General features: G+C 33.5%; 9 protein-coding genes and 1 long non-coding RNA gene across 11 annotated transcripts; 3 read left to right on the top strand and 7 right to left on the bottom strand.

Annotated features, from left to right (window-relative positions):
- Positions 1-12967: 12967 nt before the first annotated feature.
- LOC137819953 (G-type lectin S-receptor-like serine/threonine-protein kinase At2g19130) lies at positions 12968-15945 on the bottom strand. The gene has a single exon (XM_068623772.1). It carries the CDS (start codon positions 15745-15747, stop codon positions 13258-13260), a length of 2490 nt encoding a protein of 829 aa, XP_068479873.1. The 5' UTR covers positions 15748-15945; the 3' UTR covers positions 12968-13257.
- A 10690-nt stretch (positions 15946-26635) lies between these two features.
- On the bottom strand, positions 26636-29267 carry LOC137831928 (uncharacterized). Its single transcript, XM_068639841.1, has 4 exons — positions 28784-29267; positions 28509-28720; positions 28318-28425; positions 26636-27644 (listed from the first exon to the last, which is right to left on the bottom strand). Exons 1-4 carry the CDS (start codon positions 29055-29057, stop codon positions 26928-26930), a joined length of 1311 nt encoding a protein of 436 aa, XP_068495942.1. The 5' UTR covers positions 29058-29267; the 3' UTR covers positions 26636-26927.
- Positions 29268-33912: 4645 nt separating this feature from the next.
- On the bottom strand, positions 33913-38087 carry LOC137810819 (uncharacterized). 2 transcript variants are annotated; one of them, XM_068612281.1, is made up of 5 exons: positions 37760-38087; positions 36539-36989; positions 35210-36446; positions 34971-35117; positions 33913-34844 (listed from the first exon to the last, which is right to left on the bottom strand). In XM_068612281.1, the coding sequence occupies exons 2-5, from the start codon at positions 36587-36589 to the stop codon at positions 34216-34218; spliced, it is 2064 nt and encodes a 687-aa protein (XP_068468382.1). In that variant the 5' UTR covers positions 36590-36989; positions 37760-38087; the 3' UTR covers positions 33913-34215. The 2 variants fall into 2 exon arrangements, with proteins under 2 accessions (XP_068468382.1, XP_068468389.1); XM_068612288.1 differs by having other exon boundaries at positions 37172-37826.
- Positions 38088-48986: 10899 nt separating this feature from the next.
- On the top strand, positions 48987-51888 carry LOC137834716 (uncharacterized). The gene is made up of 5 exons (XM_068642876.1): positions 48987-49064; positions 49151-50274; positions 50406-51381; positions 51462-51653; positions 51724-51888. The coding sequence occupies exons 1-5, from the start codon at positions 48987-48989 to the stop codon at positions 51886-51888; spliced, it is 2535 nt and encodes an 844-aa protein (XP_068498977.1).
- A 135-nt stretch (positions 51889-52023) lies between these two features.
- LOC137823174 (protein MAINTENANCE OF MERISTEMS-like) lies at positions 52024-54767 on the bottom strand. The gene is made up of 5 exons (XM_068628332.1): positions 54607-54767; positions 53764-54017; positions 53012-53671; positions 52343-52918; positions 52024-52269 (listed from the first exon to the last, which is right to left on the bottom strand). Exons 3-5 carry the CDS (start codon positions 53123-53125, stop codon positions 52096-52098), a joined length of 864 nt encoding a protein of 287 aa, XP_068484433.1. The 5' UTR covers positions 53126-53671; positions 53764-54017; positions 54607-54767; the 3' UTR covers positions 52024-52095.
- LOC137834724 (protein MAIN-LIKE 2-like) lies at positions 53273-54015 on the bottom strand. The gene is made up of 2 exons (XM_068642886.1): positions 53764-54015; positions 53273-53671 (listed from the first exon to the last, which is right to left on the bottom strand). Exons 1-2 carry the CDS (start codon positions 54013-54015, stop codon positions 53273-53275), a joined length of 651 nt encoding a protein of 216 aa, XP_068498987.1.
- Positions 54768-58855: 4088 nt separating the features above from the next.
- On the bottom strand, positions 58856-59383 carry LOC137834734 (B-box zinc finger protein 32-like). The gene has a single exon (XM_068642897.1). It carries the CDS (start codon positions 59381-59383, stop codon positions 58856-58858), a length of 528 nt encoding a protein of 175 aa, XP_068498998.1.
- Positions 59384-78061: 18678 nt separating this feature from the next.
- Positions 78062-79867, bottom strand: LOC137810627 (uncharacterized). Its single transcript, XR_011080937.1, has 4 exons — positions 79316-79867; positions 79017-79216; positions 78516-78905; positions 78062-78320 (listed from the first exon to the last, which is right to left on the bottom strand). It is a non-coding gene; the product is annotated as an uncharacterized lncRNA (long non-coding RNA).
- A 12217-nt stretch (positions 79868-92084) lies between these two features.
- Positions 92085-96993, top strand: LOC137829494 (G-type lectin S-receptor-like serine/threonine-protein kinase At4g03230). The gene is made up of 8 exons (XM_068636304.1): positions 92085-93469; positions 93949-94452; positions 94790-94936; positions 95047-95258; positions 95346-95556; positions 95674-95911; positions 96221-96371; positions 96457-96993. The coding sequence occupies exons 1-8, from the start codon at positions 92146-92148 to the stop codon at positions 96763-96765; spliced, it is 3096 nt and encodes a 1031-aa protein (XP_068492405.1). The 5' UTR covers positions 92085-92145; the 3' UTR covers positions 96766-96993.
- A 6060-nt stretch (positions 96994-103053) lies between these two features.
- On the top strand, positions 103054-103925 carry LOC137830289 (calcium-binding protein PBP1-like). Its single transcript, XM_068637551.1, has one exon. It carries the CDS (start codon positions 103392-103394, stop codon positions 103764-103766), a length of 375 nt encoding a protein of 124 aa, XP_068493652.1. The 5' UTR covers positions 103054-103391; the 3' UTR covers positions 103767-103925.
- The last annotated feature ends 40254 nt before the right edge of the window (positions 103926-144179 follow it).

Genomic DNA, 144179 nt, shown 5'->3' on the forward strand with positions numbered 1-144179 from the left:
CTCTTCACTCATGGGATCCAGGCTATCCAGGGGGACCACTACGGCTCCTCTCTTCTCGAGAATTCATACATCCCTTATCAGTATATGGAGAGTCATCTCTGGAGCACAGGTTTAGGTTTGGCCTCAATGGAAAAAAACGAAGCACCTAACAATGTATCTTTACAGACCAAGAACTACGAGATCGCCCCTTTCATTTTGGGGTGACGACGGGATCGTACCACTCGAGCCTTTTTTCATGCTTTTCTCAGGGGACTGGAGAAAATTTCAATCAATAGGATTTTCCTAATCCTTCTTGAAAGGAAGAATGTGAAATTCTTTTTCCTTTAAATAGGGACCAGGATATTTGAATCTAGCCATAAGAATAATAAAACTCTTGGTTGTTAAATAACTCACTTCTTGGTCTTTGACCCCCGCAGTCACTACAAACACCCTTGGTCAATGCAATGAGAAGTGTCAATTTATCTATCTCTAAAAAGGGGGGAGCAGGTTTGAAAGAGGATCTTAGAGTGTCTAAGGTTGTGCTAGGAGGGTCTCTTAATGCCTTCCTTTCTCATCTTATCATAGTCTTTTCACAAAGACTTGCCATGGTAAAGAAGAAGGGGGAACAAACACAGTTAGAGAGTGCAGTACAAAGGATAGTTGTATGATGTGTTCGGGAAGGATGAATCGCTCCCGAAAAGGAATCTATTAATTCTTTCCCAGTTGCTTGGACTGTGGGTGCGATGATTTACTTCACGGGCAAGTTCTCTGGTTCAAGGCCAAAATGGCCCAGCTGCGTAATAAGTGCCAAATTTTAGTAATATTTCATATTAAAATACATGCACTTATGGATATTAAATGGTAAAAGAAACATAAAATAATCCCTAATCTATGAAATTATACCTTTTTACATATTTTGTGATTTTGATTTGAATAAGAACAATTTATTTCCAAATTTGTGTTAATTTCAGAATTCTAGGGAAGAATGGAGATGATTGAGCAAAAGGAGAATATACAAAGCTAAAATGGAAAAGCTGGAACGCACCAGCACCAAAGCTCGCCCAACCTCACTAAAGTCAAACGCCCCAGAGGATCTCGCGAGAATGCTCTAGTGTCGTTGGGCCCTTTTTCGTGCAACTCGCCCAGGCGAGCCCGATAACGCTCAAGCGAGAAGTCACCTAGCCCAAGCCAATTAAGTTAAATAGGAGGCTTCAGGAACAACCCTGGACGTAAAAGATTGAGAGAGAAACACCATTGAGTAAATTGTAATCCAATTGGGAGAATAGGAGGTGTTAGAATCCCTAGAGGAGGCAGCCGTCAATGAGAAACATTCGTAATCTTCTTTTCTTGCTCTCCCTATTTGTAATAGTCATCATGTGTGTGGCTAATTCTACCCTTTGGGATTGGGAGGAATATGTTCAAACTATTACATATTGAGGTGATATCTAAACATCATATTTTGTTCTTAATTGATGATTCATATTTTTTTTTTTTTTTTTGTAATGGTTAGTTTTCCATGATCACGAAATTTAGATTTGGCTAATGCTTAACATATTTGAATGCTAGGAATAAATTTGAAATGTTAATTTCTATCAACATCCAATCTTAATGATTTATGCGAGGAATCAATATTTAGGAAGCATCTTAATAATTTTATATGCAAGGAATCACTATGAATTATTCTTATACGAGCATCAACATCAATCAAAGGACACAATATTGTCATGCTAAACAAAATACAAAAGAGTGAGAAAGATGAACCCCAATCCCTATTTTTCCAATTGTAAGAACAAACTCTTTCACTTGTTTTCTTATTAATCATTGTCATCATAACAAATCCCAACAAACTTTATTATTTTGTTTTCTATTTAGTGAATTTTTTACTTGATTATTCAAGTGTTCCTTGTGGGTTCGATATTCATCCTTAGGGATAAATTATTACTTCAGACAACACATTGCACTTGTCCTAAAGTAGTCATCAAATTTGTTTTTGACGTTGTTGCCGTGAATAATTAGTATAAATTCCTAAATATTGTGAAAATGCCAACTGTTTTTTATTTTCTTGTTTATATTCTTTTTTATTTTGTGTATTATTTTACTTTTGTGCAAATTTGTTTAATTTTATTTTAAATTTATTTTTTTTTCTTTTATTTCAATTTTAAATTTTAAAAAAAAAATCTCTTTACTACGAGTGAATATTTTCTTTCAAGTTATTTTTCATGTGAATATTTTTAAAGTTTTTATTTTTTTAGATGTGAATAATTTATTTATTTTTTTGTTTTTTAGATCTGTATATTTTTTTAAAAGATTTTGTTTTTTTTTAATATGTTTAAATTTTAAATTCTTTTAAGATGTGAATATGCTTTTTTTTAATTGTTTTTTATGTTAATATTTTTTTAAAAGTTTTTGTTCACTGTATTTTTTTTTTTTTATTTTGATTTTGATTTTGTTTTTTATATTTTATATTTTTATTTTTATTTTTTTTATTTTTACATAAGGTTACGTAGTTATTTTTAAAGTATTTTAGGTACTTCTTTACAGTTATAATTTTCTGTTTTATTTTTTTTAATTTTACTCTTAGTATTTTTTTAATTTTAAGTACGCTTTTATATTGTATTTTTAATTTTTTTTTTCTATTTTATTTTTAGTTTTCATTTAAGTAAGTTTTTGTTTCTTTTATATATTTTTTCATACGGTATTTGTTTTGTTTTTATTTTATTTTATTTATATTTTAAATTTTAAATTTTCTGTTTTCTTTATTTTTTTTTAAAATATTTGTTTTTTTATATTAATCATTGCTTTAGTTGTCCTATGATATTAAGAAGACATGTTTTTATAGATTAATTGTAATTAGATTGAGAAATTAAGAAGACAACTTGAAAGAATTTATTTAAAAATAAAGAAAAGAGAAGCAAGGAGAAGAGTGAGAGGTGATGATGATTGTGCCTATCACTAGCTATGGTTTTAATGATGATGAAGTGGCTAGGGAATTCTGTCTAGCAAATCACTCCTATAAAATTAGCCTAACTGGAAAACCATGGAGAATTTTAAGGAAACACATGAATACTTTATCTCAAGTATGGATGGTATTCATGCTAGCCAACATGATACCCATTGATCATGTGTCTGACTTAAATATCCTCAGGTGTCATCTTCTTTATTGCCTCTTGAAAGATTATTATTTTGTTGATGTTGCTAATATTATTTGTCATAAGATTTACAAATTTGTTAGATTAGAAATTATCCAAAATAATCAGAAGGCAAAGGGTTCTTTGGGTTTAACTGATTTTAATAACTGCTCTTTGTGTAGCTCATGGGGTTAGGGTAAACCTATGAGTAAAAATTAGACCTCCAATTAATCTGAAAGTTATTGTGAATAATTGTAATGCTACTGAAGAACAAGCACCACAAGCTAGTGATAATCCTATCATCATTCACCAATACATCACCCTGGTGTATCCTCATGCTCCAGGGAAGATAGGATATTGGAACAAAGGCAGTTGGAGCGAAGAGCCACATGGGAGCACATACAAATGTAGGAAAGTACAAATCACAGAGGGATAATGAGATTACAACAAGGTATATATCAAAACTTCCCTCAAGGGCAACCCAACCCATACATATCCCTTGAAAGAAATAGGCGTCATGCTATATGACGTTAAATGAGCACTTACTGGGAGGCAACCCAGTATAAATTTTAGTTTAATGATTTGTTATTTTTTTGTTTTGATTTTTACTTTTAAAAACCATGTTTTTTATGTAGAGAAACTCGCTCAAGCATCATATGTCTCACCTGGGCGGATTTGACATCATAAAGTTCGAATTTTGTCCAGGGAACTTCGCACAGACATAGTATATCTCGCCTAGGCAAAGTATGAGGACAAACAAGAGGTTCTTTTTGGAGTCATCTTGCCCAAGCGAAATAAATCTTTAACAACGTAAAAATTAGTTTTCTTGTATGGAATCTTGCTCAAGCGAGATAAATCTCGCCAGGGCAAAATTTTTTTAAAAAAATCCTCAAAGGCAACCCACTACATGCCTCCTGGTCAGTTTAAAGCTTATGTATTTTGACCTGGGGATAGGTTCTATTATTAGGGGGGAAATCCAACAAATGAAGCACGACCATAGATGAAGACTTTAACAGAGAGTTGGATAACTTCTTAGAAAGAGAGGATTGGGCAAAAATATAGTTTTATCTTTCTAATTTTTCTTGTATTCTTATTTTTTTTTTAGTTTTTTTATTTATTTTTTGATTTCTATTTATTTGCTTAGTTTGTTTTATTTGCCTTTTGTATTGTTATTCTTGAATTATTTACAGTTTTAATTAGTTTTCTAGTTTTATTTCTCTTAAATAAACAAAGGACTGCAATATTAATTTTGAATTATAGAAAAAAGGAATTTGTGTTTAAATATGAAATATTGAGATGAATTAGACACGGGTTAGAAAAGAAAATATGATTGAATCCCTATTCAAATGTAGTTGAAACTGAGACACATGAAAATTTAATCGGATGATTGATTAGAATAGAGAATGACAAAACAATAAGGAATGAGACCATTTAAACCAAGTGAGTGTGTGAACCTTAAACAATTTTGAGAGTTTTACTGATGAATTGATAGTTGTGGTTGTTTAATTTTTATTTTTTGTTACATTATAAAAGAACATAAAGATGATTGAGGCATTTGTGTTAATTAGGAACTCAGGGCCAAATAGCCGACTTTTTTTTCAATTACCATTAAAAAAACTTGAAAAATTATTTATAAAAAATAACATTGGTGTAAATGATTAAAAAAATTAATTATTATAAATATCAATAAAAAAAACATTACAAAAGTCAATCGAAAAAAAAAATTATATCCAAAACAAAAAATAGTCTTCTTAACATTGTCGACAAAATCCTAACTTATATTAAGAAAGAAATAACATTGATCTATAATAATAATAACAAAAAATAATTCCAACAATTTAAATAAAAAAATAACTTCCTTTGATTAAAATTTTAAATTATTTTACTCAAATAATATTTTATCATACAATGTTTTTTATTTTTTTATAAAAATAAATTACCTCCTTACAATTTTCTATCCAAACACATTATAAAACTTGTATAAGGTTTTATGAAATGTTCATTGACACCGACTTGGTGTTTACCCTATACTACACTAAACTCCTTAATTCTTTAAAAATGTTATACGGATACTCTTTTTTATGTACCCTATATAGAGCTTTGTTTGTAAATGTTATAAACGAAATATGAAAATATAATCCATGACTGTTACATATAACTGAAAGTTTTAGTCTATAAATATATTAACATTATACTTGTGTACGCTAAAAATATACACCAATTGTTAAAGTTCTATATGAATTTAAAAAATCCAAGTAAATTCCTATCACGTGACATGTATTATCTTATTATGTAATATTTCTAACCCTAAATTTTGAATCTAATAATTAAATAAATATTTATGTCTGATTATTCTTCCAAATTCTTCAGTGCAGATGTTCTCTCTCTTGCACATGAAGATATCTAGTGATCAATAATATGATTGATATAAAGTTGGCTTTCTATTTGCAATCATGGAACCTTTCTTAATTCTTTCCACAATTCCACTCATCCACGTGTCATTCAAATAATACAAGTTTTTCCCACAATAACTTAACAAATTGGGTTATTTAATTTGCTACCTGAATTACTTAATTTTAATTAATTAATTAATATCTCTGAGTAAATTAAGATGGTTACTACATTTACATACTAAATTACTATAATATAATTAGTAATTGAATCTTGATTAATTGGTAAATATTAAAAATTTAAGTTATAAATTATTTGTTCATAATTTTTAAATACTATAATAAAAAATTTAACCTCTTAAATTATTTTTGAAATTTTTAATTTAAAAAAATGGATTGATAAATTAGACCCGTCCAACTTTGTAGGGTCGAAGAGAAATTATTGAACATATCTTTAGTTTAGTAAAAATGCATAAAGTAAGTAGATAGATTCATGAATGTAACTAGACACACTATAATAAAATTATGAAATAAAAATTAATTTTAAAAACAAAAAATAATTAATTGTTATAGTGACTAAATTAAAAAAATATTTTAAAGACTAAAAAAATGTTGATTTTTAAATTAGTTTTTATTTTTGTTAAATGGTTTCTAAATTGATATCTAATTAGCAACTAAAGTTTTTGCTACCAAATTTAGAATCTAAATAATTGGTAGTTAAAACTTTGGTAGCTAATTAGATATCAATTTATAAATTATTTAACAATAATAGAAACTAATTTATAAATTATTTTTTTTAGTTTTTAAAATGATCTTTGATTTAATTATTAAAATAATTAATTATTTTTTATTTTTAAAATTAATTTTTATTTCATAATTTTCTTGTAGTGACATAATTCGTACGAGTTTAATTAAAAAAAAACATGAAATGCATGTTGCTAAGATTTCTTCAACCATGGGTTTGGCAATTTTATTTTACCAACATTCTAGGCAATCATACTAGGCTTTAGATGGCTGTCCAAGGTTTAGTGTCTTAAATTATCCTCAATAAACTATTGCATGTGTCAAAATACATGTTAGAAAGATTAAGAAAAGTTTGATTTTGGTAAAACATAATTAGTTGGTTGATCTTTTTAGGGAAAGGAGGAAAAATGAAAAGGAGAAATGAAAGTGGTGGCCATTGCAATCAGTAGAGTTTGTATCTTATTAAAAGAAGAAGAAAGGCGCAAGTAAAGCAATGTGGAGGCATGGATGCTTTATACAAGATCCATAATATAATAATGATAATAATAATAATAATAATAATAATAATAATAATAATAATAATAAGATGGATAAAAGTGTGGTCTTACTAGTACTAGTGGAATGTACTTTCCCTTTGGCATAACAACTTGATGACAAATGTTTGTGTCTGGTTAACTTGGCTTATATTATTTGGGACACATCAAGTGTATTGGTAGAGTAAGTAATCGCAGAGTTAAAAGTCTACTTTCAACATAATTTTTTTTTATTAAACTTTCCTTCCTTTATTAGTGTTTATGAATAAAATTATAATTATTTTTTAAACTTATCTTTATTTTTTTTTTCTTACTAGATTTTAATTAAGACCATTGTTAAAAATTTAAGTTTAAGTTGACAATTTTGTATTAGAAAAAAAAAATTTCGATTTTTTTCTATTTTTTGTTTTTTTAATAAATATTTTATTTTATATAGTTAATATTGATAAGTTATTTAGTTCTAAATCATAAGCCAAATTTGATTATGTAAGAAAAGTTACTAATAAAAGTTAAGTTTAGAAAATCCAAACAAGAATCTATACAAGAACCAACGGTGAATAAATTGGAACAGTTTAACCCCCAATTTTTCGATTGAGTTTAGATTACTAAACAATTTTTTTTTAAATGATGGTCAATTAGGAAACTGGTAAGAATTAATTCAAGAGCTTAATTCACAAAATATTATTTAAAAGATAAATAAACTAGAGAATGTTTACTTGCATGCATTGGTTTGGATTGGATGGTAACCAGTTGAAAGACGTATTCCTCCCAGACCATGTTGCTGGTAAATGAGAAAAAAAAACTAGAGAATGTTTAAATTAAGTTTCAACTTAAATAACCTTGATAAATTTATAAGGTATAATTATCTTATAAGTTCATATTTTTAGGGTTAATATTTAATTTAGTACAATGGTTTTTTAAAAAAATTAATTTAGTCTTTATGTTTTTTAAAATGTATCTAAATTGGTCATTTCTACTAAATCTCGTCTTACGGCATCGAATATGGTTTATGTGATGGAGAGGAGTGGAATTAGATTTTTTTGAATTGCAATAAGTGGGTGGACAATTGGGGATAAGACTTTTTAATTGCAATAGTGTGGCTGCACCACACTCAACACAAATTGTCTCTGCAATTTCATAGCCCTCAAATGTCAGAAGTGCATCTCCATCATCATCAGAAACATAGCAAGAAATTTTCTCAACTGGATAGTCTACGGCTAGGATATTGTTGCTTAAGAGAGTGTTGTTGATTTCCAATCTATAGTTGGTACTATTGCAATTCAGTCTTTCCAACAAATAAAGGGTCTCACGCCAAAAGTGTTTTTGCATGTACATTTGTGTTTCACTTCCCCATCCATAACAAATCAAAAAAGCACTCATATTTTTCCCTCAATCCACACTCCATCGAGAAAAATAACAAAAAAAATAAAAAGTTTGTTGGTGAAGAAGCAGAACAATGGAGGAAGAAGAAGAACGGCAGGAACTTTCAGATCTGGTGAAAGAGTTAGTCCACTACTTGCGCTCTCAAAACCTCCCCTCCAATTCCCTACCTCTAAACCCTAACTCCCCTTAATTCCACAACTCCCTCCGCTATGCCCTCTACCTCACCACCCACGCATGCTCCACGGGCGCACTCTAACCTCTTCTCCAAATTTGCCTCCAAAGCCCAAAACGTCAATAATAAATGGGCATTCAACATCAACATCGTATTGTTTGACAAACCAGAAGACAGGAACCGCGAGAAATTGAAGTTGCACCCGTGATTTTGCTAATAAGTTTGGGATTAGGATTTGTGCATAGGAGAAATAATATTCAAAATTTTAAAATAAATATAATTAATAATTAATTATAAATGTGCATTATACGTGGAATCCATCTATGCACAACTGTGCCATATAGTGTGCCACATAATCATCACTTAACGTTGTCCATACCAATTTAACATAAGGGACCAAATTGCATATTTTTAACAAAACTTGGGACCAAATAGATTTTTTTTAAACCACTATAGTAAATTGAATATTGACCCTAAATGTAGGGACCAAAAAGGTAATTAAACCAATTTATAACTTGTAAAAAGAAAAATGTTCTAGCCAACAATATCTCGATTTGATTTCTAAGGTTTATAAGTAGAGTATTCATAATTGTTTCTTTATTAAAATTAGAGAGAAATATTTTATAAGTCCTAGTTAGTTCTTCTATTATCATATAAATCTTAACTAATATTATTTAATCGTTAAAGTTTGAATTTTCCTCAACCAATTTCAAGTACCACAAACAGATATTCGTATGTTTTTGTTTAAGATTATGGATAGTTTTATTGAATTTAATGATTAATAAGTTTTATAACCAATTATTTAGATAAGTTACATTCCTTTTTAATAGAAGATCAGATTTACTACTGGTATACTCGGGTTTTGGACGAGTTGTGTTAGTTAAGTTAAAAAAAAAACATCAACTCTTAGCTAACTAGTTTATTTTAAACGAGAAATAAAGAGATAAAAATCATTTAAAACAATGTAACATTAAAACATATTAATATAGTTAACCGAAGCATTTGAGCTTAAAGCGTATCAAGCTCGAGACCTATAATATTTTGGAGGTCGACTTGGTGGAATTGAGTAAAAATCTTACCATCGAGTAAGGTTTACAAAATTGTCTTAGTAATGCTACCACTTTGACCTACATGACTGAAATAAAGGCTAGAGAGTCTCACTCCAACAAGAAGAAACTTATACACATAATGAAAGAAAACAAACAAGAAGTGGAGTGCCTTAGAACTGAGATGACCAAGACAAAAGAGGCTTGAAAGAAGACTACTAATGATCTGACCAAAACCAAAGCGCAAGCAGGTGCTGATAAGCAATCCCTGATCACCAATCACTCTGTCAAGAAGAAAGATTAGGAAGAAAAGAAGAAGAAGTTTCTTGAAACTAAAAATGCCTTAAAGTTAGAAGTGGTTAAGGCCACTGATGGGGGATTTCAAGAGGTGATGGAGCAAGCTCAAGTAATTGTTTCCTCAATTCCTCAACCGCGAATCCATGGAAGGTTGCATCTTACTGGCGTGATTGTGGAGGAAAACTAAAGAGTTTAAATATTGTGTTTTTTTACTCATTTTAATTAAATACCACTTTCTATTTCATTCGTTATTCTCGTTTGTAGTTCATTTTGTTCTGCTTTACACAATTTTTAGAAAAATAAATAATCAGCAAATTACTGAAACTGATGTGAATCACTAAAACCAAGAGATGGATAAATAATTGATAAAAATTAGTTACAATAATATATTTAACTGAATCATAACTTATGTTCGTATTTTATCAAGACATAACTTATCACAATTGGCATGTTAAAGCTTAAGTTGAAAGTTATCTAACCAAGATATAACTTGTCACAAATGACTTAAATGTTAAGTATGAAAATAATCACAAGTTATTTGACCGACACTTGACTTATCATAAATGATTTAAACGATTAAGTTTAGAAATAATGTAACTAAGTAGTGCCTTTTTATTAGTGTGTGATGTGTGTTAGTTAAGACTTCATGATGGAATTCTCAAAATGAGGTGTACAAACTCCGCGTGCATGTAAACTTAAAGTTGCAATGAGGTGTACAAACCTCATGCTTGTCCTAGTCCTAATGATGATTAAAATCTTGATCAGTGCGTAATGTGGTGTACAAACTCCACGTGCATGTCTCAACTTGAAGTGGTAATAAGGTGTACAAACCGTGCATGCATGTCTCAGTTGCATTTGGAGACATCAATGATAGCTTCCTTGGATTTTCAATAATTTTTTAGCTTTGAATGAACAAGATTGGAGACATAACAAACGCAAATGAAGTAAGCGGAGACAGAAGGGGTAAAAAAGCCACATCAGCATTGTTAGCGCTAACATTTTGGGCCTGAGACTTGGCACTCTCCAACACTAAGACATTACAAAATTCTTTATGCATGATGAAACTATCCCTCTTAGTGAATAAGGTGTCACAATCGTATTGATACTTTTTATTGCCACAAGTTTTCGTATGAGCTTTCTAGTCAAACTATATAGGGTATTTCTTATAGCAGCATTCGCATTTCCACACATACGTTTTCTTCCGCATTTCCATGCTCCCTCGCTATCGCAACTTCCACGACAAGTTGTGGTGAAGTTGTAGGTTCTAATCGTGCTAGAATCCTATGTTATAGATCTTGAAAACAAAATGGTTTGTCGCCAATAGCATCTTTGGTGACAAAGCAATCATTTCGGCGTTTAAATCTCTACCTGCTTTCTTAATTCATCAACTACCTACTTCCAGGATACAAACTCTCCTTCTTTTGGGACTTGGGGTGGAGGATCTCTCATGGTGAATTTGGCGTAATTTGGCTTTTTACTCAAAACGGTGATGTCCCCATAGACAACGCTAAAATGTTCTAGCCAAAAATACCTCGATTTGATTCCAAGGGCTTCTAGTTGGAGCATCCAAATTTGTTCCTTTATACATAATGAGAAGGGTATTTTATAAGCCCTAGTTAGTTGTTTTGTTATCCTTTTGAATCTTAATTAATAATATTTAATTCTTAAAGTTTGAATTTTCTCAACTGGTTTCAAGTACCACAAGTTAGTATCCTCTTTGTTTTTTATTAAGATTATGGATAGTTTTATTGAATTATCCTTCTTAATGATTAATAGACTCCATAATCAATTCTTTAAATAAGTTACATTCCGTTTTAGTAGGAGATTAAGTTAACTACCGGTAAAAAAAAGTAAAGCAGATCTACAATAAACACGATGTTAGAGTTATAAGCTTACCAAAACTATTCACAATTGAGAAAATCACTTAATTTTTCTCTCAAAATATAATATAAGATGTTAAGAAGTTGGTGAGTGAAAGATAAAAAATATTATAAAGAGATCACTCAAATTATATTAAATAACACAAATTCATATTTTAACTAGTGATTTCATCAATGAATTAACAATATCTAACAAGTTGGTTAGTGAAAGATAAAAAATAGTAGAAAGAGATTCCTCAAATTATATTACTTAACACAAATTCATATATTTATTAGTGATTTCACCAATGAATTAACAATATTCACAATAAGAACAACTCTATCCAAAGAAATTCGAGAATTCTAATAAATTTCTTTAATAAAAATTATATATAGACTTATAAGAATGGTTAGGGGTGTTTTAGTAATTTTAAAAAATTAATATTTTATTTAGTATTCTAAGTGAAAATAAAAGTTTCTACAATTTTTGAAATTATATTTTGACTAAAAACAAGATAATTTGTTAAATCACACTGATATTTTGGCGATGTCTACATAGTAATTGAAAAACTTAAGATAATAATGTGTTTGAATTTTGTAATTCTTTTAGAGTTTTTAAATTTAAATTTCGGAATGATTTTGAGAAAAAATTGCTAAATATATAAATATTTCAAAATTTAAAAGAATAAAAAATATTTTAACTTTTGAATTTGGATGCATAACTTCCACCAAAGATGTTTTCTTACAATTTTTACCATGTTTATGCATTAAAAGTATAAAAAATTACAATACTTATGCTTATAAAAACAATTCCTCATCACATAATCCTATTAATTATCCAGAAGTGGTAGGATTAAAGCAACTTTCATTGTGAGAATGAAATTGAAACATGCAAATTCAATATTTATTTTGTTCCAGTTGTTAAGAATCTAAGAACATGATTGGTAGAGGGAACATACCGGCATCCTAAGTAACGAGCAAGTCATGTTTAACAGAGTACCCATATTATTGTTTTCATGCCTTTCTTTTATCATATACTTTTTTAAAGTTTCAATCATTTTTTAGGAAAAGCTTGAATAAAGAAGATGACACTTGTCCAGTTTTACAATCTGTGAACATAAAGTCTAAAGCATTCTGCAAAAGCATTTGGAAGAGTTTCTTGTCTGTAAACGTAAAAAATATCTGAGAATATCCTTACGGTGGAAAAATAAAATAAAATCTGCAACTATTACAAAAGTGTTCCAAAGAATCTCTCACTTCAATGGTTAAATTGATAGTATTGAGCAAAAATGGAAGCAGTGTATAGCAGCTCCAAATACCCCATTACAAGAAGTTCTTGAACAAATTTAATATGTATAAATTGGGTGAACTAGGTCAATAAAATGTTGGCACGTCATTAATTAGAATAGATATTAATCTATTAATACAACAATAAATTATCAATAGAGACAATAATTTTCCATTAATTAATGCACCTAACTTAGATGCACCATGTTTCTGCTACATTTCTCCTCTTCTGATCCCCCAAGCCCCAACTGGTTCATACAACAAATAAATGCTAGAATAGCTATATCAGACTTAGATGACATTATATTTGGTTGAACATACAAGCATCTTAGCAGAACCAGAAGTTTAGAATTAAATGCCTCAAAATCAAAGTATGGCTCCATGTATTGTATCTTGAGTGAATGAGAGAAACCATGTCCTCTTAATTTTGTCATGGGGACTAGGAAGTATTGGATGTGGTGTTGGTCTTGGTCTTGGTTTGAGAGGAGGCACTTGAGGTATTACTCTTTACCTGTGAACTCTGTGTGGAGCTGGAGTCAGTGAAGAAAACTATGCTCTCATGGTTGTCAACAAAGGCTTGGAGGGTCCTTGGAATTGGAGGCAAAGTCACTTCCAAGAAACCTTCAAGGATTTGAACCACCTGACCCATGGAAGGCCTGTGAGATTCATCATCCTGGACACACCATGAAGCAATTTTGATGACTCTATTGACCTCTTCAATGTCAGCATTTCCCTCCAACCTAGGGTCCAACAAGCTAAGCACATTCCCTTCTTGGTGGACCATGTTTGCAGCAAAAGTAGGGAAGAACCTCACTTGGCCATCTTCCGATGCCTCAGAGTTCCTCCTACCTGACACCAACTCAAAAAGCATCATTCCATAGCTGTAGACATCTGCTTTGGCAGTGATAGCCACACCTGATATCCACTCTGGGGCAAGATAACCTCTTGTCCCTCTCATGGTAGTGAGGACCCTGCTGAAGTCCCTTCCAACCAGCTTTGCAAGGCCAAAGTCTGCCACCTTTGGAACAAAATCAGCATCAAGGAGAATGTTTTCTGGCTTCACATCACAGTGTATGATGCAGTCTCTACACTTCTCGTGAAGATAAGTCAACCCCCTCGCTGTTCCAAGAGCAATTTGGTACCTCACTTTCCAATCCAACACCTTGGATCTATCTTCTTGAAATATTTTGGAATCCAATGAACCATTTGGCATGTAATCATAAACCAGAAGTTTCTTAGTACCTTCAGAGCAGAACCCGCGAAGCCTTACAAGATTGACATGCTGGACTGTCCCAATTGTGCTCACTTCTGTTCTGAACTGCTTCTCACCTTGGCTAATGCTTTCAAGCTTCTTAACTGCAATGACACTAGAATCAGGCAATGTTCCTTTGAAGACAGAGCCAAAACCCCCTCCTCCCAGTTTCTCTGAGAAATTCTTCGTTGCATTTTGCAAATCCCTATACCCAAATGCCACCAATGAGCCCTCCACGGATGTTCCTGTCCCAACATGTCTCTTTCTACGCCTGAGAATCACAAAAACAAAGACAATTAGAAGAACCACCACGGCACCAACAGCTCCAGCAACAGCACCAATGACTGTCCCTTTATTGCTTTTAGAATCATGAAACTCGGACGCTGCAAGTTTGAGAAACAAAGTCTGCCCACTGCTGTCATCTTGAGTAAGCTGTTGCAGGTTCAAGAGATCACCATACCAAATTGAGCAACCATTATTGTCATAAGCATATGCAGTACAAGAACAGTTACTCAAGCATCTTGATTCACATTCCCCAACATCCCCAGCTCCTATGGATTGTGAATGATTAGGCAAATTCATGTTGGGAATTGGAAGGAACCTGTCATTGTCCTTGCTAGAGGAATTTGGAGGGTCACATCGAAGCTCCGTCTTTCTCACACACCCTCCTGAGTAATCCGTAAGATTCCAATCAGATTGTGACTTTGGCTCATACCCAGTCAAACAATTACAATATGGCATGGCATTCTCAGTGCAGCTCCCAAATCCACCACAGAAGGCATAGACCTCACACTGTTGCCTAGGCTGAGACCAGAACAGATTCCACTGTTGAGCATTATCCAGCCACGTCAGTTGCTTAATCTGCCCCGAGACATCCATAAAAAAGCGAGATATAATAGAGTTGTTATACAAGGAGTAAGTGAAGTAGCTCTCGTTCTCATTAGACACAAAGGTGAAATTGTAGATGTAGTTTAGTCTCATCTCAGGAACCAAGCTGAAAATGTGTCCATTCCAAGCACCACTGGACCAATACTGCTCAGTTCTATTCCAACGAATCAAATATGCAGTGCTTCCTTCAGGGTCTAGTTCAAGAGAGAACATACCCGTTGCAGGATCTTCAGTATTCTTCCATGAAGTGAGATACTGTGGTTTCTTTGTTTTGTTGTTCAAACTTATCTTGCCACCGGGAAGCCACGTGTCTGTGGGGTGATCAAAACTCTGCCACATAGCATCAGTTGCTGATGCATTAGGCCTATTGCTTAATATAAGATTCCCAGAATCTAGAAGCACGGCTACCACAGAACCTGAGCTAGAAGAACTCAAATTCGTTGACCAAACTATATTTTGGAACTGGTTTAAGACCACTAAATTACCATCCAATATTGTTAATTTAGCAGAATTCTTATCAGAAACTGGGGTGTCTCTATTTGCTACCCAAACATAAGTCTTTTTAGATATCTTTCTGTACCACATGCCTATATAGTAATTAGAGTTGTTACCTGTGGAGAAGAAACCCAATTCAAATTGTCCCTCTGTGGAGACAAGAGTTTGATCTCCAGAGAGAGATTGATTTGCTGAGATGGTGGTCAAAGCTGCAAGTGATATGTAGGTGTGGAAAGAGAAGAAGTATGTGATGAGGAGAGAAAGCCATAACAAGGGTGGTTTCTTGTTCCACATGTTGTTAATGGTTTGCTTGATTCCACCGTGCAAGTTGCAGAGAAGCCGATGAAGGTAGTTATTATGTGCTTGGTGGGGTTGTGAGTGTGTGAGAGGAAGGAAAGTGGAACGGGTCCAACCAATGACCTGGTCGTGTCTGAACGAAGAAGTTAATAGCTTCTGTTCTGTTTTGTCTTGTTACAAATACTTCTGGAATTCCTTGTTACAACCTTTTGGCCTGAAAATTTATCTTCCATGAACTTTTTAGACTTAATATTTTTATTTAAAAAATTGAAAACATATCTACTAGAAATTCAGATTTATAATATAAAATAAAATTTATATGATTATAGTTTGCTCTACACATGGTTGTTTGGTCTATCACACCTCATTATGAAATTATTTTCACAAGATATTACTAAAATATAATATACAAGTAAAAGAGCATTTTCATCCCAGGGAAGTCCTATTTATTAACCCCAATTTTGGTTAACACGGTTTTATCTATAGTTTTGTCGTATAACAATTATATTTGACCGTAATGCACACGTATATTAAAAATCATTACTTTTCTTTGTCATTATTGTGTGAATCTCTGTGGAAACAAAGACGAGACTGAACTTGGAAATTATGGACTATAACTTATATATATTTTGTTCAGAACTTTCATATCACGTGTTTTATGTTTTGGTTTATTGGACAACTTAAACCCAAATAATTTTAAGTTAAAATTTAATCATAATTGAACAAAGTTTTGGTGTATATATATATATATATATATATATATATATATATATATATATATTTAAAATCTAACATATCCCTTAAAAAATATAAGAAAAAATGAACTAAAAAGTGAATGAGAAAATAACAAAACTGTGAATAAGGTGCATTTTGGTCATTTACGAAGGTGCAACAGAAACAGCCACAAGCCAACCAATTTGTTGAAAAGTCAAATGAAATACTTTTATGTATTCATTTATTTAGTTGTGTTGTGTGCATCATCATTATCCCACTTCATACCATTCATTTAATGCGACATTATTTAAATTCTTCCTTCCTCACAAATCTTATTATATTCTTGTTTTGTCTTTTTCCTGGTTTCCTAGTTGACATTTTTGACTTTTACATGCCATGCTAACACTAAGCATGACATGCATATTACGAAACCTCCAATTTCCAAACCTTATATTAGATCAACCGTCACTACATCATTAACATTAACATTGTCACACATTTTTTTATTTTTCCATTTTGAGTTATTTTTTATTTTAAATTTAGTGAGATAATATTATTAAAGATAATAGCATCAATCTTCATATTTATGATATTGTTTCGTTTTAAATTTTGAAAGATTTAAAGTTTGAAATTTTATCACTATTTTGTTTTTAAATAAAAAAAATATGTATTTAGAAAGATTATTATACATACTAAAATAATCTATACTTTTGTTTTAATAATTTTTCTATTTGAAATCTTTTATCTCTTTCTTTTTAGTATTTATGTTTTTTTTTTCCTGTGTACATCAAATTAGGTTTTCTCATACCTATAGTGAAGGTTATGCAGTTTTGATTTTCAAAGTCGTGAAAATGAAAATGGAGCCATGTAACATAGTAAACCGCAATCCCTAAGATTGCATAAGAACTATAGTGAAGTGAAAAAACAAACAAGGGGATGCGTGATAAGAAACCAAACAGCAAGAACCCTAAAAGAGAAGCTATGTGGTGAGAAACATAGAAGATGAAGAGGAAAGAAAATGAATCTGTTGATATGTATTCAATAATATGATTAAGGTGTTTTTACATAGGTATAAAAAGAAAAAGGTATCAGGCCAAAAAAAGAGAGCCCATATAACAAATAGTCAGTGCCAAAAAAAGGCTTGGGCCCGAAAAGAAGAAGTTTATCACCCCTCACCTCCCTCAAGTTGGGAATAGATGTTTTTCATTCCCATCTTGGAGTGCAGTAGCTGAAAAGTGGACAGAGGTAATGGCTTTGTGAAGATATTAGCATTCTACATGGAAGATGAGATTGGAAGCAACTTTAGGAGACTAGTAGTAATCTTTCCCCGAAAAATATGGAAATTGATCTGGATGTGTTTGGTGCGTTTGTGGAAAACCTCATTGGATGCAATCTGGATGGGAGATTGATTACCACAGTACATGGTTCACTAGCACAAAATGTATAAACAACGATTATTAATTTAATGCGGTTTTAGGGTTAGTCGTTGTCATTCAAAACGCGGTGGCATTTTTTAAATTAATTTAATTTACGAATGCGGCTATTTAAATAGCCGCATTCTGAAATCATTTTTTACCCTAATTTTGAAGTGCGCCACCTACGCTTTCATACTTTTTTCCTTTTTCACGCTTCGCGTTTTCTCTTTGTTTCTGCTCTGATGTTCCTCTCTTCTGCGAGTTTCATTGTGTTCTCGTACCAATGTAAGTTCGTTTCGATTCGCTCTCTTTCTTCTTCACCAATGGTTTATAATTTTTTTTCGTTTCACTTATTTATTTGTTTTCTTGCATTGGCGAAGGGTTCTCTAACGCTTCATTTTCTCTTTTGTTTATGCTATCGTGCTTCCTCTCGTTTTCTACGAGCCTTCATTGTCTTCTTTGTGCCATTGTAAGTTCTTTTCGAGTTCTCTTTCTTCTTCACCATTGATTTATATATTTTTTTTTCGTTTCTCTTATCTATTTGTTTTCTTGTATTGACAAAGGTCACCAGCTTCATTGTCTGTTGTTTGGATTTTTGCTATGCCGTATTTGCTCCGTTGTTGTTGCTACCACCGCTATTGCTGCCTTAGGGTTTAGGGTTTTAATTTTTTTTTTAAAAACTTAAATAAGAATGCGGCTATTTACCATAGCCGCATTTATAAATCACATTTACGAATGCGGCTAAATAGCCGCACTTGTAAATCTTCGATTTAAGAATGCGTGCTGATCAAGTGCGGCTATATAACCGCCTTTGTAAATGTAAAATAGCCGCACTCGTTTGGCATGTATGCACTAGTGGTTGTTGGTTGTGTGTAGGAGACACCAAGATCTTGTAGCAGATAGGTGAGCCATTGGAGTTTGCAGGTTGTGGTAGCCATGACTTTGGACTCAGCCTCAAAGGAACTCTTGGAAATGGTTTGTTGTATCTTTGATTTTCAGGAGATAAGATATTCTCCTAGATATATGGAGAAACCAATAAATAAAAAATTGGTCTTAGGGCAAGTGGCCCAATCCGAGTCATTGTACGCTTTTAACTGGATAGAGTTCTGGTGAGGAAAAAAGATATCGTAGCCAATAGCATTCTTGAGATATCATAGGATCCGAAAGGCTGCTTGTTGATGAGTAGAAGTAGGGGCAGAAACAAATTGACTCAGCTTGCTGACACTGAAGGCAATATCGGTTCTTGTATTCGTGAGATAGATGAGCCTCCCAATTAAGCGCCGATAGGAAAAGGAGTCTTCTTCATTCATCAGCAGGCCTTGTTCACTAGAAAGGCGTGAAGAGTGAACCATTGGTGTAGAAACAGAAGCGCAATCCAACATTCTTGTTTCATGTAGGAGGTCAATACTGTATTTCCTTTGGGAGAGGAGGATGCCATCACTGTTGCGAGCAACTTCAAGGCCAAGAAAAAACGTGAGGTCACTCAGATTTTTGATCTTGAAATGGTGATGCAACAGTTTGGTGATGTGGGCAATCTCCTTAATGTTGTTTCCAATCAAGATAAGATCATCCACATACACAAAAATAACAATGATATTAGTGTGATGTTTTTTAATAAATAAAGAGTGGTTAGTAGAGGAAAAAATGTAGCCATAAGAAAGCAAGAAGTGTGAGAGTTTGGCATACCATTGTCTCCCAGCTTGTTTCAGACCATATAAGGAACGCTACAGTTTGCAAACAGTGGTCTTGTTGAGAAGAATAAAGCCAGGTGGAGGCTTCATGTAGACTTCTTCATAGAGGTCTCCATGGAGAAAGGTATTGTTGACGTCCAATTGTTTGAGTGTCCAATTATTGGTGGCAGCAAAGGCAAGGAAAAGGCACAGTGTTGTCAGTTTGGCCACAGGGGCAAAAGTGTCCTGGAAGTCAAGTCCTTTTAGCTAGGTGTAGCCCTTGGCAACCAGACATGCTTTGTAATGGTCAATGGTGCCATTGCTGTTGTGTTTGATTTTGTAGACCCGACGACAGCCAATGGGTTTCTTACCCGATGGAAGGGGAACAAATTGCCATATATTATTTGTGGAGAGAGCTTCAAGTTCGACCTCCATAGCTTGTTTCCAGGATGGATGTTGTGAAGCTTGTTCATAACTCTTAGCCTCTGTGTGTGATGTAAAGGAGGAAAGAACATGTTTAAAATTAGAAGACAAAACATTATAAGACAAAAAATTAGAGATTGGATATCTTGTACTTACAGTCTGTGTAGATGGTAGATCAGTGCGAAATTCTTCAAGATAGGTAGGGGTGCATCTTGGACGAGTGGTACACCGAGGTGGATTAGGGATGAATTGATCCATAGGTGCCACAGATATTGGTTCAGCAGTGACAGATATCGGTTCAGCAGTGTAATTATCATAGGGAAAATCATAAGTGGAAGCATAAGAAGAAGAGATGGGTAATGATAAATTGTTGGGGCTCTTGTTAACTTCATCTTTCAATTTGTAAGGAAAGTGGATTTCATAAAAGACAGTGTGTCTTGAGACCTCTATTTTATGATTTTTTTAAGATTGATAAAAATGTAACCTTTAGTATTAGGTTGAAAACCAAGAAAAATACCAAAACAATAGCGTTCATCAAGTTTCTTTCTGTGAGAAGTGATAGTGTTAGAGTAACAAAGGCATCCAAAAACACGTAAAATCGAAATATCATATAAAGTGACATGCAATTTTTCATATGAAGATCTGTTATTTAAGAAAGGAGTGGGGATGCAATTAATGAGAAGAACAACATGTAAAGCAGCAAAATGCCAAAAAATAGGAGGTAAATTGGCTTGAAAAAGTAAAGCACGAGTTACATTGAGAATATGTTGGTGTTTCGTTCAACAATACCATTTTGCTCTGGTGTTTCAATGCAATTTTTTTTATGAACTATGCCTTTTGAAGAAAAAAATTGGTCATGGAAAATTCAACACCATTATTTGTTCTAATAGTCTTAACAATAGGTTTGAATGATTTTCAATATAAGATGTGAAGTTAACAATGTGATTGCGAACTTCAGATTTTGTATGCATAGGAATAATCCAAGTATATCGAGAAAAATCATCCACAATGGTTAAAAAAAATATCGAAAACCATGCATAGAAGCAACAAAGCAGGGATCCCAAATATCCATATGTAAAATATAAAAAAAAAAATGCTAGCAGTACAAGATTTACTTAAAGCAAAAGGAAGTTTCTTATGCTTTGGTCGATGGCAAGTATCACATACAAGCATTCTTTTATCAAAAATGAATGGATAAATAGATCTCAAAACACGCAATCCTACATCAAAAAGATACCCCAATCTATAATGCCACAGATTGATATCCTTAATAGTACAATGAAAAGAAGGAATAACATTATTTGCGGTAGTATTTTGAAAAACAGAAGATTGAAAAACATATAAGTCATCCTTGGCTTCAACTATACCAATCCTCTATTTGGTTTGATTGTCCTGTAACACACAGTTAGTGGATGGAAAAATTAAGTGACACTTCATATTAGTAGATAATTTAGAAGTAGAGACAAGATTGAAAGTGAACTCTGGCACATACAATACATCAGTGAGAAAGAATTTGTTATTAAAATGACATCCCAGAAAACTTAGTGAAAACATGGTGCCCACTAGGTAAACTGATAAAAACAGGTAGAATGCTTTTATATGATGTGAAATCAAATAGAGATGTGCATACATGGTCAGTCGCCCCTGAATCTAAGATCCAGAGGCATCTAGCAGATTTAACCGTGTTAAAGACAAAAATATTACCTAGTGGAGATTGTGTTGCACCATTGTGAGCAAAATCAACAGTGAAAGAACCCACCTGGTTCACTTGTGTTTGTTGTGTAGTGATAGTGTTGTTGCCAGTGTGTTGTTTGAACAGGGTAGACAAAACTTGGTATTGTTGGGCTTTTAGGCAAATGTCTCCTTGTTCCTGATCTTGATTGCAATGCTCAGAAAAAACTTCATCAGATAAAACAGTATTATGAACTTGGTTAGTCTTAGTATGAGTGAAATTTAAACCAAGAGGAAAACCATGTTTTTTGTAGCATGTGTCTGTGGTATGACCAGTTTTATTGCAATGAGTGCACACTTTTCTGTGACTGTTGGTTCTAAAATTCTTGTTGTCTTGATTAGGAAAAGCAACTTTTTTGAAACAAACATTCTCTGTGTGACCAATTTTTCCACAAAAAGAACAACTTGTGGAGAGATATTACAATTAGTGTTGGCATTGTTAATATTGGTAACCAAAAATTTACTAGCCATTTGGCGTTCTTGTTGAACAACAAGAAAGAAAATCTTGGGTATAGGTGGTATAGGTTCCATAAGGAGACCATGTGAACAAATATTGTGAAATTGGTCATTTAACCCACACAATAGCCTGATCCTCGGTTTTTCTTTTACTAATGGTAGAAGATGCAGAGCAAGAACAATCACAGATAGTATTCGACCTAAAATTATCTAACTCGTCCTAGATAATCCTAAGTTTTGTTAAATAATTTGTGACAGACAGTTCACCCTGATTTAAAGAAAAAGATTCCATTTGTAAATTAGATATTCTAGAAAGGTCCCCTTGGGAAAATCTCATTTTCAAATCATTCCAAACATCCACAGCCTTATCCATCCAAATTATACTTTGTCTAATAGGAAAGGAAACCGAATGGACTAATCATGACGCTACCATGTTATTGCCCCTTATCCAAGCTGAGAAAGTAGGATCGTCCTTCGCTGGGCATGTGTACCCATGACAAACTCCACTTTGTTTTTCACGATTAAGGCAGAGATGACGGACCTACTCCAAGAATGATAATTTGTTGAGTCCAATACTAGTGAGAGGAGCGAAGCCGCTGGATTTTCGTTGGGATGAAGGTAGAGATAACTACTCGTTAATGAATCTGAGGGAGTTGATCTCGCCACTTCTTCTTCTGCCATAACCCTAAAGGAAAACAAGAACAGAAGAATAAGGAAATAAGTCAAGAACAAGAGCACATAGTAGAGCTCTTCAAAAGAATAGCTCTAGTACCATAACACAGTAAACCACAATCCCTAAGATTGCATAAGAACTGCAGTGAAATGAAAAATGAACAAGGGGATGCATGAGAAGAAACCAAACAGCAAGAGCAAAATAAAACAAAACCCTAAAGAGAAGTTTTGTGATCAGAAACAGAGAAGACGAAGAAGAAAGAAAATGAATATGCTAATATGTATTCAATAATATGATTAAGGTGTTTTTACATAGGTATAAAAAAAAGGGTATTGGATCAAAAACAGAAAGTCTATATAACAAACTGTCAATGCCAAAAAAAAATGGCTTTGGCCCGAAAATTAGAAGTTTATGACCATGGTTGTCCATTGAATTGGCAATGGGTCTAAGGTTTTTCCTTCTTCGGAGGATGACCCAACAGAAGTATTTGATATGCATGACACAGAATAACATTGATTACTTCAAGAAAGACAAAATTTGATTCCACAATCATCCTTGATGTTGTTTCCTAATCAAAATCGAATAAATTACTCAAGTGTCGTTTTCCATCTTTTACTCCTTCTTTCAATGTATGTATAATTATTCAATTTACAATAAGAAACGTATATTATAAAGTGACCTTGGATAGAGTAGGTAATTTCAAGGGTTGATAAGAAAAAATAATATTCTAACACTCATAATTTCTTGTCTAGATTACTTACATTTTATATTAATATTAACTACTATATTTCTAACCGGCTACTTAGATTATTGAAAATAATATCAGTAAATACAGTACAAGCCAACATATTAAAACATAATTTGGAAGTTAGGCACAAACACAATTAAAATTTAAAATATAACAAAAAAAAAATCAGTGAATGAGTTAATCTTTCAGAAATACTAAACAACAAGATCCTATATTCGAAAAAATTTATGTACTATCACAGTCAAGACTTTTACTATGTTGACGTATTTAAAGTGACATTTTTAAAATAGTTATTGCAACAACAAAAAAACACTCTTACCGTACATATTAACTAGGCAATTTTTTGTTTGCACCTCCATAATTTCTTTCTGCAGCCCCCATAATTATTTTAATTTAAAAATACTTTTTTGAAATTGTATTCTGAATTTTCTTATACGAAATTCATTTTCTTTTATCATCTATTTCCTTCTTCGTTTCCGTGTTTTCTTTCTATGCTATCTATTTTCAAACTCACTGCGGTGCAGACATTTCATGGATGTGCTAATGAAACTTATATATTCGCATTTAATATTCTGCATCATTATTACCAGTGTCAAAAAAGAATTCAGAAGTGATTTCACTGAAACGAAGATGATGGAGGGTTCAGAAACTTAGGTTTAATTTTTAATTTTATTAAAGATAAATATGACTTTTCATAAAAAAAATATGAACGTTTACAATGGTGGTGCATTAAGAAATAGATTATGAACTGTTACAAACTTTAGACCTGGAAATTTATGTAGGGTTATATACCACAGGTTGTGGATTGTTTCTTCCTGCACCTCCATATCTTCTTCTGTCATCTTCATACACAACATAAAAATATATTTTTATCTTTTTTATACAACACCTATTAGAGTAATTTCCAGATTATGTAATCTGGAAACGCATTTGATAAAAGACTTCCAGATTACATAATCCGAAAGCCAAAAAAGACTTCCAGATTATGTAATTCGAAAAGTAATCATGCATATGAAAAAAGACTTCTGGATTATATAATCCAGAAGCTAATTACAAATTTGAAAAATAACTTCTAGATTATATAATCCAAAATATTACAGAAAGGCATTTTTGAAAATACAAAAATCTATGGAAGTGAGAGAAGAAGGTATGGAGGTGCATAAAGAAGGGCCCAGGTTGTGCCGTGAATTTTGTAGAGTTAAGATCATTCTTGCAGTTTTTTTTTTACTAAATGGTGCAATTTTGGTTTATTATTATCGAAATAAGTAAAAAAATTAAATTTGGGCCAATCGTATTTGGAAAGATAATTTAAAAATTTTGCTTCTAAATATGAATGAGTTTTACTGATCATATCTACTTCCAAGTGAAATTATGCTTAGAAACATAAATTTAATTTTTTTTTATTAAATCGTGTTTAGATGCATGATTATGGATTGAATACAAAATAATTTTAGTATTTTTAGCAAAATCATGGATGCAATAAAGATTTCAGAATGGTTTTATTTTTCAATTGGTTTTTCGTTTTTTAAAAAAAGAAATCAGGGGATCATATATGTTGAAATCGTGGAGATGACAAGGATTTCTTCATGTATTTCTTTTTTTTTTACCTGAAATCGTTTTTGTTTAGTTTTTTTAATAAAATTTATGGTTTTTATTTATTTAAAATGTGATTGATTACTTGTGGGAAAATTAAAAATTAAAGTATACTATATTTTATTTACTTATTTATTTTATTATTTATAATTAAAATTATATTATATTTATTCATTAAGGTATGTCTATCGTCATTTATTTATTTATTTGATTACTCTATTATTATATTTGCTCCAAACCTCATTAAATCTTATATAATAATTATAATTACTTGATGGACTCTTTCTAATCCATCATACTTAATGTTTTCTTATTGTTTAATCTATAAATATCTATCTTCTTTAATGTTAATATTTATATTTTTTCATGTTATAAACAAAATAAAAAACTTCTCATACTTTTTCTCGTTACACTTGGAACGTCACTCTTATATTATCGACTATCATGATTTTTAATTTATTATATTTTAAAAGATAATTATTTTATGCAATATTTTTACCAAAATTAAAATAAGATAAAAATTTATCTATATATATAATTCACAACTTTTATATTATTTTTTTCTTACATTATACATATATATAATTTCTGTAACACAATAAAGTGTAATCAGCTGAACAATTTAAAAAATGAAAAAAAAAACAATTAAAATAATAATAATTTTGAAAACATGTTTGCACAAGTCAAAAAAACTAAAATGGACTTTGGAAACAATTTTAAAAAATATTATTAAACCAAAATCGCGTTTAAGCACAATTTTAATGAAAGGGTAAAAAGCAAAAACATAACTTCAGTCACAATTTCAATGAGAAAAAAAATGGAGATTAGTAAAACTCATACTTAAAAACACAAGTTTTCTTATTTTTTAAAATCCTGTTTTCAAAGACAAATTATCTAATTGCATAACTTTTTAAAATTATCCATTTTCATAAAAGTCACCCAAAATTGTATTATTTTAGTAAAAATACCATTCCTCTATTGACATATTTAAAATCACACAAAGATATGACTTTAAAAATAATTATTGCAAAAAAATAAACAATCTTACCATACATAGTCTATGATTAAACAGTGTAAAAAAATATTTATGCTTGCCAACTTATTTAAACTAAAATCATATATCAAATTAAAAAGAAATATGTGTAGAAAAACGCATTTAAAATTAAAAAAAAAATTGCATAAAAAGCTAACTTTTTGTAAAATTTCATTACAAAATTAACTATAAATTTAAAAAATAACTAACATGTATATTCTCAATAGAAGTATAAGCTAAATGATTAAATCACTTTTAAAATGACATTATAATTTAATTGATAAAGCCTAATTTTTGAAATTGAAGAGGAAAAATTAACATAAAAAGATGTACAATATTAAGAATAGGATAGTTTTTATGAAATATATGTACAGGATTGAGAAGGTGGGAAAGTGGGTGTAAGTCAGAGCTTCCTGCGGGCACATCTTATGCTTTCCAATAGCAATATCAATAAACATTCTCTTAAAAAACAGATTTATCAACAAATAACCACACAGCAATTCCAAGTTACAATTTATGTGCTACTAGCCAACTTTTTAACCTTGCAAAATGCTTAATGGATTCCAAGAGTAGCAGAAAACCACATCAAATTGCAATTTGATGCTCATCTAACCTTTCTATAAGAGACATAGACAAACAAAAACCTGAAGCTGGGTTAAGAGTTAGGAGGATTACCTTGCACCATGGACTCAAAAAGGAGTGCATAACATCATGCCACTCATCATTCTTGATCAGAACAGTTATCTCCCTGAATTTTTGCACCACGGTGCGTTCTTCTCAATCTACTAAACCTTCTCAGACGAACACCAGAAGACCTACCCTTCGAAGCCTTACTTCTGTCTCTACCTGTCTGAACATTATCACCTCCAAATGAAGTTTTGGATCTGACTGCTTCTATTTCTCTTTTACAACTTTCTTTCCTTCTCTGCTCCTCATGCAACTTTTGTGTCTGTTGGTCGACACGACAAAGTCGACCAAAGTAGTACATGGGTTCAATATAGCATGACGAGGAAGCCACAATGCCCTTGAGTCTGGTTGGTTGAACAAGCTTTAGAAACTCTTCAATCTCCTCATAATTGGAGTGATCAGAGTAGGGAACTGTGTACATGTACTCGTGAATTTTCTCGGGTGATCCTATGTTTCTAATTTGGTCATCACTCTGGGCCTCGCTATTTGCACTCCATTTGCCTCTCTTATAACGACGTGTCAAAAAGGAACCAGAAAGAAACTCATTCTTTTGAAGGGATTTTTTAATCCACGGAAGACCCGATGGCAAGATCCCAATAGTTGGGCACATTCTATTCAGTGACTCTAGAGTTCCAATGCTAAAGCTATATTGAGGAACAGCTCTAACTCTAGTAAGAGACGTGTCCGTTGTAAAAATATCATAGAAACCAAGAAGATGCATAGTCCGCAACCGCTCTGGCCACACCCAAATCTTCAATTGAAAAAAAAAAAAACACAGTGAAAAACCAAACCATCGCTTAGAATGCTAACTCCAACAAGGAAAACAACAATAACAACCATAAAAGAAAACAACATTTCCTGTGAACATATGCTTCAATTTTAATATGATATTCATAGTTGGGTCCATTAAGGTATAAAATTGATAAAAAACAAAAAAACAAAAAAACAGGCACAGATGCGGAGTTAACTACTTTTGCCATGGTTAACATCCAAAGTTTCAAAAAATAGTGGACAGTTGCAAGCACAATGCAATTGCAGCCTCATCAGCTGTTCCTGTGCACAATTTTCCGTAATAAAGAAAGTACTACAAAATTGCAACTGCATCTTTAAGTAAATACCAGGTGCTATAAAACATCAAGTTGAAATATCATTTAACAATATCTTAAGTAAATATTCACACGGAAGATTTCACGCAGAGAAATTGATTCTAAAAGACGCAAATTAAGTTTGACCTAAAACAATTGTTTCCTCACAAAAAAATTAAACCACTTTTACTACTGATTTTATAGTAAAAAATTCAAAAAATATCAATCAAACAACTTCAAAATAATATTTTTAACTCAAGCACTATACATTGTGAAAAGAAAGAGGATTCCTAGCACGCTGGCTTTAATTTTATTCTAAGAGAACGGTTAAGAAGATGCCTTGATTTGAAGCGCGCGCGCAATTTCGATCAGAAGATCTTCCTTCCCCAAAGTGTTAATCCCGATAATGACCTCATGATCGGGATGCGAAGAAATTATATCTATAACCTGAAATCAGCAGCAATCGAATCAAAAAAAATATATTAATAACAATAATCCATAGGAAGCACGGATTAGACAATTTGATTTACCTTCTGAGCCGCCACATGGCGAGTAGGAAAATCATAGATAGGATTGGAGTAGGTGTTGTCGAGATAAACGACGTCAACCACAGGAACGTCGTGAAGAGCGTTGCGAAGCAAGTGGCGCGCGTTGGTTGCTCTCTGGCACGTGGCTTCCCACCTGAAGTCGCCTGTGTAGAGGACGCAGCCGAAGTCGCCGCGGAAGAGGAGCATGATGGAACCTGGTGGTGGAGAGAATGAGAAACGAAAAATGCGTGAAGAGTGGGGGTGATAGGGTTACCGACCGGGGCAGTGACAGGCGTCGATGGCGGTGACGTGGATAACGGTGGATTTGAGGGTGAGAGTGTGGGAGGCGTCGGGGTGGAGGATGCGGAGGAGGGAGAGATCGAAGCCGTAGAACTTGAAGGGGAGGAGTTTGGCGGTAACGGGGGAGCAGAAGAGGGGCGCGTGAGACCACGAGGAGGTGAGGCCGTTGGTGTGGTCGGAGTGGAGGTGGGAGAGGAAGTAAGCTTCGCTTCCTTTTGCCCAACGGTCTACGGAGATTAACCCCTTCTCCATTTTTTGTTCCACGCGTTTCAGAGAGAGAGTTGGGTATATAGCTTCTTCCGCATATATTATGGTTTTTTGGCGGCAGTTTGAAACGCGCTCTCAATTTTGAATAGGATATACGATTTCATCATCGAAGCTTACATGTATATGCATCACGTAAGAGTATTACGAGCTTTTCAATTCGTCAGATATATTTGTTTTTTATTACATACTTTGTTTTCTCTTCAATAACGTGCTATTTCTTTCTATCACCCTCTATAATATAATTTTTTAAATGATCATTATCTTTTCTAAAACAAATTTTTCAGAATTCTTTGAAAATGATTTTCCAAATGGAATTTTTTTATAAGAATTTTATCATGGAATGTTTAGAACATGATTTTAAAACACATGAAATATGTTATGTAAAGAGCATTCTAAAATGAGCTTTTTTCCACAAAACATTCTCTTATGAGCTTTTTTCCACAAAGCAAAGGTGATGTGCAGCAATGACATCGGCAACAGTGGTGTGTGATGCAGTAAAAGAGGACATTTTAATCTTTTACTTAGTTATAGGGTGCCGTTCGTAATGATGGGGCGCAGTAAGCAAAACTCTACTAATGTAAATTTCATATGATCAATGGGGTCCGTCGTATATTTATTGTAAGACTCAAACAATGCAATATTTCCTACTTCGAGCAATCTAAGTTCTCCCCTTTGTACAAAGGAACTTTATTTATCACATCAATTTTGTTTTTATTAATATTTAGGATTTACTTTTCTAGTTTCCCAAAGAATAACTTATGTCAATAGATAAGTTTTGCCAACAACTTGTCCTAAAAGATAAGTTTTGCCAAGAACTTATCCTGGATATAAGTTATAAGATTAACTAAAACATTAAAATATTTTAGAAAAACTTATTAGAATAAGTTTATTAGAGATAAAAAGGGATGATATAATTGATTTATAAATATTTTTACAAACTTCTTTTTAAATGATAGTGGACCCTATAATGTAAGGAGAGTTAAGTAGTAATACAAAATTTATATTGGTTCAACTCAATATAGGTTATATTTAGTTTTCATAAATTAATAGTAGTGTCCAATTTTAAAACAAATTGCAAATATTATGATTATCATGTTTGATTTAATTGGATACATAAAGTCACTATTAACTATTTGAGTACACAACATCTTTCTATGTTAAATACACAAAACATTTTTAAGTTATTCACTTAAACTCCTCTTGAATTTTAAACACGGGTACACAATATATCTTCAAACAAAGTACGAAAGTCTCTTCAAGTTATGTCATATCAGAAAGAAGACGGAAAGCAATGTTATTCATTAAAATATAAATACAATAAAACATTGTAGAAACTGATATTGTAGATGTTTGAGTTGTCTTAATGAAAATCTAAACCACGTAATTATGTAAGGTCAAATTGGACTCACCTGCAAGCTCACCACCTTTTGCCACTATCGCTGCATCATATCTTATCTACAAGATAAATCTTGAATAAAGAGAAACCGTTTAAGTAAAATTAGTATGAAATTTACATTCTAACATTAGTTTATATAATCTTATTAAGTATAGTTCAATTTGTAGTATAATTTTTACATGAACAAAAAATCAACATCCTTACATAATATTTTAGAAGTAAAAGTTGAACAAATAGAAAATATGAGATGAAAATAGTGAATGAGAATTGAGAACCTTTTGAATGAGATTCTTACATTTGCAGTCAATATATAACAGTGTGAAAGATGTGACTACAAAAGAAGAGTGTGAGCTTTTAGGCGTTTAGGTTAAAAGCACTATAATAGTGTGAGAATCGAGGGAGGTGTGGAGAGTGTAAGCTTTTTTTATATGGAAAAGGGAAAAGCATCAAGAGTAACTTTTCATAAAGAAGAATATTCCATATAAGGAACAAACATGGAGTTTTTTTTCACAATATGTATAAAATTCAATCGCATTTTATTAATTATGTTGCATTATTTGAAATTACGGAGTCTATTTTAGAACATACAAGGGAAAAAATCTTAATATGTAGTTATTACTTCAATGATATTTTGATGAATCATTATACTAAGAGTTGCAATAGAAAATTTAGGAAAGATAAAATCTTGACTGAAGCTAGGAAGATGTGGTTACTAGCGATTGAGGTTGGGGTTACATTTCAAGAAAAATACGAGGTTATGATTGCAGAATTGGAATCTAGGGATAAGGCACAAATGGATGTTTTATCCTGTAATATAAAGGGGTTGGAGGAAAGTGAAATGGAAAAATGTGGGAAAGTTAGTGTGAAAACATAAAATCTAGTTATTATGCATACAAGAAACTAAAATGGATTAATTAACAAAATGTGTTATGTGTTGTGGGGAAGAAAGGACTTTGAGTGATGTATAAAACCAATAAATAATCTAAGAGGAGGAATATTGTGCAATTTGGAGAAGGAACCTTGTGTCATTCAACAAACTTTTATAGGAAAGATGTTTTATGGGATTAAAGGCACATCGAGATAAGGGAACAAATAAGTAGTTTTTATAAATGTTTATTGAGTGCGGAAAGAGGGTAAAATATAAGAGTGTGGGAGGATTTGAAAGGTAGAAAATGGATCAATAGTCAAAATGTAGTGCTTAGTGGGTGATTTCAATTGTATAATAGGGTATAATGAAGGCATAAATGAGTACATGAGAAACACATAGGAGAAACATGAGATTGTTTAATAAAGTTACATAGCAATTAAAGATAATTGATATTCCTTTAGTTGTGAGACAATTTACATGGTTTAAGCTTAATGGGAAAACATGCAGTTTGATAAATAGAGTTCTTGTGACAAAGGTATGGTTGGAAGTGTGGAGTTGAGTGTCCAAAAAGTTTAGGATAAAAAATTTCATATCATTGTTCCCTTCTTCTCAAAGAAGCGACTATGGATTTGGGATCTAAACTATTTAAGTTCCTAAGTTGTTGGTTAAAGGAGAAAAAGTTGAAGGCTTTCTTCAAGTGAATGGATGAGGAGCGCTTGCACTTAAAGAAAAATTGAAACTGCTAAAGCAAAAATTAAAGGTGTGAAATAGAGATGTCTTTGGTAATACACAACAATAATACAACATGGTGAAAAAGGAACTTAATTTCCTCTATAAAAGAAGTGAGGAACAAGTCTTATTTGTTAGATTTGACTCATACATTTTTATACTTGACCTTGTAACTGCATTTGTTGTTTGAACATTGATTAGAAAAGTCTAAGTGTCCATTTGGAATGTCTTTGGGTTAACTTGTTTAGGCATTTTTTGACTTCTCGTCAAGATGTTATCGGCTTCACTTGTCTCAACGGTCGTTGACTTGGTCTAGCTTGAAATGTTGTTGATGAGACCCCTTTGAACTTGATCAAGACATTGTTTTTTCAACCTTAATCAAAACTTATTTGACTCGACCTTAATTAGGACTTAATTGACTCAATTTTGATTGGATCATCGGTCAAGACATAATCGATTTGACTTTAATTAGGACATTTATGAAATCAATCTCAACCAAAACATCATTCGCTTATTTTAAATAAGAAACATCACTCCCTTTTATCGTAATTAATGAGTATCATTAGTGCAACTTTGATTAAGACATTTTTTAAAATAAATATATGTTTCAAAATTATTTTAAAATAGGTTGAGTTTAAAATCAAATTTAAAATTATACCAAAATTTTATATGAAATAATTTTAAAACAAAATGTAAATCAGTGTAAAAAAATCCAATTCAATTTTATCCTATTAAATGTAAATGAATTTAAAAACACTCCCTTTAATTGGATTGGATACGGATTTAAGGATTTCAAAACAATTCGTTTTGTTGAATCGGATACGGATCGAGTGTTTAAAAAACCAATTTCCTAGTTTGATCAATTTTTTTTGTTTAATCTGGCTTATATTTGTTGTATGAACATAGTCAGCGGAGAAAGAAATAGCCAGAATCACAGTGGCATCAAGAAATGCTTGAAATACCACCAGCTGTTATTTGGTCCCCTTCAACTTTCTTATTTTGTAACACTCATCGTTATAAATTTATAGGTTCTACTTCCTCTTGTTGTGGTCTTTTTCATACTCAAAAGGAAAATTGTGGAGTGTTATTCTTGGTTTTTATCTGAAGAAAAGAGAAAATATACATACTTGTCTGGAATATGAAAATTCCCAAACATAAGTTTCAGAAAATTTTATATTTTAAAAGTTACATTGATTTTTATATTTTAAAAGGACAAAACTTATATATAATTTCAGAGACGTTGTTTGCTTTGCACTTCCATTAGAATCGAAACTTCACTTCTGAAACCGACTTAACCCTTTAATGTGCCGACAAAGAAAAAAAAAACCCTTTAATGTAAATCTTTATCACCAAATTATTGAGGTGAAAGCATAATTTTGATTGAAAAATAAAACAAAATGATATCTTTACAATTGCATATAAGTTTTGTCCATTCTAAACACAGTGATTTTGATTGTGGTATTTTTTTTATATTTGATGAATTTTGTTCCTCGTCCTAATTGTGAATATTTGTTATATGGGATGCTAGGTAACAGTGACTAATTTTTAGATTGAATTACAAATCTCAACCAAAACACAGTTGGGTTAAATTAATCAACCACTTTATTTTTAAAAAAAAAATCGAAAAAAAAGGATGACACATAAGTTTATCTATCAAAGAAATAAAAAGGACAAATAATCTAAACATTCTAAACATAAGCATTCAAATTTGAACTCAACATGACCTTGATAATCTGCATTAAATAAGTGGGGCCAAGTAACTTGGCTTAATTACACTGGTCCACCTAAGACACAGTTGTTTAATTCTAATATGAGCACGTCAACCCCACAAAATAAAACCATGGAAGTGGCAAACTATCCTTCCAAAGAGGAAATTTATTGCAATTGCACCAAACTTGTTTTCTAGACAAATTGAAAATGATGTTCTGAAGGAACTGAAAACAACACACAATGGAATAGAAATAGTGTGGCAGAAAGCAGCAGCTTATTGGGCATTACAACCCACAAATCAACCAATCAATATCTAGTGCACTAAAACAGAAGGGATAAACTGTGCAAACAGAAAACATGGCAGAATACAAGATAGCAAGGTAAATAGATGCAACTGAAACAATGGCAGTGAAGGAATTAACTTTGTAGGTAACAGCTTCTCACAGAGCTCCAAAATTTCCCTCGCTGCGACTCTTGCGCATGGCGCGCTCTGATGTCAAGTTCAATACTTTAGAGGGATTGGAGGGAACCTCAAACTGATAGCGACTGTGGGTTGGTACTTTGGTTCTAGATGGTGGCAGGAGAGCTTGCTTGCCTCTGGATACTTTTGGTGAATCCACATTTCTGCGAGCATGAGTGGAAGTGGCCAATGACCTCCGAGAGGCAACACCACCTTGGTTGCTCTTCCTTGTGGTCTTGCGATCCGACCTAAGGCTGCGATCAAACTGATGGGAATTCATTCCTAACCGAACCGACCGTTCTGCTCCATCCTTCAAAGTGCTCACTTTGATAGGCTGCCGATTGTAGTAAACGAGATGGGGAAGAAGACCCTGCAGATATTTCTTCATCTGTTCATCTCCAACATTTTTCTGGGCAGGGTTCCCATCCAAGTTGATAGCTTGCAAAGAGTTATAGTTGGCTGCAAGTTGGCCTAGGCATTTGGCTGTGGAAATCTTGTTAAAACGGAAATCCAGAATGCTTAGTTTCAAGAGACGGTGCAGACCCTCTACTTCGCTGATCTTGTTTCCAGCCAGGTACAGCTCTTTCAGAGATGAGCAGGATGCAAGACCTTTGCAGATGAGGCAAAGATAAACCAAAAACATTTGGATGTCAATAGATAATTGCATCAACATGTTATTTCCACAAAAAGTATTATAGATAAGAAACTTGAGATGTAATCAAGAATTTGTTTTACCATGTCCAATTCTTAATATGCGGTTGTAACTGAGGTCTAGGACGCGAAGCCGTGTAAGTTCGCGTAATCCTTCAATAGTGGAGATCTTGTTTCTAGACAAATTCAGAGCGTGAAGTCCACGGGGAAGAGCACCAGCAGTTATCCTCACTGAAAAGGAGAATTCAGAACAAGATAACTGAAAATTAAGTACTGTGACTCTAAAGGAAACCAATAATGAATAAAGAAATTATACTACTAACCGATAGCATTTCCAGACAAATTGAGCACTTTCAAACTCACAAATGCACTCAAAAAGGGGATCACAACCAACCCATGATTAGCCAGCTGAGCGGCAGTGGCATTAGCCCCCAGAGAAGATATATATCTTTTAGCTGCATCCATTCCTGGAGTGGCCTTATGATCTACAATGGCAGCAGTCACACCATTTACTGTGCTCACATCAGCTAATGGCTTAGTAACTTCAGGCAATTCCTCATTTGTTTCCTCTACAGGTGGTCCACAATGTTGCAGACCAATAACCCAATCTTCAATGCGCTTAATCTTAAAACCCTTGTGAGGAAATTCAACTGAGGAATCTCCTTGAAGGGTTTTGGCATCACTTGTATCATATGTCATTGGCATTACCCAGTCTTTTGCTGAATCAGTAAGCAGATAAGAATCGAAACCATCATCAAAGAGGTTGTCCATATGACCATCTTCAGTTTTTCCCATGTCATTCTCTCTTTCTTGATCTCCCCTTATTTGATCATCAAACTCGTTGACGAATTCCTCTTTCTGCCTCATGCGTAAAGCATGAAGATCATCAGAAGATCTTGACAATTCATGTTTAAAAGCGTCTTTTTCAGTCAATAGTATAGAAGCTCTGATACTGGGTAAAGAATGTGACTTCCTTAGTGATACGCTACCGGGAACAGAAGTCTGGTCAGGAATGTCACCAACATATTCACCAGATAAAGGAGTATCAGAAATTTCACGGGCATCTTTATCTGAAGGCGTTGGATCTCCAATTGAAAAAAGTGAGCTATCATTTGCAAAACCTGAACTTCCAGCGAACTCAGCGTTTCGATTGCTTCCATACTGATCAACAGGGTTTCCATTATGATACTTTTTGGAAGTTGACATCGTTGACTCAACGTGGCTTTTGGCACCATCACACGACAGGACCAGATCTTCATCACCATCCCTTATGCCTTGGTCAAGCCCACTATGAAGAGACTGACTCTTCTTAAGACGTCTAGTTTGGTTAACTTGACTGTCATTTTCAAAGGAAAACTTGCTGTTCAGATCCTCTGATCTACAACTGCGCTCAACTGAATCCCAATTGCTAATATGAATCCCAGACACATCTATTTGCTGGTCTGCTTGTCCTTTCGAAAGGGTTGAATATGCGCTTGGAGATGAATCTTTACAGACTTGAGTTTGGGCAACATCTTGCAAAGCCTTCAACATTACTTCAGCAGAAGGTTGAACTGTTTTCTGATTGAAGAGGAAAGCACAAAGTTAACATAGGCCATGATATATATCATATCAACAAATAATACTAACCAATCCATATATCTTATACTTACCTTTGCCTTATTGCCTTGGACATTAGCATGGAAACAAGAAAATCTAAACATTGCTGCAATGACGTTGACAGCTACATCTAAACACAACTTTCTCTAAACAGAAAAACAAATATCAATTACAATCTATACCGTGCATCAATTTTCCAGAAGCCTAATTAAGAACTAAATTTTCTCTCAGATTCAGTGGCAAACTAGAAAGAGCTTCTGGCAAAACCGCAAAAAGCCACCCTTAGCCATAATCAAGCGACAAGCCCACTGAAACACGGCACAATCTCCATATATCCGAAGACTTTGATCTTCGCAAAACACAAAGCCAAATCACTCCCTCTTCGTCACCCCACACCCTCCTAGAGGTGCGAGAATAGTTTGACTTTGTTATAGCGGCCAGAGTGAAAGAAATTCCTTTGCAACCAGCAGAATCCAGAGACAGATATGCATAAGAGAAGCAATCCTGGTAAATAAAAAGGAACCGAGAATAAAGATCAATCTGATATGTTATAGTAAAAGTAGAAGAACATGATCAACAATAAAAAAAAACATTTTTGCTCAATCCAAAAATATAACTTGAAGATTAAACCTATAGAACCCATTCACATATAATCCGCAATATAGTTTATCTTTTTTATTCTTTACCTAACTCACAAGAAAATATACAATAGACCCCAACCACAGAGCTTGTGGATCAACCGGTGCGAAAGTTGCAGCTTAATTAATGATCTCAAGTTCGAGTTCTGCGTATGCAATGAAAGACATGGAGGGAGAGTTTAGCTGTTCATAATAATCCTACCAGTTCGACCATGATTGTCTTAATGTACATATGGTCTCTAAAAAGAAATACAATACACCCCATCTTCAAGTCGTTGCTTCAAAACGGTTCCTTCATTCTTTCCTAAACTCTAAATTAGCTTAAATTCCTAAGATTGTCTTAACCATGTTGGACTTCTTCAAAAATTCCAACAAATGAAATCCGAGAAACCAAATATACGAAAAACGAAACCCCCAAATAAAAAACATCCAAACAGCAATCAAGGAAGAACTTTGAGCATGCCCATTGATTTAATCAGAAAACGGCAGCAATGGGATCAAACAAAATCGCATCTTTGAATCGAATATACAAAAAAATTATCCATAAATCATAGGATTTTGCAATAGGAGAGGTTCCATGAGGAAGCAACTAACACAGCATATGGCATATAGAGGGTGGAGAGAGAGAGAGGAAACCTCTTTGAAAGAATGAAAGAAGGGGCACTGTTGTATAGAGAAAGAGATTCTTCTTCCACCGTTTCCCCCTGACCTGACCTGCTAGGCTACGCCACCAAAAGCATCAAAGAATCACCTTCCATTCATTTCTCCATATATAGTCATTGATAAATAATAATATTCGGAATAAACGGTATTCAGTAGGAACCAACAACTACGTCCTATCTATTGCTAACCCTAGACTGCTAACAAATCAGATCTGAATTAAAAAAAATGTTTTCCAGACTCAGCTGCAGTTAATGTCAATGGTTATAGGCTTTCACTTTCAACATTAATCACAAAATATATTTGTAATCCAATGTTTTTAAAAGATATATACAATGAATAACAATTGTAATAGTGAAAATATTTCTATATTTTAATTTGCTTCCTAATATGCATTTTTTCCAGATTTTAAAGTTCTTAAAAAATAAAATATCTTGTTTTATTATTGTTTCTTTTAAATTTTTTATTTTTTTCTAATAAAAAATAATATTAAAATAAAGTATTAACATATTTTAGATTTTTTCAGCTAAATTTATCCATTTAAATTAAATTTTAAAAGATTTTTTTTTCTTTTTTATTAGAATTATAAACTGTTAATCATCAACACAACTTACACTATTCGAGTCAAGGTATTAATTAGGTTGTGTAAATTTGATTTTCGAATTTGAAACTAAATAAATTAAAAATTAAACTAATTTAAATATTACACTCCTGATAAATTTATTATTGTTTATAAAAAAAATATTAAAAAAACTTTTTACTGGTTTGAATTGAACGATCCTATAATTTTCGGTATTGAATGTCATTCAGATAGTGTGAATACATCAAGGTAAAAAGGAATACGCAATAAATCAAGTAATATAACATATTAAATATGACTCATCAATGAAAAAATTTATTGCAAAGATATAAATAAGCCCATCACACAAAACAAAGGTACTTCATTATTACATCATCAACAACACAATATTAAATACTCACTTGAGTGTTAGATAATATTCTACCAATGCATTGAGATTATATTATGATAATTGGAATAAAACTATCTTCACCTATAGTTGGTTACATTTCTACTTTTTAGAAGTTCTGTTAATTACTTTATTCATTACAAGAAAATCATTAAGTAAAAATTAATCTTAAAACAAAAATAATTAGTTATTATATTAATTAAATTGAACATTATTTTAGAAACTAAAAATATTATTAATATTTAAATTAGCTACCAAGTTTTAGCTACCAACTATTTTAAATTTTAAATAAAAACTAACTATTAATAATAAAAACGAATTTAGATACCAATAATTTGTTTAATTTCTAAAATAATATATAATTCTGTCAATATAGCAATTAATTATTTATTGTCTCTAAAATTAATTTTTATTTAATAATTTTTCTAGTGATTAATTCCTCACTAAAAAAATTATTTGAGTGTTATTTTTTGTTTTTATAACTTTTAAATTTTAGTTTATATTATGAGATTACATAATTTTAAAATATATTTTTATTATATTAGAATGGTTCACTACAAGAAAAAAAGGTTTTAACGGGAGTTTATTTTTACATTATCCAGAGTTAAAAGCTCTATTAAGTCATTTACCTAGGGTTGTAGTTTCTCCCGCAAACATCCCTGAAGAGCATGTGTCCCTTGAGATTATTTTAAACCTCAGGACAAGTATTTCATAACCCCTGTTAAATACCACGAGTTTAAAAACCTCCGTCAAATACCATGGGTTTAAGAACTTCCGTAAAATACCATGAGTTTCAAAATTTCCAAAAAATGACTTGTTATTTGAAATAATCTTCAATCCCATTTTCCACCATCTCTAAGATCCTCTTAACTTTTCTCTTCCATCGTAGACACATTGCTCTCCAACACAGGCTCAATGGTCGTCAACGACAGTCCTAGCAAGGAATCACAATTCAATCATACTTATGTCTATTATATCTAGTGAGAAGAAACACTAAATAAGACATCATCTTCTTCTTACTTCAATGTTGTTTCTTTCATCACCTTACTGCCCCAACTTGGTTCACAAGTCACTGCTACCAAGCTCGACAACAACTAGTGTTTATTACTGCTTTACATATCCTAAATAATTGCATTATTTGTCAGATGTGAGTTTCGAAGTCATATGTGTGTTCTTGGCTAAAGATTGCAAAACATATTGCGAGGAGAAATTAACTTTATTACTTTTCACTTTCACAGTAAAATAATTATTAGATGCATTTTAAAATAAAGACCTTAATTTAAAATATTTAAAAATTATGAGAATTAAATATTAACAATTATAACTAAAACTAAAATTGCACATAAAATATACATACATCAAAAACTAAAATAAAATACATCATATTTTTTTGAAGTATGAGCTCGTAATAAAAAATACTAGGAATTCTATAAACCAATCACCATCAATTATAAGAAATATGTTGTTGAAATAATTATTATCTAAGATTAGTTGTTGAAATACTTATTATCCAAGGTTATTTTATTAAGTTTTTTAAATAAATGTTTGAAACTTTAGAAAACTTATTTGTAATGTAAAGTTATACTTTCAAAATTTTTGAAAATTTAGTTATAAAATATATTAAAAATGTATAGTTTTTAATGATTTATTTATAAATAGATTAATTATATTTATTTATTGAAATTTGGAAAATCTGGAGTGTTTTATTGAGGTTCTACCATACATCTTTGGAATTTAACGAAGGTTAAAAAAATCTCCATTATTTTATGGAGATTGTAAAATAAACCTTTAAAACTTAACAAAGGTTAAAAAGACTTCTGTTAATCTGCCGAGGTTGTAAAATAAACCTTTAAAACTTACTAAAGTTAAAAACCTATGTTATTTTGTTAAGATTTTAAAATAAATCTTTGAAATTTAACGAAGCTTAAACAAACTTCAATTATTTTGCTTAGATTTTAAAATAAATCTTTAAAATTTAACAAACATTAAAAAAAACATTTATTATATTGCTAAGGTTTTAAAATAAATTTTTGAAATTCAATTAGAGTTAAAAAAAATTTCGTTATTTTACTGATATTTATTTAAAACTTAATAAAGATTAAAAAATCATTCTCTAATTAAATTAAACTTTAGAGTTATCGTTAATTTTTTTTTCTTGTAGTTGTTGTATTGATTATTTTTTTTAAATATATTATATACAATTAAAATGTTATTTAACATTATTTAAACTTTTAAAATCCATATTTTAAATATCATGCCACCAAAATTAACCGTAATCTCGTAAACTTGTACAAATCTATCTAATATTAATAAAAATTATATATACTACATATAATCAAGATTCGAGTTCTCATAAAAAAACTTAAATTTCATTTCACAACCGCTTAAACATTGTAATTAATGAATAATACGTGAAATCTTCTTAGAAATAATCTTTAATTATATATATATATATTGATGTTTTGATAGATTAATACTGTAGTTGATATTTTAAACTATATAATTATAAAAACAATAATTTGATTGTATATATACTCTATTTTTTTGGTTTGGCCTATTGAATGAAAAAAATGAGAGGTATTTGATTTGATTTGACAGCAATTTGTGATAATTGATAATGAGATGATGCAGATACAAACAAGGTGAATTTGGTGATTGGACGGAGCCATGTGGCTGTAATCAAAAGGTTTAAGACATGATGACGTTTATTCACCAATCATGTCTGTTGTCTGTTTTCTTCTGCCAAAGCTATGTTTTCATCGTCACCGCAAATATTGTTTACTCATAAATTGTACGAGGTTACTTCTCCAAAACTAATATTTAATTTTCAACAAATCTTAAACATCTCATGTATTATTTAAATATATAGAAGTTACTTAAACACCTGCAAATCAGCTTTATATATATAAATTTGTTTGGATTGATCAAGTGTTGTGTCAATCAATAATGATGCTTCTGTGTAAAAACTTGTAGGGAATTATATTTTTTAAGAATAAAGATAGTTGGATAAGTTTTATTTTTTATACTACTAATTAAAACTAATAGTAATAATATAATAAGGTGAATATCTAAATTAAAAAAATATTTTGTAAATGTTGTGTTACTTTAGTAAATTTGTCAAATAATTATATACCATTGAGAGTAAAAAGTAATACTCTAGTAATGATTGTTGAGAATAAAAAATGATATTTTAATAATATTAAGAGCTAGATATTATACAAAATTTTGATTATTGAGAATGTATAATGAGAAAAAAGTCAAAATAAGCTAGACGCATGAATTTTGTTGAGAAAAGAGGCATGCTCTCATGTCATGTTGAACAATTATGATTTCTTTGAATAAAAGCTATATTAGGTTAGACATGGTGATGTTGATAAAAATAAGACTTCTAGGGTTCAAAGATACCTAAATTTTCTCTATAAGGTGTAACAAAATTAACATGAAAATATATAGAAAAAGTAAAGCAGCAAATATTGTTCTTCTCACCTGTGAATAAAAAGCAAAAAATAAGTAGTCATATTCTTGCACCCTCAAAATAAGGCTAAAAAGGAGTTCACGTTTTTAAAAATATCTACACATGTTTGTATTTTTAAAAAATAAAACAATACTTTTAATTAATAATCTAACTTGTTTTCTATCCCGTAAAAAACTCAATCAATTTTGTTTCACTCTTTCTTTTCTTTTTTTTAATTTCACATCATCAAACAATCTCAATAATTGATAAGAATGTAGACATAAATTCGACACGTTTAATATATTATATATATAATTTAAAATCATGATTAACAATACATCCAATCGTTGAAACTTTCCAAATCCAATGTAATATAATTTAAAATCATAATTACCAAAACTTTCCAAAATCCAATATGTGAAACTAGAATCTTCTAACAATAAAACTATATTTATTATTTATTTTATTAAGGTAAAATATCTACCGCAGGGTGGTCATCAAAAATCCAATCTAGATAATTCTAGATCCAATAAAATGGATTGAATTAAAAATCTATATTATTTTTAACTAGATCAAATTTATATAATTATTTTAAAATTTATTTAAAGTGAATTAAATTTAGAATAATTTATTTTGTTAATTAAATTAAATTTATTTTGTCAATTAGATTAAATTTATGTTATGAATTACATTAAATTAATTTTGTCTATTTGTTTAAATCTATCTTGATCTGGGTTCTGACTGACTTAGCTTGAAAAGTTTCGGCTTACTCGACTCGTTAATAGACTTTGACCCACTCAACTCGACATAGAAACTAGTCGACTCGGTTAGACATCAGTCCAACGAACTTGACTTGGGCATGAACCGTCTCGGTCTGGATGGGCTCGGTGCTGAATCAACCTTAGATAGGGGCAACTTAGCTCGATATCGGCCGGGTCGACTCCACTCGACATTGACTTGGGCCGACTCTGCTCGACATCGGGCTGGGCTGATTCTGTTCGACATCGGCCCGATATGACTCCACTCAACATCGACATCGACCCAATTCGACTCTGCTCGACATCAGCCCGGGCCGACTCCGCTCAAGATTGACTAGAGCCGACTCCGCTCGACATCGGCCCGGTAGGACTCCTCTCGACAACGACATCGGCCCTGTCCGACTTTGCTCGACATCAACCCGGGTCGAATCTGGTTGACATCGGCGCTAGTCGATTTCGGTCGAAATCGGGTCGGGCTAACGCCGCTCTTCTACGGCACGGGTCGACTCCGGTCGACTATGGTCCAGTTCGACTCCGCCCGGCATCGGCCCAGGATGACTATGCTCGACATAAGCCTGAGTCAACTCTGCTCGACATCGGCCGACTCTGCTCGACATAGGTCTGAACCGACTCGGCTCAACATCAGCCTAAGCCGACTTAGCTCGACATCAGTCCGGGATGACTCGGCTCGACATTTGGACGTGTCGACTCGATTCTCCATCGATCTGGGCCGACTCGACTCGCCATCAATCCGGGCTGACTCGGCTCGATATTAGCTCGAGTCAACTCGAATCGATATAGGCCCAAGACGACTAGGCTCAACATCGACTTGGGTCGACTCGGATCAGCATCATCCTGGGTCGACTCGGCTCAGCATCATCCTGGGTCGACTCGGCTCAGCATCATTCTGGGTCGACTCGGCTCAGCATCATCCTGGGTCGACTCGATTCGGCATCGGCTCGGATCATCTAGGCTCGACATTGTCCTGAGTCGACTAAGCTCAAGATCAGCCCGGGCCGACTCGGCTCAACATTGGCTCGGACCAATGTCAAGCCGAGTCAGTCTGGGCCGACGTGGCTCGATAATGTCCCGAATCGACACGATTCGACATGGGCCCAAACTTACGCGACATCATCTTGGGTCAATTCGGCTCAACATAGGTCCGGACCGACACAACTCGATATCGGTCTGGGCCGACTCGGTTCGACATGGGCCCGGGCCGATTCGGCTCGACATGGGTTCGGGTTGACTCGGCTCAACATCGACTTGGGTCGACTTACATCGACACCAACCCTGATTGACTCGACTTGGCATCGTCTCGGGCTAGCTCAGCTTGACATCGGACCGAGCTGACTCAGCTCGACATCGGCCCGAGCCGACGTAGCTCGATATCGACCTGGTCTGATTCGGCTCGGGATCATCCTGGGTGGAGTCGGCCCGAGATTGGCTCTATTCGACTCGCCTCAATATTGGTTCGAGTCGATTTGGCTCAACATGGATCCGAGTCGACTCAGCTCGACTTTGTGAATTATTAAATGTTATTGGTTTAGGGTTTAGGGTTTATGAATTATTAAATGTTATTGGACGAGGAAAACTCTCGTTTAGCGAAATTCAATTAATTGAAAATCGAAGAGCTTTGATAATTGGTCAAGTCAAATTTGTTGAGCTAATTTTGTAATTAAAACTCGAGTGATTTGATTACTGAGTAATCCTTCATGGTGGGTTTGTTTACGTTTGACATTAAATGGAACATACCACTAAATTATACTATTTATTGACTAGAAAAAAGAACAAAAGCACTAAGACACAATAGAAGAAAGTTACCCCCTACAAATTATCATGGGAGGAGTGTGACTTGTTAGAAAAGAAAATAATGGAAAAGAAGGTAAATAGGCTTAAAAACACATTTTTTGGTGAAAGAGTTGTTTCTCCTCCATCCTGTCCTAATTGAGATGAAATTGAAATTTGACTTGAACTAAAGCAAGAGGCCAAATGACATATGAGAAATGGCAAAATATTGTTGATAAAATTGTAAATTCACAGTCATCTATAATTTCTAAGGTATACATATTCATGAAATATTATGACTAATTTATTGCATCGCTATTTACTATATGCCTAAGTTGATAAGTGCTCATAAGGAAGTTATGTATCCTAATGTCATCAAGACATACTAACCATCACTATTGGTACTGAAGACCACAATAGTCGTGTGCACATTGTTAATTTTGGTGTAAGTGTCCAAAAATAATTTGGAGGATCTATGAGTTAAGAGAAAATTATGCATTGACGTCAAAGTTAACACCACATTTAATTAAGTAGATAAAAACACAAGTTACTAATGAGTTAAGGTACAAGTTTGACCAAAGGTTGGAGTCTATGGGCATCTCCTAGTAGCATAATGCCCTAAAGCTAGATGTAGTCCCAATCCATATCGTGTTAGAAGAAAAGGTAGTTGTGTTATTGAGGACACAAAAGAGGATAAAACATAATTGATATCTCTCTTCAATGTAGGTTTTTTGGTGGATAAGTTCCTCATCATCTTATAACTATTGGGAGAGTGTATCCAAGAGGTTCAACCATACACACAATGCATGATGATTTTACTAAGTGTTGGTTGAAAAACTTAGAGATGTCTTTGCTCTAGTTCTAATGAAGGTTCAATTAGTGGGAGAGACACTTGGAACATTCAATGCATGACCTACACACTTAATTAGGGAAATTTTAAAAAAGAGGTATATCTTATACTATTTTCTTTATATATATATATATAAATCTTCTTTAGGTTGATTCATAATACTTATCATTATATTATGCAAAATTGAGGAAGAGACAAAAGGTCATTGTTGCATTTGATGTAAGCTTGGAGCCCTGCCCCAACCTAATAAATTAATCCAATTCAAGAGTTGGTAAAGATTTCACATTATTTGTTTCAGGCATCTTGTGTCATACATTGGGATGCACAACCTTTGTTATCAACAATGGTAATTTACTACTGCATATAAACATGCATGATGTCTTTGAAATCATTCATGATAATTAGATGTTGAATATTGTAGTCATACAACTATAAATGATGTAAATAGACTCTAAGTCTAAATTATTTACTGAACTTCTACTTGATGGAATGAGCCATGTAACTAGTATTTATGTTATCAATATGGATATATAAATCAATTAATTGTCAACATGAGGAACACTTATTTATATGGTTTCCTTGAGTCTCAACTCATACAAAGTTTAGAAATAAAAAAGGGAATGTGAAAGATGCATTCAACAATGGAGATTCAAAAATCCTTCAAGAAGATTTACATGACTCATTTTATTAATGTGTAAGTAGAACTTTACTCACAATATTACATCATCAATATAACATTACTCATTAATATCTTTAGTTTATGTCTCATTGAAATTGGTGATTATTTGTCTCACAAAAAGTGAACTTCAAAGTTGTAGCATAGGAATATTCCTTATATGAAATAAACTTTTTTAGTTTATCTAATGTATTTTGTAAGTTACTAATGACTTTTTTTAGTGCTATTAATGTATGTAATGTCTTATATGGTAAATCTACATCAACATCACATAATCTCTATGTTAAATATATCTTATGGTAGTTAGTTCTTCATTCCTTCTAGAAGAAAGCTTTAAGTGTGACCATATCATGCATTAACTGTGCACCATATACTTGTTGATTCATGGGAATTGGTAATAACACATTTCAAATATTTTAAATAAATGCTTTAGAGGTTTCATACATGCTATTGTAAACACTAATATTTGTTATCCCTATTGCAACACTTTGTCGTCAACTAGTGATGGAGATCAAGAAGAAGAAGAGAAGGAGGTAGAAGTTGAAGATGCTCAGAGATATATTAGCTTTTCATCCTTTTTACCTCAAAGGATTACAATGAGAAAATTTAAAGAATTAGGAGGTAGTGTTCAAATGTTTTCTATTTTGGTAGTTTCTTTTGTATAAAATTTAAAATACATAGAGTAGTGTTTAGGAAGGTGCTAAGAGGGAAACCTAAAGATACCTCTTGTGTAAAGTATCTTTAGACGTTAGCTTTAGGAAGAGTCTAGAAGGTATCCCTTCACTCTCCATTTTAGGAGCTAGAAGTGGAAGAGTTGCAAGGCAACCTTGGATAGCTTCCTTTGTAAGCTTCTTTGTAAACTCATGACCGGTCCTTTCTCCTAAAAAAGGAGGACTTGAGTCCTTGAAATAATGGATTTTATATTTTGAGTAAAGAACCTCTCCCAAATTGGTGAGTGATTGAGAGACTTGTGTCTTCTCCTCTTCTAGTCTCATCTTAGTGCGTTCTTGGAACCTCAAGTGGCGGCATCTACACTCATCTTGAAGCCTTTCATTCTTCAAGTGGCGTGTTCATCTCCAAGAACTCCAACCACATAAGTTTCCTATTTCATTTCATCTTCTTCATCCATTTTCATTCCAAAACATGTCTTTGATGTTTCTTTCCATTTCAATAGGTTAAACTTGCTTGTTTTGTGTTTTCATTCGGTAGTTCTTCTTAGTTTGTTGTTATTGTGTTTTTAATTGAGTTTCATGGAGATTTAATCGGTTCATTTGTGTTCTTTTATGTTTTTAATCGGTTCATTTGTGTTCTTTTGTGTTTTAATCGATTCATTTTCCTTTTCATGGATTTCTATATGAGTTTGACTTGGTTACTTGTGATTTGGTGAGTTCTTGAATGTTAAGAACATTGATGCAATTCTTAGAAAGTGCCTAATCATATTCCAACTCTTGTTGAATCCTTAACATGTCCATATTATATCTCTATCATGTTATTGGAATCACATCAACTAGTCATTGACCACCATCCTAAACCTATATTTTCTTATAAATTCACTCACACCTAAACCTAATGACCAAGCGACACCCTTCCCTTCTAAACCTAATTCCCAAGCAGTACCCTCCCCTCCTAAACATAATACCCCAACGACCATTTTCCCACCTAACCCTAATAGCCAACTTAATATTACCCCTGAGACCCATGTACATAACCCACTTCCCATCTCCACTACCGTCTACCAATCACCTAATCTAATGACCCTTCACACACTCAATAATCAACCCAATCTCACCACTGCAACCCACCTTGACAAAACACCCCCTTTTTCCTCCAATGTCACCCCACCAACTAAATCTAAGACTCCAACCGCTCAACTCCAGCCCACTCACACACCTACAGCCCAATTACCGGATACCACCCCTTTCCCCACCAATTCCAGCACGACAGCTTCTTCCTGCACCTCCATGATTTCTTCGGGCACCTCCATAAAATTTAAAAATACCAAAATTATCCTTCAGTAAAAAGATAAAAATGAGAAAGGAAGTTACTTCGTGTGGTGGGGTGCATCTGGAGGTGGTGCTTGAAGTGGTGTTGGAGGTGGTGCTTGAGAAGGTGGTTGAGGTGGTGCACGGTGATAGGAAGCAGCGGTGGTAGGTGGTGCACGGTGGTAGGTAGCAGCGGTGGTAGGTGGTGTTGGCATTGGCACCGGTGAGGTACATTCTCATTCTCATTCTTCTGCCTTAAATAAATATTTCCGCATTAGTTAATCCGGTGGATCCACGGATCACATAATCCGGTGCTTAAGTAAAGCGTTCCGGATTAGATAACTTTTGTGCATACCGGATCCGGAACCTGCCAAATTCATATTTCCAAATTGTGTAATCCGGTACCAAATGAACTATGGATTACACAATCTGGAAGTGATTTTAGAACATGACTTACGTAGCCCGGTACTCAAACATGACTTACGAATTATACAATCCGGTAGTCATTTTGCTGTGAAAATTTTGACTTATGGATTACACAATCCGGAAGTCACCTGAAATGACTTATGGATTACGTAATCCGGAATTCATTATGCTGTTAAAATTTGACTTATGGATTATACAATCCGGAAGTCACGTTGTCAATTACTATTTTTGTTTTGCATATGTGAATTTATGGAAATTATAATAAAATTAAAATTTATGTTTTATGAATGAAGGTGTAAGTATGGAAGAATTAATGAATTCTGTGCATCAACATGGATTGTTTGAAGGGGACTATGGTATCCATTTTACAACAGATGAGGTGAATAAAATTTCATTTCATTTATGTTTATTGCATTATAATTTGAAGAAGTGATTTTGTAATATTGTTAGAATAACTTTGTGTAGGTGTTTCCTTCGCGAGAAGACTTACTTGAATGGGTCCGTAGGGTTGGTTATGGACTTGGTTTTGTTATTGTCATTATTAGGTCTGACATAGCAAATGGTAAGCAAGGGAGAAAGACATATGTCTTGTTAGGCTGTGAAAGGGGGGGTAGTTACAAAAAGTATAAAGATGGTTTGGAGGTTAGTGTAACTGGTACTCGAAAATGTGAATGTCCCTTTAAATTGCGAGGTAAACCTGTTGGAAAGGGTCAAGGTTGGGTACTTAAGGTAATATGTGGTACTCATAATCATGATTTGTATGATACCTTAGTTGGTCATCCATATGCAGGCAGATTAAAAACGAATGAACATTCAATGCTTGTTGATATGACTAAAAGCATGGTTAAGCCAGGTAACATTCTACGTACTTTGAAGGAGAATAATGAGGATAATATGACAACAATAAAGCAAATATACAATGCAAGATACTCGTACAAGAGATCAGTTAGAGGACCAAGAACTGAATTACAACAATTAATGATGTTGTTAGACCGTGACAACTATCTTCACTGGAGTACGTGTCATGAGTCTTCAAATATTGTTAGTGATATTTTTTGGACTCATCCTGATGCTGTGAAACTCTTGAATGCATTTAACATTGTATTCTTAATGGATACAACTTACAAAACAAACAAATATCGACTGCCTTTGCTTGAGATTGTTGGTGTAACTTGTACAGGTTTGTCCTTTTCTGCTGGTTTTGCATTCTTATCTAGCGAGAAAGAAAAGAACTTCATATGGGCATTACAAAAATTTAGAGGGTCACTTTTGACATCGCATGTGGGGCCTGAAGTCATTGTTTGTGATAGAGATCTTGCTTTGATGAATGCCATCAATATTGTGTTTCCTAAAACAAGAAATCTTCTTTGTCGGTTTCACATCAATAAGAATGTTAAAGCAAAGTGTAAAATGTTGGTAGATTCTGTCGAGGCTTGGGAAGTTGTGATGGATTCATGGAAGACTATCATTGACTGTACAGAGATTGGTAAATTTGATGAGTTTGTGAAAAATTTTGAAACTATTTGTTCACCGTGGCCATTACTTTTTGAATATGTGAAGAACACTTGGATTATTCCGCACAAAGAAAAGTTTGTCAAGTGTTGGACAAATTTGTTAATGCATTTGGGAAATACAACATCAAACAGTTATATGAATACTTTTACTTTGTTTAGAACGTGTATAATGTGTAATTGTTTTATTGTGTTTTATACTTATACAGGGTTGAATCAGCTCATTGGTCTTTGAAACAAATATTACAAAATAGCATGGGAGACCTGTGCTCGTGTTGGGATGCTATCAAATATGTTATTATACTTCAACATAACGAGATTACGGCATCATTTCAAATGAGTCTACATGTGATAGGACACACATTCAATGTGCAATTGTATAAAATGTTGGTTGGCTCTATATCTAAACATGCTTTAATTCTCATTGCTGAAGAGTTTGATCGGGTCAATGATGTGGGGTTTGATAGTGAACGATGTGGATGTGTACTCAGACAGACTCACGGATTACCATGTGCTTGTCAGTTAGCCAGGTATGCTATGGGTGTGATTCCTCTTAATGAAGTTCATGTTATGTGGACGAGACTGAGTTTTTCAAGTTTATCTGAATGTGATTCATCATCTCGATTGTCAATTCAACAAGAATGGGATGTGATTCTATCCCGGTTCAACGAGGTTGATATTTGTGGCAAAGTGACAATAAAAAACAAGTTGCGTGAAATTGCCTATCCGGACATGACAACATTATGTGCACCACTTAATGTAGTTAAGACAAAAGGATCTCAAAAGAGTCAAGGAAATAAATTTCAGAGGTCTACAAAACGCACCTCTTCATATTTTGAGCATGTAGATCGCATCCATTTTGTAAATGATAGTTCATCATCTTTGAAGACTTGTAAGGGAAAGGTTAAGGTGATGACCAACACCAATGCAATTCCCATGCTTGATCAATTTCATCCGAAATGTCACCCTTATATTTTGGATGTAATAGATGTTAAAGCTGATGGACATTGTGGGTTTCGTGCTATTGCCTCATTGTTGGGGATGGGTGAAGAGTCATGGCCACTCATCAGAATGGATTTATTCAAAGAAATATCTCAGTGGCGTGAAGAATACGCAACATTGTTAGGTGGTCATCAACGAGTAGAAGATATCAAGAGGTCCTTACTAGTGGATGAGTTGTCAGTGGTAAGTACATATTCATAAGACTCATGTGCATTGATTAATTGAACTTGTATGCAATCTAATTTCATTATTGCATTTTGCAGGCTAGTGTTGAAAAATGGATGACAATACCGAATATGGGATACTTAATAGCAAGCAGATACAATATTATCTTAGTTTGTTTGTCATTGAAACAAAATATTACTATTTTTCCATTGCGTACTGCGCCCCCTACCGATGCTAGTCTACACCGATTACTATGTATTGGTCATGTGTATGATTCACACTTTGTGCAGGTAAGGTTATTACTCAACACATTATATATATATATATTCCTTTGTTTGCTAATTTCCATTTGTGGTGCAGGTAAAATTGCTTGATGATTGTCCCATACCTACCGCTGACATTTTATGGTGTACACATTGTTACCTAGAGGCAAGGTTATGGTCATCATATTACATTGCTCGGATGCAATCTTTTACCCAATTAATCAGTATTAGCCCGACATATGTGAACCTTGGAGACGATTGATGTAAACATAATTTATTATGTCGATTTCTGATACATAATTTATTACTTAAGTTCTGATTCATAATTTATTACTTCAATTTCGATTCATAATTTATTCGCATTTATGTCAGATAAAAAAAAAAATAACAAACACTATAACATAAATTAATTAAACCATATTGTACACATACAAAGTTACTATCATTACAATCATGTAATAAAAAAATATCAATGACGTCCACGAACATTACGTGATCGTCTCGTGTAAACTGCCCCGTCATCTGTCACACTCCGGGCTAACTGCAGCGCTGCCTCCGTACTCTCATATGCGTCAGTGCCTGCAGTGACCTGACGACAATCTATCATGCGCTGGAGGATACTAACAATGCGCCTAAATATACCCTGCACCAATTTCAAAATAAATTAAACTTGTTAAATATATTGTTTAATCACATAACAATAAAAAAAAACTTACCGCATGTGCACGCTCATCTTGAGATGAATGACCTGCATGCTCAGCATTTGGACTACGAAGGCGACGACGTGGTACAACACTGGGTCGATCTCCAAGTTCACCTCTGCGAATGTATGGGTGTGATACCGTCCTAAACCAAGACATGTACTCAGGAACACATGCAGATGGACTAGAAGCAACTCTCAAACCTGTCACCACGTGGTGATCAAACTGCAACCACCTTTGATCAATGACATGTGCACTAGGAGCCTCAGCCGCCATCGGTGATGATGGAATGCTCTGCTCGTACCCAAATTGGCGCAAAACACGCTCGGGCATATGTCTATGTGATAAGCTGCCCAATCGCAAGTGACCCGAGAATAAATAGATGGTCTCAAATGGTCTGCTCAATCTATGGTCCTCATACAGAGTCCAGATGATGTCATCGTGTGTGACCCCATCCAACTGCGCCCGCACATCACCAACTGCGCAAATCTGATGGGCAACAATATACCGTGCTGCCCGCGGGTGTACATCGTCATATGAGGGATTAATATCCCTTCTTCCCATGCCCGAGAAGTGCTCATAAATCCATGCCTACGTAATTCAATCATATTAATTATAAAATATTTAATACAAAACATTATGGAATGTAACATGTGATTGTTAATTATTTGTATGGTTTCATACCTGAATCAGTGTCGCATAACTGACCAACTGCTTTGTGTTAAAATAAGATGCATCCCCCAACTGCTCATATAGATATGTAAGTATTGCTGCTCCCCATGCATATCCATGACACATATGTAGATTGCTGAATAACAATAAGTACGATATAGATACAGAGGTGACACTTTTATCTGCAAAAATAGTGCATCCAAGCAGATGCAACAAGTAAGCCCTGACAGCACACTCCCAAGCCTCTTGAGCGCAACATTCCTCATATATATCTCAAAGCCAACTCAATCGTACGTGGACGCCTCGACACTGCCTCATCTCAGCCTTCCCCCGAGTCTCATCCACCCCTAGTAACTCAGCTAAAATTGTTGCAGCTCCGTTGTACTCTAAGGGCACATATGTTGGGAATTGACCCAAAATGGGGAGGTGTAAAAGAGATGACACATCATCAAGTGTGATGGTCATCTCACCTACGGGAAGGTGGAAGGAGTTTGTCTCCCGATGCCACCTTTCGACAAAGGCTGAAATCAATCCCTTGTCACCCACTTCATAACTTATATTGCACAAACTAAACAATCCAGAATTTTGTACAAGTAGCTCAATATTAGCATGAGGCATCCCAAATTTACGTAATTTCCTACCGTGAGATACCAATTTAAGTTCTCCCCGATCCTAATATAAATGTTGTATATATTAAATATAATTAAATAAATTTAAACAATAATTAATAAAGATAATTTAATTGAAGGCTTTTTCGTTCTTACCTCACCCTCCCAAAGCTTAACAGCAACATGGTCAGCAAAATTTACCAGTAAAGACATATCAGAAGGTCCTCCAGGAAACCCTTCTCCGTGCTCTACTTGGTCATCATTCTGTAATTCTTGTTCATTGTCATTATCAATATGAACATCATCATCAATCCTTTCCTCGACACCACCTCGATCTCTTCTACGGACGGATGCCGTCGGTCTTCTGCGATCATGATCTTGAGATCCACCACCTCTAGTTTTAGCCATATCTATCCACAACACAATTTAAATTTCAATTATTTACCAATAATAAATAATATAATCATGAATTTGTGTACATAATATAAAATTTAAAAATAGTTTTTAACAAGTGGGTTGTAAACTAAATATATAACAAAAACACAAAAATGCAAACTTTGTAAGAATATTACCGGATTACATAATCTGAAACACACACAATGTAAACCTAAACCGGATTACATAATCTGAAACACACACAATTAAACCTAAACCGGATTAGGAATTACTAAAACACCTAAACCGGATTACCTAATTCGGAATTACTAAAATAAACTAAACCGGATTAAGCAATCCGGTATTACTTTCCATTCACAACTATACCGGATTATTACATAATCCGGTGCCTATTATGAAAAATGCACACAGTACCGGATTACTAAAATAACCTATACCGGATTATGTAATCCGGTATTACTTTACATAAACAACTATACCGGATTACATAATCTGGTGCCTATTATGAAAAATGCACAGCGTACCGGATTACACTACAAACGAATTACACAGCAGCAACAGGTTCAAAAGCAATGAAAAATCTGGAAAATTCAACTTACTAACCTGTGAAGAGGACACTTTGGATGTGTGAGTGCTAGAGAATGTGGAGTTTAGAGAGATGAAGAGAGATGAAGAGAAAAAATCTTCCAATGGAGGTGTGGAGAGATGAAGAGAAAAAATCTGAGAATGGAGGTGTGGAGCGGCGCCGCTGCAAAGAGAAAACGCACAAGTGAAAGTGAAAGTGAAGATTAGGTAGGTTAAAGGTATATTAAACTATTATTTTTAATTTTTTAATATTTTTACTGAGGGGTATATTAGTAAATGTACTTTTAGTATGGGGTGGGAGAAGAAGTCATGGAAGTGCAGGAAGAAGCTGTCTTCCAGCACATCCAACATGCCCACGACCCAACAAGCTCAAGAGACCCAATTTGACTCCAAGACTCCACTTTGAGGACAAAGTGTTTTCTAGGACGGATAATAATGTTAGGATAGGCCCAATACCATACATGCCCAAACTCAATGACCTATTTAAGTTACAGGGTTTCTCTAAAAAAAAGAATAGAAAAATTTGGTAAACCCTAATTTAGTAGCCTTAATATTCTATAGACTTAGTCATAGTATAAGTAATTATTGTTCTTGTTGTTCTATCAGTCATTATCAACCCCATAATCATTGTTGTCCTCTTTATAACTCAAAGATGATGACTTATGCAAATTATTTTTAGCCGAACCATAAAAATTTATATGTTCACCATCAATATGTTCCTTGCCACCATCCACTGTTTTATGAAATTGGGCATGTTCTATAATAGGATTTTTGGCAGGTTTAACAATAGGTGCTTCAATGCTTCTACAACATTTTATTCTTAGTGATAACTTTTTTCTTGCTTTTTAGTGCCTTCTGCATCATGTTCTTTAGTTATTTATTCTGCAACAATTCTTTTTTGTTAATCATGTTGTTGTATTTAGAATAATAGACTAAGTTCAAGAGCGTGGTAACAAACTTTTTAAGAAATTCTAGAAGTTTTTTCAAAATAAACAAACAACAATATTTGAATAAAGTAATTTTACAAAAGGAGGAACTCCTATTTATAGAGTAAAGTTTGACTACTCTTTACAAATGTCTTTCTATTTACTTGGGATACCTATTTTAACGTGGACATGTGGAATAAGTTACAACCTTCACATGTAATGAATAAACATGTGGAGAAAATTACAACCTTCAGAGGTGCATGTTTGAGCTTAACTACCTTAATCAAGAGTACTCATGAGTTAGTTAATCACATGCATGTACCTTTCTACTTTATTTTTATTTGGACATCTAGTTGTGACCTTTTAGAAGCTTGGACATTCTAGAATATTCTAAATCATTCTACAACTTTATAATTTACTTTATTCATTTCTTAATTGGTTCTTCAAGTCCTCATTCCTTCTTCTTATAAATCTTCCTTGAAATTTATTCTTTATTTTTTCCTTTTGTTTTTCTTTAGCCATGTTTCTTGTATAACTCGTGGAAAAGCTTTCTCTTCTTCTCTTTCTCCTTAATTTGCTTCTTCCTCATCCATGCTCACCTCATAATAAGCCAATGTATTTCAACAGTTTGATCTTGAAGTTCATATAACTTATTATCAATGTTAGTGAATATGTTCATACAAAAATGACAATGACTCTATTGAGATGCATAAAAGACAACCATTCAATTAAACATAATTTATTTAAAAGGTGACTATGAAATACCCCTAATAGTAGTGACATACGTAATTATATGACCATGCAATTGAGCACTTTCTTCTTGGCCACTGCTAGTACAACTGGTTCTTTAGTTTCATTGTCTTCATGAGTTCGTTGTTGTCTTTCAAACATAAACCATACACCATTGACCTTTCCAAAATCCATTTTTTGTAAAGATACATTATTCAATTAATTATTTATGCTTAATGTATCTAAAGTTTCCCCTCTTACAACCTTGAAATGCTCTTAATTTTCTTAAATAAAAACTCCATATGATAAACAATAATTTGTCAATATTTTAGGCTTCTAACACATGATAGTTTATCTTGATCCCAAATTTGATTTCATAACGAAGAACCAAATCACTCTCATTTGACAAGACATGACCTAAGTATCAACATCTAAATGATGATAAAAGTCAAAATATTTTTCTTAATTTTTATACCTCCTAGAACTCTTGACTATAACGTGTTTGTTTTTAAGACATTTTTTATGGACCAAATATAATAATAATATCTACGTTTCTAACTTTTGAAGTGAAAACAAAAAATTAAACTTTGTATTAGTGTAAAACACCTTTATCATGTCACTATATATTAATACAAAATAACTTGATCTCAAGAAAAGTTTAAACATTCTAAACTTCCAACATTTATTTTATAAGTTCATTGCAATTATTTATACCATATTAACTCTTCTTTGTAAAATATCAAATGAAAATTAACTTAATTTTTTAATAAGATCTAATTCATTTTTTTTTTTATTAATTATTCATTTCGTAAAAAATCTTAATTTATAACTCCTTAATGGTGTTCACACGCACAATTTATCATTTTTAATGAAAACGAGAGAAAAAAGTATTATTATATGATAGTTTCAGAAATATATTAATATAGAAAACTTAATATTTTTGAATAAATTAATATTTTAAAGATGATAGATGGATATAGTATGAATTATTAAAAAAGTTTAAGTGTAAAAATTATATAAGAATATGATCATAGAGAGTGTATTAACTCTACATTTGAATTATATATAAAAAAAATAATTGGAATATGTTGATCTAAAATGAAAAAATTATAAATTGTAAACTATTTTTTTTATAAAAGTTTATAATTATAGAATAACCCTTCATTCATTATCTCATCTCAAACTAGGTTTATTTCTTCTTCATGTAATAAAATTTAAGATTTAGGGTTTAGAGTTATATTGTTTATACTTTAATTTAAAAATATTTAATTTTAATTTTTTTTATTTATTATGATGAAATTTTTTCTTATTCAACGTTTTTAGAGTATTTCTCTCACGCATGGATTACTTTTAATAAAAAAAATTCCAATGATCTTAAATTTACTGATATGTGAACATAATTTAAGAATAAAGTGTTATATGATCTGACCTTAAACTTATGGGCATATAATCTGCATTGAAGATGTTTTAAGAATGAAAAGAATTATTGATAAGTGAAATTGTAGAAAGGTTTGAGAAGACACAGAAGGTGGTAAGAAAGCAAAACAGTGAAAAGAGATGTAGCATGGAAAAGGATGAGACCCACACTCCACATAGCCACCCTTTTATTTATTGTAGAAGTAGTTCAAACTTAAGATGCATAAAAATACCACTCATGGCTTTCAAATTATAACAATGTGATCTGCAATGAAACCATTTATGACTTTATGTTCACATGCAGGCACGCGAGTATAAAGTGGTGCGCTATATCGCATTCAACTCCTTCTATTTTTAGTTTGTATCATTCAATCACAAATTGCCCTTTCTTCACTTTACACTTATCTCTAATTTCAGCCCTACCTATTCGTACACGTAAACATAAATGTGTAGTAGCTAGTGATGTGCTTATTTGATGCACTGCACCTTTCATTATTCTTCGTTTTGTTCACACACTTCACTTGGTTGTGGTTGTGTTCTGAGGTCCTACAACATGACACGCACATCCCCTCCATCAAACCTAGCACACCAACTCACCTCACACCCTTTTAGGGAAAGAGAAAAAATCTTCACTTTCACACAGCCACATCTTCACCAACGTCTCTAACCACCGCTAAATGCTAACCACTCCCATTTTCTTAATACAAACTACAATGTTACCACTTTCACTTCCATTACAAGATCAAACCACCCAATACAAAATTCAAAAAAATAATTGGACATTTTATTTATACAAATAAAAAGGTTACATCAAGATCATATGCTAACGTTTATCTTAGATTAGAAACCAATAAAGCAAATCTTCGTTAACACACAACACAACAACACAATAATCAACCTACAGTAAAAACCAGTACTCTATTGTAAGCGGTTAGATTAGAAGTTAATGATGAAAGAGCTAAAATATCTTGGTCCATCCTACGGTTGAGAAACTCTTACTTTCCCCAACATGAAACGTCGTCGTGGCGAGTGGTCGAAATCTTCTTCAACGATGATCCTCCGTCACACGCCACCTCCGTTCAGACGCCTAACCCTTCCAATCCCCTGCTTTCATACAATAAATAAACCAAAATAAATAATTAAATAAAAATTAATATATACCAATAAATGACTATTTCTTGTTAGAAGAAAAAAAATTAAGTAAAACAAACCCGGGGATCACGACCGGAAACGTCGTCGTCGTTCTCGCGTGGTCGCTTCAACGAGGATGTTGCCGTTTCCGGTTCACATGCGGAACGAGAAGCACCTTCGTCGTCGTCGTCGTTTTTGCACCCGCTGAAACACGACCACTCGCTGCCGGAGGAGCTCGCCGGGGGCGGCGATGTGGAGGACCACGGCACGACCTGATTCTCGCCGTCCTCCTCGCCGGATACATCGTCGTCCTCGGTGTCTGGTTCCTCGTCATTGCCGGATTCGGTCTCGTCCTGTTCTTCCGCGGTGGAGGCGGCGCATCGGTTGCAGATGGAGGCGGCGTTGGCGAGTCTGGCGCCGGAGGCCTTCCACGGCGTGGAAGAGTGGCACGTGCGGCAGAGGAGCGTTCGCGAGTGTCTGGCGACCAAGAAGTTGGCGCCGTGAACCTTTGCGTCGCAGTCCCAGCATAAGCTGGCCTGGTCCGACTCGCAGAAAATCCTCGCCGGAAGCTTGCACAGTTCGCACTTCTTCATCTTCCACTCTCACGAAGATTGTTTGGAAACTGTTTTTTTTATTCTTTTCTTTCTCTCTCTGATTATTTTGTGCGATTTTCTTTTTCTTTTTATTTTCTTTCTCCGTTGGGAAGGTAAAAGAAAAGGGAAGAAAGAGGCTCTGATTGTCGGCGAAATTTATAAAGGAAATTCCAACCTCCGTGTCCTAGGCCCAAACTGCCCCTCTGTTGCTTCTGCACTCTCCATATTTTTTTTTATTTCAAATCCAAAAATTCCTTTCATAATGCAAACACTCAAAATTATTTTTGTTATAATTTTTTCTTTCTTTCTCTTTTCAATACTATCTTAATCAAATCAAATGTTATTAATTAAAGTACTCGTAGTTTTTTGTTAGTTAACACAAAATAATATAATAATTAATAAGATATTTGAATTGCACACTTTACCTGATTTATTTCAATTATAAGATATTTTAATAAAAGTGAAATAATTCAAATAACTTGCATTATTAATCAAATAATGAAAATTTTTTTGAATAAAAGGTAGACATATTTCAATAAGCGTCTTTGTTCATTTTACGTATTTGGATAATTGATGAAAATAATTTCGAATATTTGAACTAACGACACTTCACATATTTAAATTGTAGATGAGAATTTGGATTACGTTGCTAAAATATTTGAATAAAAGCTTGACTATTAAGATAAGGAACCAAATGTGGATAAATTATATTAAGTTGAGAAAAAAACATTTACTAAATAGTTCTATTGAAACAATTTAATTTAAATCTTTAAAGGTAAATTATACTATTATCTTATTTTATATTTATAATTTTTTAAATCAAAATGGTTTAATTTAAATATTTCCATTAACTTTCACTTTATTTACACAACATTGTTTAGTTTTCTCTTTTTCTTTTTTCTATATTACCTTGTCTTCATTTCCTCACTTTTTGTTTCTTTTTTATTTCTTATGCACACACAACGTAAATGGTGAAATATCACTTTTACTTTTTAAATAATTCTTTATCTATATTTTTAATATATTTTTATGAAACTCTGAAAAATTGTAAGTGAGAGAAGTTAAAATGTGGAAAATATCACATCATCTAGGTTTAAAATTTCGATTATATAAGTTATTGATTTTGATAATAAATAATTTGTACTAATAATATAAAAAAAATAAATCAGTTTCACTTCTGTATTACAGATTTGTATTATTTTTGTGCAGAGTAGTGAGGGAGTTTCTGTCCTGGTAACAGTCCTTATTAAAATGATTATTATAATAATACAATGTCCGATAGAAAGACAATATGTTAGTTTGTTTAGCCCTTAAACATGACTAGTGTAGTATTTTCTTTAAATAACCAACTTATGATAACTTCCACCTATTTAATTAGTGTTATTTTTTCTATCCTAAACCATATTTGATAATATCATATAATTTTTTAGAATAAATATTCAACTTGAGTATAGAAAGATGAGTATACTCACTTATAAGTCTTTTATTAAAATTTTCATATAAATGATTTTTTTTTTAAATTCACGTATTTAATATATTTGATATGAAAAAATACATATAAACAGATCTATTTTTTCAAAAAACTATTTACAATAAAAGTTTTAATCAAGATCTCATTAACCAACATATTCATATTTAAACAACCATTCTCCATTTTTTGACAGCATCATAATTAGTAGATATAAACCAAAAAATAACATAATGAACACTGAAAATAAGCTGACTAGACATAAGAAGAGGTATTGTCTTATACGATTCTCGGCCACAATTTCTAGTTACATGACTTTGATTGGTCAAATAACACAAACAAACACAAGTTTTTTTTCTTTCTAGTTTTCCAGAAAATTAAGAATGTATTCTTTGTATAAGAAAATAATATTGTTAGAACATGATCAAATAATACACGCAGAGCATAATCTGATAATAAATGAATTAAAATAAGATTGTTTTAATTTAACTATTAAATACGTAGAAGTATTTAAAAAGAAAAAAAAGTTTTGCGGAACTTAACCAAGTAAAAAATATTCTAAATACAAAGTAGTCTATATTAATCAAGAATTGGGATAAAAAGATAATTTATAAATGCAATTTTTTTTGAAGTGGTGAAGATTTTGTTTAGTAAAAAGCATGATAACCATATACCAAACATAAAAATGAATTATATATTAAATGTAGTGAGTTTAATAATATAATTAAAATATTTGGTTTTAAAGAAAAGGTTTATTTAGAAAAAATGGAGTAAAAGAGGGGGAGTGATAATAATGGTGAAAGGAAGACATAGGGCAGTGTGGAATGAAAGCATAGCAGAAGGAATGCGGAGTGTGTGGTTTTGTGGTGTCAAGCAACGCCAGGTGTATCCTCCTCAGGGAACACCAACCCTTTTTTTCTGTGGCCTCTGTTGTAAATTCACACTTTAATACTTAATATTAATTAATAATAGTTAATCATTCCTTTCTTTTCAATTAATAAAAAATTAAAAAAATAAATGAATGGTTGCTTAGGGATATTTTTGAGAAGGAGTGGGTGTGATGCGTTGCCAGGTGGCACGAATGCACTCTGAGATTCCGTTTGCTTACGTGGACACTCCGTGATGTGGGATTCGCTTGATTTTGATTTCCCTTGCTTCTCCCGCTATCTCTCACGCTCACGCGCTTCTCCACTCCAACCGCCGCCACCACTTCCTATTCCTATCTTATTAATTAATAATTTTCATTTATTTACTATTTAACAATTTGTTAACAAGTATTTTATTTTTCATAAATATTTTTATATTCTATTTTTAATTTTTGTACGGGAGACAAGATAAGAGTGAGAAAAGGCACTTCTTTTTCAGCGAAACCTCATTAAACTGAAGGAAATATTCTGATTACATGTTCATTATTTAGAACACTGGTTGAAAAAATAAGCATCAATTTAAAAGAGACTTTTGCTTTCTTCAGCCATACAATTGCTACCTGCATTCCATATCTTTTAAGATCCACTCCTATCCTTGCTATTTTATTTGAAACTGATTCGTCCATCGTGAGAATCTTCTTACTTTGTGGCTGATTTTTTCCATATGTGGTTCAAATTACAAGATTCTGACGAACTATGATGATGTGGTGTTTTGGATTTGGGTAGGCTCCAGTAGATAGAAATCAGTAAAACAAAATCGAGTTTTTATTTAATTTAATCATTCTTGCAACTGTTTTTGATCATCAATTAAAGGCTTCTAGAAAAAGTATTTTTTTGAAAAGTATTTCTTCTAGATTAAAAGTATTCGAAACGTTAGTTTTATCTTCTGAAGAATTTCAAATAAATATCTTTCGAAATGTGTGGTCTAAGAACCTCCGAATCGATGATGTAAAAAAAACTACAACAGACGTTAAAACAAAAACAAAAAAATATCATTTTTCGTACCATTCGTATATATTTTTCTTATCGGAACCTACCAAACTTCCAACCACCACCATCATCAAAGCTAATCTCAATGTTGTAGTTTAGACGATGATGAAGAAAACCAGCCACAAAATAACAAGGTTCTCAACGAAGGAGGAACTCACTTTCAAATAAAATAGCAAAGGTGGGACGACTGTTTTAAAAGGTCATGGGAGTGCAGTTAGTAATTATGAGAGTACAAGAAAAAGAAAACTTAAAAAGATACTGATTGAGGTTTGATTGGGCCTTCAAAGAATATGTGTTTTTTCTTTAACTTCTCACTATTTTGTTGAGTGGTTTAGTTTAGGGTGTTTCTTACTGCACCTCTACATTCTACATTTTAAAAAATATCAAAACTAGTCTTGTCATTTAGGGTTTAGATGATTCTAGAAATTGGGTTTCTCGATATTTATGGATTGGTAGATTCGGAATACATTTTTTTGATTTATGGATTGGTAGATCCGGAATACATTTTTTTGATTTATGGTGTGGATCCAACTTATATATTTTGACTTGTGGATTGGTGAATCCGGAATGTATTTTTTTGACTTATAAATTGGTAAATTCAGAAGGTATTTTTTGACTTATGGATTGATGAATGAGAATGTATTCTTTTGAGTTATACATTGATAAATTCAGAATGTATTTTTTGACTTATGCAATGATAGATATTTGGAATGCATTTTTTATTAATATTTAACTTTACTATGTATTCGTTCTTTCCTTGGTAATCAATCTTTATTGTAGGTGAAAACATTTATATAGTTACATTATGGATGATTAGAATATAAGAAGAATATGTAATTGTATTTGTCCTGCTTCGTTTCGTTTGCTCATCATCGTACTTCAGATAGCGATTGTGTAGAGAACACGAAAGCTTCCAAGAGTGAATATAGGCCACAGACTTAATGTAGCAGAGCATAATTTAAAATATCTGAGGCTACATACGACAATATACAGCATCTATTCTACCACCATGACAATTCATGATATTCATGACTTTTAAAAAATCCCAAAAATAAATTTTGTCAATTCACAATAATGTAGGGTGTAGGAATAATGTAGGGGTGCAGGAAGAAAAATATAAAGCTGCAGAAAGAAACACCCTTTATTTTATGGGAGGGAGGTTGTTTTGTGGGTTGCCCAAGCCCATACCATTGGACAACAATGAGAGTAATTTGGGTGGAATTTGTTGAATAAATAGATGATATTTTACCCAAACATATACTACTTGCTTATTCTTAGATGAAAAAAATAAGTAGTTGTTTATTCAATAGACGAGAATTAGCTTCATTAACTAATTTTTATTTGGATTAAGTTAGTAGGGTTCCTAGGTTGAATTGGATCCATGACCATCCCCAATCCTTTGCTGGTCTTCAGAAATGTGGACTACTATCAAAAGTTCAGAAATGATACATTGATATTTGATTTGACTTAAATAAATTATTATTTTATTATAATAATATTTTATTTCAAAGAGTAGTGGTAGAGTAGTTGTTTTTATTATTTGCTGTGTTAAACAAATTTTATTTTAAAAAGTTAGGCCTCCCAACTTTTAAAATTAAGAAAATGTTATGCTATTTTGACAAGTGTACAATAAAAAAAAATACTAATTTATAATCTTTCAAAATTTCTCAATCTTATCGTATGAATATACATTTTAATAAAATACTATTTCTCTTTCTAATTTTATTAAAAAAATTTATTAAATAAAAATTAATTTTATACATCAAAATAATTAATTACTAAAAATTTGATATAATTTTTATTAATAAAAATATATAAAATAATTTCTAAATTGGTATGTAATTATTAGCAACTAAAATTTTAAGTTACTAATCACTTTATATTTTAAATTAGTTTTTATTAATTTTTTAAAAACTAATTTAAAATTAAAATATTCGTATTTAAAACTTTTATAACTAATTTAGAAATCATTTTATAGATTTTTATTAATAATAAAAATCACTCTAAATACTAATAATTTTTTAATCTTTAAAATAGTATATAATTTAATTAATATAATAATTAATTATTTATTATATTTAAAATTATTACTCTCTAATAAGTTTATTGTAGTGATTTAGGAGTTGAAATCTCAAGCTCACTGTTTGATTCTCAACCTGAGTCTAAAATGTTAATACTCTAAATTTAAAATCTTGTTTGGATTTTACATAGAAATCTCCAAATCATGATGACAAAAGAGACAACTCTTCCCCCAAAATCATGACAATTCTTTTGAAAAATATAAAATCTTTTATACTATGTAACCTTTGTTCCCCAAACAAAAATGTATTAATTAGTCCTTGCTGATTTATTAGTGACACATGGTACATGTAACTACTGTTGCTTTCTAATCTATGTTTTCTTGTTCATTAAGGGCCATTATTGCTTTGTTCTGAACTAAACATGGGACCGGCATCAGACTAATGATGTCTTATTTATTGAGCTGAATCAGTGAGATAGATGGCTTCTCATTTTGATCACATAAATGAATAATAAACAGTTTAACATCTTAACCATATACGCAACTTTAGGATTATGTTTGTGATCCTCAAAGGTTGATTGTTGAATGGAGGACTCAAGTTTCGTGTTACGTTCCTGGAAGATGCTATTGCTATTTACTTGCTACCATGACACAGATAATGTCACTATCTCCCTATATTTATTTCTTATATTCATGTGCTTTTTGAATATATTAATGAAAGCTCAAACATAATTCATTCATGTTCTAAAATCAAGATGAAGTTTACTTACATAATTATGATCTTGTAGACATGAAAACTTGTTAAATGCTTTCAATATCTCATTGTCACCCATCGTTAACACTCTTAACTCTTTACATATTTTAAAAGTTATATGAATATATGAAGTCCCATTGTGTTCTGGAAAATGTCTGCTTTAATCTTTTATATTTTAATTCATTTTATCTTTCAAAATTTAAAGAATAGTTCCTTTTATATTTCGTCACTTTCATATTGATAAATTAACTTTGTATTTTAAAATAATTAAATTTAACATGCTAACTACTAAAAACCATTATAGTATATATTTAAATTAATTATGTTATCATGCAAAAAAATAATTTAAATGTTGTAACATTTTAAATTAACATTGAAATAATTTGGCCTAATTGTAATTTTGGTCTGTGTAAATATCCTCAATTCTAGCCTCTATTTTTTTAACAATTTTAATTCCTTAATTTTTTATTATCCGTAATTTTTATTCCTGATTTTTTTTATGCAATTTTGGTTCTTCAATTTTTAATAATTATACCTATGTTAATATTTCATTGTATATAAGTGGGTGCAAACTGTTGAACCAAGTGGTGTTCAATGTTTTGAAGAATCCAAACCCTTTGAAGGATGATGAAGCCTCTGCTGTGCTTGATGCTGCTGTGCTGTTTTAGCCTTGTTCTGGGGTAGTTCTATGTTGTAATCAACACTTAGATTAAATCTCAAAGCAATTAGCATCTCAATATTAACAAAGCAAAATGTTTTTCAAACTAAGTTGAAACAACCGATTGTTTTGTCGAAACAACCGATTGTTTACACTTAGGTGTTTTGAGAAAGTTTGAAAACTATTTTTGAATGGTGTTTTTGTTAAGGAACAAAACAACCGATTGATTCGAAGAAACAATCGATTGTTTGTTTTAAAACCATAACAGAAAAACTGTTTTCTTTGGCTGAGCTTTAAATGCTTTAACTGAATACGCTCCAGTCATTAAATGCTTTGACCAATCTATTTTAAATGCAATTAAGAGTTTGTTAATATTTGACAACAAACTATATTCTTAGATATATTTTGAAAAAAAGTTTTGATATATGAAGAATCTTGAAACATAGTTTTCATAAAAGAAGAGTTTTTCAAAGTATTCTGAGATTGCAAAAGAGTTGAGAGATTGATCAAGGTGCTGAATAGGATTCTCTTGTATTGATTTCAGATATTCATCTGTAACAAGTGTAATCTGTGTAAACTGCTGAACAATTCTGTTTGTATGTGTTGCTGAGATTGGCTGTGTGTTCTTGAGGTGTTCAAGATCAGCAATCTTAGTGTTGGCCAAGGAGAGTGTGTTTCTTGAGGTGTTCAAGGTCATTCTCTTGGTTGTTGTTGTAAGTGATCAAGGTGTGGTTGCTTAGTGGATTTCCTCAGGGTTTCTGAGAAGACTGGATGTAGCTCTGGGTTGGAGTGAACCAGTATAAACAGCTGTGTACAATCTTTCTATCCCTAACTCATTAATTTCAGTTTGTTTGTTGTTTGCTGGTATAAACAACCGATTGTTTCGAAGAAACAACCGATTGTTTTTTCTGGTATTACAGTTTTGCTTGCTGTTTTGGCCAACTGAATTGCTGAATCAATTGGTTTCTGAAATAAGTTCATTCTAGCTTTGAAAAGTTTGCGAAAACCCCTTTAAACCATTCACCCCCCTCTAGTTTAAAGCCATCTTTTCTAACAATTGGCATCAAGAGCTTGGTTCTTGTAAGTCATTCAAGTTGATCCTAAAATCTTTCAAAATGGCTGATAGACTACCGTTTGGGGAAGGTGCCTCAATAAACAGACCACCCTTGTTTTGTGGTTTGAATTACCAGTTTTGGAAAGTTAGAATGAAAATATTTATGGAATCTCTTGACAAAGGAATTTGGGATGCAATTGAAAATGATCCTTTTATTCCAACATTTGAAAAAGATGGTTCTGTCATTGAGAAGCCATGGTCTCAATGGACTGAAGCAGAAAGTAGAAAGACCAAATTCGATTGCATTGCCAAAAATATTATAACCTCTGCTTTAAATTCTGATGAGTTTTTCAGGGTCTCACAATGCAAGTCATCAAAGGAAATGTGGGATACTTTGGAAGTCACTCATGAAGGAACAAATGAGGTGAAAAGGGCTAGAAAGCATGCTCTCATCCAAGAGTATGAGATGTTTAGAATGCTGAAAGGTGAAACCATAGCTGAAGTGCAGAAAAGGTTTACACACATCATCAATCACCTTATGAGCCTTGACAAGACGTTTGATAAAGAGGAGCTGAACATCAAGATCTTAAAATGTCTTGATAGAGCATGGCAACCAAAGGTAACTGCTATTTCTGAATCTAAAGATCTAACATCATTAAGTGTTGCCTCTTTGTTTGGAAAGCTTAGGGAACATGAGCTAAAGATGAATAGACTCAATGTTCAAGAAAGTGAAGATAAGCACACAAGGAGCATAGCCTTGAAAGCATCCAAACATAAGGGAAAGCAAGATTCAAGTGATGATAGTGATGAGGAAAATCTAAGTTTGCTGTCAAGAAAATTCAGCAAATTCCTCAAGAGAAACCGCAACAAAGACAACAACAAGGATAGGTATGGAAACAAGAAACCCAATGAATTTAATTCAAATAACTATACTTGTTTTGGTTGTGGTGAGCAAGGTCACATAAAGGCTGATTGTCCCAACAAGAGTAAAGAGAAAAAGACAAGCTACAAGGAGAAGAAAGGCAAAACAAAAAGAGCCTACATAGCTTGGGATGAAAATGAAGTGTCATCGTCAAGTTCTTCATCAAGTGAAGATGAAAAAGCCAACATTTGCTTAGTTGCTGAGGATGATGATGATGATTCATGCAGTTCAAGTGAGGTAAGTTCATGTGCTTCCTTAAATGAACAAAACTATAGTGAATTGCTTGAAGCTTTTCAAGAAACACATGATGAAGCTAATAGATTGGTTCTTTCAAACAACCGATTGAAAGATCTTAACAATGGGCTTGAAAAGAAAGTTAGATCACTTGAAGAGGAACTGAGAAAAGCAAAAAGTGATTTTGAAAAACAGGAAAAAGATTTCAAAAATGCCTCTTGCAAGTGTGATACTCTCAATTGCATAAATTGTGAAAATCTTGAGAAAAAGGTTCACTATCTTGTTGAAACTGTGGACAAGCTTTCAAAAGGAAAGTCAAACTTTGAGAATGTTCTAGCATCTCAAAGCTGTGTTTTTGGAAAGGCTGGTTTAGGCTTCAATCCACAGAACAAGCAAGATAGATTTTCAAAAAGTTTTTTGAGAAAATCAGAAAAACAACCGATTGTTAAGACGAAACAACCGGTTGTTACATGCTTTTACTGCATGAAGAAAGGCCACTTTGTTAGATTCTGCAAAATTAGAAAATATTATGTTCCTAAAGGTTTTATGAAATGGATTCCTAAGGGATGTGATGTTTCTAACAACAAAGAAAAGCCAAGTGGACCCAAATTTGTAAGGGGACCAAATCTTGCAACTTGAATTTGTTTATGCAGGAAAAATGAAGAGAAAAGGAAGATTTGAGCCTTCTGATCAAGCTGTTGAAGAAAAAGGGCAGTCATTGAAGCTGAATCAATGCTGTGCAAAAGGTCAAAACAGTGAAAAGAAGTTTTCTTGATCAACAAGCAATTGGCTCATTGAAGAAACAACACAAGGATAAGACCTTCCTTTTGTTTGCTCTCAATTTTTGTTTCAAAGTTCTTTCTTATGATTAATTGTCTTTCAATCAATGTCATGTGCCTTAATCTGTTTCTGTTTATGGTTAAAAATTGAAAAATCAAGTTTTTTAACTGCTGCAGAAAAACAACAGATTGTTTCTTCGAAACAATCGATTGTTTTGAGTCTGACAGCACTGTGTATAAATTGATTTAACTGATTTTTGAATTTCTAGCTGTTGCAGATATTTTTCAAAGGGAGAATCTTGGTCAAAGGATCTGTGTTGAAAGCTGATCACGTTCAGAAAGGATTTACAACAGTCATAAAGGAATATATTCCAAAATCTTGGAAAATCAAAAGCCTTAATACTAGTCAAATATCACATGTGAAGACCATGTGATTTTCAGCTTTTTCTGACATTTTCAGTGCAGAACAGAGTCAAGCCCTCTCTCTGAAAATCAGGTACCCATTGAATGAAATTAAATTCAATTTGATTCTCTTACTGCTATAAAATCAGGTGCAGATTTCTTTCAACAAGAACAACCAATTGCAACATCTCTTGCACTATCTCTTGAAAAATCTGGGTTTTGTGCTCTCCTCTGTTTTCGTCACTGCTATCATGGAATCAACTCCTCCCACTGCTAAAAGAGTCAAAACCAGAGCTGTAAGGTCTGGAGGAAGGCTTGAAAGTTGGTTTTCTGGTGACACCGAGCTCATTGAGAAGTATAGATATGAAACAAGTGTCAAGAAGATAAACAACCCCAAGGTTGTGTGCTTCAACTGGCTGAAGGATCAAAAGCTTGACAATGTGAGGAAGCTTCTCAAAAACCAGTCACTTAGAAAGTTTCTGGAGCTCAAAGGTAACATATATCCAGATTTGGTGAGAGTCTTCTACACCAACTTGAAGTTTGAAGGAAACAACTTGGTCTCTCATGTAAAAGGCGTGGAGATGGAGATAACCCATGAGGTTTGGGCTGCTGTAGCTGGACTCAAGTTCTCTGGACTGAGAATCAACAAAGGAAACCTTGGTGTGGTAGAAGATTTCAACAAGATTCAGTTCTACAAAAGTTGTTTGAAGAATAATCAAACTCAAGTTAGCACTTGTTCGGTTGGTGGCTTGAAGCTAGATGAGAGGCTGCTTGCTCTCATTGTAACATGGATCCTAACTCCTAGGGGGAGCAATCACTCTGTGTTGACTGAAGAAGATCTGGTTTACATCTTCTGCATTACCAAGAAAGTGAAGATCAATTGGATTCACATAATCAAAGAACATATGCAAAAAGCCATGAGGTTAGGTGATTACCATTATCCCTATGCTGTTTTAATATCTAAGTTTCTACTCTATTTTGAAGTTAATCTTGAAGATGAAACTTCTGAGCTGGTCAAGTCAACTCAAGAGTTGAACAATGGATCACTCAGCAAGATGGGCTTCACAAAAATAGGTGGAAAGTGGTTAAGTAAGGATGGTGATCATGGTGCCTCATCAAGTGGTGCTGCCAATCTTGAACCAGATGAAGCTGCTGATATGGATGTTCAACATGAAGATCCAACTGAAGATTTTCAAGATGCTGGACCTAGCACTGAAGATGGAAATCAAAGAGAAAGAATGCAAACCATGTCACCTTTTGAAAGACTCATGGTGAATAGGCTTGATAGCTTTGCTGAAAATCAAAGGAGCCTTCATGATTTGCGTGTTAGCAACTTTCAAAGGATTGACACAAGGTTTGACAACATGGATGCAAGGTTTATGACTCTGGATGAACAAATTGAAGCTGTCCAGAATCAGATCTTTGATCTTCAGTTTGCTGATGAAGAAGATTGAAGAAAAACAACCGATTGAAAATCGAAACAATCGATTGTTTTTGGCTATTCTCGTTTCTGGTTTTTAAAATTTCTTTCCTTCTGCTGTTGCTGTTTTATTCTGATGTAATGTGAACAATGTCTTATTTTATCTCTTATCTTTGTCTATTTGTGAAGACAAATAGGGGGAGATATATGCTGTGTTATATGCTGTGTTTGAAGTTTGTTAATTTTCTGTTTTTCATAGTGTTAAAAACATGAGTAACATGAATTTTGGCTCTGATATTAACTGTTTTAAGCTTTAATTGTTTATCTGTATACTAACAGAATATCATAAAGTTCAAAATATTGCTCAAAGTTCTTTTGCAGAAACTGCTTCAGATTTAATCAAGAACAACACAAGCATCAGGGATTTGTCTTCATCAAATAGGGGGAGATTGTTGAACCAAGTGGTGTTCAATGTTTTGAAGAATCCAAACCCTTTGAAGGATGATGAAGCCTCTGCTGTGCTTGATGCTGCTGTGCTGTTTTAGCCTTGTTCTGGGGTAGTTCTATGTTGTAATCAACACTTAGATTAAATCTCAAAGCAATTAGCATCTCAATATTAACAAAGCAAAATGTTTTTCAAACTAAGTTGAAACAACCGATTGTTTTGTCGAAACAACCGATTGTTTTGTCGAAACAACCGATTGTTTTGTCGAAACAACCGATTGTTTACACTTAGGTGTTTTGAGAAAGTTTGAAAACTATTTTTGAATGGTGTTTTTGTTAAGTAACAAAACAACCGATTGATTCGAAGAAACAATCGATTGTTTGTTTTAAAACCATAACAGAAAAACTGTTTTCTTTGACTGAGCTTTAAATGCTTTAACTGAATACGCTCCAGTCATTAAATGCTTTGACCAATCTATTTTAAATGCAATTAAGAGTTTGTTAAGATTTGACAACAAACTATATTCTTAGATATATTCTGAAAAACAGTTTTGATATATGAAGAATCTTGAAACATAGTTTTCATAAAAGAAGAGTTTTTCAAAGTATTCTGAGATTGCAAAAGAGTTGAGAGATTGATCAAGGTGCTGAATAGGATTCTCTTGTATTGATTTCAGATATTCATCTGTAACAAGTGTAATCTGTGTAAACTGCTGAACAATTCTGTTTGTATGTGTTGCTGAGATTGGCTGTGTGTTCTTGAGGTGTTCAAGATCAGCAATCTTAGTGTTGGCCAAGGAGAGTGTGTTTCTTGAGGTGTTCAAGGTCATTCTCTTGGTTGTTGTTGTAAGTGATCAAGGTGTGGTTGCTTAGTGGATTTCCTCAGGGTTTCTGAGAAGACTGGATGTAGCTCTGGGTTGGAGTGAACCAGTATAAACAGCTGTGTACAATCTTTCTATCCCTAACTCATTAATTTCAGTTTGTTTGTTGTTTGCTGGTATAAACAACCGATTGTTTCGAAGAAACAACCGATTGTTTTTTCTGGTATTACAGTTTTGCTTGCTGTTTTGGCCAACTAAATTGCTGAATCAATTGGTTTTTGAAATAAGTTCATTCTAGCTTTGAAAAGTTTGCGAAAACCCCTTTAAACCATTCACCCCCCTCTAGTTTAAAGCCATCTTTTCTAACACAAACCTCACCTCATGAATCGGTTTTATGGGGTTGAGTTAGGCTTAAAGACTCAACCCCATAAAACCGGCTCATGAGGTGAGGTTTGCACCCATTTATATACAATGAAATATTCTTATCTCTAGTCGATGTGGAATCTCCAACACACCCCCCTCACGCCGAGACTACCAACTCGTGCGTGAGACAATATATTATGGGTGGTTCGATAGTGGCCCGATAGCGGGTGGCACGATAAGCCCAACACAAACACTCGCTAGTATAGACTCGAAATGACTCTGATACCATATTCTAAATCAAAGTCAAATTATAATTGAAAAATTGATATTTAATTAACTACCAATTCTTAGGTACCAACTATTTTTATATCAATATTTGTTTTATTCTTTAAAATAATATCTAATTTAATAAATATAATAATTAATTATTATTTTTATCTAAATTGGATTTTATTTAATAATTTTCTAGTAGTGACGATTATCATGTATTTTTTTTAATCTTATATTATTGTGTTAAAATAATAAGAAAACGATAATTAAAGTAAAAATTCAACAAAATTACTGGTAATTAAAACCTAAGATCAAATTGCATAAAAGAAATTAAAGAACCAAAATTAGGAATGATTAAAAATTAAAATTAAGAAAAAATGCCGATGAGAATAAAAATAAAAATTAAGTATTGAAATATTTTATAAAATATAATAACATTATTACTATTATACCTAATAATTTATTTTATGAAAAATCTTCCCTTTAATCCTTAAAAGCCAGATATTATCGTAAGAGAAGAAAGGAAAGGAAAGAAGAGGTAAAAGGTGCACGAAAGATGGTGGAAGTATTGTAAATAAAGAAAACTTGGTTTTTTAGGTTTTAGGTTATTTCTCTAGGGTGGACATGGATGTCAGTTACTTCTTCTCCAACTTCCTTCATGATCACAATAAAAGGAATATGTGGAAGATTTTTTTAGAGGTGGGGAAGGATTAAAGACATTTTCATCTCAAGCAGGTTAAATATCAAAGGTCAAAGATTTGGCTTCGTAAGATTTTTTGAGGTGGTAGACGTTGATGTGCTGGAAAGAAGATTAAATCTCATATGGATTGGGACGTGGAAGCTGAGGGTAAACAAACCAAAATATAGGAGTACACAAGGGACAAGGCACTAATGGAATGAAAGGCAAGGACCCACTCAATAGAATAGGGAATGGAGGAAGAAGGAACCACTCTTTTCGTATGCCCAGGCGATGGGTAGGAAGAATGGTAAAAAACGACCTCAGATCGTGAGAACTAAAAATGGTAGGAACACTTAGGGTTTAGGGTTCAATGGGCCAATGAATCTGTCAGGGTTCATATTAGAGTGGAGGAGGAAGTAATAATTGTCCCTAAGGACGGATATCGATCCCACAAGGAACAGTGAATTATCAAGTACAATAATCGCTAAATATAGAACAAAACAATTAAAAGTGTGTTGAAAGTGGTTGTGTTGGCGATGATCAATAAGAAAACGACAAATAATTAATTGTTTCAATTGGAAAAATAGGGATTAGGTTTCATCTCTCTCACTCTCATGTGTTTTGATTAGCATGTCAATATTAAGTTCTTTAATTGAAATTGATGCCCGTATAAAAATCATTTATATCGATTCCTCGCATATAAAATCCTTAAGAATGTCCCCTAACTATCGATCCCTCGCGTAATTATAAGAACAACTTAGAACGAAGCTCAGACGTTTAATAGCAATTAACATTTCAAGTCTATTCCTAGCACTCAAATATGTTAAGTATTGTTGTTTAGGTCCGAACCCTAAAAATACCTCCCGGTCAGATTTAAGATTCTCAATTTGTCACGGAAAATTAAAAGTAAAACAACAATACCAATAATCAATCAAGAACTGAATATTAATATATAAAATATCACCTCAATACATAAGAGTTTGAGCAGATTACTCCCAATCCCAAAGGGTAGAATTAGCCACGCATACTTCTATCACCTTCCATTCTCCCAATTGGGTTACAATTCACTCTATGGTGTTTTCCTCTCAATCTGGCACCCTAAGGTTAAGCCTCTAGCCCTCTATTTATCCTAGTTTTCTAGGGTTAGGTTGTTTATTTTGTCGCACTAATGGGCTAAATGATAAAACATAAAAAAGGCCCAATCTTTCTTTGCATCTTTTTCCATTCTGGGACCTTCTATCTTTATCTTTTTAACTCAAATCATTCATCTTTAATCCAAATCTCCAATCTTCCTTAGAAATCTGCAATTAACACCAAATTTGGGAATAAAATACTCTTATTCAAATAAAGATCATAAAAAAATGTAAAAAGGTAGAAATTCATAAATTAGGGATTATTTTATATGTAAATTAGCAATAAATCCTCATAAGTGCCTATATTTTAATATGAAATATTACTGAAATTAGACACTTATCACTGGTTGAAGAAGTGTTTTATTGGAAAGGTGACGGATGCAAGGAAGGTTCAAGCGGTTAAGGAAAGTTTCCTTATGGAGGAGGGGTTTAATGTCATCAGAGTAAGGTATCTTGGGGGTCTATGTGTTTTGCTGTCTTGAGAATCCAAAGAGGTCATTCAAAAAACGATTTAAGAAAATAAGGAGGTGTTTGCTAAAACCTTTGAATGGGTAGTACCGTGGAAGGACAATCTTGAAGTTCAGGAAAAATTGGTGTGGGTTAGATGTAGAGGCATATTGTTACACCAGGGTCCAACAACACCAATAGGCCCAAACGTCAGATTAATAAACCTAGATGGATGAAAGACTTCTTGGTTTAATGGGTCTAAAGGATGTTCAATTTAATTATTTTCAGTTTTAATGTAATGTGGCTTAAAGGGAAAACCCTATTTTAATACCAGTGCAATGAATGAATGAGAGTTTTTTCCTTTTCTTAGAATCCTATCTCTCGTAGTTTTTTAGGTCTTAGTGTTACTGTAGCGAAAACCTAACATTGGTGCTTTCATTGACCTTATCATGCCTCTCAAACCCCAAACAAAAGACCTAGAAGACACACTTAATTCCATCCAAGAACGTCTCTCTTCCCTTCAATTCCAGCTAGATGAACAACAAACCCGTCAACCACCATGGAAGCCAGAAAGGAATCCATCCAGTCCACCCTCACCCTCCTCTTAGATCATATGATACCTCAACCAAACCACCAAAGTTCCTCATCTGGAGAAATCCATTTTATACCAGCAACCGCAACTACAACACCCCTCACTACCAACCCTCAGATCCCTGCTCAATAAGCCATATCGAACCCTAACAATCATCAACAATACCTACCACCAACCCCTCCCAATATTAGACCACCTAAGTTGCAGCTGGCTTTCTTTGATTTCTTGGATCCCTTGGAATGGTTATTTCAAGCTGAACAATATTTTTCATTTTATCTGATTCTCCCTGCATAAAGGCTATCGATGGTCGCTTTTCACATGAAAGGCGAAGCACTCAGTTGGTTTAAATGGTTACACTAGAACTACCTGATCACCGATTGGGTATCCTTCACTCGTGCCCTGGAACTCCGCTTTGGGCCTTCAACATACACCAATCATCAAGCATCACTCTTAAAACTACAACAGCTAACCACGGTAACAGAATACCAATCATGTTTTGAAAAACTCTGTAACTGCACGGTGGGTCTCACTCCCGATATTATTCTCAACTGCTTTATCTCCGGTCTCCACCCAGATATTCGTAGAGAATTGTCTATTCTTAATCCATACTCCATCTCTCAAGCCATTGGTCTCGCTAAACTCATTGAAGATAAATACCGTGATTCCAAACCCAAAATCCCACGCCCTTTTCAAGTTCACAACTACAACCCCACCAATAATTCTTCCCAATCATCACCCACAATAGCCAATCCAAACCACCACTCAAAGAATTCCCTACCCATTAAATGTCTCACCCCAACTCAACTACAAGAGTGTCGCGTACAGGGTTTATGTTATAATTGCGACGAGAAATATACCCTAGGACACAAATGCACACCTTCTCTGTTCCTGTTGTTGTTGGATGATCTAGACCCACCCCTAGATCCTTTGGAGGAACCATCTTCCCAAACTCTGAAGTTCATTGGAATAATTCACAACCTTCCAATAATTGTTCTTGTTGACTCTAGCAACTCCCATAATATATTACAACCACGTATTGCTCACCACCTTCACCTACCCATTCAACCTAGCCCACCCCTGTCAGTGATGGTCGACAATGGTGCCTTTATCCAATGCCAAGGCATTTGTCCTTCTGTTGACATTTCACTACAAACTTCGACTTATCTCTTACCCATTGAAAGAGTTGTGGTAGTGTTAGGTATTGACTGGTTGCGTACCTTAGGACCTATTAAGGCAAATTTCTCCATCCCTAACATCGCCTTCACCTACCACAACCAACCCCTCACTCTACAAGCCGCAACCACTTCTACACCCACACAAACAACCTGCCACTAGTTTTGTCAATATCTCTCTACTAACTCCATTGCATCCCTCCACCTCTTGTCAATTGATAGCCCATCATCATCCCTAAGCCAGTTAGAAAGCAACCTACAAAGCCCATCTTCCCCATTGTATTACTTACCTTTCCCCATCCAAGCCATTCTCCTTCAACATCACACAATTTTTGAAATACCCCACGGGCTACCCCTACCTAGACCACATGACCATCACATACCCCTCCTCCCACGCACACCTCCGGTCAATGTTAAACTGTATCGCTACCCACACTCCCACAAGGAAACTATCACTAACCTCATTCAGGAAATGATGCAAGATGGTTTCATCAAACCCAACAACAACCCTTTTTCCTCCCCTGTCCTCCTTATCAAAAAGAAAGATGGTACCTTGCGTTTTTGTGTTGGCTACAGAGCCTTAAATGCAGCCACTATTCGTGACCGCTTTCTAATACCAACCATCGATGATTTGCTAGATTAATTAGGTTCAACTACAATTTTCACTAAGATTGATTTATACTAAAGGTATCACCAAATTTGATTCACCCCAAAAGACACCCGCAAGACAACTTTTCGAACCACTGATGGACATTAAGAATTTTTAGTCATGCCATTCGGCTTGACTAATGCACCCTCTACATTCCAAGCAACTATGAATGATCTTCTTCGACCCTATTTAAGACGGTTTGTCCTAGCCTTGTTGATGATATTTTAATTTACAGTCCTACATTGCAAGATCATATTACTCACTTACAGATTATTCTGGATCTCTTAGAAACTAAGCAATTCTTTGTGAAGTTAACTAAGTGCAATTTTGCAACCACTAAAATTAATTACTTAGGTCATATCATTTCACTTAGTGGTGTTGCCCCTGACCCAGAAAAGTCTTTGCCATACATAACTGGCCTCAGCCACGATCACTCACGGAACTAAGGGGCTTTCTCGGTCTCACCGACTTTTATAGGAAATTTGTTCGTCACTACGCCACTCCTCTCACCGACTTATTTCATAAACAAAAAATTATGTGGCCTGTGACTGCTAATACAATTTTCACCGTATTGAAATTACAAATTGCAAAGGTTCCTACACTACACCTTCCAGATTTCAGTCAACCCTTTGTAGTGGAGACAAATGCATCTGCAGTGGCCGTGGGGGCAATGCTTAGGTAGAACAATCACCCACTTTCGTTCTTCAGCAAAAAGATGTGAACACGACTCCAAGTGTCATCTGTGTACGTAAGAGAGATGTATGCAATAACAAAAGCAATAAAGAAATGGCGTCAGTACTTACTAGGCCAACACTTCAAAATTTTCACAGATAAAAAAAGTTTGCATACATTACTGTCACAGACAATTCAAATGCCAGAACAACAGAGATAGACAAAAAAATTACAAGGGTATGATTTTCAAATTTTATACTGACTTGGAAAACAAAATGTAGTGGTTGATGCTCTGTCTCGCCAAGGAACACCAATACCTCCATGGCTGCTTGCCTTGTCTTCGCCGATCCCCCTTTTATTTCAAGAGTTACAACAGTTCTTCAAAATCTCGGAAGGTGCCCAGTTAATCCAATCTTGCACTCACGGTCAACAACAACCCAATTTGTTCTCAGTCCGCAATGGGATGTTGTTTGTTCAACACCAACTGTTCCAATCAGCGTTCAATAAATTTAGAGAAAAGATCCTTCACGAAATGCATGAGTCCCCAACAAATGGTCATTCCAGCCTCAAGCCTACCCTCGCCCAAATTGCTGCCTCGTTTTATTGGCCGGGATGGACGTGGGATGTGAAACAATTTCTCCAGCAGTGCGTCACTTGTCAAAGAAATAAATACATGGTAAAAAAAATTCAAGGGTTACTTCAACCTCTACCGACACCAACACAAGTATAGGAAGATTTATCTATGGATTTCATAACTTATTTACCTTCCTTTGTGGGTTACACAATGGTTTGGGTCATCTATGACCGCCTCACCAAGTACGCTCATTTTCTGGCTCTTCCCACACACTTCACGGCGCAACAACTCGCAAGGCGCTTTGCAGTGGAGATCTTCCGCCTTCATGGAATGCCAAAAACCATCGTCTCAGATCGCGATCCACTCTTAGTTAGCATGTTTTGGAGATAACTATTCAAAGTTCAGGGTACAACATTAAAGTTTAGCTCCACCTATCACCCATAAACAGATGGGCAAATAGAGGTTTTAAATAGAAGGCTCTAAGCTTACCTGCGACGTTTCATGGAGGACCACCCGCACACGTGGTACCAATACCTCCACCTCGCAGAGTTATGACACAATACGACGCATCACTTGGTTATTGGCACGTCCCCCTTCCATGCTTTATACGGTCGTCCATCTCCCACCATCCTTGATTTGTTGCACATGCCTTGGGCCAGTACCACCATCTCGTATCTGCTACAATAGTATACCTTAGTGTTGCACGCTCTCAAACATAACCTCCGCAGAACTTGCCAACGCATGTGCGACCAAGCAAATCGGCACTATTCAGACCGCATGTTCAACGTAGATGATTAGGTCTGGATTCTCCAGCAATACCACCAACAATTTGTGGAGCGTCGCCCCTGTCAAAAAATCATCTCTTTGCTACTTGAGACCATACCAAATCAGCCGTCGCATAGGCACCGTTGCGTATGAGCTCCGGTTACCTCCCTCATCTCGCATCCACCTAGTGTTTCACGTCTCACTTATTCGGCTTTTCTGAGGACCAACACCTTACCCTTCCCCAAACCCAAACTCCATCACAGAAATTAACTCAACTACCCCCTTAAGTTCCCCAATACAAACCGCACATGATCGTTTGACTACACCGTCTTTCCCGCCCAATCAAAATAGGCCAACACATCTATTCCTAGCTTTTTAAAAAAGTCCAAGTCTTGAGCCCCACACTTCACCTAATCTTCATAAAGCCCCAACTAAACGTAATGTTATTCATAACTCTTGCATGCATGCCACTACACCTAACCTATTAAATCACACTAGCCTACCCTAGAAACTCGTGCCTCACACTCTCCTCATAATAATCCATTATCACATGTCCCCAAACCTAATACTGTAAACCACAATAGTTCACCCCTCGAGCCCCGTGCCTCACCCACTCCCCTTAATACCCCAAACGTAGAAAACCCTAACCCGGGTCCAACAATACATGCACCTATGTCCAAACCTTTAAACCCACACATTCACCAAATTCCTATAACAGCTAAGCCCAACCAATAAGCCCAACAACCCCACTTAGCCCAACAAGGACATCAGACTCACTTTGAGGACAAAGTGCCTCAGCCAGCAGATGGTAATGTTACACCAGGGTCCAACAACACCAACAGGCCCAAACGTCAGATTAGTAAACCTAGATGGATGAAAGACTTCTTGGTTTAATGGGCCTAAAGGATGTTCAATTTAATTGTTTTCAGTTTTAATGTAATGTGGCTTAAAGGGAAGGCTCATTGTGACCTTTCCCAAACCCTATTTTAATACCAGTGCAATGAATGGGAGTTTTTCCCTTTTCTTAGAATCCTATCTCTCGTAGTTTTTTAGGTCTTAGTGTTATTGTAGCGAAAACCTAACACATACCCTTAAGACTCTGGAACATTTCTTGTTTTTGCCAAATCGCAGCTCAAGTAGGGACGTTGGTAAAGGTTGATGATGCAACGAAAAATCGAGACGTGCTCGAGTACGTAAGGATGCGGGAAAGAACCCCTATTGGAAGAGATCTTCACATGGTGAAAAACTTGAGGATCAACAATTCTATGTGCCAAGTTGTCTTCAAAGAGGAATCCATCTTGTCGAATACATGCGTTGGTTACCATCAACGTATATGAGGGGTGGAGCGCAAAGGAGCGTTGGATGAGGGCTCGAAAGGGAGGTTTGAAAAGGAGTTTCTTGAGTCTAAGGGTTCCGATCTAGATGGCCTTATGGATGCAATTGCGCACGGTGGTGAGGAATCGTTTGTAAGGTTCCTGGTGGTTGAGGTGACAACGCTTGAAGGAGGCGCGTGCAAAGACAATGGGAATAAAGGTAGGGTTTCTAGGTGTGCAAGGAGGTTTCCCTTTTTAGAGGAACAAGAGGGCTGCAACAGGAAAGAGGAAGAGGACATAGTGTGCTTTGAACATAGGTCAGCACAGTTGATCTCTAGGGTTAGTAAGAGGGAGGCAACGACTAGTGAGGGGAAAAAAGAGTTTAACCTAATTGTAGATGGACCGAACAAGGCCCAAACAAGAGATGGATGTGCACTTAGTGTTTTTTTGGGTTTGGACCCAAGAGAAATGGAAAAAGAACAGTTAGGGGGGTGTCACAAGCAAAGTTCGCACAAGGTGGGCCGTTCGGTTTGGAGGATGGCGACAACAACGAGATAAAGGATGATGGCAACATCGGCAAGGTGGACGACAATGGTAGAGATGTTCTTGGCAAAGAGAGAAAGGGTACCTTTGGAAACATGCATTTTCTCTCTTTCTTCGGCGTCTACGATGGTGAAGGATCCGCGAAGCTTGGTTTGGAGTGCGAGGGGACATTGTCGATGCAAAAAGGGTTGGGTAGCGTTGGCTCGTCGGAGAAGAGAAGGAAAGATGGGTGCAACGCGGAGTCCCTGCCAGTCGTTGTGGAAGAAACACCCTTGATCACCACGCGATCAAGGGATAGGGTGTTGAAGGCAGTGGCGCAGGCAACGCTAGAGGTGGAGGACCGCTCAGTTCAGTTGTGGGGAGGAGGAGATCGTCATCATGGGTCCTTCAACTGAAGAATTTGCCATCCAAACACTGAGGTGTAAGGTTAGACACTCAAAGTTTTATCAATTATTTATCTGACAGTGTGATTGAGAACTGTGATAGATTGTTCTGGTTGAATGATGAGCATTCTGAGGCTCTGAGAATTTGGAGTATTCGAAAGGAGTTGGGTTTCTCGTTTTCGGGAGAAAAGGACAACATTATAGGTCGGTTACATGCTATGGAGTTAAGAGATAATTCAGCTTTTAGGAGGGGAAGCACAAGCAGGGTGGAGAACAACTTATCCGATGATGAAGATCATTAATATGAATATAAGAGGCGTAGAGGGAAACAATAAAAAGAAGTATCTACATGAATTGATTCAGAAAGAACAAATAAACGTTGATGTTTACAAGAGACGAAGTGTCAGGAGATGGGAATGGAAGAGATTTTCAAAATGTGGGGCACAAATGAGGTTGAATGGGTACAAAATGGGAACGACAATAAATTCGGAGGGGTGTTGATAATGTGGAGGAAAAAATGTTTTCTCCTCCACAATGCGTTTAATGGGAATAACTATAGTATTATTTCAGAAGGGGGATGGAGGATAGGAGATGCTTCACAGGTTACCTTTGTTAATATGTACAACTCTGGTCATTTGTCTGTAAGAAGAGTAGTGTGGGATGAGGTTCGGGAAAGGAGAAGGGTGACAAATTTTAAGGCATGGTGTGTGGCAGGGGACTTTAACTCTATTAGGAGAGCTGAGGAAAGAAGGAATGCGAGAGTAGATGGTGATTATCGAAGGGAAATGAGAAGGTTTAACGATTTCATTGAAGGCACTAAGTTGTTTGATATTCCGATGAGGGGAAGAAAGTATATGTGGTACAAACCAAATGGCCTGATAAAGAGCAGAATCGACAAGTGTTTAGTGTCGAAGGAATGGCTAGATAAGTGGCCGAGTTGTAGATATCAGATTGAAGACAGGTTGGTGTCCGATCATTGTGCATTGATTTTGGATTCTTTTGTTTTAGATTGGGGTCTGAAACCGTTCAGATGTTTGGATGTTTGACATAAAGATAACAGGTTTAAGGATTTCGTTTGCAATAAGTGGGCAAGTTATGAGGTGTAAGGAGGTGGAATTTTCGTGTGTAAAAAGAAGATGAAGAAGTTGAAATCTGATCTAAAAACATGGAATAGAGATGTCTTAGGCAATGCCTTCCAGTAGGGGGAGGATATTCAGAGGAGGATACAAGAACTTGATGCAATGGACGACGAAAGTGAGCTGGATAAGGGTGGAAGGGAAGCGAGAAGGTGGCTTTTATCTGAACAAAGTCAAAATAATCTTCATCAGGACATTATCCTACAATAGAAGACTCGTCTTAGATGGTTGAAGTAGGGGGACTTGAATATCAATTACTTTCATTCGGTCATTAAGTGGAGAAGAATGAGGAATAGCTTGTGCGGTCTGAGAGATAAGGGGCAGTGGTATGACGATCAAGGCGTGGGGAAGGAGAAAATCAGAGTTTTTTATGAGGAAAGGTTTTTAGGAGAAATAGGTCAGCGAGTCAGGCTAGATAATATAAGGTTCAACAGAATTACTGATGAAGATAATGTCTTTCTGGTAGGAAGGATTTCAGAAGAAGAGGTTAAAAAGGTTGTGTGGAGTTGTGATAACGACAAAAGTCCGGGTCCTGATGGCTTCAATTTCGAGTTTATTAAGTTTTGTTGGGAGGAGATTAAGGATGACATCGTGAGAGCAGTGCAAAATTTTGAGTTCGATGGAAAATGGCCAAGGGGGACAAATGCCTCTTTTATTTCTTTGATCCCTAAAGTTGATAACCCTCAACACCTAAAGGACTTTAGACCCATTTCGTTGATTGGGTGTCTATACAAAATTGTGGCCAAGATCTTGTCTATGAGGTTGAAGAAAGTGTTGCATAAGGTTATAGACTCTAAACAGTTTGTGTTCTTGGAGGGTAGAGGAATTTTGGAAGGAGGCGGCGGGAAAAGTTAGAAGAAGGTTAAGTAAATGGAAAGGTAAGTCCATTTCCATGGCAGGAAGACTTTGTTTGATTAAATCAGTGTTATCTTCTCTCCCTTTGTTTTATTTGTCTTTGTTTAAAATTCTGATTATGGTGATGAAGGAAATAATGAGGTTGCAGAGGAATTTTTATTGGGATGGGGTACGGAAGGTGGGAAAATCGCGTGGGCCTCGTGGAAGAAGGTGTGTGAGTCAAAAGAGGAAGGAGGGCTGAGGCGGTTCAATGTTACCTTGTTGAGAAAATGGATATGGCGTTTAGGTAGTGAAAAGACGGGTTTGTGGAAAGAAGTCCTGGACTCAAAATATGGATGATGGAGGGATCGTAGGAGCCAAAGGAAAAGTAACATTCATTCTCTTTGGTGGAGGGATTTGAAGGAGGTTTGGTCTTCTGAAGAGTGGAAAGACAATTTTGAGGATACCTTTTCCTAGGAGGTGGGGAATGAGAGGGAGATAAGGCTATGGGAGGACAGATGGACTGGCACCTCGAATCTCAAAGATGCATTCCCAAGACTCTTCTCTATTTGTTCAAATAAGGATTCGTCTATTTGGTAGGTGGGGGAGAGGTCACAAAATTTAGAGTGGACTTTCAAGATCAAATGGAGGAGGAATCTTTTTGAATGGGAACAAGAGCAGGAACAACAACTGATGCAAGTGATGGGGGAACAAAGGTGTGTGATGGATAAGGAGGATTCTTGGGTTTGGAAAGGTAAAGAGACAACAACGTTCACGGTCAAGTTCGCATACAATATCCTCAAACAAGGAGTTCAGGGGTCGGATAGGGGGTGTTTGGGGAGTTCTGAAGAATGAAGGCACAACCGTCTTCACGTCTCACAACTTGGAGGGTTCTGGAAGACAAAATAGCGTCTAAAACAAACTTGGTTAGAAGGGGGATAGGTATGACTACTATTACGTGTTGTTTGTGTGGGGAGGAGGAGGAAACCACGTCTCATCTTTTTTGTACTTGCAAAGTTGCCTAGCTCGTGTGGGCTAAGTGCTAAGTGCCTAGCTCGAGTGGATAGGGATGGCAGTGACGAATCATAGGGAGCCAAAAAAACATTTTGAAGGTTTTAGGCTGAATGGGGTCAAAGAAAGTGTTAATCAGATACGGGAAGGTGTGTGGATAACTATTGTAGGAGAATTGTGGTATCAGAAGAATAGGAGGATCTTCAGAGGTGGAAGGTTAGATCATTCAGAAACTTTTACCATGGCACACATGAAGGTTTGGTCATGGGTCTTGAACCCTTGACTTGTATGAAGACAATCAAAGTATCTAGGAGATAGGTAGGTTCAGTCTATTGAGTTTGTCCTGTTGGTTATCCAATTGTTGCTAGGTGGTTTGAAGATGAGTATCTCTGTCAATTCTCTGTATAAGGGTTGATGTATCCTACAATACCTCGTATTATTTCATTTATTTTTTGTCGATAAAAATAATAATTATTTCTCTAGATTTTCCTGCTAATTTTTAACTTTAACTTGTTTGTCATTAATCAATCTCTTTTATAAGTCTATAATACAACACTAAAATATAAAAAAAATAAAAATTAATCTTTAATAGTTAGTAGTCTATAATAATTAAGTATAAAACTATATATAGTTTTTAACAAATAATTACTATTGTCGTAAAATCGACAGTGAGACGAGTCACACGTTTAGTTACAAATTAATGGTTGTTTTTTTTTTTTTCGTTTTTGTACGAAAATAATTATTTTAGTTTTGATTATTGTATGTAATACCAAATCAGTTTATCTAATACCATATATATATATATATATATTTATTATTTAATCAAAGACATTTTTACTAAGAAACTTTAAAATTTAAAATACATTCATTTTTATTTTTCGTATATTTTTATATAATCTTAAATAGATTTGATGAAATTAACTTTGCCAATATCCTTTATCATACTTGCTCATATTTCTTTATTTTTATATTTAGTGTCATGCTTTAAAGTTGATATATATATATATATATATATATATATATATTATAAAAGAAAATCAAATTAAGTTTTGATTTGTTTTTTTCTACTAATCTATATTGCTATTACTTTATAATTAGATTTTGTAAACCTATTTGAAGCAAAAACAAATTGGAAAAATACAAATCCAAACTTCTTGTTTATTTTTAGAAAATCTAAAATTAATCATTACTGCTCTTGATACTATGAAAGGAAAGACAAAAAAAATAAATAAATGAAAGAATAATTGTATCATTTGATTAGCATAACCATAACATAAAACTACAAGACTAGATCAAGATAAAAGAAGACGAGTATCGTCTAATGCATAAAAGACAATGACCATTTAGTCTATTTGTTCTTCTAGACTGTTTAAAAACTAGATTGTCTAATTTATTTGTTCTTATTAAATCATCTAGTTTGCTAATAGAAATAGTCTAGAATGTCTTGTTTATACTAAATTGTCTAGTTTGTTTGTTCAACCATATAGATAAAAGAATATGACAACTTTACATTTAAAAAAAAAACATAATAACACTAATTAATATTAAACAAAGTTGTGCTTAATAAGCACGACTTCTTTACTTTTCTTCATTGAACCAAAATCGTGTTGTGTCTAATAATTTTTATAAAATTTTATTTTAAATTGAAATTATATTCAGAAAAAACGAATTCTTAAGAATAAAGTCAAACTACTCAAACACAACTTCCTCATTTAAGTAATTTTTTTAAAAATGGATCTATTCTTGTAAATCTGATGCAAAATTGCAACAGTAAAATTTCTTTCCCAAAACCATCCCTAGGTAGAACATGGTAGCTTATAATAATGTGTATGACAAATTTCAAAGTTTATTTACTGTTATTTTATTTCTCCAAGAAATGCTTTAGGGCCTTTAGTCATAAGTTGTTGAGAGGCAAAGAGAGAGGAGTCTTGTTTCACTCACAAAGTTTAGTTTTGAGGTTAAATTAGTTTGTGTTGTATCACTTGTCAAAAGAGTCTTTGCTCGAGACTTGAGCTGGGCTGGTTGACTCTGTTCAATAGGATTCATCTCGTGAAAATTGCACCATACTTAAATAAAAAATAAAAATCCTTAGCACCTGAACATGATTTGGATTTTTGAAACCTACACCAGTGCTTTTGTAGAGTAGGTATAACTTTGCACCAAGACAAAATAATCACTAATCATGTAATCTTTCTATTCAAATCCAACATATTATCTTTTAGTGGGCCAATCTCGAATACCTTTTCGATTTTTTTTATCATTAATATTTTTTTGGACATGACATATTCCCAACTTTTACTCGGGAAAGATTTACATTTTCTATTGAAAATCTAATTAATCACTTTTACTATTTTCTTAACAATATTTTCTTTATTTAAAGGATTTCAATTTGAAACCTTATTGATATAAATCTTGAGTATATTTAGATAAATTTTCAACAAATTCTTAAAAAAATTGAAATTAACTTCATCATAAGTTTAAATTAATTTATTAAAACTTATAAGAAATTAATCTATAAATATCAACCAAGAGAATTATAAAGAGACTTATATAGTTCTAAGATGCAATTAACGACAAAATCTTGCACAAATACTTATAGAATGGTCTTGTTATAATGCTCTACAATTTTTTTTATAAGATTGAAACATCCCTATCTATTTTTTATTCATTGTTTGATAAAAAAAATTAACGAATTCAACACATTATAGCCTCCTCAAAAGAACCATGCAAAGACTAAAAAGAAAGACGTTAAATGGTAATTAGTGTGAGCTTAGTGTCCCAATAAAAACTGACTCTAATCAAAAGATGACTAATGTTTTAGCCGGGGCACAACTCTTTATCGGTTAGTGTTAGTTAAACCTACATAAAGTAAAATAAATTATTTATTATTTAAACTATAGCTATTCAACCAAGGTAAACAAGATATTAAAAATAATAAAGTTAGTGTCGATTTGTGGAACGCTATAATAATTATAAAATTAAATAATTAAACCTAGAAACACTACGTGAACGAAATAATAATAATAAAATAAATGTTTAGAGGGACTTAATCCACACATACATTAAAATACTAAATAAAATCGTGAAATCATTTAGTTCTTTCTTTCTCTGAAGAGCAATGATATATGGACAACCACATTTTTTTATACAACCACATTACAACTACCAATACTATTATTTTAATACTTTTTTTTTATATAATTTAATTACAAATTTACCTTTTATTATATATATTTATTTCTAAATCTATCACATCAGGGTTGTATACAACTCTTTGAGTTGTCACACTATCATTTTCCTTCTCTGAAATCATTTAGCTCATTCCAAATATGATTACAAATTGATAAACCCACACGTGACATGCATATTTTTGTAGACAAATATTTTATTATTTAAATTGATATTTTCTTAAAAAATGTTGGTAAAATAATTTCAAAAATTAATTTATCTAATTAACATATTTAACCCACACAATCTACTTGCATCAATTTGCCAAATAAATTTTTTACGTGACAGAAAAGAAAAATTATACAAAAGCGGGCTAATTTAAAAAAAACATATATCTTATCAAATACACGTATATTACATGACCCAAGTAAAAATACATGTATACTACATATAATTTTTTTTTTCCAGTACAAATTATAAACAAAGTTTTGAAGCTTCTCATTGAAGCAAAGAAAAAAGACTAATGAAACACTACAAGAAAAGTTGTAATTAGCTGTCATAAAAAGTGAGGGCCAAGTAAGAGACATTATTAGTGTTCCTAAATCCTACATAATTGAAACACAAAATTAAATATTAATTATAGTGTGGACAAAAAGGTTTTAAACGGACACTAAAATTATAAAAAAAAAAATAGTTGTGTCTGTTGGAGATCCCACATCGACTAGAGATTAGAGTCTTTCATTGTATATAAGTGAGTGCAAACCTCAACCCAAAAGCCGGTTTTATGGGGTTGAGTTAGGCTTAAAGTCCACTTCGTAATATGGAAAGGGGGTGTGTTGGAGATCCCACATCGACTAGAGATTAGAGTCTTTCATTGTATATAAGTGGGTGCAAACCTCAACCCTATGCCCCGGCTTTATGGGGTTGAGTTAGGCTACTCTTGAATTCTTATTACAATCTCCTCCAAATGTCTTGAGTTAGGATGCCCAAACAACATGTTCTTTTAGCAAAGCACTATCTTGATGCCTCATAAATTGAAGTTGTTCTTTCTTGTAAACTTTTCAATCTTGATTGTGCTAACCATCTTCTTGAACATTTTCTAGAAGATTTTCTTCATGATAAAAGAAACAAATAAAGGAGACTGATCTTGATCCGATGTCAACAACCTATGAATGCAGAATGAATAAGAACTAAAACTCTGATTCAAATTTTTGGGTATGAAAATCAAGAAGCTCATTAACATAAACACGTTAAATACTAGACAATCTAGCTATACAAAAATAGTGCATAAGGAAAAACAAAGATAACAGAATACGAATATGGTTCTCTGTTAATGTTGTCGATGATTACTGAGTTTTAGAGCAGACGCATTCTAACATGAAAGAGCAAATTAAAGAAATGATCAACCCAAATCACGCGTTAATCCAACTTTTTCTTTGTTTTAGTTAGACTCGAGTTTTTTTTTTAGACTCAATATATATATACTAACTATAAATATAACTAACTACATAATATAATAACAGAAAACGTAAGTAACTAAATAGAACAATAATCTAATAACCATGAGCAAAATGCTAGCGTTTCACTCGTAGATGACTGTATCAAATGTTGCCATTAGCCAATCCACCGGATAAAGAAGAAATAAGACAAAACTCAACACAAGAATGAAATCCATTGCTGATAGAAAACACAGATGTATCTTATCATGTGGGTGATTGAGCTTACATTAAACTCCGTTCATATAATATTGGGCAAATTTTTACCATAAGCTCTCTAAGTGTTTATGCGGTCCTTTTCAAGTTTTGGAGCACATTGGTGCTGTGGCATATATTCTTCAACTGCCAAAATATCCCAGCATTCTTTATGTTTCCATTGTTCCCTTCTGAATCCACATAAGAGCCTTATTTCCTCTTCTTCTACCATGTTGCCTCCTTTAGCTTTCAACAACATCCGTTGGTTACACCTCTTCCTGTACTGACTTCCAAGATTGATTCTTCCACCAACCTTCCTACCACATGGTGTTGGTCCAATGATCTGGTTTGGTCCTTCAGGACACTAGTTGAGAGATTTGGGAACAACTTTGCTCCATTCATCACCTTGAGGACAAGGTGCCTCCCCAAGTGGAAGGAAATGATGCCAAACTAACCCATGAATCTCCAACCAAGAGGACTAGAAAGAAGTACATACAGTTGCAATTGCAAGCTACCTGTAATGCAACTGATAGAAAGATCTTTCTTGTAGAATACTATTGTTATAATTTTGTTTTGTTATTTTGCACTAATTTTATTCTCTTTCTATTTTCTTATCACGCGCATAACCAATCATTGTTTTTTTTTACTTGCTTATGAACCACCTTCACTAGTGAATAAAGACATAAGTACTCGCATAGCCAATCAGAAATTTTCTTATATTTTATTCTTAATTTATACATAAGTTCATTCCAAAATTTACAAAAGAAAAAATTTCATCTTTTGTTGTTCTTAGTTTATCTTAAAATAGTATTTATGAAAAAACTCTTGCAACTAATGGTAGCAGCACAGATCGCCTCTGCAGCTGATTTTCTCTGCGGCAAAAAAAAAACTTAGCCATTGATCATATTCTCTTCATTATCTACTATTACAAAAACCAATTCGTGTTATTAGAGCATGATTGCCTTCAGCAGGGTGAAGACTCTCCCTACTTAAGGGCTTCTTCCCATGATGGCAACAGATTTCAGTGCTGAGAGGCAGAGAGCAAATGAAGATGAAGTAAACTTTTGTGGGTCAACAAAAATAGTTGATAGCAGTGTTGGACACTAGACAGCAAAAGTTCTTTGTCTTGGCGTGGCCACCTTTCAAAACATCATCTAGAAGCTGATGCCTCTGAAGAAGAAAAAGTGTCGAGGGAGGATTTGGATAAGAAATTTCATAAAAGACCTAGCTGATATATTGGCAATAGTTCTATAAACAGCTGAATCATAATTTCATCCTACCCTACCAAAAATAAAATGCTAGAAAGCATGCATGATATGATAGTATACTTTTATCGGATGGCTCGATGTGAATCTCGTTATCTTAAATCCATTTGAGGTCCATGAACTCTGAATCAATTATTTTTTAATACTCACTAATTGAAATGGATATTTCTCTCTTCTCTGAATGTTGCTTGACATAATATGTAATTCCCAACCAAGGGTACTGTTTTCAACATTAGCTATGAATAACTGAAGTTTTTCATCACAGGAACAAAAAACAAGATACCTATATTGACTCTTTGGTTAAAAGGATACGCTCTCAATATATAAAACAAATGTCACTTGCAGGAGGATGTTGAAATAAAAGTAAGCATAGGGGACCCAGATGAAAAAAAGATAAAATTGACAAAAATGAGTGAATTTGACCATACTTACCCTCCTGGCTTTTTTCGATCAATTATTTAAGTTTGGAAATTGTGAGGATTGAGCCTAAATCATATACTATAGACTCTCCTGGAAAATTTAGTTAAACTAATAGACTCTCTTGTAGAATGAGAACAGAAGATTGTTTACCGTAGACCGTCTAGTGCAGATATTATTAGAGTTAACTGTGTTAATGATTTTTTTTTATTTCATATAGACGATTGTATTATGACTGTATAGAACCTTCGAATATTAATAAAAATGTTTTTTTTTTCAATTTTCTTATTGTGTTTTTTGATTTGTTCTTGAGAACCCAATAGAAATAATATATCAATCATATTGCAAATCATTATTCTAGTGTTGCATTATAATTTACTGCAGGCACAAATACTTTTTTCAAGATGCTACAGTGGCTGGGTTTTTGGCCTAAAGTGATCCTAACCGCAAAATTCCAAAGCATAAGCATATCAGTTACATGCAATGTGTTTGAACCTTGATTGCAAAAATCCTAAGCATATTGATATTGTGAGATAGATAGTATCATTACACATTTGCTGAAGGGGTTATGGCGTCACAATGAATGAGACATAATTAAATCAAATCCTACCGAAATATGCGTCAATTGCTCCACCAATAGACATCAAAAGCAAGAAAGTGCTATCGACAAACTTTACGTATTGTGGCGTTTGAATTCAACTAGAGGGAGAAAGCTGTGGAAAAATTGGGTGACTGGTATAACGTGCACTCTATTTTAAGAAAAGAAAATCTCAAACCATTTGAGTGCTGTCAAATGGTAAACATCAAGAGAGACACCAGAAGGATAGTTATCCTTAACTGGTCCTCCAGTCACATGCTGTCTACCTTCCTCTTCTGCGCCTTGTTTATCACTTTTAGTTTTAAGCATTGCTCAGCCACAGATGCTATAACCATTAACAACTTCTTGCAAGATTGGGGAGGGGATACTCTTATTTCAAAAGGAGGAAAGTTTGAGCTAGGATTTTTCACTCCTAATGGCAGTTCTAGTGGAAGAAGATATGTGGGAATATGGTACTACAAGTTGACTCCTCTAACAGTTGTGTGGGTTGCTAACAGAGACAAACCACTTCTAGATTCTTGGGGTGCTTTTGGCATTGGAGAAGATGGGAATCTAAAGCTTTTGGACAGAAGTGGGAAAGCCTACTGGGGCACAAACCTTGAAGGATCAGCTTCACCACATAGAACAGTGAAGATAATGGACAGTGGGAACCTTATTGTTAGTGATGAAGTTGAAGAGCAAGGGGATCATCAAGTTAAGATTCTGTGGCAGAGTTTTGCTAATCCAACAGATACATTCCTTCCTGGAATGAAAATGGATGGTAATTTAGCACTAACATCATGGAGAAGTTATGAAGACCCTGCACCAGGGAACTTCACTTTTGTGCATTGTCAAGGGGAGAACCAGTACGTCATATGGAAGAGGTCCATCAAGTATTGGAAAAGCAGTGTTTCAAATAAGTTTTCTGGAAGTGATGAGATGTCTCCAGCAATATCTTACTTGTTGTCAAATTTCACCTTGAGAGTATCCCCAAACGACACTGTTCCCTTTCTCACTTCAGAACTTTATAGTGACTCAAGGTTGGTGATGACTCACTGGGGTCAACTTAAGTACATGAAGATGGATTCAGAGAAAGTGTGGTTGTTGGTTTGGGTGGAGCCAAGAGATAGATGCAGTGTGTTCAATGCTTGTGGAAACTTTGGAAGCTGTAATAGCAAGTATGACTCCATGTGCAAGTGTTTGCCTGGGTACAAGCCTAATTCTATTAAGAGTTGGAATGGTGGAGACTTTTCAGGTGGATGCAGCAGGAAAACAAATGTCTGCAGTGGGGATGCTGAGAGAGCTACATTTTTGAGTTTGAAAATGATGAAAGTAGGGAACCCGGATGCTCAATTTAATGCCAAGAATGAAGAGGAATGCAAATCAGAGTGCCTCAACAATTGCCAGTGCTATGCATATTCATATAAAGGCACTGAAAAGGATACTGTTTGCTGGATTTGGTATGAGGACTTGAACAATCTTGAAGAAGAGTACGAGGATGGGTGTGACCTGCATGTTCGCGTGGCATTTTCTGATATAGGTATTCCTTTTCATGACCCTCTTAAATCCATGCAATGTCTTCACTGAAATTTTACACTGTTATGCAAAAACCGCTAGTGTATTCGTCAAGTAATAAATTTTTCTTTCAATCATCACAGTGCATATTTGAGAAGTAACTGTTGCTAGTTAAACAAAATTAAAACCGGATATTTTAATAAAACGATAACGAAATTTTTTAAAATTTAAGATTGAATTGGGAAGAGGAGCAACTGATTTTGAAGTACTCGCACAAGGTAAAATCAATGCAATGGACTTTGTAATTAAGTTCAATTTGTTACATTTAAAAAAGTAGTGCTTAGTAAGTAAATCAAAGATATATTATTTAACAATTTGAGATTAGGCCACTGAATATGTGAATACACTCATCAAATATGTGAATCGTGGCTCAAGCAGTGGAAGAAGATAGATATTGTGTTGCAAATTATTGTTTATAAAGTGCCAGATATTGTTCTTCTGCAGAATCCACTGGGAACAGTTGTGGAACTTGTGGTACAAATTCCATTCCATATCCCCTAAGCACAGGACCAAGTTGTGGTGACCCCATGTACTTCAGTTTTCAATGCAACAATTCCTCTGGTGAGCTTGATTTTAAAACTCCTGGGGGAACCTATCAAGTGATTAGCATAAACCCAGACACACGGAAATTCTTGATCCACAGAAAAGATGTACTTAACTGTGATCAGGGTTCAAGGGATAAGTTTCTGTCTCTCAACCAGTCATTTCCATTTCACCTTAGTGGCTATTGTCATGCTAATCCAAGCATTTTTAGTTCTAATGCTCCCATGAAACAAGGAGTAGAAATAGAATTCAGTTGGGATCCCCCATGCGAGCCTATGTGTTCTTCGTTGTTGGACTGCAAGGATTGGCCAAATTCAACTTGCAACATTACCAGAGATGGCAAAAAGAGATGTCTTTGCAACACAGACTTTATTTGGGATGGGTTGAAATTAAACTGCACTCTAGGTAATCTATATATCTTTGTTCCTCTTCATGTTGATGGATAAATATCATGCATACTTATTATACAGAATAATTAATACCTTTGTTTTGCTCCCTAGTACTGCCTATAACTTGCTGGAAACCGTTCAAAACTTCGTTTCCATTTTCCTCCTAGTCAATATTGTTGTTCTTATAGTATATTGACATAACTCACAGTGTAGTTCCAAAATCTGGTGATTCTGGTTTCAACCCAGCATTATTTGCAACTTTTTCAGCTATAAATTCATTATTCATTAACACTTTCATGAAATGTTGTATGAGCTTTCTTTATGCATAAATGTCATTTTTTTATACCTTGCAGAAGGCAGTAACATCTATCAATTAGAAAGGCAACTCTCCTTACCTAAGATCATTGTAATTACTTTTACAACTGTGATTGGATTAATTCTTCTGTCGACTACTGTTACATGTGTGTACTTGAGGAAAAGAAGCCAGAGCAAATCACAAGGTAACTTAAATTTTTGTTCTTACTCAAGAAAAAAAAATCCCAATATTAAAGGGGATACTTCATCAGTAGAAGCCTGCAACTCAGACCCCAGTTCATCTGTTTGACTTCAGATAGCAGGGGATATGTACAGAAAAACTCAGGGTTTAACTTGTATGACAGTGAGAAATATGTCAGAGACTTGATTGAATCTGGTAGTTTCAAAGAAGATGATGCACAGGCCATAGATATTCCATTTTTCCATTTAGAAAGCATACTTGGGGCCACTAACAATTTCGCAAATGCAAACAAGCTTGGGCAAGGAGGGTTTGGTCCTGTCTACAAGGTAATCAAGAATTTCTTGACACTCACGATTTACTTTTTGAATATCATGATGATAGTAGACATGGTTAATTTTTTCTTATACTGTCAGGGAAAATTTCCTGGAGGCCAAGAAATAGCAGTAAAGAGACTCTCAAGTTGTTCCGGACAAGGTTTAGAAGAATTTAAAAATGAAGTTGTGTTGATTGCAAAGCTTCAACATAGAAACCTAGTGAGACTTCTGGGGTACTGTGTGGAAGGAGATGAAAAGATGCTAATATATGAATATATGCCAAATAGAAGCTTGGATGCTTTCATTTTTGGTAAGACTTTTTTTTTGCATTTGAAGTACTTTATTGGCTAAGCCTTTTTCTTGTAGCCTCAAAATTATATTTTGAAGAAGACTAATGCAACATGTCATGCCCCTAATGGACTACCAGACCAGAAGCTGTGTGTTCTATTAGACTGGGATCTGCGCTTCAAGATTATTTTGGGAATTGCTCGAGGGCTCCTTTACTTGCATGAAGATTCTAGGTTGAGGATTATTCATAGGGACTTGAAAACAAGTAACATTCTACTAGATGAAGAGAAGAATCCTAAAATCTCAGACTTTGGCTTAGCCAGGATATTTGGAGGAAAAGAGACAGTAGGTAACACAGTCAGAGTGGTTGGAACATAGTAAGTAGCTAAACTTAGTAAGTTTCATGTCACAGCATGATTCAGTGCATTTAAGCATTATAGAAATATTATTATCATTTGAAAGTGTCATATATAGTCCTTGTATTGGATAGATTTGATTCTTGGTTAGGTTAAAGCATAGATCAGAAACAAAAATTCACCATATTTCATAAATACAAGAATCAAAATCATATTTTTAAAGTACAGGGACTAAACTAATTTTGCTAAAACACATTTTATCACTCTCTACCAAATGATACCCAACCAGATGTCTTATTTGATCTACATTTCACAAATTTTGTAATGCAGTGGATATATGTCCCCGGAGTATGCACTTGATGGACACTTTTCAGTCAAGTCTGACGTCTTTAGCTTTGGTGTGGTGGTACTTGAGATAATTAGTGGAAAAAGGAACACAGGATTTTATCAACCAGAACATAAATTGAGTCTGCTAGGATATGTGAGTACAGTGAATGAATATTTCAGGGATATGCAACAAACGCTACATAGCTCCTAATACTTTCCACTCTTTGATTCATTTTTAGGCATGGCTTTTGTGGAAAGAAAGAAGGGAATTGGAATTCATGGACCAAACACTTAGCCAAACATGCAATGCAGATGAATGCTTGAAATGTGTGAATGTGGGGCTGTTGTGCTTACAAGAAGATCCAAATGAACGTCCCACAATGTCAAATGTGGTTTTGATGCTTGGTAGTGAATCTAACACTCTTCCAAGTCCTAAGGAACCAGCCTTTGTTATCAGGAGATGCCCTTCAAGTAGAGCATCTACTTCAAGTAAACTTGAAACCTTTTCACGTAATGAATTGACAGTCACTATAGAACATGGGAGGTAGAAAATCATCCTTGGTCGAAATATCTAGAACATGTAATTTCTCTATGCTTGCTTGCCCCTTTCTCATGATCCATTCCTCCTCTAAGTGGGGTAACTTGAAATGGTCAATTAGGCAACTTCTCATGAATTTCATATTTGGATGGATTGGATAGATGATAGAGTCATAATGGCAAATGCCTGTGTGGAATTGAAAAAAAAAAGCCTAAACAAATTTGTTTCTTCTGCATTTATTGCTTACTACCACAAAGAAGCACCAAGATACACAAGACTAGGCTAATGGTCAACCCCTTTTTGAGATGGGACAACTATTCAACAAAGGGCAACTACTCCACCATGACATTCTGATCTGTGGATATCAACATTTTCTTTTCACCAAATTCCTCATCACAGTCATTTCATGCCATAATGAACTAAGAATTAAACTAAACAATAGTAAAAGATGAACAATTTCGTTGTCATTGTAGTCTAATTATGATAATCTATATTGTACATAAAAGTTGTCTTCTTTTTTTTTTGTGTTATTTGCACTTAGACTTGACATGTTGACGAAAAAATTGTCACTTGTCACAATAGTTGAAAACAGGGTTGTGTCTATTCGTAACTCAAAAATAAATTTTTATTTGAGAAAATACTTCTTAGAGAAGTCAGTCTACTACAAATTAAAGTCAACAACTTTATATTATCTAAATAAATAAGTTGGAAATATTCACTTTGTAATAATGCATTATTCGCATTTTTATATTAAAATATATTAAAAAACTATTTGATCTTTTAATATTTAAAATATATTTTCTAAATGATTTTTTTCTTATTTATTTTTAATATGCATTGTTATATGATAATGTAACTTTATTATATTTGAGTAAGTTTAAAGCTGTATTTCGATCTTCCTCTTAAATCCTAATGTATTATTCTACTTTTTAAAAAAAAAATAGAAAAAGGCCAAATTCGTAAATATAAGAATCTTCACAAAATATCTGTTAATTATATTAGAAGTATCAATAGACTTTGCTTAAGTTATATCAACTAGTATCTTTACACATAATATAATTTTACAATACATTGAATGTGTTTCGAATTTATAAAAAAATAATAATGATAAGAAATTAATAAAATAATTAATCTTTTAGAATATTTTGAAAAGTAAACATTTCATCAATTTTTATCTATATGAATAAACTATAAATTAATTTTAAATTAATATAAAATTTTGTAAACATGATCTGGGTAAAGAAAGTAAATTTTCATCTAATATTGATTTTAAGTAATTTTTTAATTGAAAGTTAATATTGATAGAATAATTATGGGAAAAGATTTTGTTGACACGAAAGAGTAAAATAAGACTAGTATTTTAATTATGGTATGCTAGAAGATGCAATTTGATCAATTCTTAAATAAATAAGACTAGTAGGATGGTGATTGATCCATGCGTGCCATGAAGAAAAAAAAACAGGCATGCTTGTTTTATTGAAACAATATTCTAAAAATTATTTAAAATTTAATAGAATTTTGATAAGTTACTATAAGAACCTGTATGTGAGACACACAAATAACGAGATCTTAATATTAATTTAATTTGATATATAACATATCCTTATTAAGATTTGATACAAAATCATTTTCAGTGAATTTATTGGATGAAATTGAGTTAATGGACTCGGTATTTTAATCAAACTAATTAAAATAGGTCAGTTAATTTCCTTTTTCAAATAAGACAAACTAATTATTACTGGTTTTGTATTAATTTTTTTCCATTTCAAATCACCATAATCCGTTGACATACTCTTTTTAAATTTTTAGATTAACTATGTTATAATTTTATTTTATTTATCTTGGTGTTCTTCTCTGTTTTTATCATATCACTGTATTTTTTTTTTTTTATTTCTCTCCCTGTCTAATAACGTATTCAAGTGTCCAACAATAATCTTTGGGTAACATGGGCATCTTTTCACGAGACAATCTCAAAGTTTCATGTTGTGAGTACAATTCTTTGTTATGAAAAAAAGTTCACTTGAACCCTAAATTTGGAGTCTTAGTATAACTTATTTTAATCAAATGATGTGATAAGAAATAAAAATTTAAATAGAAAAAGATGAGGTCAAAGTCAATTTTTATATCGTATTTTATAATAACAGATTTAATTAAATTTTAAATACTTGTAAATTTAGATATTTTTAATTAATTTTTTATTAAAAAATTTATTTTATGGTTTAATTTTTTTTTATTTGATTTTATAGTTAATCGGATATCACTATTATTTTTATCTACTCATTCCTAACTCATCAATCAATATAAATTTGTCTTTCATCTCATTTTTGTTGTGTTTGTATTAATGTACGTAGTATTTTCAAAGATAAATTTACAGAAGAAGTCGTGTTTGTATCAATGTAGTTGTGAAGAATTGAAAGAAAAAAAGACACAGAGAGCTTCAAAATTGCTCTTCACATATATGCTGATATTTGTGATGAAAATCAATGTTATTTTTCCTTTTTCTCCAAAAATAATTGTGCATAATTACAATGCCATTTTTCCACTTTTCATTTTAGCAGTAAATGTATCTTATTTTTGTTATTTTTTTATTTACATATTTTTTTCTTATTTTCTGTATTACAGAATATCAACTTATAATTTAAATATTAAATTAATTTTAAAATATATTAATTAATTTATTATTATATATAAGTATAATTGATTATATATATAATCGATTATAATCTTAACTTATAATCAATTGTATATAATTTTATAACATATAATCGATTATATAATATAATAAAATAATATTAATATTTAATAATATTATTAATAAAAATAAATATTAAAAATTAATAATAATAAATATATAATTTATAATAAAAACATAAATTTATATAATAATAATAATAATGTTGATTATAAAAATAAAAATATTAAACTATATTATTATTTGAATTTGATATAAAAATATTTTTAATTAAACTTTCTATAATAATGAATTTAAATATTATTTATTTTTATTTCATAATTTATATATAACAATAATATTAATAATTTATATTTCTTTTAAATATCAAGGTTATAGGCTATACTAATTATGAGTAGTGTTGCTATTCACAATTACAAGAGGAAAGATAAAAAAGTCAAAATGTTAGAATGTTATTTCTTATTCTAAACATTATTATATTTACCAGTTATTTATTGTATGTTGACCTTAGATCTAGAAATAAATTTCTTGTATTTTACATTATTTTTAAAACATGTTTTACAATTTTCAATATTACAATTTAATTTATAATGGAGAAAAATTATTTTTATGAAAACTTTTCATGTTCCAATAATATTAAATAATTTTTATTTTTTGAAAAAAATAATTATTCAACGATAAAGAAATTAATTTATAATATTTTAATTAACTGATATTTTTTTAAAAAAATATATCATATTTCATTATTTTAATATTTTTAAAGACAAAAATAAATTTATAAATTCACATTTTAAATTTTATAAAAAAATAAAAAATATCATAAAAATTATTATATCACTTATAAACTTTAATAAATTTTTCTCTCAAATCTACTTATCATTCATTAATCTAAAGATACTCTTCGGAAGGAAGAAGGACAAAAACAAGTTTACCTACCAATTAAATTAAAAGTACATAAAAGAAATCTTGAATAGGAAGTTAGAGATGAGAAGATAAAATAGGAGATAGACAAAACAAATTAACCTACCAATTAGAGTAAAATAGAGATTTTTTTTGAATAGTTATTGTTGCTGCTAGTTGACTTGCATCACCTTCGTGCGTAGCTACGAACTGCGTTTCAAGGGCTCCTTCGCTCCCGTTCCAACTTCACCTACCGTCGCTGTGAATACCTGAAACAGATAGACAAATGGGCGTCCTCGCGATCGTTTGCACTCTGAAGCTCAAGTCAGTTGTGGCAGAAAACACCGTAACACTTCCCGTCGCAGAACACCATCAGCTCAGTGCTCAGAGAAGTGCGTAACTGAATTCTATCTTCCAGAGTTCACTTGTGCATAAAGTGTGAAAACGTACCTCATTCTGTTTATCGCAAAGCCTTATGTACCTTTGCCCGTGTTTCTGCCACGTATCTACCTCTGACTTAAGCTTATCTGTGGGTGCAGCTTCACGACACTTTAACCTAGACTTAGGGAAATCCCAGTATGTAAGGTGACCCTCCCAAAGTGCATCCCGCGCGGGGATGACTGCATGGGTGCCAACTCATGCGCCCATTCTTTGAGTCATCCGCCCTGGGAGTTCTCTGCCTTCCTCACGTGCCATGCATGCAGATCACCCTCTTAGACATGACGCTCTCATGGGTCGTTTCTGTCCCGGTGGGCCTCCAACGGTGGTGCGTACTGCCGTGTCCCTACACCTTATGCACGGATCCCTCGCGAGTTGGGCTTCTTCCTTCTGGTACTGGAGGTGTGGCTTGAAAACCACCTTTCTTTATCTATTATTACTGTTTGGGGTACCGAGGCCCGAGGCCTTCACGCCCCTACCGTGCCGCTTCCTACTGTGCCGCCTCCTCCATGGTCACTCCTACCCGTGGGTATCAGGAGGGGGCGCCCTTCTGGCATAGGCACATTCCTGGTGCTAAACTCGGGCGACACCCGAGGCCGGGGACTTTAACGATAACTCCCTCACTTGCTTCATAGTACCTCTGATGGGTTCCTTGTCTCGGTTCCACCATGTTGACTTTAGTCAACGCCCGGAGACTGGTAAGTACAGTTACATTGTTAACAAATATCAAAACACAAAATAATTAAATGAAAATAGATAAATGTTTTGAATACTCAATAAAAAAAAAATTAATTGAATAAGAATTGCATGAATAAACTTGGATCGAAGAAATATAGAAAGGTTGGAATTTGAAAAGTATGAGAAAGGGTTGTTTAAGTTAATTTGTTGGTTTGTTGAAAAAGTAGGGAGGCGAAACTTAATGGTAGTTTCCAAATTCCAGTTATAGAGTCCACCGACCTTGTCCTCTGGAACCAACCAAGCATCACAATTTCTCATTAACTTACTTACATCAAGTTGTGACCATAACAGGCTCTCTATTTTGACCCAAATTTCTTGCTTTATTAGCCCTTCTTCTGTGTCTTGTTTTGACCACAATCTCAATGTGAACTCTGTAACATGCTAAAATACAACCCTACAACTGCCATACCCTATTCAATTCCCAACCAAAACCAAAACTTTTTATTTTTAATTAAATATTTTTTCATGTTCTTCTAAATAAATTATTCATGTATCAATAGTGTTATATTTTCCTACTAATCCTCCTCCTACCCTACAAATACATATTATATACAAAATGATACAGTTACTATCTTACAAATATAAAAAAAAAAATGTTCAATAGTTAATTCATCTAATAAATACAAATTAAAAGTTGTTATTTTTCTTTGTATGGATCTAACCCCATCTGTCTATTTTGTTTACAGAATTAACAAAGAGGGATAAAATAAATTCAAATTCTTCTTATACCAAAATAAACAAATATTTCTATATATTTTCAAATCTTCTATACGATTAACTAACAAAAAATTGTCATCGGAATGAGTTTTAAGAGATAAAAGAAAAGCACTTCATCTATATATTTTTAGTGGTAATTTTTTTATTTTATCATTTTGAAAAGTTCAAAAAAAGTTAAAATAGTCCTTTCTTTCAAACTGTAAAACATTTCTTCAAAGTCATTATCATTGTGATGCAACTCACGTTTAAATGAAATGGAAATTCACTTTAGAATAATTCTGAAGAATCTAAAATAACTCTGAGACTGTGAGTAAATTATTTTTGCAATTTCAGCATATTTGATAGTGAAAATCTATCTTTTTATAATCAAGTTTATAAAATAGTGTTTTTCTTTTAAATTAAGATTCATGAAATTATAAATGATATTTTTTTTTTAGTGAAAAGCAAAAATCTTCTCATAATATATAAAATAAATTTCGAGTGATAAAAATTTTAAGATTAAAAGTTATAAAGAAAATTTATTTTTATTAAAACGAGAAAACAAAATGTTTACCATATTTAATTTCACATGTTGTTATTTTATTATGTAAAGAATAATTTATTAAAAAAAAGTTGACACTTTATTACATAAAAAAGATGCTGTAAATTTTCTATGTGAAAAGATATCAAAATAAGAGTATTGATAAAACAAGTTAAGAAATTTAACAAAATAATAAAATTTAATATTTTTATTAGTGGTGTAACCAATTTTTGAACCTTATATAACATATTAAGAAAGAGGGATTAAAAAGTTGGCAAAGCATAAATGTGAAAGCTTATATTATTAATGAGAATATGTAACAGTATAAGATAAGGTAAGAAAAGTGAAATGACGAAAAGAGGGTAAATTAAGGTTCTAGGAAACAGGGAAGGAAGCGCGGTTCCTTAAGCAGAATCAAAGCTGATGAACGAATAATTCTCTGTTCCTAGGCTGTCATCCAAACAGGATCATTGCTTACATACCTTCCTCTCCTTCCTTCAATCCTTCTTCTCCTCTCTTTTCTCATTCATTCCCCTCTCTAAACACACATATAAATAACCCACACAGAATCAATTTCACATCACATTCTTCCAACAATTCACTTCAACCCATTATTCTCTTCTTCTTTACAATGGCTGGAATTGCCTTTGAGGACTTGCTTCCTGTCATGGCCACCAAGCTTGGTGGGGAGGGGCTTATGAAGGAGCTCTGCAACGGGTTTGAGCTGCTGGTGGACAAAGAAAAAGGGGTGATCACGTTGGAGAGTTTGAGGGAGAAAGCTGCACTTTTGGGGCTGCAGGACTTGAAGGAGGATGAACTTGTGAGCATGATGAGGGAAGGGGATCTTGATGGAGATGGGGCACTCACCCAGATGGAGTTTTGCGTTTTGATGTTCAGGTTGAGCCCTGAGTTGATGGAGGAGTCCTGGTTTTGGCTTGAAGAGGCTCTCCAACATGAACAACTCAACCACCACAACACCACCACCAATAACAAATCTTCCATTTAGTACTTACTTAGATGCTTAGGAACAACAATTGATCACAGGGGCTTCCTCTCATCTTCTTCTTGTTGTGTAGTTGTTGTTGTTAATTCGGACTTCTAGTTTTTTCGTATACTATTCTCTTGTGGAGGGCTAATATTGAAAATAATACACAATTTTTGAACACCTTGCTTTCTTTCTATCTTCTTTTACTTTATGCACGCTGGATATGGATTTAAAACAGTGTTTGTGGTTCTTGCTGATTCGTGGTGGCATTAGTAAGCTCTTCTTTTCTAAATATGAAGAGGGTCCAATGATTTGCAGTCAAACTGTTTGTGTAAATTCGTTTTTGTGAAGTAGCTTATTGGATGATTAAACTGGAAAATCGAAGTGAGTCAGAATCACCAACTGGTAAATCAGAGAAGTTTTGCATTGTTTAAAAACTACATCTAGACCAAATCGTCTATGATCAATAACTAGTAACATATATTTACATTTTTTAGTTATTTATGGTTTGGAGGTACAAAGTGTGGCTTTTTTTCTCCCTGGTTAATAACAAGGGCAGCATGAAGTTCTGATTTCCAAATTTGTGTGTGACTAAATTATCTTTCACTACAGACTCTTACATCACAGAGTTAATTGAACACTGTTATTTCTCTTCCCCTGCATAGTTAATGTTTTTATTCCTCAATTTTAAATTTTACCTTTCAACTCTTTGTTTATATCTCTTCCGGATATACTATTTACTTTCTTTTAGTTTCCCACATCTATTCTCTGAACAGATATCTTAATGGAGATTTGAATTTGGGTTCATCAGATTTTTTGAAATTAACTTTTCTTCAGTTGACCCAATTTGATTTGTTTCTCACCACATATCTACTGTAGAGAATTCGTTTTTGGGTTAATTATGATAACTTATTATTAAGTAACAATATATTAATAATGTGTTAACCTAATGACAGCAGTTGAAAAAGATCAAATTATTGACATAACTCGCTTGTGTACATGAAGCTTGGAAAGTTAGACAAGACTATCTCTGCTAGAATCTTTTGTAAGGCAAATCTTGATTGTGAGTTATTATAATACTGTACTCACAGGGAAGAAGTAAATTGTGGAATAATTCATGAGTTTATGGTTTCAATTCAATCGTGCTTGGAACTTTCGTCGAATCATGTCTCTAATTCATTACTTACACAACTTTCACATACATAGCCGTTGGAACATGTCAATTTGCATACAAATTCTGATTCTTTAACTTTACTTCAGAACCCCAACCTCATATCCAATTCCTAGTTATTTTTATTGTGTTTTGTACCAACCAGATCTGCCACAAACATTAAACATTCAAAGTGGTCGGCAATATTAGAACAGTTTCAAACAAGAAAAATGTTTGCTCGTTCATGTCCTAATGTAATATCCAACAATGTATTTAACAAACAAACATGATTACCTAATCTCAGATATGAGGTGGTTCTCTTAAGCAAGAAGAACTTTTCGTACACTATTATTACCTATATTTTTTTGGGGGTGTTTAAGTGTTTGTTGATAAGCCTGATTTCCTTTCTTACAATTGTGGTACAAATTCAACTCATTTGCCCTATATTTTATTGCATCAGGAAACTTCTTTCTTTAACTATTAATACCATGACAACTCACAAGATCGCTAATGAAGGTATGAAGAAACTTCAAAATGCAAAAAAAATAAAATAGTTAGATTCTTATTATTATATTATAATGTTGAATTATCTTTATATGTTTCACTCATGTTAAAGGTATCTAGGCTTTCTTGTCTAACCATACATTAACTTCCTAACTAATTAGTAATTAAAAATTTAAGTATAAATTTAAATATCACATTGAGTAAAATTAAGAAAGTTGAGAATATATAAATATATAAAGAATTTTTTTTTGTAAATTTGTTGTTTTAAAGTTTTGTTTTGATTTAGATATGATGTTAATTCTTTATGTGAATTTTACTTATGTTTTGTTCTTATTAAATCTTTCCAATGTATTATCTTCAAAGACTCATCATAAGTTTCTTGATTCCTTAATTAAGGATCTCGATATTTGTAATTAAGGACTAAGTTTATAAGTGATATGATTAAATAATAAATTTAAATGATATAAAATAAGATATTTAATAATTTGATTTTTAATTTGAAAAAAAGAGTAAAATTAAAGAATAACTATTAAAGGATAACATCTTTAATTCTGCTAATTAGTTTATTTTGTTTGAATTCTATTAACGGTTAATATAATTGACAAGTTTTTTTTATCTTATGTTAAGTAATTGTCACGTTATATGTCTATATTGTAGGTAGATAAAATTAACATTAATATGCAATAAATTTTGAAAGGAGTTTTTTACTTCTTCTTTTTTGTAAATTTATAATCATTAGTGGTTTCTTTAATATTAATTACATAATAATATTAATTTATCCTTAAATAAACACAAATACATGTGACTAAACCCTAAATCCTAAACCTAAACACTCAAACATATATTTAATTATTTTAACCATTAACAGATTTTAAATAAAATTAACAAAATTAAATTTTTTGTACTAAAAATGTAATTTCTTTATTATACTAAAAATGAAACATGTCATACTTATTATATTGAATGACTATTTATCCAATTGAAAATAAGTTAGTGAAAAAAAAAACTAATAATATACTTAAACTAGTTTTCTTAACACAAATTAAAAATTTGAGTTTAACAAAATTTTAAAATTGAGTTATTATCTTGAATTTACACAAAGTTTCTTTTTAATCCTTATAAAAACTTAAAACAACCATAACCTATAATGACCATGTTATTTTATTTTTCTGGAAATAAAATTATTCTAAATTAACTTGAAAACTTGTCTCTGATTTTTTTTTTTTATCATCAAAGAATAAATAAAATATATTTACAAAGTGTATTTTGATATCTTCATCTTATAAATTACAATAACTTTAGCTTCTATGATTTTTTTAAGTGATTGGATGTATTTCAGTTTTTGTTTTTCAAAAACAGATTTTAAGGCAACACGTTGAACTAAAATGGATTTAAATTAGTTTATAATTTCATTTCAAAACATTTTTAACTCAATTTTAAAATAAAAAAAATAGTTTTTAAAATAAACTTTTTCACTCTTCTATAAGATACAAGTATTAATGATATTATTATCATATTTATCACCACGTTATTATTATAGTTAATCTCTTTTCTTACAATCAAGGTTTTGTTTGGTTAGATAAGAGAAGAGAATGAAATTTTCAATTCTCAAAAAGTTTCCATTTTCTGGATCCATAGAAAGTTAAAGAAATTTTTAAAATACATGTGGAGTCTTGGTCAAAACATTTATGTTCTCAACTGCCCAAAAAATTTTCATCTCCATAATGCATAATTGATTGTATAAAAAAATCATATTAACTTATAAATCGATATATAATTAAATATGGTAACCCGTAATCAATTATATATATATATATATATGTGTGATTATGTTAATTATATACATTTATATTATTTATAAAACAAATTATTGTTACCACGTTTCAATTTTTTTTTCTTATTTTCATTATATATATTTTTTTTCATTCTATATTTTTTCAACCAACACAATTTTCATTATATTGTTTTAACTATTCTCTTCTTTTCTCTTCTTTTTTTCACTAACCTACTTCCTCTCCTTCAATACCCTTCCTCCCTTCTCAACGCCTAGTTAAATTGAGAATTATAAAGTGATTAACGTGATTTAGCATTAAAACTTGAAAACTAAATATTTCCAAACGTTGAAACGAAAAAAATATAACCAAAGAATTAATTTTAGTTTTAAAATTTTAACATTTAAATTTGTCAACTATCCTTAACAAAGTCTAAGTCTGATACCTAAATACTAAATTGACTAAAGGACTAAAACGAGAGATGATTAGCATATTTAAAATGTGATTTTCAAAACTAAATTAATTTTTGTTTATAATTTTCTCTTTCAAAACATTGAAATGGAAAAGTATAAAGCAATAGAAGTTTATATTTTCAATTAAGTTTAATTATGTTTTTAGTGTCTAAAATTTGCGATAATTTTGGTCTTCTAAATTTAATAAAGTTGTTTTTAGTCCCTCAAAAATTGAAAAATATTTTTATTTTATTTTTAAACATTGAATTTGAGTGGCTATGGATCGATGCAAATTTTAAATAAATTGTAATTTTTAGATTTGGTCTAACGCTATATTACCCCACTACAAAAATATGTTTATTAGGATGCGTCAAAAAGGGACACTAGCTATAATAAATGGACGCAAAAATATAGTTATCATTAAAATTTGAAAGTTAATATGCTCGACATAAAAATAGTGGTGGTTGCATGGGACACAAGTGGTGTGTTTTTTTGCGTAGGCCTAGCCTACATACTCCCCACACAAAATTATATTTTATATTGTTTATTTAAAGAAGCGTGGGCTTAGCCTACGACCACATAATTTTTAAACAAGCGTGAGCTTAGCCTACATGTTGCCCATACAAAATTATATTTTATATTGTTTATTCAAAGAAGCGTGGGCTTAGTTAGGCCATGAAGAAAAACATTGTTTGTATTTCGAAAGTAAAGGAAACCCCTACGTGGCAGAGGATTTGTAATCTTTATCCATAAAAAAAACTCTCTTTATTATTGAATGTATTGAACTCATTGTACAAGCAAACAGAGGAAGCCCCTTTTAAGAAGGAAAAGAAACGGGTGTGATTATGTTAGGTAACCGACAACTGCTAAAGGGAATAAAAACAATTAAATAATAATTACAATACCCTCCCCTCAAGTTGGATAATGAATACTCATTATTCCAAGCTTGGAAATGATGTTTTGAAAATTAGAATGATTCAAAGATTTGGTGAAGATATCAGCTGGTTGATCACAAGATTTAATGGGAAGAAGATGAAAAAGTCTAGCATTTAACTTCTCTCGGACAACGTGACAGTCGATGTTAATATGCTTAGTTCTTTCATGAAAAGTTGGATTCAAAGCTATGTGACGGGAAACTTGATTGTCACAGTATAAAACTGTAGTAACATTAGGCTTGATATTAAAATCATTAAGAAGATGAGTGAGCCACTAAACCTCACAAGTAGTAGTGGCAAGAGAACGATATTCAGCTTCAGAGGAAGAACGAGATACGGTGGTTTGCTTTTTGGACTTCCAAGAAATAAGAGAAGTGCCAAGAAAAATACAAAGACCAGTCGTGGATCGCCTTGTATTTGGACATGCAGCCCAATCAGAATCACTAAAGGCCTTCAATTGAATGCTATTGTCAGCAGCAAAAGAAATGCCTTGTGCATGATTGGCTTTTATGTACCGGAGAATATGTTGAGTAGCTTGATGATGATGAATGGTTGGCTGTTGAGAAAACTGACTAAGTAGATGTACAACAAAGGTGATGTCAGGACGTGTGTTGGTTAAGTAGAGAAGCCGCCCAATTAATCTGCGGTAGGAATTGGCATTGTGAAGAAGAGGCTTGTCTTCAAAAAGAATTTTGGTATCATGTTTCAAAGGAGTAGAAGATTAATTGGGCATACTTGCGTTGACATATATGTATGCCTTTTATTGTTCTAGCAATTTCCAATCCGAGAAAATACTTGAGCTGACCCTGATCTTTGATTCTGAAACTGGAATGCAAGGAGTTCTTTATATTGTTGATCTCATTAATGGAATTTCCAGCAAGGATGATGTCATCTACATAAACAAGTAAAGCAGTGAAAGTGCATGCAGTCTTTTTAATGAATAAGATGGAGATCAAAATGAAGAGGATTTTACTAATGGTGGAAGAGGCCATCCACCTAAACATTTAAAGTTCTTCCTTCTAGTCTTCTCAAAATTAAGAAGAAATTAAATAAAGAGAGGATCAAGCCTAAAAGAAGACTACAAGCATTCAAGAATGGGCTCCAATTAATATCTCTCTTTGTAGTTTATTTTGTATAAAAATATAAAACATATAGAGTAATGTTTAGGAAGGTGCTAAAGAGGGGAACCTAAGACACCTCCTTTGTATAGCACTTTTAGGCAGTAGTTTTTAGGAAAGATCTAGAAGATGCCTCTTCACTCTCCTTTAGGCGCTAGAATAGGAAGAGTTAGAAGACTACCTTGCAAAGCTTCTCTTGTAAGCTTCCTTTGTAAATGACCAGTCCTCCTCTCTATAAAAGGAAGGCTTAGGTATTTGAAATAATAAGATGGATTTTGTGAGTAAAGAACCTCTCCCAAATTGGTGAGTGAAATTGAGAGAGACTTGTGTCTTCTTCTCTTCTAGTCTTACCTTGAGTGCATTCTTGGACTCTCAAGTGGCGGCAACTACACTCATCTTGAAGTCATTCATCCTTCAAGTGGCGTGCACATCTCCAAGAGCTCCAACCACATAAGTTTCCTTGTTCTTTTCATCTTCTTCATCCATTTCCATTCCAAAACAAACTCTAAAACATGTCTTTGTTGTTTCTTGTCATTTCAATCGGTAGAACTTGTTTGTCTTGTGTTTATATTCGGTAGTTTCTTTTAGTTTGTTGTTCTTGTGATTTTAATTGTGTTTCCTTGAGTTTTAATCGGTTCATTTGTGTTCTTTCTTGTTTTAATCGGTTCATATGTCATAATATGGGTTTCTATATGAGTTTGGCTTGGTTACTTGTGTTTTGGTGAGTTCTTGAATGTTAAGACCATTGATCCAATTCTTAAAAAGTGCATAATCATATTCCAACTCTTGTTGAATCCATAACATGTTCATATCATATCCATATCATGTTATTGGAATCATATCACTTTTTAATGAATAAGGAATAATCTGAACTAGATTGTATAAACCCAACAAAAATAAGAAATGAAGATAATTTGGCAAACCATTGTCTACTTGCCTGTTTCAGTCCATACAAAGATTTGGTTAATCTGCAAACTTGGTTAGGTTTAGAGGTGATAAGTCTTGGAGGAGGAGTCATATAGACTTCTTCATCAAGATCTCCATGAAGAAAGGCATTGTCCACATCCAATTGATGTAGGTGCCTGTTATGTGCATATGCAAGAGCAAGCAATAAACGGATAGTGGTCAGCTTAGCAACTGGAGAAAAATTATCTAAAAAATTTATACCTTCTAACTGATTATACCCTTTAGCTACTAAACGTGCTTTATACCTTTCTATGGAACCATCTGATTTGTACTTTATCTTGTAAATCCATTTGCATCCAATAGAAGTCTTGTTATGAGGTAATTCAGTGATATACCATGTCTTATTGGCTTGAAGAGCACGAACTTCTCTGTTCATAGCTTCAACCCAATTAGAGTTTCTTATGGCTTCCTCATAAGTGTGGGGTTCAACATGTGAAGAAATAGCCAAAGTAAAATTCAAATGCTTGTTAGATAGGAAATCATATGTCAAAAGAGAAGATATAGGATACTTGATTTTGAAATTAGAATTAGAACCTTTGTGCATATTTGCAATTTGATGGTGATAATCAGCAAGATAGGAAGAAATTTTCTTTATTCTTCTAGATCGTCTCAGATCACTACCAAGGCCATCTTGAATAACAATGTCAGGATCTATATTATTGAAATTGTTACTTTCAGTCAAATTGTCAAACAGTTCGGAATCTCCAAAACAAAATCAACATTGTGAGCAATTTCTAATGTGTTATAAGAATTTTGAATATGAATAATATTACCTGAATCAGCCATGGTACTTCCAGTACAACTATTAAGATCAAGTAAGATATTAGCATCATCATGAATCAAATTATCATTATTTTTATTGTGGTGATTGGTTAGATTGTAAGGAAAAATGTTTTCATAAAAGATAACATTTTTTTCGTTGATAAAAGTTTCTCTATTTTTAACATCAAGCAGTACATACCCTTTAATGCCTGTTTTATATCCAATGAAAACACTTTTTCTAGATCTTGGTACAAGCTTACTGCAATTGTTTTCCAAAGTGGAGGCAAAACATAAGCAACCAAAGGTTTTAAGATTTAAATATGTAGGTGGTTGGCAGTATAACATCTCATAAGGAGACTTACCTTTCAAATTTTTTGAAGGAAGTCTATTTATTAAATGAGTAACATGACTAGCAACATAAGACCAGTAGATTTTAGACAAACCTGATTGAAAAAGAAGGCTACGTGTGACATTCATGATATGCTGGTGTTTTCTTTCGCCAACAACATTTTGTTGGGGAGTTTCAACACAAGTTCTTTGATGTAGAATGTCATATTTCTCATACAATTCATTACAATCAAATTCTTTTCCATTATCAGTTCTAATAGTTTTGATATTTTGATTAAACTAGTTTTTAACAAGAATGATAAAATTGTGTAACAAGTTTCTAGTTTCTCCTTTAGTTTTCATAAGAAAAATCCAAGAGTGCCTGGAACAATCATCAACAATAGTAAGAAAGTATTTATGACCGTGAATAGAGCTAATAGCAATAGGTCCCCATATATCTGTATGTATGAGATCAAAAGTGTTTAAAGAAACAATATTACTTATTTGAAAAGGGAGTTTATGATGTTTAGCAAGGTGACATATATCACACATCTTATCAAAACTAGAATTAACATAAGGAAAAGTTTTGCAAACTTGTTCAACAACATGTTTGGAAGGATGACCTAATCTAAAATGCCATAGGTCAATATCATATTCTTTAGAATTAAGAACATTACAATTCATCAAATATTTTTCTTCGTGTATGTTAACAGGATCATGAAGACAATATAAACCTCCATGCAAATCAGCTTGACCAATCGTCTTGAATGTAGTATTGTCCTGTATCTGACAACTCTTATGAGAAAATATTAGTTTACAACTAGAATCATCAATCAACTTAGGCACAAAAATCAATTTAAACACAAAATTTGGTATGTATAGAACATTATAAATGGTAAGATTATTATCAAATTATATTGTTTCAGCATATTCAGCAGTGATAGATGAATTATCAGGTAGTTTTATGAAAATAGGATTAATTCTAAAAAAAATAAAATTAAACTAGTTTTTATTGTAAGTAACATGATCAATGACACCTGTATCGAGAATCCAATGAAAGTTTGATTTACCTGGTTTGGTATGATGTGTGGCCGAGTCATCTTTGTTGACACTATGTATTTGGTTTACACTGTGGTTTGGTGATTCTTGTAGTAACTTCAAAAGCTATTGAACTTGTTCAGCAGTGAAAGGAGGATTATTCTGTCTTATATCTTGATCACTATTGTTTCTATGAATTTGACTATCATCACTTCTTTGAACAATATTGCAAGATTGGTCATTACCTTTCTCCCTATTCTCATTTCTTTGCTTGTACCATGGAGGGTACCTGTGCTTGGCATAACATTCATCAATTGTGTGATTCAGTCTGCGACAATATGAGTATTGTTTCCCTTGAGTATAACTTCTACCTCTACATCTTCCTCCTTTCCAGTTGTTATTTCTCCCTTGCAGTTTCCAATTCTCTTGATCTTGCAATTCCCAATTATTCTATTTGTTAGTGTCATTCCAATTTTGTTGTTTCTCAGCCAGATTAATCACAACTCTATTATCCAAATTTCCAATTCCATTAAACTGACGTTCCTGCTGAATCAACAAAGCAAACACACGAGTAATGTTGGGAAGGGGTTCCATCATCAAGACTTGGGTTTTCACAGTACTATAAACCTCATTAAGCCCTTTCAGAAAACATATAACGTACTCTAAGTCTCTGTAATTGTGAGAGATTCTTGACAGATCACATTGACAGGTACCACCACATGTGCATCTTGGTATAGGTCTCAAATATTCTAATTCTTCCCAAAGAATTTTTCAGATTAGTATAAAATTGGGTAACATTTCTCTCACCTTGTTTGACGGAGTGAATCTCTTGGAGTAAATCAGAGATCCAAAAATGGTTTCCTTTTGAAAAACGTTCCTTCAAATCATCCCAGAGATTCTTTACAATGTCTATGTAGACCAAGCTTTCGGAAATTTGTGTAGACAGGGTGCGATTGATCCAAGACAAGACCGTCACATTACACCTCTCCCATGCTTCAAACAGAGGATCATGGTGTTCTGGCATGTCAATACTGCCATCAACGAATTTCAATTTGTTCTTCGACAAGAGCGCTCTTCTCATATTCCTACTCAAAGAATGGTAATTTTGCTCACTGAGTTGAGGATGAACAAAAACAGCTCTAGGGTTCTCACCGAGATGAAGGTAATAAGCACTAGAAGGATCTCCAGAGGGATCCTTGAAAACCTTGACTTTAGAAACCTTGTCTCGGGATCATCTTTTTTGATAGGCGAGGAAGTCATGGAAAAGCAAGAACGAACAAAGACACACAAAGAAGAAATAGAAGGATTGATGGTGACGAACACGACGGAATCATAACAGGGTTCTTCAACCCGCTCTTGATACCATGAAGAAAGACAGTTTTTGTATTTTGAAAGTAAAGGAAACCCTTACGTGACAGAGGATTTGTAATCTTTATCCATAAGAAAATTCTCTTTATTATTGAATGTATTGAACAACTCATTCTACAACAAACAGAGGAAGCCCCTTTTAAAAAGGAAATGAAACGGATGTGATTATGTTAGGTAACCGACAACCGCTAAAGGGAATAAAAGCAATTAAATAATAATTACAATAGGCCACACAATTTTTAAACAAGCGTGGACTTAACCTTCATAATTTTATTACATATTTAAATTTAATTTAAATATATATATATATATATATTATTATGTTTGGGTAGGCTTAACCGACAAAATTTTAAATTTTTACTATTATTTATTATTTATAGTTTCAGTTGTGATCGTTCGACTCACACAATTTTTTTTTAAGTTTATATCCATATAACCCACGCTTACCCACGTTTTATTTAATTTTTTTTTAATAATGAAGACTTAGTGGACACTATTTAGCGTTCACAGCATCACCTTCACTTTCTTTTGCAGCTAATTTTTCTTTTTGGTATAGTGCCCAACAGATCGTTTTGGTTGACTTTAAAAAGTTAAAACTAAACAAATAAATTAAATATTTAAAAATTCAATTCGTATTAATGAAATTGATTTTAATTTTAGATATATAAATTATAATATAGTGTTTTGATAAAATACTTTTTTAATACTTTTATGTTTTAAAATATAATTATTGCTTTATAAAATGGAATGGGATGAAGATCCATACTCATTTAGGTCACGATTTAATTGGATTGAAAAAATAAATGACCCCTTTTTAATTTAGAACATAATTTTTTTAAATATAATTAAATATTTCAATTAATATAAACATCAATATTAAATCCTTATTTTAATATTTTTTATTTGCTATCATTTCTACATTTCAGGAATAACTATATCATATCATTAGTTCAAATAATGAGTACTAATGTCAAGAATTAAGTCTGATAATAATTGAAGTAACATTTAAACTCTATAAGAAGGTTGAATATAGTAAAAGACTTTTCTCACTTAAGAATGTAAAACCCTCTAATATCAAGTCCACCATATTATAAAGATTAATATCTGTTTTATATTAGTCCACTAACCATCATAAGTACATCAATTCACTCATAACCATATGTTTTAATCTTCTTTTAAAGACAAAAAAAATTTCAATTACTGTTTGTTGTCACCTTTGACTATAAAGAAATTAAAATAAATATTTTAATAAAAAATATATAATGAAAACTTTTTTACATAGGTATAATTTTACAATGCAAAGGATATTAAAAAAAAAAAATTCTTCCTCTATAGAGTAACTACTACACAAATAATATATACTGAAAAAATCTTTTAGAATGGATCTGAAAACGCTCATATAACTCTAAAAAATATTAATATTTTAATAGTTTATAGATTTACTCTGACTAATTAATACTGATATTAAATAATTGTAACTTGATATCATAAATACATCAATTCACTCATAACCATCTATTTTAATCTTCTCTTAAAGACTAAAAAATTCTGTTTGTTGTCACCTTTGACTATAAAGAAACCAAAAACAAATATTTCAATAAAAAAAAATATAATGAAAGGTTTTTACATAGGTATAATTTTACAATGTAAAAGATATTACAAAAATTTCCTTCCTCTATAGTAACTATAATTATACATTACTGTCTTCTATTAAGTTCACTTTACACCCAACTTTAGACACACCTCATATAACATGTAACACAAAACTTAAAACTTCTAAATCTCCAAATTTGGTTTCACCTGCTTGTGTCTACTTATAAAACTTTGTACTTGCTTTTAACTTTTATCAAACATAAAAGCAAAGACTGCATGCAAAATATAATATCACAAATAATATATTTCTTTATTGATTATGTGTGATTAACAAATATTCTTACAAGATAATCAATACCTTTAGTATATAATCGTTTCAATTATTTATTTAAAAATAACCAATTTATTTCATCTAGTTATATATGTAACTTGATTAACTATATTCATTTTAATTTTTTTATAACAAAAAGAAAAAAAATGTATTAATAGAAAGACACAAATCTTTTAAAAGCTTGTGTCTCCTTCCTCCCTTTTTATTTTCTCTGTATTTGCTCTGTTTGTGCCTTCTTCCTCCTACAGTGGTGGAGACGTAGAACGACGTCGAAAACCAACTGTAAGGACTAATAGATTATTGTTCTTCATTTTCTTATTTATTGTTATTTTTTAAAATTAAAATAGATTCGCCCATAATTTTGGGACTGGACCGTGACATGCGTCCGATCTAAATAAGGTGTCCTCCAACACTGTGTTGTGAAGGTACCTATGTCTATGTCGGTGAGCCGTAGGAAGCACAAAAATGCTGTCCGAGCTTCATAAAGCTCTATGGTTAGTAACAAGACAAAATAATGAGAAGACAAAGAGTTCATTCTGCGATTCTAATGGTACTTTCGCATAAAGAGGACATCCACTCATAAAGTGGGCTAAGCAGCTGGTCCAATTTGGGAAACAAAACATAACATTACAGAGTGGTGTGACTCAGGTGCCTTTCATTCAACGTAGTCCTTGGTCCAATAAGGTTTAATGATGCCTCGTTTATGTTTGATGGGTATTGGGCCTAATTTGGCCATTCAGTTCCATCAACGTTTATGTTTGACTGCTCCCCACCTTAATTTGTGATCTTTATTCTCATTTCTTGAAAATTTAGCAAGGAAAAGGAGGAGCCCTCCAAAAAGGTTAATGTGGAATCCATACTCTACTATCCAAGTAACCAAGATGTTCATATGGGTATCTTCGTATTTTGGCAACGTATTCGGTAACTATATCTCAATTAAGATTAAGAGTCTAATCACGTGATTAAGCATAGTAGGGATTCAATAAAATTACTACAAATAGGTAACACCTTAAGGTAGAACGTCAATCTCTTCCGTATTAATTGAAAACTGATTTGAGCATTAGAGAGTACAATCGCAAGTATCCTTGTTGAGATCAAAGACCAAGAGCATCAAGTGTACTCCTATCGAGATTGAAGATTGAGAGAATCAAGTGCACCCCTATTGATGATTGAAGACCGAGAGCATCAAATTTAAGAAATTAGTTGGTTCCACAAGAATATTTTAACACCCACCATGAAATCAGAAAATACCTTACGAAGAAGCCACATGATTAACACAAGAAATATGACGAACAACAAACGCAGTCCCGAAGAAACCACGAAATCTAATCATGCATTATGTCAAAAAAAGTTTCCTATAGATACAAGAATTGTGAAACTTCCAAGATCCTTTGACTTTCTTGGTCGGAGATAATGTATTCTCTCATCGCATTAACTAACTGCTTAACCCTCATTTTTCTTGCAAAAAAAAGATATTTTTCTCTTTCATTATATTTTTTTCATAAAATGTTTGGACATTTGCTTTGTTAAGGCTTCAATCTGTTGAGTTAAGATTTTTTTTTGAGCTATGAGTGCGCCAGTAGTGTTCAATCCCAACACTCATTTCTTTTTACTAGCTTGTCTGTCATGTTGTAGTTGATAATCTGTTGAAGCTAAAGCATTTATCATTTTAGTTGCTTGCTTTGCATCTACTACCATCAAAGTTCCTCCAAATGTTGCATCTAATATCATTTTAGTGTCAGATCTTAAACCATAATGAAATATACTTAGATGTGCTATGTCTTCAAATCCATGGTTTGGAAATCTTCTAAGTAGCATCTTGAAGTGCTCCTAGGCTTCACACAAGGGCTCATTTGGTCTTTGCCTGAATGTAGAAATATCAAATTTAACTTTTATGAAGCAGGAGAGTGGAAAAAACCTATTTAAGAACTTCTCTTCAATATCATTCCAACTGTTCAAGTTGTGGTTAAGATAAGATTTAATCATATCATGGTTAGACAGAAAAAGGATATTCCTAATTGGATTCTAGATGAGTCTGATCGTTTTACTCTTAAATCAGCTAGGACTTTTTTCTTGGAACCAAGAGTTCCATGTGGTTGGGGTAAATTCATTTGGTCTTCATCTATTCCGCCTTCCAAAACTCTAGTACTCTGGAAATTTTTTCATGGGCGACTTCCTACAGATCAACATATTCAGAATAAGGGTTTGCATATATGTTCCATGTGTACGCTTTGTGAAAAACATGAGGAATCTATTTAACATCTATTTTTTTGAATGTTCTAATGCATTGCATATTTGATGTTGGGTTCGAAAAAATTTTCTTACTTCTCATTTCTCTAATAAGGATGATCTTCTTTCTTTTATCAAGAGTGATGGTAGTCCTTTGGTTAAGTTGATTAAACTTGCTGTGATAACCTTTTCTATATGGATGATATGGCGTATGAGGAATTATACTAGATTTCAGGATAAGATTGAGGTTTCTAAGGCTATTTCAGTAATTAAAGATTTAACTTGTCTAGTGGAAAATTCGTCTAAAGCTTCAATGAAGAATGATATGTTGGATTTCAACATGATTAAGTTTTTTAGTATTAAGACTCGTAGTGGTAAAGTTCTTCGTCCTTTTCCTGTTAGATGGGAATTTCCTTCATCAGGCTGGGTTAAAATTAACATTGATGGGACTGCTAGGGGGTATCATGGTCTTGCTACTTGTGGATGTATTTTTTGTGGGAGTATGAGAGAATTTATTGGTGCTTTTTCAGCGTTTCTTGAAGTTCAAACTGCTTTGGTTGCTGAGTTTTATGAAGTTATACATGTTATGGAGGAAGCTCAAAAGATGGGACTTACTAATGTCTGGCTTGAATGTGATTCTGCCTTGGTTTGTGCTATGTTTACTGCCAAGACTAATGTTCCGTGGATGCTTCGTAATCGATGAAATACTTGTCTTAATTTCTGTAAGACAATAAGGTTTAGGGTTACTCATATTTTTCGTGAAGGGAATGTGTGTGCTAATAAGTTGGCTAATTTAGGATTTATTCATAGAGAATCCTTTCATTGGTATAATAGACTTCCATCTAGTCTGTTCTTAGAATTCTTTATGAATAGGTATAATCTACCTATGTATCGTTTTTGTTAACATATGGGTTTTGGTCTAGTCCCCCCATATTTTTGTATTTTCTTTCTCTTTTCTTTTTTTTAAGAATACTTTTTTCATGTGATGGCAGATGATTGTTGTTACTTGAGGTGTCAGCCTAGCTGAAATGTCAAGTTGCATAGTGATGCCTAACATGAAAACTTTTTATAAAAAAAAGGGTAAGATTTAAGTTACTCTTTTGCTTTGCCAGCCAATGGGAAGGGAAATAATCTTAAGTAAATCGATTCCATATCCCTTTCCTCAAATTTTATAGTACCAAATAATCCATAGAAAGTGGATAGATGAGTATAAGGATCATCATGATCCAATCCAGTGAATTGATGACTACTAATCAAGCTAAAAAATGTTGGCTTAATTTCCAAATATCTTGTTTATCTAGTATGCCTATGTTTGAAAAGTATCAGAGTCCTTACTTCATATTACAGTCTCCTAATGTTCTCCTTTGAAGATTTACCTTCCTTCCTCCATTATTTTTGTTTCCTATCTGACCAGCCATGTTCTCAGGTTGAGGTGTGTGAGATTGTAAATTGGACGTGTTTAGATCTGGTCCTTTTTCTGATCTCCTTATTTTGTTTGAGCATATTTCTTTCCTTTCTCAAAATTCTTACAATATCCTACTCAAACAAAATTTTTTCTAAAAAGACTTTGCCTCTTGTTAGCATAAAATTTCAAAAAAGAAAAATTAGAAAAACTAATAAAAAATAGTTAGAAAAATAAAAAGGCTTAGATTATTCTACAACAATTAAAACTAAATACAATTAGAAAGTTAATTATCAAAGGTTATAATATGTACTACTTAAAAATGAGAGATATAACTACTGATAAATCAATTAATCCCCGACAATGATGCCAAAAAACTTGATGGGGTGATTTATTAAATCTATTCTCGACAAGCATAACGAGTCAACTATAATATAATTGATAAGGGGTTTATCGTATCCACAGGGACTAAAGATTACCAGGTAGTAATATATTTCAAAGTGAAGTGAAAATACAGTAAAGATTTAGTGCATAGGTGATAAATAACTGTACTAATCTTAATATTATATTTAGTGAGATTGGAACATGGTACAAATAGAGGAGAAGGTTAACAATTCAGAATAAGTGTTGAGATTTGTTAATCTCTTATGTTATTCTTATTTACAAATGCTATGTTTATTGAAGTTCATTGTTCCTTATGACCAAACCAAGTCAATCCTTTGATCATGGTTATCTAGAACAACAAACTATCATAATCAATTCATTGACTTGTAATAGCTTATTTTTGCATTAAGATGGAATAGTTCAAGCCAAGTATCCAATTCAGTTCCCAGACATTGTCATACTTGGTTGATTTGAAAGATTTTAGATAAGTGAATGTGTCTTCTAATTTCTTTCAAGTTCCATGGGCATAAATATTTGTTCCTCACCATCAAACACTAAGCATTCAATCAAACAAATAGAAATGAATCTTAAAGACATTCATTTGTAAATAACAATAACTAAAAAGATGTTTCATTGCCCTCCAATTCCAAAAATATAAGTTTAACATCTCATGATAAATCTTACAGTAAAGCTCACAAATGAGTGGATAAGCACAACAAACATGAATCCCTGTAAGTTGTATGCTAACTTAGGCTTTGTTCATCTACATTGTTATTTGCCTCCTTTTCAATGTGTCTTGTGAAATACGATGACCTCTCTATTTATAGATTTTAGTGACGAGTTCCATTAGATTTAACCTTCACTCAACATAAAGCCAATCTACTTAGCAAAAAGCCAATCCGCTTAGTGAAATGGCTTTCTTCACCATGAAGGAACCTCTTCGCTCAAATCCTTTCTTGAGCTTTAACAAAATATGAGAATTTTGGCCTGACAAAGATTCGCTTCACCCCTTATCCAATGAAATATTTTCTTAAGCATGACCTCTCTATTTATAGATTTTAATAAGGAGTTCCATCAGATTTAGCATTTGCTTAGTGTAAAGCCAATCTGCTCAGTGGAATGGCTTTCTTCACCATGAAGGAACCTATTGGATTAAAGCCTTTCTTGAGCTTTAACAAAATTTGAGAATTTTGACCTGGCAGAGATTTGCAGCAAAATCTTTTCTTAAGCATGACCTCTCTATTTATAGATTTTAGTGAGGAATTCCATCAAATTTAGCATTCGCTCAACGTAGAGCCAATCCGCTTAGCACAAAGCCAATCCGCTCAGAGGAATGGCTTTCTTCACCATGAAGGAACCTAATGGCTTAAAGCCTCTGAGCTTCAACAAAATTTGACAATCTTGGCCTGGTAAAGATATGCTTCAAGCCTTACCCAGCAAAATCTTTTTTAAGAATGACCTCTCTATTTATAGACTTTAGTGAGGAGTTCCATCAGATTTAGCATTTGCTCAACGTAGAGCCAATCTGCTCAGCGGAATGAATCTCTTCACCATGAAGGAATCTCTTGGCTCAAAGCCTTTCTTGAGCTTCAATGAAATTTGAGAATTTTGACCTAGCAGAGAATAGATTACAAGTCTTACCTAGTGAAATATTTTCTTAAGCATGAAGAAATATTGGGCTTTGGATTCGTTTTAACCCAAGCTTAGTGAATATGACCTTTTCTTAGCCTTGAAGAAACTTTTTCGGCTCAGGTTAGCTCCAAGCATTTGTTGAGCGAATTTGGGCTTTCTTCATCATGAAAGACTCTTTTCGCTAAACTCTTTTGGATTCGCTCAGCCTTCTAAACTTTGAAAATCTAATCCATCTTTGGCTTTAATTTGCTAAGTGCATTTTATCATTTTTCTTCTCTTCTTTTCCTTTTGAATCAAACACGTATTGAGGGAAAATGCATGTTTTTATGAACTTTTTCCATGTAATCCATTCATTTTGCATGCCAAAATTTGATATAAAATTTGACATTTTGACACTTGCGAAAGATGACTTGTCTGAAAGCCAACGAGCCGACTTCACACGGTCTTTATCTTTGCGTTTCTTATTGGGGTTTTTTTAAGGGAAGCAAACTAGTAGCCGAGATTGCTTGAATCAACACAACATTCTTGACAACCCCTTTGCCCTTCTCCTTCTTAGCCTGTTGCCTCAAACTTAACTCAATAAAGTAGTTAATGCCACCTTCAAGATTTGAAGGCGCCATTATATCTGTACAAAACACAAATGAAAAAACATCAAACGTAAACAAACGTGAGACAAAAGGAAATATACCATCAATATTGAGAAATCAGTGAGGGGAGAAATACACCTTGAGGAGTTGTCGAGTATGGATTTTACGCGGGAGCTGGTATAATATGGACAAGATCTCCAAGTTCTCCTCAATCATCAATGACCTCGACCTCACATGGTACCATGATGGATTCTTAATCCATTAGAAAGGCAATTGGGGAGTGTCATCATCATAGAAGTATAAGCAACCCTCACTCCCAACTACAACCTTAAACAACCCTCTTTTGAAATTTTAATAAAAGAAAATGTAAACGGGGCCAAATTGTAGGACCTCAATTAACTAACAAGGGACAAACACCCTACCCATGATATCTAAAAAACAAAAATAGGTGGAAATTAGAAACTAATATACGTGACATTCAAGAAAATGCAAGAAAGCAAACCGTACCAAAAAAAAGGAAATAGGGTCCTCAACAAAGGGCACATTAAGGATACCTTTACTGCTAATAGGGTGAGGGATATTTTTGATTATTTCTATGTTTATTTTGTCTTCGATCGAAATGAATTACTCAACTTGAATTTAAATTCATCCAACCTTTTCCAATACAAAGGAAATTTAGGTGTATAATTTTAGGTAAAGAAAATACGTTTTTTAGGATCTTAAGGTGCATTTCAACTTGAAAAAACTGTTTTTGAAATTTTTGAACGAAGAAGTATAAATGGTGAAAAGAGGACAATCTTGAGCACCGTTCAACGAAACCCAACCGGCCTTAGAATCGTGCTTTAGTTGATAAAAATACATAAACTTGTTTATAGTCTGATAAGTGACAAATTTTAGTAATATTTCATATTGAAATACATGCACTTATGGATATTAATTGATAAAATAACTATAATATAACCCCTAATCTATGAATTTAAACCTTTTTACATATTTTGTGTTTATAATTTGAATTAGAACGATTTATTCCCAAATTTGTGTTAATTTCAGGATTATAGGAAGGAATGGAGATGAAAGGAAAAAAAGGAGAATATACAAAGCTAAAAAGGGAAAGCTGGAACTTACCAACACTCACCCAAGCTCGCCCAAACTCGCCCAAGCTAGAATCCCCTAGAGGATCTCGCCCAAGCGAGCTGAATCTCGCCCAAGCGAGCTGAATCTTGCCCAGGCGAGATCACTCCAGTGACGTTGGGCACTTTTTCGTGCATCTCGCCTAGGCGAGCCCAATAACGTCCAAGCGAGAAGTCACTTAGCCCAAGCCCAACTAGGTTAAATATGAGACTTTATACACAATCCTAGACATCATCAAGTGGATTGGAATCCAATTGGGAGAATAAAAGGTGTTAACAAACCGTAGAGGAGGCAACCGTCAAGGAGAAACATTCTGGATCTTCTTTTCTCGCTCTCCATGCTTGTAATAGCCAACATGAGTGGCTAATTCTACCCTTTGAGATTGGGTGTAATATTTTCAAAATCTTATGTATTGAGGTAATATTTAAATATAATATTTTGTTCTTGATTGATGATTGGTATTGTCATTTTATGTGTAATGCTTGTTTCTATAATCTAGATCCTTAGATTTGACTAGAAAGTATTTCTAAGTTTCTGACCCAAATGATAATGCTTAATATATTTGAATGCTAGGAATAGATTTGAAATTTTAATTCTTATCAACATCAAATCGTAATGATAAAAAGTTTTTATAAATACGCAAGGAATCAATATTTAGGAGACTCTCTTAATAATTTTGTATTCGAGGAATCAATATAAATGACTTTTATATGGGCACCAACATCAATCAAAGGATAGAATATTACCATGCTAATCAAAATACAAAAGAATAAGAAGGATGAAGCCCAATCCCAATTTTCCGAATTGAAGCAACAAACTCTTTGACTTATTTTCTTTTTAATCATTGCAATCATAACAAACTCCCAACAAACTTCATTATTGTGTTTCTATTTAGTGAATATTTTACTTGATTATTCAATTTTTCCTTGTGGGTTTGAAATCCGTCCTTAAGGACAAATTATTACTTCTAACAACACGGTGCACTTGCCGTTAAATAGTCATCATAGTCAAACTTATATGAAGGTAATGGAAAAATATTTGAAAGGTTTTTAAGAAAGGCCCAATTATTTGGGTGAAGTTGGTTAGGAGTCATGCTTATGGCAGTAAGCATTTTGTTCTCGAAAGGGGATAATGAAAATAAAACATTGAGTTCTTTGAAGAAGAACTCATACACGTTGGTAAAATCCTTGTGGTTTGTCAAATGCTTCATATAAAATCTGTCTGAGCCATCATAAGCTTTTGGTGATATGAACTTAGCCATTGAGTCAAAATAGAAGTTGAAAAAGGATACAAACTCCTCAAATGATTCTCTTAAGATAAACTTGGAGGGATAGACAACAACTTCCTCGATTATCCAGAAGTACTCGAGATCGATGATTAGAGGGAACCTATCTTTTATTTTACTCTTTGCCGAATTTGGCATAATGTTTCTAGTGCTCTCGGAAGAAGCTTTACATTTTCTCGATGGGACAACAATAACTCTATTCCCCTCAAGCATAGTGGAAACAACTACAATGGTGGTATTAGGGGGGTGGTGAAGAAACTTCATCCATTGAATGACCTTCAACTAAGAATGAGTCAGTACGACTCAGAGAAGGTTTGTCTCCAATGGAAACAACCTCCCTGCTTAGGGTTGCCCCCATTTGAGGAATTAGAAAAAGAAAAGAAGAAGCCATTAGAAGTGTCACTAGACAAAATGAGCGAATAAAGCAAAAAAGAAACAAGATGAAATGCTCGTACTTAACGAAAACACCAAAGTAGAAAGTGTAAGTACATTAAAAGGTTTTTTATACTTATCAAAGTTAGACAAAGCTTTTAAGAACGTTTCTCCTTTCTTAAATGTGAAACATTATGACTACGAAATGTCGCATTCTAAGACAACGTGACAAGTTAAGTAAAACGTTAGTCACCTGAGTGATGTAATGCCTCAAAACCATTGATACTCATCATTAAGTATGAAAACCTCTCATTAATGCTTATAGATATTCGTATCGCTTCAAAAAAAAGTTATAATAAAGAAATTAGATTAAGTATAACTTTATGAATGATTGCAAAGTTCAACCCAAAATTAGTCGGGAAAGGACTACCTGAAATTATTTTCAAGTGCAACATATATATGGGTGAAAATTGACCTCTAAACTAAATGACTTCAAAATCACCCTTCAAATTAGCTGCCGAGCTTGGAAGACTTTGTATCACCCAATGTCAAAATTTAAGGAGATTATATTACCTGTTTGCAAGGTGCAAATCCGAATAACTAAGGTTGAGTTAAAAACTTATTTTTGTTACAACAAACTAAACAACCAAATACCTAGTAACAACTTTTATTTATTAATTTAGGTCTAAAAGCCTATAAATATAGTTTTAATCTCAAGGAAGTAATCTCATTCTTACTCACTAAACACTTTTGATATATTTATCTAATTTTGACTTCTATAGATGGATATGCACTCGCTGTTTCATAAAAAAACTCAACAACCATTCTAAAAAAGAATTAACTCAACCAAAACTCAATTTTTTATGGCAAAAATATTGATAATCGGATACCTATGCATAGCTTTAGATGTGTTGTTAGCCACAATGTTCATGTATAATAAGAAATTCAACATATTGATCTTACTTAAGGGTGGTCATGGATTTTAGAAAATCCAAATTCAATCCAAATCCAAATATTTAGATCAAATTTTAAATATAAATCCATATTTTTCATAAAATAAATTTGGATTTTTATAAATCTAAATCCAAATAATGAGAATGAATTTTAAATCCATATTTTTATATAAAAAAAGTTAAATTAGATTTTAAATTCAAATTCATATTTTTAAAAAAGTTAACATAATATTAATACAATTATATGTAAAAAAAGTTTAATATTATAAAAATATTAAATAAATATAATAAAATTATAATTTAATAATACCAAAATTTAAATTTACATAAATTTTTAACATAAAAAAGTATATCTACCTATTATACTTTAATTAATTTTGGATTTATTTTAAAAAAAATAAAACCTTTAAATGTTCATTTAAATTTGATTAATGATTTTTTTTAACAAAATTTTTCAGTTGAATTACTTTTCTTTAGTTGACGAAACTTGTAATTTTGACTTTTGAAATTATGTGTGAGTGTCTAAAAACTTAATATGGTTGTGATTCCCTTATATACATGTGCATAAATAATAAACTTATATAAAAGTGTTGGAGATCCCACATCGTCTAGAGATAAGAGTATTTCATTGTATATAAGTGGGTACAAACCTTACTCCATGAGCCGGTTTTATGGGGTTGAGTTAGGCTTAAAGTCCACTTCGTAATATGGTATCAGAGCGGGTTAATCGGGTTAATCCCGCTCTGTTTCCGCTGTTCTCTTCTTTTCATCTTGCATTCTTGCTAGTTCTTGTTTCTGTCTTTTCTTTTTCTTTTTTGGTCTATTATGGCTGCAGAAACCAGTACCAAATCAGATAGCAAAACCAGTTCATATGATTCCCAAAACCCATCAAGTCCCTACTATTTGCATCCTAGAGAAAACCCAGGAATGGTGCTAATCAATGTTCAATTTGATGGTGGAAATTACCACGCTTGGAGCAGTGGAATGAAAAGAGCGCTTTTTTCGAAGAATAAGCACAAGTTTGTTGTCGAAGCATTCCCGTACCTCAATCTGGTTCGTTTTTACATGAAGTCTGGGAAAGATGCAATATGATGGTGATGTCTTGGATAACGAAGACGGTGAATACTCAAATAGCCCAGAGTATTGTGTACATTGAAAATGCAAGGGAATTGTAGGAAGATTTACGGGAAAGGTTCTCAAAAGGTGACCATTTTTCAATTTCAGATCTGTAAGATTAAATGCAGTTGTGCGTTGATCAAAAGTGTTGTGAAGCATAGAGAATCAGAATACGTCTTGTGTTTTTTGAAGGGTTTGAATGAAAGTTATGCTACTCTTAAAGCACAGATCTTACTCATGGAGCCACTACCAAATGTCAACCGCGTCTTTTCCCTCGTTATTCAACAGGAACGTCAATTGACTGGGAATGCAATGTTAAATAGCAAAATTTTATTAAATACTTCGGGTAGTGAAGGAAACTGGAAAACGCATCATAATGGAGGATGAAAATCGCAAGGTAGAGGAAGAAATCAATACCAAAATAATGGTAAGCAATGCACTTTCTGTCATAAATTGTATCATACAGTTGATGAGTGTTACTCCAAACATGGATTCCCTCCATGGTACAAAAGGAAAGATGAAAGAATAGAGAAGATTGTTAACAACAGTGTCATGGAGCGGAGTGGTAAAATTGAAGAAGTTGATCAACCAATCCCTGTCAACGAAGGAAGCCATTTTACTCAAGAACAAGTACATCAGATTATGAAAATCATTCAAGAAGCAAAAAGTGACTCTGCACAACATAAGGTGAACAATTTTGTTGGTGAATCTATTGATGGTGATGCTACAAAACGTAAAAAGAACGAACATTCTTGAATTTTAGATACAGAAGCAACATATCATGTAACCTTTTCAAAAAATAATTTCATTAGTTTTCGAAAGATAAATCCTATACGCATTAAACTACCAAATGGATAATTTGTTATAGCTTATCATGATGGAACTGTGAAATTATCTTAAAATCTTCTTATATACAATGTTTTATATATACCTGATTTTCAATTTAATTTGGTCTCAGCACAAAGGATTTTTAAATCCTACAATTGTAAATTGACTTTTTCTTCTGAGGTTTGTGAAATCTAGGATGTGGATTCATTGAAGATGATTGGATATGCTAGACTAAGCAAAGGGTTGTATCTGATGGAGATTCCAAAACAAGAAGTGAAGTTGAACATGACGGGAACATCAATTGATGAAAGAAAATTGAAAAATGTTTGGCATCTCAGACTCGGGCATCCATCCAATAAAGTTCTGCAGCATATTAGTAATATTTTTCCTTACATTCAATTAAATGACCATAAACCTTGTGATGCTTGTCATTATGCTAAGCATCATAGTAATACTCGTGCAAAGAATACTTTTGACTTGATTCATGTGGATATTTGGGGACCTTTCCATATTGCTTATGTGAATGGACATAGATTTTTCTTAACAATTGTTGATGATCACAATTTTTCTAAAATCAGTGCTCAGTTACGCCAGTTGTAGCGTCAGGATTGCACACTGTTTTTATAATATTTATCATTTTTTTCTATTTGTTTTTTTGAACTGATTATTTTTTTGTCTTCTCTCTAACACCTCAATCTTGCAAAATCCAGAGGATCAGAAATTTCCTATGTGGGAAAATAATTTTCTTAAGCAAAACAGCCAGCACAGAGTTATGCAAAACAGGGGATTCTGTAAATCTGGAAAAAAATACCAAGATATACCAAAAGAAAAACACAATGGAATTGGTGAAATGGAATTTGTGTAGATCTAAACACAAATATGAACTCAAGCTAAAAATAAAAAGCACCAAAGGATAAAAAACACAGCAGATTTAGATCAAGCATTTATATCAAAAAAACAAGAAACAAATAAGTCAAACAAAGTACTACTATGATTTGATGACATTTTTGGAAGAAACATGACTAGACAAAACACATATAGATTTAGAAATTAAAATACTCAAATGAACACAATATGAACCAATTAAAATTGCAATAAGGACTCAAATACCTAAAATAAAAACAGCAACACAAACTATATGGAATCCTACCAAAAATTGTACAAAGATTGCTCAAGAACAATTGAACAAGATGCACCGATTGGAATTTCCAAACAGCACACCAATTCAAAACAAAAATTAAAAAACAACAAGACAATATGGAAGATGAAGAACAACACGGATTTAAGAAGAACTCAAAAAGAAAATGACAAAGAGATACTCATCTTTGAAGAACCATAGCTCATGATACCAAATGATGGCATTGAGCTCTTCTCTTTTGTGATTTTTGGGTGGTTTGCGGAAGCTTAGTGGTTTGTTGATGGATCAAGGCCCTCCTAGGAGGTGTGGCTGCCTTGGAGGTGCAGGAAGAGTAGGGAATTTAGGGAGGTTCGGCCAGCCCCTTTGAAGGTGGTGAAATGAAGATTAAAACCTAGAAGCTAGGCAAGGAGTAATGTATGGCACTAAATTGGCAGCATAACAATACTCTATTCAATATTGAAAATACAAGGTGTAGGCTCCTCCTTTTATAGGCTAAGGAGGACCATAATGCAACCCTAATGCTAATCAAAATTAAATGCAAATTTACATCACATGGAGCACATGGCCATGTGGAGAATCCTTCTAGAAAGTGACCAAATCTTTAGCAAATCTAGGTCAAGTCTCATGGAATCAAGTTTATGCTATTTACACCACAACTAATACTAAACTATCCTTAATGGGCCTTCATGTAGCATATACAAGTTGTTTCTTCTCCCATCCATAGCTTGGCCCAAGTCTCACATCCGTAGCTTGGTCATGGACCTAGTAATAAGTCCTAGACGGTCTACCCTTCCTTCTAGACGCTCTCCCTTTAGACACTCTCCACCTTGTGCTAGACGCTCTTCACTTTGGCCTAGACGCTCCTTCCTTTGGCCTAGACGCTCCTTCCTTTGGCCTAGACGCTCCTTCCTTTGGCCTAGACGCTCTTAGTTTGGCTTTGGATGCTCACGTCTTGGCTCTTGTCTTTTTATATGAGGTTGTGCTTGGCCCTCTTCCATCAAGTATACTATGGCTATATCATCTAATCAATAGCCTCAAAGTTTCAATGAAGCCATCATGAAGTCAGAATGGTGTGATGCCATGAGGAAAGAAATAGAAGCCTTGGAACATAACAAAACATGGAAGGTAACTGAAATTCCCCATGGAAAGAAACCCATTGGATGTAAGTGGGTGTACAAAATAAAGTACAATGCCAAAGGAGACATAGAACACTATAAGGCAAGACTTGTTGCCAGGGGTTATTCTCAGTTAGAGGGAGTTGATTATTTAGATACTTTTTCTCTTGTTGCTAAACTAACTACTGTAAGAATGCTCTTAGCTATTGCAGCCACACAAAACTGGCATTTGAAGCAATTGGATGTTAATAACGCTTTTCTTCAAGGAGAACTCAGCGAGGAAGTTTATATGCTACCACCACCAGGGATCAAAGTTAAAGCTGGACAAGTTTGCAAACTTACAAAATCTTTATACGTTCTCAAACAAGTAAGTAAACAATGGTTTTCCAAACTTTCTTCCTTTCTTAAAAGCATTGGTTTTTTGCAATCTGTTTTTGATCACTCACTATTCATAAAGAGAACTGAAAATAATTTTACTGCATTATTAGTATATGTGGATGATATAATTCTTGCAGGAAACTCCATCTCTGAAATAACAGAAGTAACCCAGCTGCTGGATAAAACTTTAAAAGTGAAAGATCTAGGAGATTTGAAATTTTACCTCGGGTTGGAAGTTGCTAGAACCAAGGACGGTATACATATTTCACAACGTAAATATGCTCTTGACATTATATCTGATGCTGCTCTTCTTGCAAGAAAACCATGTTCCACACTAATGGTTAAAAATATAAAGAATATGTTCAATGAAGGTAGTCCTCTAGAAGATATCACTTCCTACCAAAGACTTGTTGGAAGATTAATATACCTTACCAATACAAGACCAGACATTAGCTATGTTGTACAGTTCTTAAGTCAATTCATGCATGCACCCACATTGGAACATGACACTACTGCTCACCGTGTACTGAGATATATTAAGGGAACACCTGGACAAGGTCTGTTCTTTCCCAGCCACTCCAACTTACAACTGAAGGGCTTTTGTGATTCGGATTGGGCAACCTGCCCTCAAACTAGAAGATCAACAACTGGGTTTTGTGTGTTTCTTGTTTCATCTTTAATCAATTGGAAATCCAAGAAACAATCCACTGTTTCACGATCATCTTCTGAGGTTGAATATCGCGCTCTTGCTACTCTTACTTGCGAGATTCAGTGACTAACTTACCTTATCAGTGAGTTCAAAATAAAATCTAAGACACCTGCATTTATTTATTGTGCATTGCCTACAACCCAAGCTTTCATGAGAGAACTAAGCACATAGAAATAGACTGTCACGTTATTCGGGAAAAACTACAATCCAAACTTTTGCAGTTACTTCCCATTTCTAGCAATCAACAAGTGGCTGATGTTTTTACCAAAGCTCTTTAACATGGGATGTTTACAGCAGCAGTCTCCAAGCTCGGTTTGATGGATATATATCACAGAGCTTGCGATGGGCTATTAAATTATTAAATAGAATAATTGTAATATAAACAGTTTTCCTTTTTTTGTTTCCCTTTTCCACCATGTATTTCCCTTTTCCATCATGTATATAAAGCACACCCAATAGTTAATAAAATTAGTGAGTTTTTCTGCCTTTTTTTTTCCTCTGTTTCTCTCTCTCGTTCCTTTCCCAACGGCACCGCACCGCACCGCTCAAACCCTGATCTTTGCCAACATTCACCATGTACACCAAATTACAATATGGTATCAGAGCCATTTTGAGTCAATACTAGCGAATATTTGTTGGGCTTATCAGGCCACCCGCTATCGGGCCGTTATCGGACCACCCATAATATGTTGTCCCACGCACGAGCTATCACTCTCGGGGTGAGGGGGTGTGTTGGAGATCTCACATCGTCTAGAGATAAGAGTATTTCATTGTATATAAGTGGGTGTAAACCTCACCCCATGAGCCGGTTTTATGGGATTGAGTTAGGCTTAAAGTCCACTTCGTAATAAAACATGTACTATACTAAAAATAATAACATAGAAATGGCACTATGATGTTCAAAGGAAAAGCAGATATATATGTGGAAAAGGAAAATAAAGGGACGTGAATTGCTTTGCTGCTATAGAATCTGAGTAAAAAGTAATCCCCAGTGCCGAGAGACAAAGATTAAACCCGAACGTGCTTAGTTCAACAAAGAAATAAAATTTGAATTGTTAATTTGGATTTTCAATTTTTTAGAATCTGTAAAATGGAAATCTGATCTGGAATGCTATAAAATATATATTAAAGTAAAAATCAGATTTAGATAAATGGATTTTTAGTGATTCAGAATAAAAAAAAAACACTAAAATATTAAAGCAAAAATAAAGCAGTTTAGTCTAATCAGATTTGTTTGCCCTCCCTTAGTCTTAATAGTCGTTTCTCTAAACACATATTCTAATCGCGGGATCGTTGTAGTTTCTCATATAGGTTCAAAGGACATCTTTAGAATAAATAAGCTAATATTTTTAATGTAATTCTATGTCATTATTGTAACAAAGATTTTTATTATGCCAAACAAGAGGTGAGAAAGGAAGGTAAGACAATGATATATAATAAGAGAGAGCGAAAGAGAAAAATGTTGTTAGTAAATATTCAGATCACCATAAAACCTTTTTCTATAATATACTTTTTTAGTTAAATTTTATTAGAAATTATAATTTTGTGTTTTACTTGTATTAAAAAAGTTACCCTAATAATTTTATCAGTTTTAACTACGGTTTAAAACGCTTCTCTTTTGATTATTATTTTCGGTGCATTTACGTGAGTGTAAGTCTATATATATTCGATGTTCTTCTATTTCTGAAATTACACACGCAACATCCTTCATTATTCGTACATCGTGCACAAAAAGGAGTGCATTTGTGGACATTATTTGCTCATGCAGATAAATAGTGTTTCGATCATTTGATATAGCTATAGCTAGGTAGCCAACTTTATTACCACAAAGTTCTCTGTGTGCCGAAGAAAAAAAAAATGAACTTAATCACTATTACTTTAGCCTGTTATATTCCTATACCATCATAATGATCTGTTGATTAGGCAAATGTCATACTTCAACAAGACTATTATATGTTATTATGAAGAAATCTCACATGAATAGTTGAATAATGATATTTTCCCTTCTTAAAAAGTAGAAAAGGAACAAAAATCAGATGGGGAGAGGAGGTAAAACGTTTTTCCTTTTGTATGAACTTCCGATTCACAGAATTGTCTAGAAGGTGAAAAGTTATTAATGATATTGAATTATTCCATTTGATTAATGATTATAATTAAGCATTATTAATTTTTCTGATAAAAAAATATTTATTTTTATAAACTTAAATAATGAGAACAATTTTACTTTACAAACTGTAAGAATTAGTTAGAGTTATTTACTTTCTTAGTATATACCTGACTTTAACTTTTGTTAGATCTATTATCTTATCTAAACTGTCCAATTATCATCACTAAAAATACGTAGTTTTACACATAAAATTTTTACATTTTAGTATGAAAAATGTGTGTTGAACCTATCTAACATTTTTCTTATCAGCAATATATATGAAAATCACTTCCAACCCATTTACATAAAAAAAATAACCTTCTGAAAATCATCATAATCTAGCCTCAAAACACTTCCTAGACAGATACTCTAAAACTATCCTTATCATAATCTAACATAAAATAAAGATAAAATCAATTTATCATATTTAGATATATGCATTTTTTTTTATCAATAATATTTAGATTTATGCATGAATTAATTCCTTTTCATTTTCATCATTTCTACAACAACTCACTGATTTTAATCTCTAAAATCATGCAAATATTATTGATACACATGTATAAAGATATGTTGCATGTAAAAGACACTTAAACATGTTCTACAATTCTACGTGTAATGTTGTCGAACATTGTCTCTAGATATCCTCTTACGTGACTGTGACACTTTTGGAAACCCCTTGAGCACTAATACGACTTCACCGACTGGAGGAGCTGATGATGCAGCAGCTGAACCTTAACACATTTTAAATCTGTGGTATTATTGATCATTTTCCTTTCAACAGTGAATCATTTAGGTCATCTTCATGTGATACCAATTAATTTTCATCCATGCTAAAAAGTATGGTCATAATTAGATTAAGGCTTTGTGAGTGATTTAAAACTTGTGTAGCCAAAAATGGAAAAAATTATCTTTTATTAGACTGGCCTTGTCAAGTGGCAAGTGCCCCTCAATAAATATGGTTTAAATCGTAGATAAAGTTTGATGGAGACTTAGGAAAAGAGAAAAGTAAAATAAATACAAATAAGTTTATAAGATTTTGATATGACCAAGTATGGGAAAAGAATGGCAGTGTTTAACATGTGTTGTATAAAAGGATGTTTGTGTATTACTCTTTAACTAAAATACGGTGAAACAGTATTATCATTGTTACAAATTGATGATCATTGAAATTTACACTAAATCAAAAGGAAAAATGTAAGAGAGGATAACAAGTACCACTACAAACAATCACATTAAAATTTGTGACGACCAATTCTATTCTATAGATTAGTTTGAAAAAGTGTCACAAATGTATTTTGTGATGTTATAAACATCGTTTTTACAAAAATAACTGTCATATTATATACGATGTTGTTTTTTTTTTATAATGTATGATGCAGAACATTGGATATACTTAGCATCTGGCATATGGGAGCTGATAAGTGGTTATTGGCATGAGAAGAATAACTTCATGTTGCTGGAAAAGAGCCTAGAATTGTTTGAACTGCATTGTATTTTATATCTATAATTTGCTTGAGCTTTTATTTTACATTTTCTATAATATTTTCAATTACTGTGATAGGCCAAAAGATTTAAAGAAAGACTTTTATAAAAGAAAATTCTAGCTACATGTAAGTATAAAATTAAGTTTTTTGTTTTAATTTTCCTCCCCCATGCCATAAGTATTTCTTTCTCCTTTCTTTCATTGGTCTAATCTTTTAATATGCGCGTGCATATCCAGTGAAGATAGTTTTTTAGGGGAGTGTAAAAGAAATGAAAAATATTCATTGAAATTTGTCATGAATGATCAAACAAAAACACGTAACCTGTTTTTGATTTCACTCAAATTGCCTTAATTGGGCCGACAAATCGACAAAAAGTGGGTTAAGAAATACAACTCATCTTAATCACGGTGGATTGCCAGCTTGATATGTCAAAATTTCCCAAAAAATAGAAAAATCGATAAAAAAGACAACAACATAGTTTCGAAACAACATCAATTATTTTAATTTTATATTTATACACGCGAAAATATATTTTATTTCGCAATATCAAAACAGACATAAATTTATTAGACTGTCTACTATTCACAAATGTCAGATAAATAAATGTCAAATAATAACGAACAAAAATCGCAAGAATAAAGCTAAACATAAAAAATACATGAAGAATTATATATATATATATATAGAGAAAAATTTAAGTGATTTGATCGATTCATTGTCAGAAATTTATAAGAATTTGAAATTATAATACAAAGTATATTTTATCAATAAACTTTTAACTATAAGTTAAAGATAATTGTGCATACATGGTCCTATATACATTTAAAACTATCTAACTAACTTAAAAAAATGTGTCAAATAGTTGCAAAGTCACGTGTACAATGATTCAGTTAGAGGCTAAAAACGATTACTAACACTGGGAAGTCAAACTGATGTAACAAATGGTTTAGTCAAAAGCTCTGGTCAAGAAAGACGGTCTTGTACCACTAAACGCTCTACTGCTTCTAGACAGTCTAGGAACCTTTAAACATATATTTTTACTGAACTAAATTTTCACAAATCTATCCACGTTGGTTCAACACAACTTCTGAGTGATAAAACTCTAAGAACAAATGGCTTGGGAGGGGGTTTGAATGAAGTCTAAATTCAAATTGTGAGTGAAAACACACACAAAATGCAACGTCTAACAAGCTAAGATAAAAGAAAAGAAAACACTAGTGCAAAATAGCCAATTTACGACAACTTTTACACACCGGTTCAGAGCCAAACATTGTTCATTAAAATGCGATGAGATTTTTTTAAATTTAAACGAACATATAAATGACAGTACTATCGTTTATGGTAATGACTGAACTCATAGACGACGGTTCTTGGTAGGAACCGTCATCTATGAGCATCACATAGATTGTAGTTTTATTAAAATCACATTTTTTTTTTCAAATTTAGTCATAAACTATGGTTATTAGTAAGAAACATTGTCTATGTGCTTTTTATTTACCTTAATTCAGAGTCCGCCATTCACACTTTCGTTCTTCTCGCACTCTCGCTCAGCACTTCACTCATTCTACACTTCACTCTCACTTACGTTACTCGTTCTACCACGCTCTCACTTTGTAAATTCTTCGTCCATTTGCTTTGGTTTATATTTTTCCTTTATTCCTCAATTGCTTCATTTGCTGATTTTTGTTTGGTTTTTAGGTTCTCTATTGTCCGCGTTTTGCTCTCTCCCATTTATCTCCTTCATGTTACCGCTGCCCACCACCACGAGGTTGATGCAGTTTTATTTTTTTTTTTGAAATATTTTTTTTATTTTTGTTTTTGGCATTTTTTATGAGTATGCCCATTTTGTTTTTGTTTTTTAGTATGTAAATTTTTACTTTTTATAAAAAAAAAATGTGTAGTTATTATTAATTTATACTATTTTTTCATTAGTATATGAATTGTTAGGTTATAATTATCAATTTATACTATTTTTTTCATTAGTATACTAATTATTGTCCCAGTTAAAGGGACTATGAGATCCTAACTTGGACGCTCCTTCCTTCCTCGAAAAGGTCCTTCTGCCCACCAAAACCAAGGAGAAGCTAACCAGCATCGAGGAGGATCGCTTGGTGGGGCAGGCCATGAGGTAGCTGGGGAAGGCTCTAGCAACAAGTTGCCTAGCCATCTCCAAATTGAAAGAGTGGAAGGGGTCGGCTGAGAAGAAGTCCCACGAGGTCACTAAGCTCCTTCAATAGGTTGGAAGCCTCAAGCATGAAACGACGAAGCTTCATGAGGAATTCCAACAATCACAACAAGAAGCTAAGGCCCTCCTGACTGAGAATTCCAAGGAAGCCTTAGACTTATATGAAAAGAATGCGAGGCTCCAGGCTGAGGTGGATAGGCTTTAGGAGGAGCTGGCTCAGAAGGATGAAAAGATGGTTAAGGAAAGGGAAGCCCTCACCGACGACGCTGCTAACTCGTACCTGGCGGGCTTTGAAGACGCCGTTGCCCAGGCCTCAACCGTCTATCCTGGGGTGGACTTCTATCAACTTGGCTTAAGCAAGACGGTGCTGGACAGGAAGCTTGTGGATGAGTAGTGTCCTTAATGTATCTTTCCACATTTTGTAGTATTCTGAACAATTTTAGCTTATTGAACACTCACATGTAACATGCTAACCTTCTCCTTTACCTATTTAACTCTCTAGCTTTGGCAAACTCCGACTACTATATCAGTAATGCATATCTCATTATTTGCCTTAATGAAATACGACTGGTATAGACTTACCATCTAGCGATAACATAATCAACTGCGAAAACATCAATAAAAGCAATGCGCCAACTAAGTATAGGAAATCACAATGCTCTGGTAGAGCTAACTTGTTGATGACCCCCTGGCCGCATAAGGTACCTTAACTCGCTTGAGTGCTACCTGACTACTCAAGCAAGGATCAAGTCTTGCAATCTTGCTAAGACGGGACAACACGCTTAGCAGATCACTCGCTTTCCGAACTCAGTATTTCCTAGCATCATGGATGGTTGGAGTATTCGACTTTGGGTGTTGGTTCCCACATCAAGTCTACTCTTCTCTGATCATCTTTTGCTTAGAGTATCTCACTTGGGTGTTGGCTTACACATCAAGTCAACCCTTCAATGATTTCTCATACTTAGAGTATCTAACCTGGGTGTTGGCTTACACACCAGGTCAACTCTTCAACAAATACTTTCACGATGCCTTTCTACCCTACATGGCTAATCTCAATTTTCATTTGCAGAGTGCTCGAGCTCGGGTGGTTTCACCAACGCCAGGGTCGGTCGTATTATCTGTCTTTAGCCAAACAATCTTAGTTACAACTGAAGATGATTCAAAATCTTAGTGAGAAAGAGTTGTCCCATCTGAGTCACCATGAATTTTCGACCTCCTAGACTTGGAATCTTACCAAGAAAAGGTCGCCTTACCTGGCCTTAAACAATCACAACTTCAGAGCGCCTGAACTTGGAATCTTACCAAGTCAACTCCTTCGCTTAGAGTATTTGACTTGGGTGTTGGCTTACACACCAAGTCAACTCTTCGATGCTGAGATAGATCGACTTACCTACCCTCAGCTAAACAGTCTAAAGTCAATTCTGGGTGCCTGGACTCAGAATCTTACTGAGAAGAGGTTGCCTCATCTGAATTACACAGGCTTCGAGACGCCTAAACTTGGAATCTTTCCAAGGACATAATTTCTTTCGCTTTAGAGTATCTGACTTGGGTGTTGGCTTACACCGAGTCAACTCTTCGATGCTGAGGTAGGTTGGCTTACCTGCCCTCAGTCAAACAGTCTTAAGCCAATTTTGGGTGCCTAGAATCAAAATCTTACTAAGAAGAGGTTTCCCCATCTGAATTGTACAAACTTCGAGACACCTAAACTTGGAATCTTACCAAGTAAATAGGTTGCCTCATTTAATAATTTCGTGATTAATTATACACACATGGCGCTTACTCGAATAATTCATCGGCCAAGTTGCCTTATCGTGTGTTAGCAAATAATTATGATAACTCATCTTTCAAGAACAATTTTTCATTGGGTGACCTCATTAAAAAACCCTTGCGAGGGAAAAAGAATGTTCCCTTAATTATTCGAATTGTTCATAAAACACTGACAAAATATTTTAACTGAAATGTAACTTGAGGTTCGCCCCATTCCACGTCCGAGGTATAACTCCACCCTCTAAAGTTTCAAGCCTGTAGGCTCCGTTTCCGAGCACCTCCACCACGTAGAATCGGCCAGTACATTGGGGAGACAACTTATTCTCTAGCTAGTAAGGATGAGCCTTTCGCATTACTAAGTCGGCAACCTGGAACTACTGAGATCTCAGCTTGGACTTCTGCTTAAGCTCCACTCTTCTTTTCAAAGCTTCCGCTTTGGTATGTGCTAGTTCTCGCACCTCGTTGAGTAGGTCTAGGTTTACCTTCCTCCTTTCGTTAGATTCTTCTATCACAAAGTTCTGGAACCGAGGTGAGCTTTCTTAGATCTGTACGGGTATCATGGCGTTTGACCCATATACCAAACTAAAGGGTGTTTCCTTTCTGGTGGACTGAGGAGTGGTGTGGTAGGCCCACAAGATTCGAGGCACCTCTTCTGGCCAAGTCCCCTTAGGTTTCTCCAACCTCCTCTTCAAACCTCTAAGCAAGACTCTATTGGCAGATTCAACCTGGTCATTCGTTTGAGGATGCTCCATAGAGGCAAACACCTACTTGATCCCGAGCACCGTGCATAGCTTGCATAACTACTGGCTTGCAAACTAGGTACCATTATCGGACACCAAGTGCCTTGGGATCCCAAAACGACAGACAATGTTTCTCCACACAAAGTGTTGAACCTTGTGGGCAGTTATCTGCGCAACTGATTCAGCTTCTATCCACTTGGTGAAGTACTCAATAGCCACCACGAGATACTTCATCTGACGAATCGCCAAAGGGAAAGGACCCAAGATGTCTATTCCCCAAGTATGGAAATGCCAGGGGCTATGTATTGATCGCAACTCCTCGGGGGGTGCGTGATGCCAATCAGCATGCTTCTTACACTACTCGCATTGTTGTACATACCTCATGCAGTTCTCCCTCATAGTTGGCAAATAATACCCAACTCGATTGGGAGATAGGCCAATAATACTAGGCTTCTGGAGGACCTTGCGGATTGGGAGATCGGTCATTACTATCACTGTGAAACTTTGGAAATAGGGGCACAACTGCCAAACTACAAATACCACTGACAAGGCTGCCTTTTCGATGGCATGATATCGTACCTCCGGCCCTTGTAGCACCTTGCTCATAAAGTAAATAGGCATTTGAGCCTGATGTTGATCCTGCACGATGATTGAGTTGATTGCCCGATCAGTAACTGTAAAAATAGATACGAAGGGGAGTACCTGGTAGCGGCTTACATAGGACAGGTGGGCTGGCCAGGTACTCCTTGATGAACGCATCTTCACACTCGTGGGTCCATGTGAAACGGTTGTTCTTCTTCAGCACTGGAAGTAGGTACCCCTTATCTCCTCATGTTGATAAGAACTTAGACAAGGCGGCCATACGCTCAGTCAGCTGTTGTACTTCCTTCACCGTGGTAGGGCTCCTCATCCCTATGATAGTTGCACACTTGTCCGGGTTCGCTTCTATCTCCTGTTCAATGAGCAAGAACCCTAAGAACTTTCCTTCTTCTACCCCAAACACACACTTCTCTGGGTTTAGCTTCAGGTTATACTTAGCTATTGTGGTGAATAGTTCTTCCCAATCAGCAACGTGTTGATCCTTTTCTGCCGAGGTGAGGTGACGACTATGTCGTCTACGTATGCTTGTACGTTTCGCCCAATCATGGGGGCAAGAATCCTATCCATCAACCTCTGATAGGTAGCGCCAACATTCTTCAGCCATTGTATCAGCATTCTTCACAAACATATGAAAGAAAAAATCAATCCTTTGATCTTTCGTATTAGTCGAAGTTAGAAATCATACATTGTATCGATGTAATGCATGTGGAGAAGAATGTGTGTGATAGTTTGATTAGTACACTTCTTAACATTAACGGGAATACGAAGGATGGTCTAAATAATCGTTTAAATTTGATTGAAATGAACATACAAGACGAGTTGACACCAATACAGGTGGGTAAGCATACATATTTACACCCAACCTGTTACAACATGTCAAAAGATGAAAAAAAAAGTTACGCAACTGTTGTTTCACCTAAGCAAAAATTTGATCCGTTCGCCCGAAAATACATCTTCATTGGTTATCATCCTCACAATCAAAAAGCATAAAAATTATTTGATATAGATTCAAGCACTTTTTTTACAAGTCGGGATTCCATGAAAGTGTTTTCCCATTTTGCCAACACTCTCAGACGCAATCCCCACCTCCATTACAAGATATTTTGCCTGCCATTGACATTGACTTACCCATTTCTGTCCAACATTCAATTGATCCACCATCTTCTCTTACTCGTCACAATGCACCTGAACCTCTAGCAGACCAACCTTCTTCTCCCATGCCAGGAAGTCCTGCACCCATTATCGAACCTTCTCTAGCCAACCTTCCTATTCGATGATCAAGTTGCACATCAACCCCACCTTCCTGGCTTCAAGACTAAGTAACGGGATCCCAAGCCAATCATTCGACCACTAACCAAGACCGGCCGGATGGAACCAAGTATCCTATGCATAATTTTCTTTCTAATTCACGATTTTCTTCTACTCATAGTGCATATCTTGCTAACATCACAGCCTGCAAAGAACCATGCTCAAGCTATCCTTGATCCAAACTGGCAAAAGGCAATGGACGAACAGCTTTCCGCCTTGCAGCTAAATCAAACGTGGACCTTGACACCATTACCCGTCGGGCAGAAACCCAACAGATGCAAATGAGTCTATAAAATAAAGTACAACTCAGATAGCAGTGTCGACAAATATAAGGAGCGCCTTGTCGCAAAGGGGTACACTTAGATTGAAGGTGTCGACTATTGTGAAACTTTTTCACCAACAACGAAATTAACAACTTTGAGGTGTCTTTTCACCATTGCAGCAGCCAAGAATTGATTTATTCACCAGCTAGATGTGCAAAATGTCTTCTTACATGACAAATTGCATGAAATTATTTACATGGACTTGCCACCCGGGCATCATCGACAGGGGGAGAACATTGTATGTTGACTCAACAAATCCCTTTATAGTCTCAAACAGTCATCCCGGACATGGTTTTCAACATTTTCTCATGTGACTGAATCTGCAGGATTTCAACAGTTTAAGGCGAACTACTCTCTATTTACAAGACAAAATAACTCATCATTTACCGCCTTTTTTTTATTTATGTGGATGATATTCTTTTGAAGGATTGAATTTTCCCGTTCCAAAACTAGTATTTATATGTCACAAAGAAAATATACGCTTTATATTTTGCAGGATACGAGACTCACAGATGCTCGTCCAGACAAATTTCCAATGGAGTCTAAGTCAATATAATATACATTTTTTGACGCTGCGCACAAGTTGGGGTTCATGATCTTCATCTACTAACTTGAGGGGAGTATTAAGGAAATAATAATTATCAAATTATACGCAATTATTGTATGCAATTATTGTAGGTTATTGTACGCAATTATACGTAACTAATTTAATAATGATAGAATCTCATGATTAGTGAATATCTACATAATTAACTTGTAATTTGGAGAGAGACATACACTTGTATATATTTCCTATATATGGAGTGATGTAAATACACACAAGAGAATAAAAAATCTTCATTTTTCTTATTATCTTCTTTATACAATTTTCTTATACTAATGCTAGTTCGACCCAGAGAAGAAAAATAGTTCAAGAACCAAAATATGAGTTATGAACAGTCTAAAATCAAATTTGGACCAACAAAGTTGCATTGCATGGAACTCCATTTTTCTTACACAAACAATTTGAGATGCAACATACACCTTTACACTAAGTTCATAACAATCACGGAAGAAAACTGCTGCAAGATACATTGCCATCACCTTTTTGTTCCAGAGACCCTCATTAACCAAGCAACCAGCATACCAACTTTACCAAGCCATGGTTGTGCATAGGTAAGTTATGCATGAAATGAGACCAATTTGCTTATGAACCGATTATGAATTGAATTTTTTAAAAAAAATCTGGTTTGACTTTAATCAAACCAATTTTGAATCAGTTTTAAAATTGATTTTTACTAGAAAATCCATCTTAATTAAATCTAGTCATAAATCAGATTTTTAAGTTTGTTATTACAAAATGATTTTTGCAGAGCACAAAAGTTTTTAATACGGTACAAAACTAGTCTTTGATACTAAAAGCTACTTTCAGAACTTTAGAATAAATTGATGCTGCATAATAGAACAGGAATGGAAGTCTTCGGATGTGTACTTTAAAAAAGAGTAAACTTAAAAGACATGAAAAGAAAATAGCTAACAATTGTTTTAGCCAGAAAATAAAACTAACCATGTGTAGAAAAAGTATTTATTTTCCAAATGAAGATGAATCAAGCTTGGCAAAAACTATCTACCAATATTCCCAATTATACAACAAGATGTAAGTACATTTAATGAGAATAAACTCGAGACTTGTAGAGTCCTTCTTACAAAGTAGGTAAACAAACTTTTTGTAAGGGTTTAAATTTACGTGAAATTCATGTTAATAATGATCTTGATGTTCAAGAATTTCTATTATATGTTATAGATGTTTCAGAGAACAATTGGAACATACCATCAATTTGGAATAACAGAATTTGTTCCCTTTCTCTCTCCCAATTCATATGTATGTGCATGGTTAACATATATCTATATGTACTTCTTGAAGAAGTTCACCTATGGGTGATACCCTTCATTCTCATTCAAAGTGTGAGAATCACCGAAATACACAACATAAGTTAAACACCATGTAACTATTGCAACTATGAATGACCAAAATCGTTGCGAGGAGGGCGTCCTTCAAACCGACGATAATGGCGAACAAAACCAACAACGGTAATGAGAAGTGTTAGGGTTCTGCGAGAGGAGTTAGAGGGTTTGCGATAACGAGAGTGAGAAGAGTTAGGGTTTTGTGAGAAGGTTCACAAGTGTATGTGATAACGAGAGTGATGGGTCCGAAAGAGTTAGTGAAAGGATCTGTGTAAGGGGTGAGAGGATAAGTGTGAGGGGTGTGAGGGGTGTGAGGTTTCCAAAAGAGTCAAAGTTAGAGCTTTCCGAATGGTCAAATT

Source organism: Phaseolus vulgaris, chromosome 11 (genome assembly GCF_000499845.2).
Source record: "Phaseolus vulgaris cultivar G19833 chromosome 11, P. vulgaris v2.0, whole genome shotgun sequence".
Taxonomy (NCBI): Eukaryota; Viridiplantae; Streptophyta; class Magnoliopsida; order Fabales; family Fabaceae; genus Phaseolus; species Phaseolus vulgaris.

Bases quoted from the DNA above. Each gene is read 5' to 3' on its own strand.
- LOC137834724 (XM_068642886.1), bottom strand. From the start codon at position 54,015: ATGGCTAAAACTAGAGGTGGTGGATCTCAAGATCATGATCGCAGAAGA. The intron at 53,672-53,763 runs GTAAGAACGAAA...CATTTATATTAG, and splicing joins TTAAGCTTTGGGAGGGTGAG to GATCGGGGAGAACTTAAATT.
- LOC137831928 (XM_068639841.1), bottom strand. From the start codon at position 29,057: ATGGAGAAGGGGTTAATCTCCGTAGACCGTTGGGCAAAAGGAAGCGAA. The intron at 28,721-28,783 runs GTCGGTAACCCT...CTCCACCACCAG, and splicing joins CGACGCCTGTCACTGCCCCG to GTTCCATCATGCTCCTCTTC. The intron at 28,426-28,508 runs GTAAATCAAATT...TGCTGATTTCAG, and splicing joins GCCATGTGGCGGCTCAGAAG to GTTATAGATATAATTTCTTC.
- LOC137810819 (XM_068612281.1), bottom strand. From the start codon at position 36,589: ATGTTTAGATTTTCTTGTTTCCATGCTAATGTCCAAGGCAATAAGGCA. The intron at 36,447-36,538 runs GTAAGTATAAGA...CTCTTCAATCAG, and splicing joins TCCAAGGCAATAAGGCAAAG to AAAACAGTTCAACCTTCTGC. The intron at 35,118-35,209 runs GTTAGTAGTATA...TCTCCTTTTCAG, and splicing joins TTTGTCTGGAAATGCTATCG to TGAGGATAACTGCTGGTGCT.
- LOC137834716 (XM_068642876.1), top strand. From the start codon at position 48,987: ATGGAAGAATTAATGAATTCTGTGCATCAACATGGATTGTTTGAAGGG. The intron at 50,275-50,405 runs GTTTGTCAAGTG...ATACTTATACAG, and splicing joins ATTATTCCGCACAAAGAAAA to GGTTGAATCAGCTCATTGGT. The intron at 51,654-51,723 runs GTAAGGTTATTA...TTTGTGGTGCAG, and splicing joins ATGATTCACACTTTGTGCAG to GTAAAATTGCTTGATGATTG.
- LOC137823174 (XM_068628332.1), bottom strand. From the start codon at position 53,125: ATGTGTCATGGATATGCATGGGGAGCAGCAATACTTACATATCTATAT. The intron at 52,919-53,011 runs GTATGAAACCAT...TGAATTACGTAG, and splicing joins GTTATGCGACACTGATTCAG to GCATGGATTTATGAGCACTT. The intron at 52,270-52,342 runs GTAAGTTTTTTT...AAATTGGTGCAG, and splicing joins AAGATGAGCGTGCACATGCG to GGTATATTTAGGCGCATTGT.
- LOC137829494 (XM_068636304.1), top strand. From the start codon at position 92,146: ATGGTAAACATCAAGAGAGACACCAGAAGGATAGTTATCCTTAACTGG. The intron at 94,453-94,789 runs GTAATCTATATA...TATACCTTGCAG, and splicing joins GAAATTAAACTGCACTCTAG to AAGGCAGTAACATCTATCAA. The intron at 94,937-95,046 runs GTAACTTAAATT...GTTTGACTTCAG, and splicing joins AAGCCAGAGCAAATCACAAG to ATAGCAGGGGATATGTACAG.
- LOC137830289 (XM_068637551.1), top strand. From the start codon at position 103,392: ATGGCTGGAATTGCCTTTGAGGACTTGCTTCCTGTCATGGCCACCAAG.
- LOC137834734 (XM_068642897.1), bottom strand. From the start codon at position 59,383: ATGAAGAAGTGCGAACTGTGCAAGCTTCCGGCGAGGATTTTCTGCGAG.
- LOC137819953 (XM_068623772.1), bottom strand. From the start codon at position 15,747: ATGTGGAACAAGAAACCACCCTTGTTATGGCTTTCTCTCCTCATCACA.